The 121,896-nt window shown below is 37.3% G+C and overlaps 9 protein-coding genes, 3 long non-coding RNA genes, 1 other non-coding gene and 2 pseudogenes across 16 annotated transcripts; 10 read left to right on the top strand and 5 right to left on the bottom strand.

Annotated features, from left to right (window-relative positions):
• Positions 1 to 962: 962 nt before the first annotated feature.
• On the top strand, positions 963 to 2,123 carry LOC106449529 (putative cysteine-rich repeat secretory protein 17). Its single transcript, XM_048779274.1, has 2 exons — positions 963 to 1,367; positions 1,525 to 2,123. Exons 1-2 carry the CDS (start codon positions 1,044 to 1,046, stop codon positions 1,987 to 1,989), a joined length of 789 nt encoding a protein of 262 aa, XP_048635231.1. The 5' UTR covers positions 963 to 1,043; the 3' UTR covers positions 1,990 to 2,123.
• Positions 2,124 to 11,974: 9,851 nt separating this feature from the next.
• LOC125608786 lies at positions 11,975 to 14,114 on the top strand (annotated as a pseudogene).
• A 7,672-nt stretch (positions 14,115 to 21,786) lies between these two features.
• On the top strand, positions 21,787 to 23,913 carry LOC125608785. The gene is made up of 2 exons (XR_007339433.1): positions 21,787 to 23,369; positions 23,459 to 23,913. It is a non-coding gene; the product is annotated as an uncharacterized LOC125608785 (long non-coding RNA).
• A 74-nt stretch (positions 23,914 to 23,987) lies between these two features.
• On the bottom strand, positions 23,988 to 26,171 carry LOC106378036 (annotated as a pseudogene).
• A 1,061-nt stretch (positions 26,172 to 27,232) lies between these two features.
• LOC125608784 lies at positions 27,233 to 30,350 on the bottom strand. Its single transcript, XR_007339432.1, has 2 exons — positions 27,989 to 30,350; positions 27,233 to 27,733 (listed from the first exon to the last, which is right to left on the bottom strand). It is a non-coding gene; the product is annotated as an uncharacterized LOC125608784 (long non-coding RNA).
• A 5,140-nt stretch (positions 30,351 to 35,490) lies between these two features.
• On the top strand, positions 35,491 to 39,122 carry LOC106449527 (putative cysteine-rich repeat secretory protein 17). The gene is made up of 2 exons (XM_013891274.3): positions 35,491 to 35,998; positions 36,136 to 39,122. Exons 1-2 carry the CDS (start codon positions 35,681 to 35,683, stop codon positions 36,589 to 36,591), a joined length of 774 nt encoding a protein of 257 aa, XP_013746728.1. The 5' UTR covers positions 35,491 to 35,680; the 3' UTR covers positions 36,592 to 39,122.
• Positions 39,123 to 42,733: 3,611 nt separating this feature from the next.
• On the top strand, positions 42,734 to 44,489 carry LOC106445978 (cysteine-rich repeat secretory protein 38). 2 transcript variants are annotated; one of them, XM_048779273.1, is made up of 3 exons: positions 42,735 to 43,141; positions 43,584 to 43,981; positions 44,240 to 44,489. In XM_048779273.1, exons 1-3 carry the CDS (start codon positions 42,749 to 42,751, stop codon positions 44,268 to 44,270), a joined length of 822 nt encoding a protein of 273 aa, XP_048635230.1. In that variant the 5' UTR covers positions 42,735 to 42,748; the 3' UTR covers positions 44,271 to 44,489. The 2 variants fall into 2 exon arrangements, with proteins under 2 accessions (XP_013743096.1, XP_048635230.1); XM_013887642.3 differs by lacking the exon at positions 44,240 to 44,489 and having other exon boundaries at positions 42,734 to 43,141; positions 43,584 to 44,152.
• A 10,336-nt stretch (positions 44,490 to 54,825) lies between these two features.
• On the top strand, positions 54,826 to 59,374 carry LOC106349893. The gene is made up of 6 exons (XM_048779272.1): positions 54,826 to 57,291; positions 57,383 to 57,543; positions 57,633 to 57,909; positions 57,992 to 58,164; positions 58,256 to 58,959; positions 59,019 to 59,374. The coding sequence occupies exons 1-5, from the start codon at positions 57,119 to 57,121 to the stop codon at positions 58,402 to 58,404; spliced, it is 933 nt and encodes a 310-aa protein (XP_048635229.1). The 5' UTR covers positions 54,826 to 57,118; the 3' UTR covers positions 58,405 to 58,959; positions 59,019 to 59,374.
• On the top strand, positions 58,827 to 59,287 carry LOC106351419. Its single transcript, XM_022717320.2, has 2 exons — positions 58,827 to 58,959; positions 59,019 to 59,287. The coding sequence occupies exons 1-2, from the start codon at positions 58,827 to 58,829 to the stop codon at positions 59,285 to 59,287; spliced, it is 402 nt and encodes a 133-aa protein (XP_022573041.2).
• A 46-nt stretch (positions 59,375 to 59,420) lies between the features above and the next one.
• On the bottom strand, positions 59,421 to 60,991 carry LOC106449525 (transcription factor bHLH117-like). Its single transcript, XM_022720340.2, has one exon. The coding sequence runs from the start codon at positions 60,327 to 60,329 to the stop codon at positions 59,508 to 59,510; it is 822 nt and encodes a 273-aa protein (XP_022576061.2). The 5' UTR covers positions 60,330 to 60,991; the 3' UTR covers positions 59,421 to 59,507.
• A 2,704-nt stretch (positions 60,992 to 63,695) lies between these two features.
• Positions 63,696 to 66,749, top strand: LOC125608783 (BTB/POZ domain-containing protein At3g22104-like). Of its 2 annotated transcripts, none has more exons than XM_048779270.1 (3): positions 63,696 to 64,200; positions 64,999 to 66,090; positions 66,166 to 66,749. In XM_048779270.1, exons 1-3 carry the CDS (start codon positions 64,138 to 64,140, stop codon positions 66,517 to 66,519), a joined length of 1,509 nt encoding a protein of 502 aa, XP_048635227.1. In that variant the 5' UTR covers positions 63,696 to 64,137; the 3' UTR covers positions 66,520 to 66,749. The 2 variants fall into 2 exon arrangements, with proteins under 2 accessions (XP_048635227.1, XP_048635228.1); XM_048779271.1 differs by lacking the exon at positions 63,696 to 64,200 and adding an exon at positions 64,322 to 64,912.
• A 10,343-nt stretch (positions 66,750 to 77,092) lies between these two features.
• LOC106445976 lies at positions 77,093 to 78,449 on the top strand. Of its 2 annotated transcripts, none has more exons than XR_001288627.3 (4): positions 77,093 to 77,461; positions 77,766 to 77,864; positions 77,947 to 78,175; positions 78,252 to 78,449. It is a non-coding gene; the product is annotated as an uncharacterized LOC106445976 (long non-coding RNA). The 2 variants fall into 2 exon arrangements; XR_002664573.2 differs by having other exon boundaries at positions 77,173 to 77,461; positions 77,754 to 77,864.
• A 9,153-nt stretch (positions 78,450 to 87,602) lies between these two features.
• On the bottom strand, positions 87,603 to 87,709 carry LOC125609789. The gene has a single exon (XR_007339934.1). It is a non-coding gene; the product is annotated as a small nucleolar RNA R71 (small nucleolar RNA).
• Positions 87,710 to 111,942: 24,233 nt separating this feature from the next.
• On the top strand, positions 111,943 to 113,311 carry LOC106437276 (proteasome subunit alpha type-4-A-like). The gene is made up of 2 exons (XM_013878185.3): positions 111,943 to 112,097; positions 112,347 to 113,311. The coding sequence occupies exon 2, from the start codon at positions 112,369 to 112,371 to the stop codon at positions 113,119 to 113,121; it is 753 nt and encodes a 250-aa protein (XP_013733639.1). The 5' UTR covers positions 111,943 to 112,097; positions 112,347 to 112,368; the 3' UTR covers positions 113,122 to 113,311.
• Positions 113,312 to 119,184: 5,873 nt separating this feature from the next.
• On the bottom strand, positions 119,185 to 120,604 carry LOC125608782 (36.4 kDa proline-rich protein-like). The gene has a single exon (XM_048779269.1). The coding sequence runs from the start codon at positions 120,538 to 120,540 to the stop codon at positions 119,410 to 119,412; it is 1,131 nt and encodes a 376-aa protein (XP_048635226.1). The 5' UTR covers positions 120,541 to 120,604; the 3' UTR covers positions 119,185 to 119,409.
• Between the last annotated feature and the right edge of the window lie 1,292 nt (positions 120,605 to 121,896).

The raw sequence follows: 121,896 nt of genomic DNA, 5'->3' as shown, positions 1-121,896 counted from the left end.
CGCAAACACTGTCGCTGATACTTGCTGGTAACGCAACCTGCTCCTGGAACTGCATATACCTATAACCAAGGCTACATTGATCTTCTGAGACAATTTGAGCTCGGTCTATCTCTCTTCAAACCCGGTGAAGCACCAAAGAACTAAACATGTGGAAATCGATCTGCATTTTGTGCGTGAAAATTTTTATCCTGGTCAGGTTAAAGTCTTTCATGTGCCTTGAGCTTTCCAATATGCCGATATTTTCACAGAGTGTTTGCCAACGTCGCTATTCAACTCCTTCAGGGACAGTTTGAACGTTCGAACGTTCTAATTGGGGGAGGATGAAAGAATATACTAAATATTATTCTGTTCTGTAACAACTAGAAGTAGTCTCCCTGTAATATAGGAAGATCGAGATGATCACGTAACAGACTTGTGTATAAAGTGTACTGTACAAACGATCAATGAAATCAAGCAAATTCAAAGTCTTTCAATATATGTTGCCGATTTCTTTGCCAAAAAGAAAAAAAATGTCGTTGGTTCTATATCTCTTTGAATATTCGACGGTATTATGTGGGCAACAGTTAGGACTTAGGAGTGACATGTTTCTATAGTATAAAATGTATACGCGTGTTGGAATCTTATCCTATAGTGTCTAAAAAAGCAAGAATCTGGTAGTAATAAATTAAGAAATGAATTCCTTCATTTCAGGTTTGCACCGTATGAATCGTGTGAACGAAGTCACACCTCTTGAACTTTAACATTTTCTTCGGCCCACTTGTCGCCGCAATAAGTCTCAACCTTCAACCATTATCTCATGTCCTTATAAAGTGTGAACATCTTATTCTACAAACAGACCTTTTCAAACAAATTTCGTATTGGGTAACCAAAAACAATAGACAAAATTTAACATTTTACCAAAAAAAAAAAAAAACAATAGACAATATATAAAACATCATATATCTGTTCAGTATCCAAATATCCCTCTGAGTCTCTTACAGAAACATCAGTCCCAACGAATCATTTAGAAAAAAAACCCTCTTTGAGAAAAATAATCCAAAACAATGTACTCTTCATCGTCTGTATCAAAACGCCTCCTTTTGATCCATGTCTTGGCCATACAACTTCTCCTTATAAGCAGTGAATTGTCTTTAAACACGACCAATGCGTATCTCAATCACAAATGCTTGGTTAGTCAAGGAAAATACAAGCCGGGAAGCGATTACGAGAAACTTTTTAGAAAAATAATAAAAATGTTCTATAAAGCCAGTATCGAGAAACAAGGTTACGATCTGCTCGGCTCTGATACATTATCCGCTATCCTTCAGTGCCGTGGCGACTCTTATGGCCCCAAGTGCCGCGACTGCTTTGTCACCTCCCTCGCTGTGGTACTGTCACATCAATCTTGTTGATTAGTTCTATAAATCTGCACACAGGTTTTGACATTTTAGCATAAGACAAAAAAAAACTACTTATTATATGTCAATTACTCTCGTGCAATCTCGTTGTTGATTGTGGTGTAGATATTTAAAACGTATATTACAGCTTCGTAGGAAATGTCCGTGGTCCAAGGGGAGAATAATATGGTATGATGAATGTCTTCTCGCGATTTCGGCCACCTATGCTACTGGAAAGATCGATTTCGACAATATCTTTTGTATGTCCAACGCGAAGAAGTTGGGAGATAAGCTCGGGTTTGGAGATGTTTGGAATAATCTCATGGACAATCTGACGACTGTAGCCATCAGTCGTGTTAATTATACTGAGCCAACAGCATTGTACTCTGTGGGGGAGACGCGGTTCAAGGGTGATACAGTTTATGGAATGGTGCAGTGTACGAAAGACTTGTCACCAGAAGCTTGTGAAGAGTGTTTGGTTTTTAATAGCATACATTTTCAAGATTGCTTGAATGATAAACGAGGAGCGAGATTTGTGGGTCCGAGCTGTACTTTTAGGTTTGAGTTTTATCCTTTTATTGCGGTTCGAAATTTTAAAGAGCTAAATAAATAATGAAAAAAATTGCTAAAATAGAACAACAAAAAAATAACTATATTTGTCCCTTTGATAATTAACTTGTCCTCTTATTGTAACTAGAGATTTTGCCCGGGCGTAGCCCGGGTTTATACAAATAGCATTGTATTTAATATTTATATTACAATATTATATCTATTTATAAAAATATAAATAGTAATTTAAATTAGAAATGAATAAAACTTGCAATTTATTGTTTTTATCATCTAAAATATGTATGGGATGATGAACACATGTGAAATGAATTAAAAATTGTTAAACTTTAGTTATTATCCAAAATATTTTTTTTTACATATTTTGGTTAGTTTGAAAATATATTATTAATCTTAACATCACATTTTTTATATTTATTATTCAAATCATGTTTAATATTTTATTTCTGTATTATTTAATTTTTATAATATACTTTATTACTATATAATTTATTTTTACATTGTTTTATATGTAAATAGGCAATAATTATTGTTATAGACCAATGTAAAAAAACTTTTCTTATTTTAAAACAGAGTTTTTTTGGTCTAGTTTTAAAGACAGAGTTACGTTCTAATAAACCAAATACCCAATTACAACAAAGAACATGACAAAGGTGTATTGTGGGTGGTTTTTCCCTCACTCGTTCAACTCCTCTTACTTTTTATATGAAGTGATGTAGTACTATTTTCTGTATTTTAATATTTGTTCTTCAATATTTCTTTAAACTTTTTTTAATAATGTCTATAAGCTTGTTATAATTTTAATACAAAAATTTATGACGTTACCATAATGTTCGTACTTTTATAGATCCAACAATAAGTTAATCCTTCTACATAAGAGACTGACTAATTTTTAATCTTAAAACTATTCAAAGAAAAGTAATAGTCCAAACTTTATTTTGATGTAACATATATTTAAAGCGATAGTTTAGATAATAACTTTAAAAATTTATAATATTTTGTGTAATTCAAATACTTTTGAGTCAGCAATACTTATTTGTGTTAATGAGTCAAAAACTCCATATATTGTTTTTGGATAGTCAAAAACAATTCAATAGACCAAAGCTTTGGAATATTATTTTTGAATGAGAAAATGAACATGTCTCTGGAAAAATCCAAGTCTCCTTGTAAATATATAGTAACCGTGACTTTTAAAATTTATATATATACGAAGACATAAATAATTTAAACGGCCAGTTATTCCAATCAGTTACCTAAACCACATCCATGTAAAATCACTTGTTCACTCGCACCGTCCTTCAGCTTTGTTGCATGTTTCAGCCCGTCCTTCTCTTGATCAGGACAGTCCAATACGTAGTTATGATCATATCTTATGCCCACCTCTCTTGTAGACTCGCCTATCCATTTCTTGTGGTGAAAGCGAAAGGAGATCCCTTTCCCGTAAGAAACTCGCATGATCTGTGTGTTGATCAACATGGGTGATATGTGGACCCCAAATCTGGATCATGTGGTCAACAATGTTTCATGAGGCATTACCCGCCAAGTTCCAGTACGTATTCTGAGCTAAGTTAATCGGAGTGTTTTTGTTCTCTGCAGATGCCTCCATGTTAAGTTTCATGGTAGTTTCTGACATGAGAATGTATGTCGGTGTGTTAGAAACTGCACCAGGATAACCTATCCAAGAGGTATAAGATAAATGATGAAAAAAGATCTTTTCTGCAACGTTAATCCCATATATAGATGTAGGGACCTTCTTCTCGACCAGATATGTGATATTTGAAAGTGATGAAAGGTCTTTCACCGTCTTCTGCTACATCCCATATTTATGAGTAACATTGATGTTTTACACATATCTGATGAACTTTGCAAAATGATATATAATCATACAAAAGAAGAGATAAGTCTTACATACCATGGAGGCTGTTTAGAGGCCTTATTGATGGGAGGTGTAGTCGATTCCCCTGAGTCTACATTTGCCGTCTTAGATCCAGTTTGACACACGACCAACTATGCCCCTGAAGTAGCGTGGAAACTCATATGTTTCAGAAGTATAGATAACACACATATTCATTAGACTATTGATTCAACCACAAGAGACCTGACCATATATTTGACAATATAATCTAAATTCAAGAACAAACCAAAACAAATCAGAAATGGCAACCTAATTAAAACGATGATCCATATTAAAAAAAAAGAAGTAAAAATGAAATCTGCTGCTTATAGTGAAACTCTATGCCGCAATATTGGATGGTCAGTGAGAACGCAGACTTTCACCTTCCTTCTTTGAACCACAGTGAAAAAACAAACGACACACACAACAATAAAACTGGTGGTTGTGGTTAATGACAATGACTCATTCACCATTGTTTGATCATCTTAGCCCAAGCAATGTTACCAGCATATAAGCCTCAACTCCTATATTTAAAACTGTACTGTGTAAATAAACCCACAATGATTTTCAATGTCTGAGAATATAATTTTAACAGAAGATTTTACATTTTGAATAGTTTTTCTTACATTGCAATCAAAAGAGCGAGCAAGGACTATGGCTGCGTTACGCTCTAGTTTGTTCTGACTAAAAAGGTTAAAAATTTAGGCTCTTTCTGGTTGCCCGAACAATGCCTTGGCAGGAGCTTTAATATTGCCTCTAATTCCACAGAGCTGAATATTTGAATACCCAAAAAGAACATATATTCTTGTAAAATATTTTCATAGAATGTCAAATGAGTGCTTTTTTTTTTTGTGAAATAGCTTGAAGAATCACAATCTCAAGATACCTGCATATATGTCAATTACATTTCTCTTGCCTTTGTGATCCATCCTAGAGATAATATTATTCTCGTCTTCCAAGGGTAAAGACATTAGATCAGGATGCAGTCTTGTTCATTCATCTGTAATATAATCACCTGAAAAAGAGTTCAAAATATTCAGCTTAGTGGAACATAAACTCAATGCAACTCTTTCCCAGAAAAAAAAAACAGATGAACGTTGTAACATACGCTGAATTCACTGTTTGAATTTTGAATCAGAGACTCTACTCGGGATTCCAAGCAAGAATCTGCAGTTCGATAAGCCCATCATTCACCTTCTGCCACTTAAAAATTTGAATCGTGGATAGTTTTTGTAAAACCAACCAGGATCAACTGGACCATCTATTGTAATGTGACTTCCCCTCCATTTGAGAGAATGTCTGCATATAATATCCTTCGAACATCAATTGGTTCTGGAGCATATCCTGATTAGTGGCACAGGAGTCCAAAACATGACATGCTCAAGCTAAAATTTGTTTATTAAAAAAACAAAAGATGAAGCAAAAAGAGAGGACCAAATACCATATATAGGTTACCTTCCTCTGGTTTCACATGCTGCACAATACAACAGGGTCGAACAGTTGGAAAGATCTATGTCCCTCCTTCAGTTGCTTCCTAATAAGACCGTGGAAGGGAGAGTTTTCAAGGACTTGGTAAATCAAAATCATTCAATATATGAGAGGGAGTGGTCATTAAATCATCAGTAAACATAAGAGATTAAAGATATAAATCTGAAAACGAAAGAAATATCTGGAGTGACGGATCTAATATGAAATGTATCTGGAGTGAGGGATCAAATACCTTTAGATACAATAACTTAAATTAGTTTTTTCATAGTACTCTCAAATCTTTCTTCTCAAATACGTAAAAATCTGGACCGAGCTTTGTGCATCACAAATACAAAAGAGTATAACACAAATCAGAAGACACACTTATTTCCTCTCTTTTTTTGAACTAAGACACACTTATTTCCTCTTATTCCTTAATGTTTAGTGGCTAACTACGTTGATTCTAACCATTTGAAGAAAACAAAAAAAAATCAAAAGCCAAACCTTGACAGCTTTCTTTTCTTCCATTCAGGTTCTTCCTCTGTGAGGATCTTCTTCTCTTCTTTGGTCTCCTAATTTCAGATAACAAACATAAGATTCTCCTACTTAACCAACGGCACAACAATTCAAAATTTGGCAATAATCACGTACCATTGTTTCAAGTAGAGGATAAATAAGATTTGGGGAAGTACTCAAAATATATGTATTGGTTACTCTCAGCTTCTTCTTGATGCAAAGCTGATTATGAGGACATGAATATGATTACACGACCATCACTCATCTATGAGACTAATCACCATTGATTCTTTCTTTTTTGACCGAAGGAGGTGATTTCAAGGGATAAGAATCAATGTTATAATTAGAGATCTGAAACAAAATTTATGGATAGGGAAGAAAAGAAGAAAAGAGTTTGGAAAGTGAAAGCAAAGTAAGAGTTATAAAACTTTTTCGTTTTGGAAGAAGAAAGGCAAAGGTCTATGATTAATCGTTTTCCGGAGAAGCCCAATGGTCTTAATAAAATTGATGTGGTAATTTGAAATGATATGCCACTTAAATGTATTTTGATTGGTGGATTATTTAATCTGATGTGGATAGCTTTAGAGTGGAAGATATTCACCTTTTAGTATTGTGATACTAGATTTTTTAACCGCGCTACGCGCGGATAAGATATTATATGTATTTTTCAATTCTAAAAAAATAATGTGTAATATTGTATTGCATTATTTAAAAAATATAAAATAAAACTACATAACATAAATATATTTTTTAAATTTTCTTTGTGGAAATCATTATATTGTTTGATTGTTGTACTTGATTCACATATTTGCATAGATATTTGTAATAGATAAATAACTATATTTTTATTACCAGTAAATAATATATATTTATTATATAATATAATAAAAATGAAATTATTTACTTTTTAAATAAACTTGTCTCATATTGGGGACTCGGTTATAGATATATCATATTCGAATGAGACATTTTTACAGTTATCAATCTTCTTAATAGTCAAGAAACAAATCTAAATATAAAAATAATATATCATACGATCTCTTTGTGGAATAACTGCTATGAATAAATGAATTTATGCATTAAAAATGACTGAAAATGGATGTGCAGATGTGTTATCTAAGTCAGCTTTACAAAGTATTATTCATAGTTCATATATCATTTATGTACATCCTTTTTTTGTCCATCATGTCTTAAACATCTTGAAATAACTGATGCTAATTATTAATAAACTTTTGGCTGGCAAAAAAAAAAATTAAATTTGTCTAATTATCGCTTATTTTGTCTAACTGATATATGTATTTCTCAATTCTAAAAAAATAATGTATAATATTGTATTACATTATTTAAAGAATATAAAATAAGACTACATAACATAAATATATTTTTTAAATTTTCTTTGTGAAAATCATTATGTTGTTTGATTGTTGTACTTGATTCACATATTTGCATAAATATTTGTGATAGATAAATAACTATATTTTTATTATCAGTACATAATATATATTTATTGTATAATATAAGAAAAATAAAATTATTTACTTGTTAAACAAACTTGTCTCATGTTGGAGATTCGATTATAGACATATCATATTCGAAGTAGACATTTTTACAGTTATCAATCTTCTTAACAGTCAAGAAACAAATTTGAATATCAAAACAATATCTCATACGATCTCTTTGTGATATAACTGCTTTGAAAAAATTGAATTAAGGCATCAAAAAGGACTGAAAATAGATGTGCAGATGTGTTATCTAAGTCACCTTTACAAAGTACTAATCATAGTTCATATATCATTTATGTTCATCCTATTTTTTGTTCATCATTTCTTAAACATCTTGAAATAACTGATGCTAATTAATAATAAACTTTTGGCTGGTAAAAAAAAAATCAAATATGTCTAATTATCGCTTAAATATTTTATTCATAGTATCTAAGAAGCTTTCAAGTGATATCATAGTTTAATTTTTATTATTTTTTTTTGTTAATTTTTAGAGTTTTTTGTATTTAAGATTTTTTTCCATATTAAGCTTCTATTTCTTTCACATAATTGATATATATATAAACATGTCATAAAAATTACCATCAAATCAGTTTTACGTATTTATTATTTTGTTTTTAATGAAAATACATTTTTTAAATAATTTAATTGAAAATAAATTATATATTAATTTTTTGTATTCTAACAATTTGATTGATTTAATTAATGGGAAATTGCCACAAATACCACATTCATAGTACCACTTTTCATGTTTACCCTAACCACTTTTACCCTCACTTTTAATGAAGGGTAAAATACAATTATACCCTTAGGGTTAACTAATCTAGACTTAGGGTTTAGAGTTGAGGAGTGGGGTAGGGTTTTTGGAATGTGAAATTTATGATTCTAATAAATATATAAATACTTAAAAATATAAAAAAAAATAGTTTCAAACATAATTTTCGTTTTTCAAAAAGAAATTTGAAAAAAAATTAAAAAAAAAAATTCGAAAAAAAAAATTTGAAAAAAAGTTTTATAAAAAAATTCGAATTTGAAAAAGTATATTTCGAAAAATAAAAAAAAATTAATTTTTTTATTTTTTATTTTAATTTTTATTTTTTATTTTTTTATTTTTTATTTTTATTTTATTTTTTTTTTTATTTTTTATTTTATTTTTTATTTTTATTTTTATTTTTTATTTTTTATTTTTTATTTTTATTTTTTATTTTTATTTTTATTTTTATTTTTATTTTTTATTTTTTATTTTTATTTTTATTTTTTATTTTTTATTTTTTATTTTTATTTTTTTTTTTTTTTATTTTTTATTTTTTTTTTTTTTATTTTATTTTTTATTTTTTATTTTTTATTTTTTATTTTTATTTTTTATTTTTATTTTTATTTTTTTTTTATTTTTTATTTTTTATTTTTTATTTTTTTTTTTATTTTTTATTTTTATTTTTTATTTTTTATTTTTTATTTAAATAATACTTTATTATATATATAAATAACAAGGACATAAGAGTCTTTTGTCACTTAATGAAGAAGGTATTTTTGAAAATGTCTCATTAGTGATGGTAAAAATGAAAAGTGGTAGCATAAAAGTGGTAAACATGTAATTTCCCCTTAATTAATTTGCTTTGGTGGATAACTTAAAAAGTTTTTATATGAATCAGGAAAAACAAGCTTATGTTGTTATATTATATTTATTTGTGTATATAGAATTTATATATAATGCTAGTGTAATAAAGAAAGAACATTATTTTTTTTTGTAACTTCAAAATGATACATTATTACAATTTGAAATTAATCAAAATTGAATAAAATAGTAATTAAATATTTGTAAATCTAATTGTTTTTTTTTATCTTGATTAGTTGGATTCTCATGAAAAGAAATCGATAGGTCAAACAAATGTTTCAAAATTTGTTGTGTTATTGTTTTGTCTATAAATTAATAAATTAATTGAATTGATATATTTAATTATTTTACCGTTAAATAATATTTTATAAAAACATTAGAGAACTATGTTTTGAGTTGTTTTGTCAAAATTGTTCAAAAATCTATGCTTTTTCATATTTGTCACGAAAATTTATATGTTAAACTTATTTTTACAAAATTCTTAACTTTGTCACGAAAACAAATATCTATGTTTTTTCATATTTGTCAATGTTCTCACACTTTCAAAGAATATATTAGCTTAGTCACTTACTAATTTGTTTTTACAAAACAAAGTATCGGAGTTTTGAAAGTTGAATTCATATTATTGTAATTGTATATAAGAGTTTGTGATTACATACTTAGTGATTCTTGTATATGTGTCCAAGAATGTTTCAATAGCTTAGTGGTAACTGTCCTATATTTATGTCATACTAACCCGGGTTCGATCCTTTCCTTCGCAATGTTTTTTTCATTTTTTACGGAAAAAAATGAGATGACGTGGCAGTTTCGGACTCTCTGATTGGACTCCATGGCTTATATCCCCTTTTAGTATTGTATATGATTTCTTGTTAATCCAATTAAGCCCCTCTATTTTAAAGCATAATATTCGATAAAACTCATAATCAATTATAAAGAAAAATTAAAAAGTCTCTTTCATCTTCATTCCTACAAACCAAACCCTCAAATCCGAGGATATAACTCACTGTTGCTTCTCTTCATCGGCGTTTGTCTTCGGTCTACGACCCTTCCGCTCCCATCTCTCTCACCCCCGATAGACATCAACCTCTCCTATTCTCAGGATCGCCAAGCCGAAAGTACGTCCTCCTCGTCTCTTATTTACGGAAGCTCGTACAGCACAAGCTTATGCCATGAACGAAGAGTTCTCAAAAGTTCTCGGTCAGCAGATTGAGTGTTACTCTAATTATCCTAATGCCGATAAGATTAATTGGATTAATGGTGAAATGAGTCAGGTCCGAGTCTCTCTTGTTTCTTAGATTGTAAATAGTTTTGCTTTATGCTGAAATACAACAGTAGAGTGCCTTGGATTAAGAGTGAATGAGCTGAAATTTTCATTTTTCCTTTTTCTTTTGTTCTGCAGATGTCGTTGTGAGCATACTTTTAGAGCCAAAACTGAGGTTATGTTTCATGTGATCCTTTGTAGTTTGTATACATTAATTTACAAGTTTTCAGTTACAATCCTCTGCAAGCTGTGTGAATCTGTGCTACCATATTCTGTAACTATTTATACACAGTGAAAAAGGAAGAGGCTTGATTTGTCTGCTTTGTTTATACAAGTTTTTGGAAACATTGTGTTCTCTGTGTTTGTCCATAAGGACTTTGTAAGGGAGTTGCTCGCCGTTCAAAATCCTTTCAAATAAATGGGACACAGACCAAAAGCCTTTTCAAATGAAAGCTTCATTTGTGGAAGAAAATATATGAAATGCTAAAAGCTAATGTCTTAACAGTTTATCTATTTTTTTCTAATTATGCTAACTAAAAATATATCTTAACATTTTTTATCTATTTTTTTAGAAAGAATTACGTTTTTTCATAAGAAATGAATAATAAAGCTAATTTAACATTTTACCAAAAAAATGAATAATAAAGCTCAACGAACAAATAAACAACAAAGCTTCATCTTCGTTCTTACCATCTTCTCTTTGCCGCACACCGTAAACAAACCATATTCGCTGTGATTTTCCTCATCTGCGACATGAACTCACGGTTATGAGGATTTGTCACATGAGTTAAGACATGAACTCACGGTTATGCAATTTTGTAATAATTGCATCTTCTTCATATTAGGGTTTTCAGTGTTTTCTATGAATAGATCTCAGAACCGTCAATGATTTTATCATAGAATCTTCATTTATTTTGCGTTTTACTTCTATAACTTATAACTATAGTATAAATTAACCCCATTAGAACCAAAAACCAAGAAAAAACAAGTTTTGATTTTGAGTTTTGGAAGATTATATCCAAAACGCCATAGTTGTAAGACGCCGGTTGCGTCTCCTCGACATCCTTCTTCGAACAACTTTCTGAGATTCTCTTTCGCCGGAATTTGCTGTCGTCTCGCTTCTTCTTCTTCGGCTTCTAAGTTTCTCTATTTTACCTCGTACGAAACCAAAAAAAATAAAAAAACTTTTAAAGTTCACCTTTAGTTAACGAAAAAAGGTTAAGTCTCACCTCGGGCCCACCAAAATCAATTAAAATCCATCTAACTAAAACCCAAATCATCAGTTACACTTTTAAGAGGTCAAATTGGGTCTTATCATCCAAAAATTGCCTTAGTAGGAGGAACTGCCTCACAGTGTAAAAGAAAAACGGTAAACTGTTCCCCAGTGTAAATGACTCTTTTATTTTAAATTGAGATATAGTTACAAATGATTCCAGACCGGAACCACAAGGCATTTAATACATCCATACAACAAAAAAACCACATCACAATTCATGATCATGACGGTGTGACCTAACACCTAAGTCACACCTCACCTCTGAACTTTTACATTTTCGTCGGCCCTCTTGTCGCCGCAAATAAGTCGGCCCTCTTGTCGCCGCAAATAAGTCTCTGAACCTTCAACTTTCTCCTTACAAATTTTAATCATCGCTTTCTACAAACTGACCGGTTCAAACAAATTTCGTATTGGGTAAACAAAAACAATAAACCATAAATATAAACATCAGTCCCAACTAATAATCTAGAAAAATCCCACTTTGAGAAAAATTATCCAGAACAATGCACTCTTCATCGTCTGTATTAAAACGCCTCCTTTGATCCATGTCTTGGCCATACAACTTCTCCTTATAAGCAGTGAATTTGTCTTTAAACACGACCAATGCAGATCTTAACCAGAAATGCTTGGTTAGTCAAGGAAATACAAGCCGGGAAGTAAGTACCAGGAACTTTTAATAACTACCATCAGAATGTTCTATGTGACAGTATTGTTAATCAAGGTTTCACTCTGTTCGGCGGTTTACTTTATCCGCTCTCCTCCAGTGCCGCTGCGGGAATGTCACATCAATATTATTGATTAGATTTTTAATTTTTTTATAAATCTGTGCAAAGCTTTTTTTATTACATTTTAGCATAAGACAAAAAAAACTACTGATTATATGTTAATTAGTCTCGTACGATCTTGTTGTTCATTCGGCAGGGCGGTCGATATTTGAAATGCATATAATACGGCTTCGTCGGATATGTCAGCGGTACAAGAGTAGGATAATATGGTACGACCAATGTCTTCTCGAGATTACTTCCTACGATTTTTTTGGGAAAATCAATTACGACAATAATTTTTGTATGTCCAACGTGAAGAAGTTGGGAGATAAGTTCACGTTTACAAGTGTTTGCAATACTCTCATGGACAATAAGACGACTTTAGCCACCAGTAATGTTCATTACACTGAGCCAACAGCATTGTTCTATGTGGGAGAGACGCGGTTCAAGGGTGATACACTGTATGGAATGGTATAGTGTACAAGAGACTTATCCCCACACGCTTGGCAGGAGTGTATAGTGTTTAAGATTGCTAGAATGATAACCAGGAGCGAGATTTGTAGGTAGGAGGCTAGGAGCTGTACTTTTAGGTTTGAGTTTTATCCTTTTATTACCAAGCCGGTCCAAAATATTTAAAGAGCTAAATAAATATTAACCTATTTGGTTTGAATGTTTTCAGTCAAAAGTTTATGTAACATCAAGTGATACTTTTTAATGAATGTTTACAGAATAAAACAACAAAATAATAACTGAACTAGGATAAGACTTGCGCCTTGTGCAGGATAAATTTATAGAAAATTTATTAAAAAAATATTATACGGAAAAATAAATTTATATTTTTGATTGAATTAATATTTTGGTCTTTAAACAATTTTTTAAATTTTTTTGTTAATTACATAATTTGTTTACTGATGAGCCGATCCAATTTTTAATAAAATTTTAGGTCAAAAAATCACTTACCGCCTACCGCATAAGAACCTAACGTTTAGGTCGAAAAATCTCGGGTCTATTTGATTACAATGAAACTATGTCAGCTCGGTTTTATATCATGATTTAGAATTTAAAAATTAATTATGGTTATGAGAAGTTTACGTTCATGTGCCAATCCTATATATCTTTAATATTTTTCTCTTTTTCATTTTGGTTATTGTTCGATATAAATATTAATTTTGAAGTTTATTCTCATTTCGTTTGTTTGTTTTGACCTGAAATTTAGAAAATGCTTATGATTTAAAATAATTAAAGATGTACATACTTCGGTTAAGATCTGCACCTTTTGCAGAATAAATATTTTATATTTATTATTTTTAATGTTTTTCTGCATATTATGAAATAATAACATAATAAGTATATATATTAAATAACTAAGAAATCAGTTACTATTATCACTACAAGAAAACGTAGCAGTAACAACGGTATTTTACGAGGAAATTATTTCCTCGTAAATTTACATAAGCTTTACAACGCAATTACGACGCGACATGACTTCGTCGTAAACTCGATGGTAATTTACGACGAAATGTATTCGTCGTAAAGTTAATGTAAGTTTACGACGAAAGTACGTGGAATGCAAAATAGTTGTAAACGTTACATCGACATTACAACGAATCATGTTACCGTTACATAAAGGTGAAAACGTGTATTGAAAGTGCTTTAACTTACCTAAGTTCGTTGTAAACGCGTTGTAAATTTTCCATGTAAAATCCATGTAAAACTTACCATATTTCTCTATATATATGTCATTTCCCACAACTCTCTTCCTCACAACACACAACTCTCTTCCTCACAACACACAACTCTCTTCTTCTCGAACCACCAATTACTATTTCGAAGATAACGATAACGAACATGAGTCATTCGTCTGTCTGCCAATTCAGTAGAGCGATAAGGAGAAAATGGAGGGAAGTGAAGTTGGTTTATACTTGAGTGAAACCTCCGACCATCGTCAAAGGTTCCTCTCAAGTACAAACCAGCTGCACTTCCGTCCACTTTCTCCTTGTCGTTCCACTGAATTGGCAGACAGACGAACGACACAGGTTCCTTATCGTTGTTTTAGAAATAGTAATTGGTGGGGTAACAACGCAATTACGACGAAACCAAATTTCGTCGTAAACGCCATGTAATATTACGACGTAAGTACGTCGAAAATGAAATTTTACATCGATATTACAACGAATCATGTTACCGTTATATTTAGGTGAAAAACTTATCGAGTTTCGTTGTAAAGTCGTTGTAAAAAAACTATGTAAAATCCATGTAAACTTTCCCTTGTAAAATCGTTGTTATATTTCAACTACCCAACTCGAAAATTTCTCTATATATATGTCATTTCCCACAACTCTCTTCCTCACAACACACAACTCTCTTCCTCACAAGACACAAACGGAAAAAAAAAAAAATTTAAAAAAAAATAGTAGAAAAAATGGTCGGTGGCGGTAGTATTTACGAGTTACGAAGTTGGATGTATTTGCACAAAGATTCCGACGGGAGAGTGACGAATGCATTTCTGAACGGGCTAGAGACATTCATGCACCAGGCGGGCTGTACACCGATCACGCAGGAAAGCGGTAAGATGTTCTGCCCCTGTTCAAAATGCAAAAATTCGAAATTTGCACGTAGTGAAACTGTATGGAATCATTTAGTAAACAGAGGATTTACACCACAGTATTACATTTGGTATCAACATGGAGAGGGTTATGGGGGAAATGAAGCTAGTAGTAGTAATGCTAATTTTGAGGATGCTCATCATAATGAAGAACCGAATCATGTGCATAATGAATATAATTATCATCAAGAGGAGCAGATGGTAGATCATGATAGGGTTCAAGATATGATTAGTGATGCATTTTTAGAAACAACTACAACAATAGCAGATGGAACTGGAAATGTAGAAGAACCTAATTTGGATGCAAAAAGATTTTATGAAATGCTAGATGCTGCAAATCAACCAATCTACACTGGTTGTAGAGAAGGTCTCTCTAAATTGTCTCTAGCAGCTAGGATGATGAATATTAAAACGGATCATAATTTACCTGAGAATTGCATGGATGCATGGGCGGAGTTGTTTAAAGAGTATTTGCCAGAAGACAACGTGTCTGCTGAATCTTATTATGAGATTCAGAAATTGGTTTATAGTCTTGGGTTACCCTCGGAGATGATTGATGTTTGCATCGACAACTGCATGATCTACTGGAAGGAAGATGACAAGTTAGAAGAGTGTCGATTCTGCAAAAAACCACGATTCAAACCGCAAGGCCGTGGGAGGAATAGGGTACCGTACCAAAGGATGTGGTACCTACCAATTACAGACAGATTGAAAAGATTATATCAATCTGAGAGGACTGCTGCGTCGATGAGGTGGCATGCCGAACATGTCCAGAGAGATGGTGAGGTTGCACATCCATCAGACGCAAGAGCGTGGAAACATTTCAACAAGGTACACGGAGATTTTGCTACAAATATTCGGAATGTCTATCTTGGGTTATGCACCGATGGATTTAGTCCATTTGGAATGTCTGGTAGACAATATTCTTTGTGGCCAGTCATTCTTACGCCGTATAATTTACCGCCGGATATGTGCATGGAACAAGAATTTCTATTTTTGACCATATTAATCCCAGGGCCGAAGCATCCAAAACGGTCTCTTGATGTTTTTCTTCAACCGTTGATAGAAGAGCTAAAGCAATTGTGGTCAGAAGGGGTGAGGACGTACGATTGTTCCTTGAAAACCAATTTTACGATGCGAGCAGTTCTGATGTGGACGATAAGTGATTTCCCTGCTTATGGGATGTTGTCTGGCTGGACAACACATGGAAGATTATCTTGTCCGTATTGTCTTGGATCCACGGATGCTTTTCAACTGAAGAATGGTAGGAAGAGTTGTTGGTTTGATTGTCATCGTCGGTTTCTTCCACTTGCCCATCCGTACAGAAGAAACAAGACATTGTTTCGACACAAAAAAATTGTCAGAGACAGTCCTCCTCCATATCTCACCGGCCAGCAGATCGAAGCGGACATTGATTATTACGGAGCTCAGGAAACAGTTAAGGTTGGAGGAAATTGGCATGTTCCTGGAAATATGCCTGATGGGTATGGTGTATCTCACAATTGGCATAAGAAGAGTATATTTTGGGAGCTACCGTATTGGAAGGATCTTCTCTTACGCCACAATCTGGATGTCATGCATATCGAGAAGAACTTTTTTGAGAACATCATGAATACATTACTTAACGTCCCTGGGAAGACAAAAGATAACAAAAAGTCAAGGATGGACTTACCTGATATTTGCTCAAGAAGTGAGTTACATATCAAGAGCAATGGAAACGTTCCTGTTCCCATCTTCCGGTTGTCATCAGCAGCGAAAACAACCTTGTTTGACTGGGTTGCATCGGAAGTTAAGTTTCCTGATGGTTATGTTTCAAATATGTCAAGATGTATTGAACGAGGTCAAAAGTTCTCCGGAATGAAAAGTCATGATTGTCATGTGTTTATGCAACGACTGCTTCCATTTGCTTTTGCCGAGCTCCTTCCAGCAAATGTCCACGAAGCACTTGCAGGTAATTATAAATTTATATATATACCTATGTTACGAAATGTTATTAATTTGATTCCTTTTAAAATATACAGCCATCGGAGCATTTTTCAGAGATCTTAGCACACGTACGTTCAAAGAAGAAGTCATCGAACAACTTCATCAGAACATTCCGATCATATTGTGCAACCTGGAGAAGATATTTCCTCCTTCATTTTTTGACGTCATGGAGCATCTAGTTGTCCACCTACCGTATGAAGCATTGCTTCGTGGACCTGTTCACAACGGATGGATGTATCCGTATGAGCGACAGATGAAACATTTGAAGGGGAAAGCAAGAAATCTTGCAAAGGTAGAAGGTTCAATAGTTGCAGGGAGTTTGACAGCCGAAACATCTAACTTCACATCATACTACTTTGCTCCAACTGTTCGTACGAGAAAAAGAGTTCCTAGAAGATATGATGATGGTGGAGTACCGACATCATATCCAATTGATGGTGTTCCTGACATTTTCTGCGAAATTGGACGGTTTGGTGGTAAAACGAAAGAAGTATGGTGGTCATGTGAAGAAGATAAACATAGTGCCCACACTTATATTCTGCTCAACTGCGAGGATGCAATGACCCGTTACTTTGAAAGGTAAATTTTTTTGTGAATGTTAATTATATGAATTGAAGTTAATTATGTATGATTTGATTATTTGTTCAATTTGCAGGATGTTTGTATCTCAAGTTGAAGAAGCAATACCAGGAATATCTGCAACTGATGTGGATACACGTAAAGATAAGCACTTTGTCAAGTGGTTAAAATCACAGGTAATATATCTCATACTATTATATTAATTAAGTAAGTGTTTAAGAATATATATATGTTTTTTGCAGGTTGATTATGACGATCCTTATTATCCCGTATGGTTTCATGAATTGGTTCAAGGTCCAGTTGCAAAGGTCACCACATCACCTATGTATTTCACACGAGGATTTACCTTTCACACATACGAGTATGGGAGACATCGGGCAACGAGTAACTACGGAATATGTGTGAAAGGTGAAACAGACTTTTACGGGATATTGCAGGAGATTATTGAAGTGGAATTTCCGGGGTTATTGAAGCTAAAATGCGTCCTCTTCAAATGTGAATGGTTCGATCCTGTTGTGAACCGAGGGATTCGGTATAACAAATTTGGTGTTGTGGATGTCAATTTTGGGAGAAGATACAACAAATTTGAGCCTTTCATTTTAGCTTCACAAGCCGAGCAAGTTAGCTTCCTTCCTTATCCTCGGCTTCGAACTTCCGGGATAAACTGGGTAACTGCTATCAAAGTTACACCTCGTGGACGCATTGTCGTTGGAGAAGAACCGCCCTTGCAAGAAGAAGACGCTATCACTGAAGTTGAGGTACCAGAACAACCAACTGATGAAATCCTTTTGATCGACCCGCAAAACTTTCAATATGAAGATATTCCCGAAGATGCGACAGATGAAGCACGTGAAGACGAGTTCGAGAGAAGCGACGATGATGATTGTAATGATAGTGATGAGAACGAAAACGATTTAGAGTGATGTAATATATGTATCAAATGTTGGATTTCTCTATTGTAATATTTTCTAAAAGAAAGAGTAAGAAGTAGTATGATATAAGATATGATGTTAGATGATATGTCACTTTGGGGTTTAGGGATTTCATTCTCGGTGTTTAGGGTTAAGCGTCGTAATTTCGTCGTAAATGGAAAAACGCGGGCCTGGTAATTTCGTCGTAACTCGAAAAACACGGGCCTGGTAATTTCGTCGTAAATTAAAAAACACGGGCCTGGTAAATTCGTCGTAAATGGAAAAACGCGGGCCTGGTAATTTCGTCGTAAATTTACGTCGATTTTACGACGAATCCTAATCTATATAAGGGGACGCCGAGAGCGAGGCTGCCTCGCTCATTCCTCCCAAATTCCTTTGCTCTCTCTAAGGTAAACTCTCTCTTCTCTCTCTCTTTTTTTTTTTTTTAAATTAGTTTAGGTGATTAGTTAGGTAACGGAATTAGTTTAGGTGATTAGTTAGGTAATTAGTTTAGGTGATTAGTTAGGTAACGGAATAATATTTTTATTATGTCGTAACTGATAAAATTTATTTTAATTTTTTTAGATGGCTCCTAGAAGAAAATCCAGAGCACCTAGTTATAGAGATTTGTTTGGCGACGATGGTTCCGGTACATCTTCTTCCGGTCCATCGTCTTCTGGTCCATCATCCTCCACCGCAGTTCCAGACTCTCAGCCTTCTCAGAGAGTTGCTTGGAGTCCTCCTCCACCGCAGATGCCTCCACCGCAAATGCCTCCACCGCATATGCCTCCACCTCCTCCTCCAGCGGCTGCACCTGAGCCTGTCCCAGAAGGTGCAGTTCATCCGGATTTGCGTGTGCCTTCATATGCCCCATTCGCGAGATATACGGTAGAGGATTTGCTTGCCCAGCCCGGACGAGAGGGTTTGGATGTTCTAGACCCCGATAGACCCCGAGGAACTTATTGGTAAGTTATTAATTTTTATTACATAAAAATTTAAAATATTTTTATTTTCTAACGGTTAAATTGTTTTCCTTTCAGGTTTGGGGCTAATAACCGTGTTGGCCGGAGCGTTTCGAAAACGATTAAGGGTTACTACGACGGGGCATATCCGAACTGGAGCAAGACTCCAAATCACGTTAAGATCACGTGGTTTAAAATGTTTGCGGTAAGATTTTTAAATTTAATTAAATTTTAACTTTTAAATATGTATATATTTTTTAAATATTATTATTAATTGTAATTTTTTCAAATTTTTTGTGTTTCAGCAAAAGTGGCATTGGTCTTTGGGAATCACCGAGATGGTGAAGGCGGAATTCGTTGCAAAAGCAAAGATCCGCCTCTGCAACACAGTCTCCGATTGGAAGGACAAGTGGGAGCTCGACGGGTATGAGGGAAAGCCCACTGAGCTCACGACGGATGTGTGGGATGGCCTCATCGCCTATTGGAAGCACCCGTCTTCGATCAAAAAGGCCAATTCGTGCTCGGCTTCTCGAAGAACGAAGGATAAAGATGGTAATTTGCCCATGCTTCACAGAACCGGCCAAAAACCACATGCAGGCATCCGTCTAGACGTTGTAAGTTTTGTTTTTAAATATTTATTTTAAAATATTCAATTAATATAACTTTTAATATTTTTTTTTTGTAGTTGGAGAAGACGGGAGTCTTACCATCTCTGTCTGACCTATTCAAGATGACTCACGCCACATCCGACGGAGTTTTTGTGGATCCTGCATCAGAGAAACTCGCTCAAGCAGTGGCTACTCGGATTGAAGAACGGGAGACGCAACTAACTCAGGAGTCTCCCGATGGATTACCCGTCACATTGTCCACCGAAGAAGCCGACCGAATCTTCGAAGAGGTAGTACAACTAAAATTTTTTTTTTCATTATTTTTAATAACTATATTAATATATGTTTTAATTTTATAGCTGGCTCCTAGAAAGAAGGGCCGAATAGTCGGTATAGGCTCCGTTAACCAAGTTGCAAGGGCAACTTCGTCATACACTTCGAGACGGGATGAAGAGACTTCTCAGATGAAAGCTCGAATGGATAGCCAGCAGGTTCGTTTAGACTCTCTTGAGGATTTGCTAGACGTGATGGCCGTGGGAAACCCGGTTATGCAGAGAATGTTGAGTCAGAGACGAGCCGCTCTTGGGTTGCCAGTACGAGATCCCCAAGAGTCCGATCCAACCCGTCAACAGCCGAGCAACCCCACCGACTACTTCGATGATATGTAGTTTTTTTAATATTTTCGGTTTGTATTATGAATTTAAATATTATGACTTTTAAATGCTTTTTTATAAATGTTTTTTATTTTCATATTTCGTTTTAAAATTAAAATTATTTAAAATTCAGAATTTTAAATAAATTCAAATTTATATATATATATATTTGAGGTTAAAAATAATATTCAAAATATATTATAAAACGAAACGTCGATGTAGGCTCGACGTAAACATTTACAACTGATTACCGTCGAAAATAATTACGAGTCTTTTACATCGAAGATTTTACGTGGTCTTTACATCGAAATGTTACGTGGAGTTTACATCGAAATATTTACGAGGGTGTTACAACGAAAATGTTTACGTGTGCTTTACATCGAATCCATTACGTGGAGTTTACCACGAAATTTTACGTGTCGTTTACGACGAATCTCTGCCCTGCGCTTTACGAGGAATATATTTCGTCGTAAACTTAACAAGTCATTTACGACGAAACGTCGGTTACGACGGGCGTTTTACGACGAAACGTGTTTCGCGGTTCATTCGTCGTAACACCCCGTTTACGACGAAGTTACAACGTATATTGCCCTCGTAAAAAATATGTTTTCTTGTAGTGTATGTAATAAATTAGCATGTGCATATAAATCAAACTATCACTCTTGTTTATTCGCAATCATTTTAGGGTAAATAAATAAAAAAATCAATCTTATCTATCGTATATGATATATAATTAAATTTAAATGATATTAATAAATATATATAGTACACTTTTAATATGGATATTTATTAAATAAAGTTTCTACTCATATGATTTTCTGATTATTTGCATATTTATGTAACAAAAGTTTACACCAACAACTTTTTTTTAATGTGGGATAATTTCAATAATTTATAATCATTTAAAAACAATGAAGATTTCAAAATTAAAATTTTAACTTTTCAATATATGTTCAATGCAAATATCAAAATATAAGTATACATTTTCAGACGATGTATAGTTTAATTTAAACGATATGATATATATATATATATATATGTATATATATATATATGTATATATATATTAACATAAAAACCTATTAAAATAAAATTATTTCTTCATATGGTCTTATAGTCATTGTATCTTAATATAGAAAAAATTTGAACATTGATCGTAAAAGTTCATGTGAGACTTTTAACAATTTTAGTAATTTATACTCGTTTTGAAAAATTTAAACCATGTATTTCAAAATACAACATATACACACAAAAAATCTAGATTTTTATTATATGATTAATGTAATTATGTAATTTATTTTAATAATAAATAAATAAACAAAAATGATAAAAAGTATACAGATTATTATCAAATCTTTATTTTTAAATCATTAATTGCTATATATATTTTTTAATCACATTATGTAATTCCGTAGTTTTTATTTTAGGAAAGCATACGAAACAATAAAGATTTGATATATGCAACCAACTATAGCCTGCGAAACAATATTTGGCTAAAGAGTATAATTTTTAGACTATAGTTTATATAAGGTGCTCTAGAATTCTTTGAAATAAGATTTAGAAAGCATACACAAGTGCCAGTTATGACGAGTTTTTTTTTTTAATTTTTACAAAATTTAGGTTATAACTTTTTAAAAGATCCTCAATTAATATATAAGAGATACGATAACTATACTCTCCTATCTTGTTGCTTTATGCTTGTTGAATAAATGTCTTCTCTCCCATTTATCTTATACTAGTGGTATTCCTACGCTACGCGCCGGATTTGTATATTTTGTTCTCTAATGAATTTATAATGGTTTATTTGATACGTGTTAGTAATTATAATGTATTACTTTGTTTTGTAGTTTTCTTAGATCAAAGAAGAATAGCATAAATAGCTTTCATAGATTAATGCAATAAAATAGAATAAATACTGATAATTGCACAAAATAAATATGGTTGAACTTAAAATATAAAATACAGTCGATGAAAAAATGTTGAGTGATGCATGATATATGTTGATAATAATGTAAATCCCCTATTGTTTGAATAAGTTTCTCCTACTCGAAAAAAAAAAAACAAAAATGTTAAAGCAACAACCCGGTTCATCCAAACCGGATAATTAATTATAATACAACAATATGTCTGTTTATATTTTATCTGATATCATATATATAAATTACACTAAGACATTATAAACTAATTCAGTCCATTACTAATTGGTAAACATAATATAGTCAAGTTAATATAAATCAATATTAATCTCTATTATCATAAACACTTCACTATTAATATAAAATTCCATATTTTAAATAATAATTATTTTAAAATATACTTATTCAATATATTTATTAGTATGAGTTCTATAAAAAGAGTGAAATTTTACAAATATATTATTATTGTTAAAAGAATTATAATTATATTTACATATAATTATATAAATATAAAATATTTCCTCTAACACTACATTCAAAAATACATTTCCAAGTATAGTTTAATTATAGTGGTACGTTTCCTCATAACGACAACCCCGCATTTGTAATTGTTTTTTCTATTTTTATATTTTTTTAAATTAAAGCTAAACTCCAATTATTATATTCAGACTCTAACACTCTAAACCTATAAGTTATATCCCAATTCATAAATTTTAACACAAAATCTATTTTTCTTTGTACTTTTGATAGCAGATAGAAGTGTTTCTTGTGTTTTAGAGATGAGGTGAAAACTAATGGTGCTATGGAGTAACGGCTTACTGTGGGAAATTGTATCGTTACGTAGTCAATCAAAGCAGCAGGTGTGCTTATGATTACCATTGGACTAATCACAACGCTATTGCTTGCACATAAGGGTGGGTCGAAGTGGTAGATGATCTTCTTTTATAACTCTACGACAGAACCGCAGTTGCCTAATATTATCAGAATCACATACTATTAACAGGTGCTTCTACTAAACAAAGATTTTAAATTAATTGCATCAGAGGCATCAAGACGCAGTCCAGGGTTACACATTCTACATTGAATCTCATCAACAAAAAAAATTCTGCATAACAGCGTCTAGAAACATCGTAAATAAGATGATCAAAAGTAATAAAGACATAATCCTCCACTTACCCGAAAGAAGAAGTCATACAATTGAAAGAGATGGTATTTGTCAGCGGGATCATGATGATTGACATACTTGAGAAGTTTGATCTCATCACGGCTTTGGACAAAAAAGTCTTTGTTGTTCTTTATGATCTTTGGTTCATTCTCATTAATGAGTGCATGCACTAAACCACGAGAGTCGAGTGTATATATAGTAACTTCGGTGCGCAAAGAAGAAAAATGAGAAATGTGGTGCATAGAAAAGACCAGAGATAATCAAAGTGAATATCAATTTTATTCAAACGTTTATTATTTCGAGTTTAACTAAACATGAACTATGAAGCAAGGCTAACCATGACGAAATAATCCTAGAAGAGCCAATGTTTTTCCTTGAGTGACGAGTTTTATTAGCAAGAACTCAGCCACATTGCGTTTATTCAGCGTTATACAACAACACAAATTAGATTCCGAGGTTCTCAGGAATCAGAAGAAGGTGAATCATTAACAGGATGCCAGAACCTGTTGTAAAACCACAGTGTCAGCCTCCACGGCATAACCATCCTGGTTCCTGTGCCATGCATAGTGCGCATGCGTCCTGTTCTTTATCGAGAATATCGCGTGTCCAAAGCTAGCTTCTCTGTATGCAGAGTACTTAGGCTGAGGCTCAGTCATTCTGCAGAAACCATGTTACAAATTATAAAAAAATAATTGGTTTGCAATAATGGTCACAAGCCCTTTGTTATATAGCTTACTTGGTAGTCAAGCCTTCAATATTTCCTCCATCACCAATGGTGATATAGACAGGAGCAGATTGATCTTTTACTGGACTGCAAATGCCATTAACCACTGTGTATGCTATGTTTGATATGCGTTCCTAGTTTCACAAATATCTCAGAGTTGTCAAAATATATAGTTTTTAAAAAGAAGAAACAGAGATGAGCTTAAGTTTTGTGTTCTTACTGATCTTTCGTAGGCGTGGACGTGACCTGAAAAAACAACATCTACTATGTTCTTGACGAACCACGGCTCATACATCACTCTCATTGTTTCACCTTTCATGTAATGGTAATCGTAACTGTTGTACCACGGCGAATGGTTCAGAACAATCAACCATGGAGTTTCTGTTCTGTTAACCTTTGGGAATTCCTCTTCGAGCCACGAGTACTGCGGTGTGTATTTACCTGTCCAAGAAAAAAAGATTTAAATATCGGATTTTAAGAGTATGGCATGAAGAAACGTGTCTAGATTTTAAAAGATGCGTTTACCATATGCTGAATATGAAGAAAGCACGATTATGTAAGCAATGTCCTCTCTTTATAGAGTACCAGAATGGTTCTGTGCTGCCTGAAGCTCGGTAAGGAGTATGGTACCTATGTGTGAATGGCTTAAACGGTTTATTTTCTCCCTGCAAGAGTGCATATAAAGACAATCCATCTCAATGTCAGTCTAGTCCATGTAATGCTTTGTGCTAATAACAGTTTGAAGATTAAAGCCAAAAACATAGAGGGAGCAAGAGGCTTTACAATCTCGGGAGCAAAATCTAGTTCATGGTTTCCTGTAGTCCAAATCCAGGGCTGATAAGCTGTACTTCTTTCGGAAAATCTTCCCCAACTGTCCCATCTATTATTGTCGTGATTCGGATGATTATCAGCGTATGAGAGATCCCCAACGAACAAAACTGCTTGCCCTTTTTTAGGGCTCTTCTCATAATGTGGTAAAGTTATGTTTGAGTCAAAAGTCTGTCCAAGATCCCCTGCAACAAACAACAATTTTGAGGTTATTATCAGATCTTGAAGAACTGAAACACCAAGATCTTCCGTCTCCATCATGGTTCTTCTACTCTCTTTGATTTTGTCGCTAGACTGATCAAGCCTCTCCACGGACATTGCCAACCTCTCTCTTTGATCAGTAGAAACCTGGAAATAAAAGACTTAATTAAGTTTGCTCTCATCTACTTCACTTTGGTGAGTTTAATAACTAAGAAATTTGAGAAGAAGTTCAGTAATATGTTTAACAACAGAAACATTATGTATTTCACGCTTTATCTCGTCGTCATCTATGTCACTCAGATAGCATATGTTATACATGTAACCACAAATCAACGGGTGTTTTTTTTTTAAAAAGTCCAGTAGAAACAGGAAAGGGAAAAGAATTCACCTTTGTCATTCTCGATCTACTCAGCGTCATCATTCATGGCCTTTGAAGTCTCTTTTGGTATCCATGAAACTGCTGTGGTAAAATCAACTGATCAGAGCACAAAAAAAAAATCATGAAATAATTTTGAGCAGAATGAATAATGAAAATGAATGGAGTAAACACAAACCTGATAAAGCTCTTTGCTTTTGGAACGCGATTCTGATTGCATGAAAGATTGGACGAATTTAGATAGGAGTCGTGAAGGGAGATGCGAAGAGGTCTGACTGAATGCTTCCAATGGGAGGAGTGGATTAATCAAGCGGAGTTAGAAACAGATTAATGGAAGGTTGAGGGTTATGGAGATCAGAAAGACGCTTCAAGTTTCTGAAATTTTTTTCGGGAAGGTAGCAATCCTGAAAAGAAGAAGAAACCTAATGTTATTTGGGCTTGTCTTAATCTATTGATTGGGCTTAATACCAAACTGTAATATAAAAACCAAGTTATGAGATAACCGGATTACACTGAAGATTCTATGATTTTACGATTGGTTTGGTTAAGTGACAGGTGGCACAAAAAGCCCCTACCTCCTTGATGATGTGGCTGCAGGAGGTGAGAGAAAACTCTAAATTATTATTTATATATATATATACATTGTAACTATTTTATATTAAAATATATTTTTATTTTATTAATCAAACAATATTTTATTTCATTAATCAAAAAAATACTTTATATTTTTTGGAAATTTACTTTTAAATATTATAAGAGTATAATTTTTAATATTATTACAATAATTAATTTAATTACGATAATAAATTAATCTTTTTCCAAGCTAAATCAATTAAAAATATAATATAATGTGATAAAATCATTAAGATATATATTTTAAAGTAATATATAAATAGTTTCAATAATGTCACAAATAATAATTAATATATATATATATTATTTAACAATAAATGATGTTTTGTAATATATATATTTGTTTCCATTTATATTAGATTTTCATTAATAATGATTATTCATCTTGATTTGGTGTACTAATATTAAAACTATATACAGATGTTCATCTGTTGTTTGGATTTTTTCGTTTACTTTGTGTTATAATGTTGTTCTGGGGATGTCTATTTGAGGTTTGTAATGGTTGAGAACTGTCTGTTTTAGATTTGTCGGTTGAGGGTTAAAATAAGTGTGCAATCTGTTCATCTAGATAATGTGCTGTTGGTTAGTTGGTGTATAGTTTGTGTTTCATGTATTTACATTTGAAACGTGTGCGTGTCGTGTGGCTGAAGTAAGTGTGGTCCGTATAGTTTAGATGCAAGCTGCTCAACTAAGTGACTTATTTTACACTTTTTTTTTAGACTTATTTTACTTGTGGTGAAGTTATTTGTATATTTCTTGTGTTACATCATATATAGTCTGGATACATCGAGTATTTGGGGTGATTCATTTGTAACATAGGGCAATGATGCAGATAATCATAAAAGCAGAATCAACTCGTGAACTCGTCCAAATGCTGATATATCCTAAATTCCTATAAAATCCGCTAAACCAACACAACCCAAATACGGTTCAGAAAATTGTTCAACGTGTACTTATTCATGAAACTAAAAACATAAAAAAGCTCAAATGCAAAATAACAATGAGAATGATAAAACTTTTTCACGTCTGATGTAGACCACCTAGTCTTTGTGGTCTTCTTAGTCCTGCCGCCTTCCTCTTCAGCTAATGCATCTCATAGCAAAACTAAACACTATTCTAGTTCATACGAAACTCTGACAGTAGTGGTCTCATATTGTTTCTCAGGTACAAACCTCAACCGCAGTCCTAGCTACTTCAGCAGGAGAGAGTTTTGTCTCCTGGACTCTTTTGCCAGGCTTCAATTCTTCAAGAGGATGATAGTTTTGTGAGGCCAACGGAAACTTTTGTGAGGCCAATGTCATGTCCACCAATTGATAAATGAAAGGCTGATTCAAAAGAAGGAATCTTGCACCTGGAACGAATAGAGGACAACCAAATACAAACGTTTCCATCAAAAATTACTCCAAAAGCAAAACAATGGTTAAATAATCAAGGAGGTGATGAGATTTGTTATTGCATAAACAGAGAATCGAATGCATAAGTTTCAATGTGCCACATTTAAAGCTTGCAGCAATGGAGAGTGCACTAAAGATGGCTCACAACGCATAACTTTTTATTTGTAAATCTAGTTTCCTGTTTTGAAAATGTGAAAAGATTAAGGTCGTACCTTTGAATCAATAAGAACCATATCAACGCCCATCAGTTAGCCTCTTTTCTTCACATTCCAGGCTTCCCAAAATTGAATGAGTTTGTCTACCACTTTTTCTAGACAGCTTGCATCCTTCAAATCTGTGAAATGGATTGGACAAGTTGCCATAATGAAAAGGTTAGTTTCGAAAATAACAAAAGCTTTGTAATCGGAAAGGGAAAAGTATTAAGCTTACGCTCTCAAGAGGTACATATTTATACTGAATAGTCAAGCGAAGTCAGTACATAGATAGAAAGCTCCATTGAAGGACACTTTTATTGCTTGACATTATTGCTAAGCGTAACGTTGGCTGTGAAGGGAAGGGTTATCCACATTTAGTCCCCAAAGGGATTCAGCATGTGTGTTGTAAAATCAATGAAGATCACGACACTCCCAAAGAAACATTATACATAGTTTTTTTTCTTTTTGAAACACATAGTTTTTTTTTTTAACTATTTTTATTATATAAACTTAGGATTAAGGGAACCTAAGGACTCACTGATTTGCACGACGGGGGATTGCAATCCATCCCTAATGTAAGCGGCGACATTCCGTCATGCCTCTATTTCGGAGGACTCCATCTCTGCAAATTCCTGATCGAGAAACTACAAATTACTTTGACCAAAGAAAAGAAAAGAAAACTACAAATTACTCAACACAAAATCATATCTAAAGGCAAATTGAAATAAATGTACCTTGCATTGGACAACGCTTAGCTATAGCTGCAGAGAGTATCCTCCACTTTTTTTCTATATCATGCTATGTTGCTTCTGAGGAGAGATTATAAACTTGTCTGACCTCATTTGTATCACCAAGAATTGAAGGGTTATACTCATTAATGGAACAATACGATATGTTTTTTAATGGAAATTTTTGGCGGATCAAATTTGGCATTGGCGTTTCATTTTCTCAATTGGAAGTTAAGCAAAAATCAATGTGGAAGGCTATTTTGAACTTATGTCGGAAAATTTTACCAAACCATGCCGTAAGCACACTTGCCACCAACATGCATAATCAGAGGCTTAGATTTGCCCCGACATCTGGAGCGAAGGATGGATGAAGCTACGGAGAAAACACCGCCTAGACCTTCCGTCATCTCCGTATCAGCCGCCGCTACCGTCCATGAACGTAGGTGGAGAAAAGACAAGTTTAGATTTGCCTGGAGAATGAAAAAAATTGCTTTATTTGGGTTAGTGAATGAAGAGCAATTGATATTCTGTGGTTTTGTAATGATTTATAAATTGAGAGATACATGAATCGGAAGAGAATTCAGAACGTTTTCGATTTTGTTTTAAAGAAGCAGTGATGGCAGCAGTTAATGGAGATATTTCGTAGAGTGAATGAACCAAGGAAAAATTAGTTTAGTGAAGGTTTGTTAAGGTGACACGTGGCGGCAAAAGGAACATGGTGTGCTGAGGTGGAGGCTTGAGGAGCCTTTCCAAGCTACTTTATTAGTATAGATATATATATAGATAGATATATAGATATAGAGCAGTCATTTTAGGACGACACCGAAGGAATCATGTGATTGAAATTTAATTGATATTCATAAGAGGACTTTACTTATAACAGCTCTTTATTTCTTTTCCACGTTTATAAATAACAAAAAAAAAAAGAAATCGCAAAGAGCTAATGCGATGACCGTGATACGTGAAAGTTAGAATTATAGCTACGTGATCGAGGAACAATGCCTTCATTTCAGGTCGACACCGTAGGTATCTAGATACCTACATGGATGTCGAGTATATTTCTCTCGCCTTTGTGATCCATCCTCGAGAAAATTTTATCCTCGTCTTTCCAACGGCAAAGACATGAGTTCAGGATCCATAGTATTGTCCATTCCATGAAGAGGAGTTTGAAATGTTCAGCTTATTGGAACATAAACTCATTACACACTTAACCAAAAAAATAGAAGCAGATGAATGTTGTAGGACGCCCAATTCACTATTTGATTTTCCTATCAAAGACTAGGATTTGAATCAAGAATCTGCAGTTCAATAAACCAAACATTTTGCTTTAAGCAAAAGTTGAGACTTTTGTGTGCCTTCCAGAACAAATGGACACGGTGGAGCCCTGGAAGGAACAATATCATTGATTCGTTCTAACGCATCTTCGATCAGATTCCTACAAACCAAGATATCCAATTCCATCCTCTCGTCCACCGTATCTGTCAATAGCTTGGCATTGAGCTCACTGACTGAGACGAAATCCAAGGAGCAAGCTATTTCTGACTTAAACATAACAAAATTCAGAGAAAAAGACATACGTAATATCTGTAAATCTTCCCATCTTGGCATCGACAGCTGTTAAAGACAATTCCAAGAAATCAAGAATCTGCAGTTCATATTGTGTGAATTTAGATACAAGAGTTTGTTGAGTGACTTTCTTATTATTCTTTCTTCATACCTTTTACAGAAAACGTAAGCTCTGTTTTTATAGAGCTTGGGAGAGACAAAAGAGATTTTGAGAGAGAGAGTCCTAGATACGAAGAAGATTTTGAGAGAGAAGCATAGATTTGATCTTATCCTCTTTTAGGCTAGACAAATGGGCTCGAGCATTGTGAAATTGGAGCTTTATTAACTCTATCTGTTTGGGCCTTTATGCTTTCATCCCCTCTTAAACTGAGTGTCGGTGGAGGTCGTACATTCAGTTTATAGCGAAGCTGTTGAAAAGAGTTCCGAGGTAACGACTTCGTAAAAATATCAGCCAACTGGAGAGCTGCAGGAATGTACTGAATCTCTAAGACACCGAGAGCGACTCGTTCTCTAACATAGTGATAGTCACAATCAATATGTTTTGAGCGATTGTGAAGAACAGGATTCGCGGATAGATGAACAGCAGAAATATTGTCGCATCGCAGGACTGCAGGCTTGGATTGAGAGATCTGAAGGTCACGAAGAACAGATGATATCCAGGTCAATTCAGAAGCAGTTGTTGCCAAAGCCCGGTACTCAGCTTCGGTTGATGATCGAGAAACCGTTGGCTGTCTCTTAGCAGACCAGGAGATCACATTGGAACCAAGCATTGCGCAAAAACCTGTTGTAGATCGTCGTGTGTCTTTACATCCAGCCCAGTCACTGTCACTATAGGATATGACAGAGAGATCAGTGTCTTTAGAGATATGAAGACCAAGTGTTGATGTTCCTCGAAGATACCGAAGAATTCTCTTTAGGAGACCAAAATCTGACTCAGTGGGAGAGTGCATACGCTGACATATAAAGTTGACAGCATATTGTATGTCTGGTCGGGTTATAGTGAGATACTGAAGTTTACCGGCAAGGCTGCGAAAGTATGTTGGTTCTTTAAACGGTCGAGTGTCTTGAAAAACTTTATCAAGACGTAAGGGTAGAGGTGTATGAATAGGATTGCACTGTGACATACCCGCATGATGCAGAATCTCCTCTGTGTATTTTGTCTGGTGCAGAAAAAGACCCTGTGAATGCTTCTGAGCCTGTATTCCCAAGAAGTAGTGGAGATTACCTAAGTCCTTCATAGCAAAACGAGAGTTTAGTTCTGCTATTAGTGACTTAAACAATGATGGATTGGAACCAGTAAGAAGAATGTCGTCCACATAGAGTAACAACACCAATGTATCTCTATCATGATGATAAATGAATAGAGAAGGATCAGCTCTGCTGCAAACAAACCCGAATTCAAGAAGAAAGTTGCTGAATTTATCAAACCACGCCCGAGGAGCTTGTTTGAGACCGTATAACGCCTTCGTGAGAGAACACACATGATGTGGTCTGGCTAGGTCTTCAAAACCAGGTGGTTGAAGCATATACACCTTTTCTTGTAAGTCTCCATGGAGAAATGCATTTTTAACATCTAATTGAGTTATCTCCCATTGTTTTGCCGTTGCTATAGTCAAAACAATGCGTATTGTTGAAGTTCGAACCACCGGGCTATAAGTTTCATTGAAGTCTATCCCTTCTTCTTGATTAAAACCCTTGGCCACAAGCCGTGCCTTAAGTTTATCCAGTGTGCCATCAGCTTTTAGCTTTACAGTAAAGACCCAACGACAACCTAGCACATTCATATCCTCTGTTGCTGGAACCAGAGACCAAGTGTGGTTTTGATGTATAGACTCAACCTCTTCTAACATTGCTTGTCTCCATCCAGGATGGTTTAAAGCTTCTGTAATAGTCCGTGGTAAAGAAGGGATTGTGGTGCTAGCAACGAAGGCATACCGTGGATTTGGTTTGCGGATCCCATGTTGTGATCGTGTCGTCATTGGATGGACATGACCCGTTGTGGTGGCATCATCAACTGATATAGGAAGATCATGATCAGTCGTTATAACACTCTCCATTGTTGGTGAAGCACTTGTTGTATGTACTGGAGAGTTACTGGTGGTCTGAATAGGCGACTCTGGTTCTGAAACAGAATCTGTGGCAGTAGGTTGTAAGAGCTGTTCACGTACATGTTGAGGAATCATCGGAAGAACTTGTAGTTGTGGTGTATAAGCATCAGAAGCCTGCCATGCTCCAAGGATACCAGTCTTGTGGCGTGGAGCTAGGTGTTTGTATCTTGTTTGAAACGGAAATTCTGTTTCATCAAAAATTACATGGCGACTGATATATACTCGGCCAGTGGGTGGATAGAGACACCGATAGCCCTTGTATTGAGAGTGATAGCCTAAGAAAACACACTTTAAAGACCGTGGCTCAAACTTATGTTGTGTGTATGGTCTGAGACACGGGTAACATGCTGACCCAAAGACACGAAGAAAAGAATAATCCGGTGGTGTCTTGAGTAAGAGTTCTGATGGACTCTTATTCTGCAATGAGACGGAAGGTAGGAGATTACTGATGAAGTTAGCAGAGTAAAAGGCTTCTACCCAAAACTTCATAGGGACTTGACTTTGAAAAAGCATCGAAAGAGCTAGTTCCGTTAAGTGTCGATGCTTTCTCTCTGAAATGCCGTTTTGCTGTGGCGTTGCAGGACATGAGATCAGGTGTTGAATCCCATGATTATGTAAATGTTTTCTGAACTGTGTACTTGTAAATTCTCCACCCCCATCACTTTGAAATACCTTAATTTTTTTATTAAACTGATTTTCAACTTGTTTTTGAAACCCAATGAACACGCCACAGAAATCAGACTTCATCTTTAAAGGAAATAACCAAGAGTATCGAGAATAGGTGTCCACAAAAACTACATAATATTTGAACCCTTGAACAGATACCACAGGAGAAGGACCCCATAAATCACAATGTATTCGATCAAGTGGTTCCATGACATTAGACTCAGAAGAATAAAAAGGTAATTGATGACTCTTTCCCATTTGGCAAGGTTCACAAACAGGAGTAGTGATGCTCTTATTAACTGATATTGCCTTGCTTGCTTGTAGTTGTTGAAGAACCTGAAAACTTGCATGACCAAGTCGCTGATGCCAGATGAAGTTTGATGCAGAGATCTGACGGTTTGAGTAGAAAGCTACAAGTTCCGGTTTCTTCAACACATATAGCCCTTCACGTCGAGGGCCTTTTGTCACCACCTTCTGAGTGGTTAGATCGATAATATATACAGCATTAGCATCAAAAAAGACTCCACAAGGATAATCTTCACATAATTTTGAGACTGATAATAATGACTTTTTCATAGATGGGCATACCAAAATATCACACAGAGGTATACTACCTGTTGCAGTAGGAAGAGTAGTAGACCCGACGTGTGTTATTGGTAGAAACGCACCATCTGCTATCATCACAGTCTCTGAACCATTGTATGGAGTGGTATTTTGAAGTTGAGCTGCGGTTGGTGTCATGTGTGCGGAAGCACCAGAATCAGGAATCCACTCAGAGCCATTAGTATCAGAGACTCGAAATGCAGCGAGAGCTTGTGGTGTATCATCACTCTGATAGGCAGTGTCAAAGCGGTTCCAACACTTCAAAGCGACATGACCAACCTGGCCACAAATTTGACAAATAGGACGAGTGTTAGTTGAGCTACTAGATGCAGATGATTGAGATGGGTTCCATCCAGAGGTATTGACTTGCTGTGAGAACCCTCTTCCACGAGTTGAGAAGCCTCCTCTTCCTCGATTTGAACCAAAGCGTGTGTACGGGCCACGACCACGTTGTCCTGAGTTGTAGTATCCAGTTTTCTGAGTTTGAAAAGCTAGGTGGGGAGTGACATCTGGTGTGTCTGCATAGGTTTGGAGGCGTGCATCAAACCCAGAGATATCAAGTACAACATCATTAAACGTCGGAGGAGGGAGCCTTGACATCGAACTCTGAACAACCGTGATGATGGGGTCATATTCACGACCTAACCCATTGAGAAAGGAGAAGATCTTCATGGGTTCATCAATGTTTTTGCCAATAGAGCTGAGATTGTCACAGACAACCCTAAACTCACGGCAATACTCAGTGAAAGTCTTGCCTTTCATGGACATAAGCTGAAGACGTCGTCGGAGCTCAAACTCCCTCGCAACAGAGCTTTTGTTGAAGTGAGATGCAAGGGAAAGCCAGACTTCTTGAGATGTTGACAGAGCATGAACAAGACCCAAAACTTCTTCAGCCAACGTTCCAAAGATCCATGACTTGATGAGTTCATCAGTACACGTCCATGCCTCAAACGCCGGATTTGGAGTCGTGATGGTGGTGTTGTTGACAGTGGTGACTAGTGTAGGAGACGGTGCTGTGATTTGGCCATTGACAAAGCCAAGGAGCTTCTGTGAGCGGAGTAGAGACTCAAACTGGGTTTTCCAAAGAAGGTAATTGGTATCACTTAGCTTGATGGTGACAGAGCTAGTGACATGAAGATCAGATGGGAAAGGATAAGGATCAGGACTTTCTGCCATGACAGCACCTGTTAAGGTTATAAGTGCTCTGATACCATGTGTGAATTTAGATACAAGAGTTTGTTGAGTGACTTTCTTATTATTCTTTCTTCATACCTTTTACAGAAAACGTAAGCTCTGTTTTTATAGAGCTTGGGAGAGACAAAAGAGATTTTGAGAGAGAGAGTCCTAGATACGAAGAAGATTTTGAGAGAGAAGCATAGATTTGATCTTATCCTCTTTTAGGCTAGACAAATGGGCTCGAGCATTGTGAAATTGGAGCTTTATTAACTCTATCTGTTTGGGCCTTTATGCTTTCACATATAACACCAACTCACAATTTTTTTAAAAAAAATATATCCACATCCTTCCAGGTCTCGTACATAAACATCACAGTCTCAATAAATCATATCCAAAGAAAGACACCTCCTTTCAGAAAAATACAAAACGATGTACTCATGTGGGTCATCTATCAAAATGCCTCATTTTGGTTCCCATTTGGCCATACGATGTTACCTAAAAAAAGCAAGAATATGGTCATAATAAAATTAAGAAATGAATTCCTTCATTTGAGGTTGGCAACGTACGAATCGTGTGAACTAAGTCACACGTCTGAACTTTTACATTTTCGTCGGCCCTCTTGTCGCCGCAAATAAGTCTCAACCTTCAACTCTTCTCTTTTCTCCTTACAAAGTGTAAACATTGTATTCCACAAACTGCACTTTTGAAACAAATTTTGTAAAAAGGCACTTTAAAACAATAAACCATATATATAAACAGCATAAATCTGTTCAGTATCCAAATCCCTCTGAGTCTCTTACATAAACATCAATCCCAACGAATCATCTATGAAAAAACCCCTTTGAGAAAAATAATCCAAAACAATGTATTCTTCATCGTCTGTACTAAAACGCCTCATTTTGATCAATTTCTTAGCCATACAACTACTCCTTATAAGCAGCGAATTGCCCTTAAACACGACCAATGAGTATCTCAACCACAAATGCTTGGTTAGTGAAGGAAAATACAAGCCGGGAAGTGAATACGAGAGACATTTAAATAATATCATCAAAATGTTCTACAGTGGCAGTTACAGAGGTTTCTACCTGTCCGGTATGAATAATGATAACGCTATCCTCCAGTGCCGCGCCGATTCCTACGGGACCAAGTGCCACGACTGCTTTGCCACCGCCCTCGCTAAGGTAATGTCTTATTGATTAGTTATCCTTTTTTCAAAAAATAATTACATAAGAGAAAAATAACTATTGATTATATGTTATTTGGTCTCGTGCAATCTCTTTACTGATTGTGGCGTCGATATTTAAAATATATATTACAGCTTCGTAGGAAATGTCCGTGGTACAAGGGCATGATAATTTGGTATGACCAATGTCTTCTTGCCATTACTACTACAGATGCTATTGGGAAGATCGATTACGACAATAACTTTTGTATGTCCAATGCGAAGAAGTTAGGAGGAGATAAGAGCGCTTTTACAAGGACTTGGAAAACTCTCATGGACAATCTGACAACTTTAGCTACCACCACTAGAGGTAAAGATGAGTACACAATGTTCTCTGCGGGGGAGACGTTGTACAAGGGTGATAAGATGTATGGAATGGTGCAGTGTACATATGACTTATCACTAAGAGCTTGTAAGGAGTGTTTGGTTTTTAATAGCGTGCGTTTTCAAGATTGCTTGAGTGATACACGAGGAGCGAGATTTGTGGGTGGGACCTGTACTTTTAGGTTTGAGTTTTACCCTTTTCTTTCTAAGCCAGTCCTAAATATTTAATAGCTAAATAAATGTTATACTTTTTGTTTAAATTTTTTCAGTCCAAATTTTATGTAACATCAAGTGCTACTCTTTTCTAATGAATGTTTAAAGAATAAAAAACAAAATAATGTTTGAATAAAAGAATGCAAACCTATTTTGTTGCTTTAGGCTTCAACAATGTGCTCTCTCCCATTTCTTTGACAGAGATCAGTCTATTTCTTATGGTTTTAGCAGTTATAAAATCCAGAAGAACAATTCGTAACCAGAGCACTGAAGAACAGAGCTATATATGGTTTCTTAAGAATTACAGCAAATTAGATGAAGATAAAAAGATGGAAAGTTTTTGAAGTTTTCAGATATCGTTACGTCGCCTGCCTTTGCCGCCATCAGCGCCGAGATCTGCCTCAGACTTCTTCTCTGATCCTAGCGACTCACATCCTCTATGGACTATGGTTCAAGCCCTCCCTCTTCCTTTCTTGCATCAACTCCTGGTTCTATATCTTAGAGTTCTGTATCCCTTTTGGAATTCAACTCTTAGCCTATGTTAAATAAATTTGACATTCATATAAAAAATGTTTATTGATTGTGTAGTCGTATGTAAATAGGTTCTTTCACTTAGTAATCTGTTGCACAGACATTTGTTTGTGATAGTTTGGACTTTGGATTCCAGTTTTAAAATTGTAGCGTTGAACTCATTTTAACCTATTTATTAATATCAGTAAATAAAGTTTCGGTTTTCATATTGTGTCGCACTTTACTTCAACAATTAATAATCGACCAATGCAGAAATCACGAAACAAAACTATTTCTGGATAGAGGTTGTTTACTATATATTATACTAGGGTCGGACCCGCCCTACGGGCGGATATGCAAATGAACGAAAGAATATAAATATATTTTAAATTTTAATAAATTCTCAGTTTATTTTAAATTATAATTTTCACTATTTTTACTACATATTTTACCATTTCTTCTTTTTTTATAAATTATATATTTGTTACTATAATAAAAAATGTATAAAGAAATATAAGTAAGCTATATCTCTTATTCCAAAATAAATTTCATAAGGAAGCAAATAGAAAAACTTTTAAAAGTGTTGTATGAATACACTAAAAATTTCTATGATTTTTTTTGTAATACCTCTATGAAAAATATTACTATTTACTATATCATTTGTTAAACAATAAACATAAAACAATATATTGCAATCTAATTATAGTTAAAATATAGTTATGGATTAAAACTCAGTGTAAATTGATAATTAAGATATTCTGAATAGATATGCACAACTTATTTAATTTTTTATTATTAAATTTTATTTTGTTTTAAAATTACTATCTTTTCAAAATACCGATCAGGTTATTACATTGTTATTAAAAATAAAATTTTATATATTTTCTAACTTAATCTTTTATTTTTATATTTCGTTTACAATGTCAAGCACTAATATATCAGTTTAAGGATTTATGTGAATTTTGAGTATATCTTCAGTCCAACATTATGATCCAAAAGCATTATCTTCTTTTTTTATCTCCAGTAAAAACATTCAACAATCTTGAATAAATATCACAAATTAAAAATATAAATTTTATTTTTTTATAACATCTATGTTTATGCAATCGAGAATACATGATCTTCATGAAGAAAGACTAGTGATATATTGTGATACATGATAATGAAATTTAAAAGAATTGTCTAAAGGCCTAGTAGTTTCTAATCAATCTGCTACTTTGTCTGCCTCCCTTTTAGTCCATCAGAATGAAACTGCTTCAAACTTAGTCGACCACCATTTGATCTCCCTCGTTCAAAGAGTAGCATTTTGTTGTTTAATACGTCAACAGCTTTTTTACTGTCTCCCTCCGTGATAATTGTTTTTTGGATCCGAGAGCCCAACAATGTTGTAATGCCATCAAAAGGGCTTGTATTACGAAAGGGTTTTGTACCTTCCTTCCCACTGCTTGAGAGCATCCTTTATAGTTACCTTCACTGTTAATACACTGTCACGTAAAACCCACCCTGCAGTTCCATTAGATTTTCATCGAGAAAAGACCCATCAGTGTTGCATTTGATCCAGTCTCGAGGAGACAGAATCCAATGATGTTGTCGCTGCACCTTAGCTGTTCTTCTCCTCTGTTGAGGCTCATCCCCTCCCATGCTCTCTGCTTGTTTCCATTCCTTTGCATCAGATTTAGCATATTGGAGGAGAAATTTCCAATGAAGATTACTTTGTTAACAATGGGGGTGATTAGTTGGGATGTAGGAAGTGACTTTAGCTTTAATTTTCATCTACAACCCTAAATACTACTAATCATGCTTTATCTTGGTTTTTAAAGGTACAACCAAAAAATTAAAGCTACAGAAAAAACACACAAAAAATAGCTGTAAACATCTTATTTTCTAAAACCCTATTTTTTAGCTGTAGGAAATTTTAAAACTACATTACTTAAAGCTAAATCAAAAATCCTACAGACAAAATGCTAAAGTAAATTTTCTACAGTTACAACCCAACCAATCACCCCCAATATAAATTATTTCTAATTCGATAGCTTTTAAAAAAGAAAAATAGGCAAGAAAGTGAATACCTTACAGCGAGAACAATAATCCTTTCGCGTTGATTCTTATTTTGGCAATGCTTAAAAGCAAGCTGAGCAATCTGGATCACTGTTGTCAAATTAAACTCTCCAACATGAAGGCCTCAAAAGACAGTAAAATTGATGCCTCCATCAAAACAACAACAATTACAAAATTGCTTTTGAGTAGAGACATACTGTGCATACAGGCCAGAATCTTGCCAAGATCAGAGGTAGGCGTAGTCTAGACTCTGACTCCTTACCTGCCATTGTCAAGATCCCCACAAATGGAAAGGTGGAAACTTTTTTTACTCAGGTTACGTGAAGATTCTTGCAAAGTTCATTCCTTTTCTAAAACCCCATCATTAATAAACAGATAAAAGATCGAATTTGAAGAGGGACATTTGAAAAAAAAAGAAATCAAATTTTCACTGAAAAATGTACAAAAGGGAAATTAAGGAGATGGAGAGAACGTACAATCAACAGATAAAATAGTGTTGTTAATAAAATTTTCAGATATAGTGGTCATTAGTCAAGAATATGTGTGCTTTCAAAAGAAACAGAGGAAGCTGAAGACTACCCATATTCTTCTCCAAATCACTGAAACTCATTAGAAGAAGACAATGCTTTTACATCTTAAAACTTGATCAGTTGCACCTCGACAATGGAAGAACATGTAGGCCAGCCTTCAAATCAGTGATTAGGATAGATGAGTTAGCCATTATATTGAAAAAGAAATCTCCAGTGCTATTAGGGATTGTGAGGATGAGGTTCAAGCGATGAAGCTTACTTTTTTATAGGTAAATTTCTACCGCCTTTCTCAGATAAGAAGCATTGAATGTGAAATGGTTGTTAATGACAATGCATCAATACTTCTGGTAACGTATTAGAGAAGATGAATCTTAAACTAAACGACACAAACCTAAATTGAAGCATTGATTACTCAGAAAGTTTCATCTCACTAGGCCTTTCCAAACCGCCATTGTTGGTTGACATATTCAGAGATTGCAGTAGAGAATGAACCCTAGAAACCAATGATCGACACTCGTGAAGAAGAGAAGGTGAGAAGAGGATAGGAGCGTGAAATGAGATACTTTTTAGTTGATTTTTAGCCCAAATAATGTAAATCAAAGCCAATCCATAAAAAAAATTCAAGCCAACTTGTAAAATCAATACAAAAACCAAATGAACGAAATGTGGACTTCCACGAAATGTACGTCTATCTAAATAAAGCCCAAATCACCTCGAAGCATGCACAAAACTTAATGAAACAGAATGTTTTAAATCAAAGGACACGTGTCATGTTTATAGAAGTCGACTTTATGACGTGTACCTACATGGTTTTACCAGAAGAGATGAAACCCATTTTTATAATAATAGATTCCACTGTCTTTCTCAGATAAGAAGCATTGAATGTGAAATGGTTGTTAATGGCAATGCATCAATACTTCCGGTAACGTATTGGAGAAGATGAATCTTAGACTAAACGACAAAACTTAAATTGAAGCATTGATTACCATGAAGTTTCATCTCACTAAACCTTTCAAAACCGCCATCTTTGGTTGAAATAATCAGAGACTGCAGTAGAGGATGAACCCTAGAAACCAATGATTGACGCTCATGAACAAGAGACGGTGAGAAGAGGATAGAAGCGTGAAATGAGATACCCTTTCATTGATTTTAAGCCCAAATAGTGTAAATCAAATCCCATCCGTAAAAAAAATCCAAGCCCACTCGTAAAATCAAACGAACGAAATATAGACTTCCACGAAATGCACGTCTTTCTAAATAGAGCCCAAATCACCCTGAAACACAAAACTTATTGGAACGGAACGTTTTAAATCAGAGGACACATGTCATGTTTATGGAAGTCGACTTTATGACGTGTACCTACGTAGATTCACCAGGAGAGATCAAACCCTTTTTATAATAATAGATTTCACCGCCTTTCTCAGATAAGAAGCACTGAATGTGAAATGGTTGTTAATGGCAATGCATCAATACTTCCGGTAACGTATTGGAGAAGACAAATCTTAGACTAAACGACACGAACCTAAATTGAAGCATTGATTACTCAGGAAGTTTAGTCTCACTAAACCTTTCAAAACCGCCATCGTTGGTTGACATAATCAGAGATTGCAGTAGAGGATGAATCCTAGAAACCAATGATCAACGCTCGTGAAGAAGAGAAGGAGAGAAGAGGATAGGAGCATGAAATGAGATACTTTTTCGTTGATTTTTAGCCCAAATAATGTAAATCAAAGCCCATCTATAAAAAAATCCAAGCCCACTCGTAAAATCAATAGACAAAATAAACAAACGAAATGCGGACTTTCACGAAATGTACGTCTATCTAAATAAAGCCCAAATCACCTCGAAACACAAAACTTAATGAAACGAAACGGAACGTTTTAAATCAGAGGACACTTGTCATGTTTATAGAAGCCGACTTTATGACGTGTACCTACGTGACTTCACCAGGAGAGATCAAACCTTTTTTATAATAATAGATTTCACCGCCTTTCTCAGATAAAAAGCACTGAATGTGAAATGGTTGTTAATGGCAATGCATCAATACTTCCGGTAACGTATTGGAGAAGATGAATCTAAGACTAAACGACACGAACCTAAATTGAAGCATTGATTACTCAGGAAGTTTCATTTCTCTAAACCTTTAAAAACCGCCATCGTTGGTTGACATAACCAGAGATTGCAGTAGAGGATGAACCCTAGAAACCAATGATCAACGCTCGTGATAAAGAGAAGGTGAGAAGAGGATAGGAGCGTGAAATGAAATACTTTTTTGTTGATTTTTAGCCCAAATAATGTAAATCAAAGCCCATCCGTAAAAAAAATTCAAGTCCACTAGTAAAATCAATACAAAAAACAAACGAACGAAATATGGACTTCCACGAAATGTACGTCTATCTAAATAAAGCTCAAATTACCCCGAAACACAAAATTAGTGAAACGGAACGTTTTAAATTAGAGGATACATGTCATGTTTATAGAAGCCGACTTTATGACGTGTCCGCCTACGTGGCTTCACCTGGAGAGATCAATCCTCTTTTATAATAATATATAGATAGATATACATTATTGGTTTATCAAGTTTCTATGGTTTTATATAAATGACCAAAAAAATGAATTAAAATACTTTTATACTTTTGATAAAAAAAAAAGATACATATATATATTCTCTATATTTTATGCTGTGTCCCTATAAAAATTCGTTTCTAGAAAGTCAACAACACACATCCTCAACATCGTTTAGTATGTCATCAAGTTAGGTTGGCACCGGACGTATTAAGAGTTACACTTAGTCAAAGTTTTGAATGTTCATCGACCCACTCGTGGCCTCAATACCAAGCGTCAACTCCCTTTCTCATCACCGTCACATTTTTATTTTATTCTAGAATCTGATGAGGCCAAATCATCTAAATTGACTTTTTGGTTGAAAAGAAACATCCATTCTCAAGCTTTGAATACGCCCTAATTCAAACCGTACAAAACTGAACACTTCAACTCTTCTAATAATATTATTAAATAAATAACTTAAAGACCACCCAAAACCGACGATCATTCAGCAGCACTATATAATCCATATGAACCTCAACATTACTCCTACCAGAAAAAAAACTAGTATCGACATTCCTAAAACAATGTCTTCATCCTCCTCGTCTAAACGCAGCGTTTCACTCTCTCTGTTGGCTTTAGCCATACAACTTCTCTTTATACACAGCGTTTTGTCCCAAAGTCAGGACAATGCGTTCCTCTACCACAAGTGTTCTGACATTGAAGGGAACTTCACTTCGAGGAGTCCGTACGAGTCAAACCTCAACAGTCTCTTTCCTCGTCTCTCTTACAGTGTTCCATCAAGCGGTTTTGCCGCTCTCTCGACTGGTAACAAACCTGACAACGTCAATGGTTTGGGCCTATGCCGCGGCGACGCCTCCCCTTCTGACTGCCGAACCTGTCTGGCCACAGCCATCCCCGAGGTAATCTTACTATATTGTATTTAAATACATTTATATGTTGTGGGTACATCTCAGAAGCATTTAGAAACCACATATTTAGAGACGTAGTCATATACGTACAAAAGAGTCGTACCTTAATTAACAAACATATCAAATGTTAAAAAAAAATTCCTTGAATTAAAACTTTTTGAACACTAACAAAAGATTTATTTAAGAACTTTTATTACTCGATACAGGAGTATATATACTATTAACTATATTATGATATAAGTTAAATTTTATTAGCTTTGAATAAGAGAGTTTTGAAAATGTCAGACTTTCTTTTCAACAAAAATAATAGCTATAAACGACACGTTGTGTGTAACAAAGGAAGTAATAAACAAAGGTATCTTAGAGTTGGAATAGAAAGAGTATTATACGATCGAGTTTGTGTATATTTACTGATGTTGGTGTTATTTGACAGCTACGTAAGAGATGTCCGAATAACAAGGCAGGAATAATATGGTACGACAACTGTCTAGTCAAGTATTCATCGACCAATTTCTTCGGAAAGATTGATTACGAGAACAGGTTCTATCTGTACAACGTCAACAACGTGAGCAGTCCAGCATCATTCAACACGCAGACCAAAGCTATTTTAACTGACCTGACGAAGAAAGCAACTGCTGGAGGCCACCAGAAGCTGTTTGCCACAGGGGAGAAGAGTCTAGGGGAAAAGAAGCTGTACGGATTAGTGCAGTGTACGAGAGACTTGAGGAGTGAGAGTTGCAAGGCATGTTTGGATGGGATTATCGGGGAGCTTCCTAACTGCTGCGACGGTAAAGAAGGAGGGAGAGTTGTGGGTGGGAGTTGTAACGTTCGGTATGAAATTTACCCTTTTGTTAAGATTGTTTGATAGAGGTCCAAATTAAAAGTGGTCCAGAGGCAAACATGGTCCTAAATTATAATGGTGTCAATGACATACGTATAGGCATATATTGTGTGCTTGCTGTTTGAATAAAGTTTTGAGTCAATAAAATTTAAGTTCTTCTTTGCGAGTTCTTTGGTGTGGCTTGTTTGGCCCCCTTATCAATAATAAGCATGTTTGGCTTATAGCTATTTTTATGTAAATGATTGCAGCCTTCAATCCACAAAAGTCAATGGATTTTAGAAGTGAGTACATGCTGACATGTTCAATTATTTCAAACGGAGATATCCAACTTTATAAGCAGCGTAAGTCTTCGTAAGAGATTCGTTGATTCTCACAGAATACCGTTGATTACAAGAATGGCGATAAACAAGCATGATGAACTTTAGTCAAAAAAAAAATCAAGCAAGATGAACTTGAAAAGCTCTGGATTATATTATTATAAAACGTGACTCTTTTACATCATATGGTGTTGTTTTATAAAGAGCTAAAACAAATCCCTAGCTACCGACTCATCAGACGTTTATCTATCTAATATCTAACAAGGAAAAACAAAACTATGAGATAAACATGAAATCGTACACAAATAATGAAATAAAACCCAACTCGGTTTTGGAACTAAACCGATGAAGTAAACCGACGAAGATGCACTGCATCAATACTTTTCTAATTTTCTGGGCAAACATCTATTAAATATAGATGATGGGAAACGAAAAAAAAAACTAAATCATTGTGTATTAAAAAGACATCAAAATTGCATCGTATAATTGTAATTACGACCGGAATACTCTCTTCTTTTTGAAGAAGTCCTATGGGTTTTCTATAAGTTTACTTTTTCTTATTGCCTATCAAATTAACTAGTACTGCCACCTGGGTTTGAATCTCGGCTACTGGAAAATTAACATTTCGGCATCGCCAAGTACAGAGGACCGACACGTGGCAACACGTGACTAGTCTGGATCACTTCTGTGGAGCCATGATACTTCTGTATAATGCAAAAAAAAAAAAAAAATCAAATTGACTATTAAGCTTCATGTAAACTGTTAATTTCATGCATAAAGTATAGGAGAATCGTATAAGATGCTGAGTGGTTGTTGATTAAAAGATTTCAAACATCAACGGATAACTAGCGGAGGATATTGGTTACATGTGCTATGCTGAGTCAATGTGATGAACAGGTCAATGTGATAACTAAATATAATAACCACAAATTTCAAATAAATTTATCTTTCGAGAATTTGGACTTTATGTGTTTAGTATTCACATAAAATAGTGGCGTCTAAATAATTTTTTTAATACTATTATTTGAGAAGTGAATTTGCTTATTTATCATTTTTCTATAATTTTTTTTTAATTTGCTTACTTGTCTTTTTTTCATGATTTTAAGATAAATTATTAGTTTAATTAATATTATTATTTAAAAGTTTGCTTACTTATCATTTTTCCATGATTTTAGTTAATTTGCTTACTTGTCATTTTTTCATGATTTTAGAATAAATTATTAGTTTAATTAATATTATAATTTAAAATTTTATTTTAAAATTTTATTTTAAAATCTATATATTTATCATGATATTAAAGATAATTAATAAACATTAAACTATTCTACTGATATATATATATACTATTATTTAAAATATATATATATATTTTTAGTATATAGTTATCATGATATTTAGGACATTTAATTAATAAATAGATATTAACAATTGATATTAACAACATCTACTGATAATATAATCATTACTTTTATCTTATATTAATTTATGATTTTAATGACTAATATTATAGCCATTTCTTTGATTTTTATAGGAAATATTGATGAAATACAAATTTTATATATAAGTATTTTAATATATCTGAATTAACCGGTTTCTTTGGTTTATTCGGTTTGATCGCTTAATATACTTAACCATATTCATATACTACGGTTTCTTAAATATAACATCCATTCTGTTTACTCGGTACTACCAAATCAAGACCGTTTTCCCTATTTCGGTTTGGTTTGGTTTAAAATAGTTCGGTTTTGCCAGATTACTCCTAGACTATTATTATTTTATTAATGTTTTATAGTTGTGATTTCTTTATAATCCTTTCCAGTACCACATGATTTATTTTCAGTCCAAATACTACATATATTTAATTTCAAATACAAATTTCCTAATTTAATTATTACTATAGAAAAGATTTTGATCTAATAAAACATAATTTAGTACATTGATTACTAATATGAATATTGAAGTTTTATAATTTATAATAATTTAATTTTTGTATCTAATTTAGTTATTATTATTTTATAAAAATAAATATTATAATTAAAAATTGTTAGGTATATAGATATATTAATCCGCACAAGGTGCGGAACATCAACAAGTTTTTATTTGAAACAATTACACCAAAAGGCAGTTTTATCTTTTTTATATCATAGAAAGACAGTTTCTGCTCCTCACACAGTTTCAAGTAACAGCTTCCTTTTTGCCTAACTAACTAGTTATGTTTTAACTAACCCACTTGCTAACTAAATTTTGTTTTTAGCGGAAGATGTCCTCAGTCGTTGATCCACAAACTCATAGACGGCCCAGATTTAATATGCTTTTTATTGACAAGACTGATATCTGTCTCTTTTTTCAGCCCTTGGATTTAATTTTCTCCTTTGTTCATCTATGGCCAATATTGCTTGTTGATGCAAAAGTCAATCTCATCTTCCTCCCTTCTACGTTTTCCATTTTGCTGTCATATGTCCTAAGCTGAAACCCTATTCATCCACCGTTCTCCATGGCCGACCACTTTTGTCTCTTTTGGATTGTAGCTGCTTTTGTCTTTTTTTGTTCTCCTCAAATCAACAACTCTTCACCCATCAACATCTCTTTTGTTTCTTTTTGGATTGCAACTTATGCTAGCTGTTTGGAAGATGCTTGATTGTTTTAATTCTGTTATTTTCAAGCAACACATTTTAATTCTCTTTTACTCTACTACCATTAAACATCGTACACACAACCCCCATGAAAAGATCTCCTACTTCTAACTAACACGTATGTGCACATGTACATCTATTCGGAGATCAGTCTCATGTACACATGTACACATATAAATCATGTACACAAATTAAGTTCCTCATTCCCCCAATATCTCATCTATTTTCACACTTCTTAAAAAATGTCATGTACTCCTCCAAGATCATTCCCAAACGCAAGGATACTACTCGCAAGGATACTACTCTCTCGTGTACAGTCAGGGTCATTCAACTCCTCGTACACATGTACAGACCGGACTTTCCGTCTACTGTCTCAAATATCAAGGGGGAATGTCCCCATGCATATGGACACCTATTGTATTCACCTGTCAAGACTACCAATCTACTCGTACACATCTACTCATATTTCATGTACATCTAACTAACACGTATGTGCACATGTACATCTATTCCGAGATCAGTCCCATGTACACATATAAATCATGTACACAAATTAAGTTCCTCATTCCCCCAATATCCCATCTACTTTCACACTTCTTAAAAAATGTCATGTACTCCTCCGAGATCATTTCCAAACGCAAGGATACTACTCTCTCGTGTACAGACAGGGTCATTCAACTCCTCGTACACATGTACAGACCGGACTCTCCGTCTACTGTCTCAAATATCAAGGGGAAATGTTCCCATGCACATGGACACCTACTGTATTCACCTGTCAAGACTACCAACTGACTCGTACACATCTACTCGTACAACTTACTAACAAGTTGTTACGAAGTCTTTTGCGTGTACCACTATAAATCGTGTACACTACCATCACATACTGCTACATGCGTGTACAACTATAAATATCAACCAAACGTAAGGAAGCTACTTCTTCGGCGTGTACAGCCTTTCATGCCTCATACACACGTACACGTTCGGGGGATTTAAGCTGTTTTATTAAGCACACAATGCCACACCATCTGTACGTACACATGTACACCAACTGAATTCGACAACACCTATTGTCTCACATATCGCTGGCCCCAGCTCACATGCACATGTACACCGACTAAATTCACTCCTGCAGACTACTCAACTACTCGTACACATACACACTGACTAAATTCACTCCTGATTGATTGTAAATCGTCATGTTTATTAGGAAACCGTATGTGTACAGCTTTAGTACTAAGTTACATGTCCTTCAATTCCTAAAAATAACAAAACATTCCATTGAATCCATACATGCGATTGAGAAGGTTATACAAAAGCAAATTAACAGTTTCATTGAAAAAGAAAACACCACACTTTTACTTGAATCCACCGATCCAAAAAAGAAAACACCACATTTTTACTTGCTTACCCTCCGCGGCTTGTTTCTGGGCAGCAATCGGCCGTTTGTTGGCTTCCGTCGCCGTCGAGTTCGTCGTCTTCCTTGAGCTTCTCTGATGTAATTCGCTCCCGCCGTCGTCGTCTACTGTGGCCTTCGTCTTCCTCGCACTTCTACGGCGTTTATCGGGTAAAAGGATGTGGGCACAATAAAACTAGGGTAAAAGGATGTAGGCTCTATTTTAATTTCGAATTTCAAAATCACTAACCAAATCAATCGACAAACTCAATAGTTAAGGAGGAGTTACCTTTTTCAAGGGTAAATAATAACTTTTCACATGAAAAACTACCCTAGTAGCATTAACTGCCTTTTAATGTAAAAAAAACATAAAACTGCCCTGCAGTGTTAATAACTCTTTTTATTTTGTTTGAAGACAGGGTTTTTTAGTTTGTGCTAGTCAAATCAACGATAGAAGCCGATAATTATGTTTGACTATTTGTGTATTACTCCTGCTGTTTCAATATAACGGATTTTATCAATTTTTATACACTTTATTATGATTATATAAAAGTATTAAATAAAACTAGTTTACCCAATGAAAAGAAGATATATTATTTTGTTGTTGATTACAAATTTCAAATGACATAAATTTTTATTTAGCGTAGTAAAAATATCATTTATTTTGTAACAAAAATATTTATTTTAAACAGAACGTATAAAAAAATAGATAGAGTACATAAATATTTTGACTTGACAACAATATATATATGTCCAATGAATGATGAGGTTGCTGACATTCCACGTCTCCACCAATGGGAATCATAGTTACCACTTACCTGACAACAGAGTGAGTGATTTTCTAATCAAATGTGATTCTTTTAATTAACCACAAAGTAGTTATAATACACAGATGACAAAAAAAGAACCCATCAAGTTATAATATTCATTACTGAATTAAAACTTATTTCGTTCTCCATAAGTATGTATGCTTTAATGGTTTAGAGAATCTGAAATCAGTTTGGGTTATATTGATTTTAGTGTTTTACTCGTCCCCCAAATTACAGGTACTCATTTTTTTGGTTAAAAAAGTGTTTTCATCTTTTTGTTAAGAATTTAAACATTGTAAATAGTTTCTTTCAGTATGAATTGAATTTGGATGGCGAAAGTTATAACCACAACTCTCTTACTATTAGAGCTGACTCGTTCTCGTTCTGGTTACAGATACTCACTTCATTTAATTGTCGGTGTGATTTGTTAATTATAATTACTCTCAGGTGAAAACAAAACAAACAACGTTGTATTTGGACTGTGGTACGCAGTCGGATGGAATCTTGCATCGAAACAAGAAGATGGATATTGTATAGAGATCAAACAGGAATTTTTGAATTAAGGTCGCAGGTTTGAGTCTCTAATAATTATATTTAACTGTTTGTCCTTTTAGTTTATTGAAGGATATCAGAATCATTGTACTTTCTTTTCTTTCCTCATACTTAGATTCCTGCCCTAAAAGTGAAAATTGTCGTCTCTCATTTCTTTAACAGTTAAACATATGCATCATTTTTTTTTGGTCTAATATATGCATCATTTTATTTACAGTTTGCATCTAACTATTTTTGGTCTACATAAAAAGAAAAGTCGACTGCAGACTTAAAACTAGAAAAAACAGGATTTTAAAATCCCTCGATTTCGTACGCCAATTATGGTGAAATCGAAGCGGTTTTGGACCGTTGACGTTTTTCAATGGTTAATGTACCCACAACCCGAGTTTAAATGTATTATAAGACTAAATGGTTCTCTGGTGCTCATGCACACATATAATAATTTATAAAATATATAATTTATAATAACTAATTGTTATATTTTTATTTTATAAGTGTAAGATATTTTTGTAAATAATATGTATAAAACAAATAGAAGATTTTTTAAACAAACATCTGCTTTTGCTTATAAACATTTTGATAGGTTCAATTATTTTTGGGACATATTAGATTGTAATTATTTATTTCAACTGAACCATAAAATGATTATAAATAGGCTAAAATCATATTAATACTATTAGTTATATTTAATTTGGTTTATTGTCTTGGAAGCATGATATATTTCGTAAAAACAAGTAATGATATATTTATTTTAGGAAAGCAGCATGAAAGTGCTATCGGTTTGGAGTTGTGTGAACACAGAAGCAGACCTAGAGGCTAAGGGGGTGAGGCACTAAATTATTTTTCTCCCATGATAATTAGTACTGAACTATCTAAATACTCACTTAAACTCAACATTTGCTACCAGAACTTGGTTATGTGCTCCATACCAAAAACAATTTTGGATCCGCCTCTGTGTGGAACATAACTCATAATCTTTTTGAAAGTTTATGCATTTATATAAATAATTCATGATTTTTTTTTAATAATTTGTTAACATTTGGTTTCACTAACCGAATTTCGGGTTTTAATAGTTTTATTTGAGAAACTAGATTTTTACCCGCGCTTTGAAAGCGCGGGACTTTTTCAGTTTGAAAATCTAATTTTAAAATTTTATAAATAACCTATTATTGTGTATAATAAAATTTCATACTTTATATTTTCTTGTATGTATGGTTTCACTATTATTTGGTTTTTTAATTTTATAATATATTATTTTAATTATATTTGAGCTTGCGGATTAATTTTAAATTATCATAATTCAATTTCGATTAGTTAATTGAATGAACAGGCCTGTGTTTGTTTTCCATTTTTCAATTGATGGTAACAATAGTTTTTGTTTTGTGAATATTTTATATATATAAATATGTGCATGTTCCATCTACCTAGAATTATCATCATTTAGTTTAAATACAATATTGTTTACTATTTTTTCGATGCTTATAACAATTTTTTAAAAAATAAGTTTTAAAAAATAAGTTTATGTTTTTTCTTTTTCTTTTTGTGAACAAATGTTTTGTAACAATATATTGTTACCGTATAAATTTTTTTAACCTGAAAATTAAGATTTATAAAATTAGACTCATCTCATTTACGACTCATTACAACATAATCATAAATGATAGATGACTTATAAATACATGGATCTTTTGGTCGATTTATATAGGTTTTTATTTGATGAGTATGTTGTATACAATTTGTATACTCATTGAAATATAATCAAGTTTAAAAATGATAATAATGATTTCAATGATGTTATTAATCAATTGCAGGAAAGAACAGTAAATGATTAGGCTGTAGATCACATAAATATTTTGTCATGTAATTATATTTAATACATTATATAACGATTGCACCAAAAAAAATATTAAGCAGCAAATATTTTATATTCCAGTCTTACAGGAGAATTATTAGAGTGTTTAACTTTTTTTTCTTTTGGAATATTCTTTAGATTTTTTTTTTTTTTATCAGCAAACAATGCACAGACTCATATTGACTCTGTGAACCAACTTGGAAACTCTGCATCCATGTGTACAACGAAAGACGGTTGATGCCGAGCACTACGTGCTAAGCTGTCCGCCTTTTGGTTCGCCGTCCTTGGTACATGAACGATATCTGAGTTGTGGAAGCTTCTTCTCAAAAGCTTGATGTCTTCTAAATAGGTTCCAAATGCAGGCCATTCCTTAGGTTCCGAAACCATCTTCACCAACTGAGAACAATCTGTTGCAAACGTAACCTGAAATTTTCTTAAGTTTCTCATGCATCCCATTGCCCAAATCAATGCCTCCATCTCCGAGTGAAGAGGTGATAGACATGCTCGGACATTTCGTGCCCCTAACAATCCATCAAAGCCTGGTAAAGTACTAAACCATCCTTGCCCTGAGAACACAGCCTTATCTTTCCAAGAACCATCTATAAAACACCATCGTCCTGTATTCGTTTGGATGGAACTATTCTGTGTAACTGGTGCCACTCTCTGATTCCTTAAAACCTGAGCCTCAGCCCAAAGTGTTGATTCCAGTTCAGCCAGCTTAAGTGTATCTCGCGGATCAACATCAATATTACTAAACACCTTCTTATTCCGACTTTTCCAAATATACCATAAGATCCATGCAAACTGATGGTCATCCATCTTTGGATTAACTCTCCAAAAAAGATGATCCATATTCGCAAAGAAAGAACCTAGAGGGAAATTATTCGGATTAGAGGGTATCTTAGATAAGGCCCACACCTGTCGTGCTGGAGGACAATAAAAAAACACATGGTTTATCGATTCCTCCTGATCACCACAACGTGAGCAAAATATATCTCCTTGTATTCCTCTTGCATTTAGGTTCTTCATGACCGCTATACATCCTGAAAGTAGTTGCCATAAGAAATGTCTTATCTTCGGAGGACACTTCAATTTCCAGCAATAGGCTTTAAGAACATCAACTGTGGGTCCATAAAATTCTGGTGGTTTTTCCTTATCTGGATAAACTCTTTCCACTTGATACCCAGATTGGACCGTATATTTTCCATTGTTAGTAAAATGCCATCCAAGCCTATCATCCATCTGATTTGTACTCAAGGGAATACTTGTAATGATCTTAATATCCTCCGGGGCAACCAAAGTGCTTATAGCCTGTAAATTCCATGTACGAGATTCCGAATGAATTAAGGAATCCACAGTGAGATCCGGGTAACAGTGATTAGGGTTTTTATTTGCTGGTCTCGGGCGAGTGAATGGTAGCCAGGGATCATTCCATACAGATATAGATGACCCTGTCCCCACCCGTTTAATTAGTCCTTTACAAACCAGAGATCTAGCAGAAGTAATACTCCTCCAGCCATATGACGGGGAGTACGAGCGGATCGGTTCCATGGGTGAAGCATTCCTATAGTACCGTCCTTTAAAAACTCGAGAAAATAAAGTATTCGGTTTCTCGATCAACCGCCACAATTGCTTACCAAGCATCGCCGTGTTAAAATCAGTGAGATCCTTAAAACCAAGCCCACCATTATCTTTAGGAACACATAATTTATCCCATGATTTCCAATGCATACTTTTCGTGCCTCCACCTGGGCTCCACCAGAACTGAGCTACGGCACTCGTTAGCTTCTTCACAGTGGCCTTTGGTAATCTATATACAGACATCACATGATTTGGTAGAGCCGTAACCACTGATTTTATAATCACCTCTTTTCCTCCTTTCGTAAAAAAACGAAAAGTCCATCCATTCACTCTGTTGTTCAATCTCTCTTGTACAAACCCAAACACTTGTACCTTAGATCCTCCAAGACTCTCCGGTAACCCTAAATAAGATCTCATTCCTCCTATATTCTGAATTCCCAAGATATCTCTCAATTCTTGTTGACAAGATTCTTCAATCTTATGTCCGAATTGAATTGAAGATTTCTGGAAATTAATTTGTTGCCCTGAGACCGTCTCATATTCCTTAAGAATCCTAAGAATAGTTTGACATTCTTCCTTTTTTGCCTTACAAAAGAAAAGACTATCATCTGCAAACAATAAATGAGAAACTGCTGGGCAAGCTCTCGCTACCTTTAGTCCCGTTAACTGTTTCAGACGTTCCGCCTTTTTTATGTTTGCAATTAGTGCCTCCGTGCACATAATAAAAAGGTAAGGAGATAAAGGGTCCCCTTGACGTAATCCCCGTTGGGGAATTATCAATCCTCGTGGCTGTCCATTAATAAGAACCCTGTATTGAACCGAAGATATACATTCTCTCATTAATTTAATCCAATGCGGATCAAAACCCATTTTGTGAAGAAGAGCCTCAATAAAATCCCATTCTATCCGATCATAAGCCTTGCTCATATCCGTTTTTATCGCCATAAATTTGTTCTGACAAGATTTATTAGTCCTTAGTCTATGAAACATTTCCTGGGCTATAAGAATATTATCCGAAATTAATCTTCCTGCCACAAAAGCCGATTGAGTTTCCGATATTAGCCGTGGGAGACAAATTTTCAGCCGTTGACACAAAACTTTCGATATGATCTTGTAACCAACATTACATAAACTTATCGGCCTCAATTCCGTCATTCTTGTAGGTCTTTCCGTCTTTGGGATCATATGGAATATTCTTTAGATATATGAGAGAATATAGTATATATGGTAAAGATTTAAGTTTCAAAATAGGTATTAACGTGTATTTAATTTTTGTTCAAAAATAAATTTTTTAAAAATCTAAATAAGGGAATGGCATAGTATTGTAAATAACTCTAAAATCAAGAGTATAATCCTAGTAGAGATTCTGTTTTAATAGTATAGATTTGTTTCTTACGTTTCGCACTTACATTAATTATCAAAACGGTTAGTTACCTAGGTTTCCTTAATGAACTAAAAATATCAAATTTGATTGCCATTAATATGTAATAAGAATTATTGTTTCATAATACAATATTAGTTAACTATTTAATTATTTTTTCTTTATTTACAAAAGTACATAAATCATAAAAAGGAAACAATTTAATTTTATTATTTTGAATATTCTCCCAAATAACATAAATAAAAAAGGAAATATTTTAAAACTTAAAAAATATATAGACTTATATATATATATATATATATAACATAACATAACTTCGCAAAACAAAATAAAAAATCAGTCATTCTTTTTATGAGATAATAACATATTATTATGGATATATTTTTGATCAAATGACTGAAAAAAAAAGTTTTAAACAACATAGATTGGTCATCGAATATCATATTTTTTTAGAAACTTTAACTATACAGATAATTTAATGAAATTAAAGTTATACTAAACTACAATTACTGACAATTTTTATATCTTTTTTAATAAATATTTAATTATTTGGCTGACAAAAAATTATTACTTATATTTTTAATTTAAATTTATTTTTACAAAACTCATAAATATAAAAGAATAAATATTTATAAGATATAAAACATAGATAATATATATACTAATTTATTTCTCTTTTTCTTTATATTTTTCCAAGAAATTTATCTATATTTTAAAAATTTACAAGTTATGTTTATTAATACAACACAGATTCAATATTTTTGTTTACTACATTTTCCCAAACAATGTTATCAAATTGTTTTACAAAATATTAAAAAATATATAATAGGTTAAACAGAACTAACTGAATTTAGGAAAACAATAATCTAATTTTAACCTAGTTAAAACAAAAACAACAAAAAAAAATCATTGTTCAATTTAAAAGAATAGATAAAACTCAATATACCAAAGACAACTAATGCAAAATATTATACTTGAAAGCATATATCTAATTAAGATGAAAACATAATGATACTTAATACATTTCTATTTATTTATCATACATAAAATTACAAAATGACTTATAACTTACAAATAAACGAAAAAATATTTATCCATTAGTATAAGTTAATTATTTTGTAAATGTTTATATCCGTGTATAAGCACGGGAGGACCAGCTAGTATGAAATGAAAAGGATTAACATAAACTTCATTAAAAGTCATGAACACTTCATTAAATTTGTTAGAGTCTAACGTTGGTCATCTTCTGATCTGATTACTATTTGCTATATATGAACTTATTTTGATGGTAAGGTTTTTTAGAATGTAAAGATTCCCGTGTCATGAGTATAACAAATGTTAAACTGTCAGATATATGAAACTTCCAATCTACATTTGGTTAGATACAATCGTTCGATTGTAAAGTCCTGATGTGGAAAGAAGAAGCGGAAAGGAGAAGATCATGAAGTTAAAAATCACGTAACAACAAAATTTTCAAACGAATTAACAGATACCCATTAGACATTAATTGTTCGATATGCAGAGTGGGAATATTCAGTTTGGCATGATGCATACAATGGTGGTGATACGACTATTTAACAAAAAAATGGCCAACAATTTACACTCATCTAAAGCTTAAGAAATATATGTATAATAGATGGTTTGGCATAGTTTTCACAATATAGTTGATCTGGTTGGATTTAGGAAAACAAAAATGGAGGTATTCATATGTGCTCGTAATCAACATCTGCGTCTATCTCCACTCCATTCAAAACTTGAAGTTCTCATCTTGGCAATGTAGTGTATACTCCAACACTCAACAGTGTAAGATTTTGGAACAGATAGTCCAAAAGTGATTACAGTGACGCTTGATGTTTGGCACAATTTTGATGAAACTAAACGAATTTGAGAGGCTAAGAAAATGTTTCTATACTTTCACCATATTCTTTGTTTCTACCAAAACTGTAGATTTATTATGGTAAAAATGCTAAAAAATCGAGAATTATTTTTTACTGGTTGTTATATTTTAGTTTTATTTTCCAGATCATCTCAAATCTTTAAATGTGAGTAAATGTCGGATTGATGTTCATTCTGGAAACAAGAGGAATGAATAGGAAAAGAACGTAGAGGAATAGAATTGATTGCAAGAATGAAAACGAATGGTTGTTCCATCCCATATTTCACAAAGAATTAATTTGTTAGGGAATGAAAAGGAAAAATTATTCTTTATGAATGGTGATATTTTTTAGGAACGTTAGAGAATGCATTATTCCTCACCATTTCCTGGTCACCATTCATACTCTAAGTTTGATATAAACGAGGAAAAAAAAGTTTGATATATAAAAAAAAACATAGGATCAAGCACAAGAAAAATAATTATAAAGGATTTTAATAAGCGTATTGTTTGCCACTAGGAAATCAAACAAAGACGCGAGTTTTTAGTCAAAATAGGAACTCCTTTTTCTAGTTGTGATGTGATATTCTAGTCAAAATAGGAACTCCTTTTCCTAGTTGTGATGTGATCCATTTTTTCACTTAATATAAAACGAACAAGGATTGATCACTTTGCCTTCTCGATACAATTAATTGACTCTCTTTCTCTCCATATCTCTCTCATAAGCTGCAACAGAATGTTGAAAACAGAAAAGACATGCGTTGTTTCAGATTCTACCATTACCAAGTTTGGAGTTCGTCCTCCTTCTACCTATTCCATGAAGATCCAAAGCCTCTCTCAACTCAAAACTCTCTTCTCTGGTACTGACGGATACAAGTCCCGTACCTTCTCTTCCGGCAAATACAACTGGTAATTTAATTTAGTCTTGTAATTTGATAATATAATACAAATATATTCTTAGAAAAGTGAACTAAAATTTTCATACTTGTTGTGATATCAGGAGATTGGTTATATATCCGAACGGAAACGAGAAAGACAACGGGACAGGGTTTATTTCAATGTATGTTGAATTAGATAGCAAAAGCCTCTCGTCCAATGTTTTGGCGTATCTCACCTTCTTCATCTTCAACAAGAAAGAAAATAAATACTTTACTATTCAAGGTTCTTACCTCCATACCCCCATTCTATCTCTTTGTATATAAATACAAAAGTTTGTATGTTGATTGATGATATTTATGTAACATATCCAGATGTTGAAGGAAAGCAGTTCAATGCATTAAGATTGGTGCATGGGTTTCCGCAAGTACTTCCCCTTGATACATTCAATGATCCTAAAAACGGTTATGTCTACGATGGAGATCAATGTGAGTTTGGTGTTGATGTGATGGTTCCACTTACCAATTGGGAAGTTGTCTCATTTACTCAGAAACCCACCAATAAAAAGTTCTCTTGGACGCTCAACAAATTCTCTAAGTTGAAAGAACATTGCTACGTATCAAGCAAGTTCTTAATAGAAGGAAGGAATTGGTGAGTAATTAATGATCAGAAGTTTTTTTATTTAACACATTGCTATATGCTTTAACAATTTGTAATGTTTTTTTTTGTACAGGGTGCTTAAGTTGTATCCTAAAGGCAACAACACTACATGTTCTAGATGGTTGTCCCTCTTTCTCCATTTAGCCGATAGTGAAACTAAAACAATGACGACAGGTGAGGAGATTTACACGCAGTGCGATATGCGAATTCTCGACCCGTTTGGATCCCACCACGTGACATTGAAGCGTAAGTCATAACGTTGTTTTAGTTACCAGTTAATGAGACTATATGCTATGTGATATATATTCATTAGAGATTACATTTTTGTATATTGCAGTTAACCAGTGGCACAAGAACACCTCAGGTTGGGGATGGTCTGAATTTGTGTCTTTAGCTAAACTTGAAGAGGCTTACTTGGACAAACAAGGCTATCTGAAAGTGGAGATCGAATTTGAAGTTGTTTCTACCATCACATACTCTCCATGAAGATCTAAACACACACACACACCATTTAGCTCATTCATTAAATCAGTAATTCAACTTATTTTATGTTTTGTTTATTGGGATTCTTATCTTGATTATTCGGAAGAAATATTTGACTGTTGCTATTTAGCTTTTGGCTTTTTATTTATTTTTTAATATCATCAAAAAGCGTCTTGTTTTATTGAGTGAATTCGGTTGCATTACTTTGTTCATGTTTCGGTTTACTATGGTCATTGATTTTTTATTATGGTTTGTTCAAAATCAGAACCGGTTCAATCAACGACAGCTGAACAAATTAAAACAAAAAAAAAAATCACAATTTATATACACTTATATATATTTCTTTCTCCCCTTGCTTCACTATTTTCTCACTTCCTTAAAGTTTCTCTCCCAAGAAACTGTAAGCTCCAAAAATCTCCAAAACAATGGCGGTTCCGGTTGTTGATCTCCCGAACAACTCTGATTCATCATCCGATGAAGACTTCAGCGACTCCGAAGTATCTTATGACGAATCCATGGAAGACGAACCGTCGGAGTCGGAAATCACCACTGCAAAAGGTACTCTTATCACTCTCCCTCGTTTTCTAATCCTCTCTGATTTCGTCTGCCGATAACAGAAACAGAGACGAAACGTAGCGAAGAGGAGGAGGAGGAGGAGGAGTTTTGGATCCGTTATCCTTATTTGAAGAGTTTTCTGAGCACAAGCGTTGCTCAAGGTTTGATTCCAGAGTACTATGTTTATGAGAGAGCCAAGCTTATCGGAGAAGAGAAGGCCAAGGAGCTGAATGAAAGAGGCGAGGCTTTGTTTCTCAAGGAACTTGAAGCGTGCAAGGACAAGTGTGAGCTCGTTGCGTCTGCCATCCTCGCTATGAAGTCCGTTAAATGATTTTCTTGGAAACTTTTGTTTATGATGATAGTAGCGTCTTGGATTGCTTTTGTTCTATGATGAAATCGTTTTCGTTTTGTGTTCAAACTCCATTAATGTAGCTTTCTAGTAGTATCATTTAGCAAAAGAAAAATGAAGAGAGAATCAAACTCCATTAATTTAGCAAAAGAAAAAAAACAAAGTTAGCAAAAACAGAGGAAGTTGTTTTCACTTTTTGTGTTCAGAGGTTACGAGCCATCATCTTGAGGGAGAGAAGCTGTTCATAGGAGAAGACGCAAACACCTTGCTTGTAGAGCACGTTTCGTGACCCCGGAGAGTTGGCAAGCACCTGGAGAAGCTGTTGTCTCGTCAGAGAGTTGAGGAGACTGGTGGTTTCTTCTCTGGGTTTGGTAGGGTAGACGGAATCGAGAGGCATCCAACGGAGAGAAGCGATCTGAGAGTGGAGGAAGGTGATGTACTTGTGCGTTTCCTCGAGAGTCGCAGCCAAACTCATCTTCTTCTCCCACGGCATGATTTTCTCTAACGATCTGATTCTGTCTGACACCTTCCTTGTACCCTGAACATTCTGACACGCCGGAGCTTTAGATTTAGAAGAGATAGAGAAGGTGTTGTTGACTCGCGAGCGGACGTGACGCTGTCTAGCCACCGGGAGAGGAGGAGGAGCGAGAGAGAGACACGGCGGCGGCGACCTCGCGTCTTCCACGGATTTGAGATCTGGCAAATAGAGAAACGGAACGTCATGGGAGAAGAGGTTTTCGAACCGAGTCGACTCGGTGAGGTAGTCGCGAGTGACGAGCGAGAGAGACGAGTCTGTGAACATCGGTTCTGCGCAGTGTTGTTGTTGTTTCTGGAGCTGGAGATACTCTTGGTGCGCGTCGGAGAAGGTGATCAAGCCGCCGTGAGGAGCGAAATCGGAGTGAGGAAAGGGAGGTAAGGATTCGAGAGGAGCAATGTCGTAAGGATAATACTCCTCCATGGGAGCGTACGCTTGTGGAAGCGGCGGTAACTCAGGGAGCGAGTCGAACTCATAACAGGACTCCATTTTCAGAGAGAACGAAAAGGAAGATGACAACGTTGCTTGCTTCTGGTGATTGGGTGGAATATATTATTATACAGGAAAAGGGGATACTGACACGTGGAGTTTATTGATTGGGTGGAGGGAGAGAAGGCGGCGACACGAGGAACGATGACGATTCTGTTATACGAACGAACCTCTTGTCGACTGTTTGTTTATTTCTCTCTCTAGCCCAGGCAGTTTCATGGTTTGTACTGATTCAATCTGGACCGTTGGATTATCTCACCGGTCAGATGAGACAGGATATTTTGTTGGGTAGTAAAACCATTTTCTGATATATACGGAGTTTGTTTGCTGCAATTGGGGCGTATCTTCTTTCCACGTGTCCGTCTACAAGCGTGACTGCCAAACTCTCTTTTCATCACTCTACTCGTGTGATAAGAGGAGGAGCAACGAAATTGATCCATATACCATATCTATAAATAAATTCCCAAAAATAGAGTTACATATCCCGAAAAGGGAACCTACTTAACAAAAGAGAAGGTTACCTTATGGAATGATTGTTTCTTGTTAACCACTGTTATGGTATATATCTCTATCTACTGAACAGTGGTCTACATCGAGCACTGCCAAATCATCTTGAGGGAATTTCTTTAATTGAACGTTGAAGAACCTTCAATGAGAGGATGGATGCCCTTACTCATCTTCTGAATCTGATCACTATCAGCTATGTTTGAACTTTTTTGCATGGTAAAACTTTCTTGACTTTAACAAATTTTTTTTTTTACTTTAACAAATGTTATACTTTGGAATGTTATGTAAACTTCCAATCTGGCTTCTGATTATAAAATAATAAAGTTTCTTAAATCCATTTTTGGTTTTAGCCAGGGCCGGTCCTGGGCTAAAGCAGATAAACCCCATGTTTTAAACGTCAAATTATATTATATATTTTTAGAACAAAAACATTTTTTAAGTTAGTTGTAGTGTAGTGGTCGACACTGCTAACCAAAAGGGTGGGGTTCGAAACTCAACTTCGTTTTTTAGGTGGAATATTTTTATAGTTGGATTGGGTTTTAGGCGCCAAAAACCAACGGACCGGGCCTGGTTCTAGCTACAGTCGTTCGTATTTATCGGGGTTAAGTTGGGAACTTGGGAAAGTTTGTCGAACTTGAGGAATAAGGAGGATGTTCTCTTCAATTCTTCACAATTTTGTAGAGTTTGTTGCGCACAAACCCACTCATGCACGGATGCACCCAACTACGAATTCACTTGTTATAAAGAGAAAGAGCAGATTCTGGGCCTGAACTAATAACATTTAACATGTTGGGTCCCAGGCCAGAGTAAAGTATGGGCTTACAGAACCTTTTGTTTAATAAACAACAAATTTTGTGAAATCATTCATGTATAAGAAAACGAGGTGGTGTTTTGGATAGGAAACAGTGTGAAGACTGTAGGAAGCACACACAGAAAGGTCGAAGCGATCCATTGTAAAACGTTCGTATTGACATTTCACAATTGAAAACAAATGTATTCTCTAAATCAATGTTATCATATTGGAAAAGAGAATGCAAAACCTTTGACAAGAAAAGTATAAAGAAGTATCAGACCTTCGTTGAACAAAAAAAAGTATCAGACCTTCAGTTCAAAAAAGAAGTATCATACTTTTTTTAAGAAATAAGTAAAAGACAAATAGAATCCCTTTGTTACTAATTAGCGTTAAATATTGTGCGCATTTGTACTATATATAGGTTGGTAAGAAAGTATGTTTTAAACTTTATGCAATTATGTTAGCAATGATCCTCCGTACGTTTCAGTAATAAACATGAAACAAAAAGCTGGAATCCCTCCAAAACAATTTCAAGCAAAAAGTAGGAGATGAAATGACATGACCCCATATGGTCCAAATCTCCAAAAATACCCCATGGACCGATGTGGCCACATAGCCGCAACGATATTTAGCTGTCAATGCAACGATTCTACCAGTTTAACTTGACCGTAAAATTTGTGAGTTTCGTAAAGATAAACACAGACCATCCAATCTATCTCATGAGTCATGATTGTCCTCTACTAATCAACATTTTAGATACGTTAGATGGCTAATACTATTGGGCCCTAGGATGGGTCAGAACCGCTACTATTTGTAAATACCTTATCATAATATCATGTGAGGAGTAAAAGCATCAGAGTGAGCTCACGTGATCCCCGTTCCATGGCTTTTTTGTCCACCACGTTAGGGAGCTTTGGTGCATGAGCAGTTGAACACCTCACCACACACAGTCACACTTTTGTTTATTTTTCTTTTCTGTTAAAAACACATCACACTTTATCTCTTCTGTTATAGCAGTGACCCCTTTATTAAACAACTATATTTTCTTTTTTTTTGAAAAAAGGGTAACAACTATATTTTCTTATTATTTTCTAAATTGTATTTCTACTGCTTTTTATGCCATCTAATATATCATTTGTATTTTCACAATTGGTATTATTTATTTTTTGTATGTCAACAATTGATATTATTTTTATGTGTATGATATATGATATTTACATAGTTTAAAGTTGCATGTTACAATCATCAAGAAGAAAATAGATATTCCGGATTATGTATCTTTGAAAAAATTTCATATATTAAGTTGTATCCTTTTCTTATATACTCCATATATAATAGATTCGTGATTTATATAGAACTTTATTTCAAGGCATTGAATAGTCTTATATCTTATAGATAAGGCTTAAGTGTTAAAAGCGTCTATGCCGACCAAATCTCTTTGTTAGTGGACTATCTTTCGTTAAAAGTGTTAAAAAATAGTAATCTTGCATGAAAACATCTTTTTTCTTGTACTTGTTGAAACCGTAGATTTAAAACTATTTTGTCATACTGAAACAATATTTTTGCTGTATCAGTAAAAAATAATAGTATTTACATGATTTAATCTAATTCCCTAAAATGTAATAACATTTACAAGGTTAAGGTTCGTAACTTCTTGGTTACAAAGTCAGAATCCGTTTTATTTTAACGACTCGTACTAGTTAAGATTGGTCTAGCGTTCACGAGATGCAATTATCCAAAATAATATAGTAATCGTAATTAGAGAGGTAATCAAAGCAGCATGATGAGAAAAAGAGAGGAACATGGCCTAGAAAGCTTCACCCATTTGGCTTATACTAGTCATAATTACCTGGAAAATAAATGATTAATTACTGATTGATCAGCTGATCAAAAGGGTAAATGCGTTGTCATAGACTCATAGTCCTTACCAACAAAGTAACAATATATCTACTACATGAAAAACTACTTTATATTATTGTAACAAAATATCACCTCTTATTAATTGTTTTTTAGCAAGAATGTCACGGATAATAGGTCTCTCCCCTCTCTCTCTTCTAATTTGTTTCTTTGCATATTAATATCACACACAATATACAGTAAAGAGTAGAGTGACGTTTGTTTGGACACGCCTTTGTTGCTTGGTCCCTTTATCTTTCGCTAAAATTTCCATCTCTCCCATGAACCTTCAAAAACACAAAACCCACCACTAGTTAGTTTGTTGGTGGTGCTTCACCAATTGACTTGACAGACATAAAAGAAGAGAAAGTCTTTACTTACAGATCTGACAATCAGAAAACCAACAAAAGTTTCTTTGCTTCTTTGCTCTTTGTCTTCTTCCTCTTCTCAGCATAAATCCACATCTTCTCCCTCTCTTTTACCACAATCTCTTTTTCTCTTTTCCTTTTGGGCAAAAATCAAGAAACAGAGAGAGAGAGAGAGAATCTTGTTATCTAGGTGGGTTCTTGTTTTTGGGTGTTACCTTACTTTCTCTCTCTCTGTTTTTTAGCAATGGAATCTTGCTCTGTTCTTGAAGTAGACATCAACGGAGAAGAAACTATCTTTCTCAATAAGGTAATAACTCCTACTCTCTCTATAACAGACTCTACACACAATATAGGCTGAAAAATCCAAACTTTAACCATTTCTCAATGTTTAATTTCATTTTTCCTTATCTGTGCCATTCCAAATTTCTACATAGCTATTTGTTTTCGTGCGTTGAATGTTAATTTTGTAGAAATGAAGTTCATTTGAGTTCTAATTTCTGCATCAAAAACTGTAAAAAAATATATATATTTTATTTTATGTGATTTGTTTTTGATTATATGATAATATTATGTCTCACGTATGGTCTGTGACTCCGCCACATTCAGCATTTAATGTTGTTCTGGCACTAAATTACCTTAAAATGAGGGCACAAAAGCTTACTTTCACTTCTTGTTAAAACCAATAACTTATTCAGAACCTGTAACTGATTGTGTCTTGTAAGAGTGAAGAAGCAGATGTCTCAATCACCATTTATTGCATGTTTTGTTCTATACCTTTCCTTTGACCTTCTCTGCAAACAAACAAAATCTTGCCCATTAATAGGAAAGATAACTCTTTAATAAGGAGAGGTTAAGAAGTTGCTCTCTCCTTTGCAATTTGCTTGGACACTATTCACTTCCCTTTTGTTCTCACTTATAGCTGTGACACAGAGACCATTGTGTAGTTAGATATTTAATTTCCTTTATGTCTTTGTAATAAGTGTTCATCATTGTTTTGCCTTTATTCCTTCACAAAAACGGTAACATGGCATTAAAGTTTAAACCTTTTTTCATGTGGGACTTTCAAGATTCACTTAATGCAATCATAATGGCTTTTTGATTTCAGCAAATCATATGCAAGTATTCTGGAACATTGAAGAAACTGCTTGGGAAGTCTACTTGTTCTTCCAGTGGTAATCTCAAGGTGATTTTTAATGACTTCCCTGGTGGAGGTGAGAGTTTCGAGCTTTTGTCAAGATTCTGCTACAACAACTGTGAATGGACTGTGATGCCTTCGAACGTAGTCTTCTTGCATTGTGCTGCTAAGTTCATGGAAGTCACTAAAGTCTTGGCACAAACTGAGAAGTGTATGGAGGAGATTCGGTACTGGGCATGGCCAGAGGTTCTTCTTAGTTTGAAACAGTGCCAAGAACTTGAAACATCCTCTGAGGCTGAGTCTTTAGCCGTTAAGTTGATGGATGCGCTGGTGGAGAAACTGTGTTTAGCCATTGAAGCGAGTCCCTCTAGCGCTGCTTGCTCGCCTTCGCCGGATAGCAGCTTGTTTCGGTTCTCTTGTGACAGTAAAAGCACAGAGAGTTTCAAGAACAGCTCTTCGAGGATAACATGGTGGTTCGATGAGGTTCTTGTTCTAAGTCCTGGCTTGGTTAAAACGTTCTTGAAGCTGATGGTGTTGAGGAAGTTCGATAATGTTACCATCACTAGGTTCTTGTTCTATTACCAGAAGGTTAAGTTCTGTTCTGCGTCATCAAACGAGAAAAGAGAGATTCTTGAAACGACCGTTGATACTCTCTACGTGTTGGACCGAAGCTGTGTTCCTTACAAGAGTCTTTTCGGTGTTTTGAGGCTGGCTCTTGGGTTAAACATAAACAAAAGTGTTATGAACAAGCTGGAGGTTATGATTGGTCAGCAACTGGAACAAGCAACACTCGACAACCTCCTTGTTCCATCTCCATCGAAGTCTAGTCACTTGTACTATGTGAATCTTGTTCTTAGATTCGCAAAAGCTTTCCTTGACGGAGGGAAAAGAGGATCATCACAGATGAAGAAAGTGGCGAGGTTGATTGATCAGTACGTAGCTGAAGTAGCACCTGATCCTTGCTTGAAGCCTTCAAAGTTTCTGTCACTCCTCACACTCGTTCCTGACTCAGCAAGAGAGTCTCATGAAGATATCTACCGTGCTATTGACATGTATCTTGAGGTAACGTTTCAAGATTCATCTTAAACTTTAAAATGTAAAAAGAAAGTCTTACAAAAACTTCTTTCGCTTGTTCAGGCACATGCAGGATTAACCAATGGTGAAAGACTCAACTTGATAAGAGCTTTGAGTTACGAGAAGCTTTCAGTCCAATCAAGAGCACATATGTCGCGTAACACAAAGTTTCAGGAGATTGAGACATTAGATGATGAGCAGCAACAAGAACAGAAGCAGCTCGTACTCAGAGTGGAGAAGGTAGAGACTTCAGGAGAGAATGAGAAGTTGAAAGAGCATATAGAAGGGATTCAGTGGAGGGTGATGGAGTTGGAGAGAGCGTGTTTGAAAATGCAGACTCAGATGGAAGTTATCAAGAAGAGAACCAAGAGCACTAGCAGAGGAAGCAACAGATCTCTTCCTAAGCTCTGTTCTTGATTAGTGTTGAGAACTGAAGCTGTAGCGTTTAGCTTTACTACAATGATATTTGTATATATAGAGTGATAAAAGAGAGATCATAAGAAGTCGAATTGTAATCACAGTTTGTTTCTTATTTTTTCAAAGTATTTTACTGTATCTTTTTTTTTTTGCTTGCATTCACAAAGTTGTAAGAAAAAGTTAATATAAGTTCATTGTAATGAATTGTAATGAGGAGAGATCTTTATGTTCTTGATGATACAAACTTTAATCTTATGAGTTGTCTTGTGAGATTCATTTCGTGTAAAGAGATGCCAAGAAGCATGCAGAATGTGGACAAGAATCAAGAACTGTGATTATATATTGTTCTTTCTTAAACGTCATTCTTTTGTAGTTTCAAGACTCTGAAAAGAAAAATAAACAGATCTTTTGGACGAAATAAAAACTTGATTTTAACAGTTGAGACCAAGGAGAGTCCTTGCCGTTACGTGTAAAACTCTTCACGACAAGAAGAATGCTTCATATTCAAGTAATGAACTGAATTTACTCAAAATACTAGGTCATGCACGGATATAAATATTATACATTACAATAATTTATTAATATTTTATTTTTAATTATTCTATTATTTATATTGTAATCAATATCAATGGTTTTAAATAACATTATGTTATTTTAATTAAACGTATAATTTTGGATATATAATATCTCAAATGTTTGAATATTATTTGGATATATAGATAGCATTTAATTTTTTTGATTCAATCATAATATTTTTGTTTTACAATTTAAAATTTTGATTAATTTTGTTATTTTGATGTAGTTTGATTCTTGTCTTAGATTTGTAAACAAAATTTAGTAAGATTACATATAATTTAATATATGCTATTTTGAGAATTAAATAGTAAAAGTAAACTAAAGTGATGATGATTAAAAATTACATAAATAAATATAATAATGATAGTCCTTTGAAACTTTATGCATATATATATATAAGTTATGCAAAATACTTAATTGTAATAGTTGGTTAATATATTTATAAGATTATTTGAAAATTTCATATTTATTTGTAATATGTTGAGCCGTTCTATAATTTATATGTATACAAATATTACTGTAAGTAAAAATATATTATTTTTAATTTAATGTTTGACTTTGAATAAAAAATTGAATTGGTCTAGTTACTCATTTTGTGGGTTGTGTTACATATATTCTGTCAAATTAAAGTATAACTATTTATATTCATTGTATTAGTTATTGGTTGTTCATCTTAGATGAGTAAATAGTAGTATATGTTAATTTGGAAAACAAAAAAATAAAATAAAGTGATGATAGGTACAAAGTTACATAAAAACGTAACAATAAATTTTAAAAGGGAAGATTATTTATTTACTTTAAAATTTTCTAAACTTTCCTTTTCATGAAATCACATTATATATATAAAAATATATTCGTCTTGAAATTTATTAATATTTTATTTATAATATATGTTATTTGAAAACTATAAAAGGAAACTTAAATAAGAAAATAAAATATTAAATTAAATTTTATTCATTAAAGATATCTTAATTTATGTTATTTACATTATTTTGTAATAATTTGAGAAATAAATTGATTTAAATAAAATTCTTAATACTTATAAAATATATATTATGTTGTTTAAGATTATATTTTAAAAGGAAATATTATTTCTTTACTTTAAAATCAGATTATTTTGTGAACTTTCTTTATTATGAATTATACTATATATATAAAAGATATTTTCGTTTTTAAATTTATAAATTTATTTATTATATTGGTTATTTTATAAAATAAAGCAAAAGTAAACCTAAATAAAAAAAGAATAAATAGAATAAATATTTAATAATGATAATTAGATATATTTGATTCATTAAGAGTATCATCGTAATCAACTACCATGAGAGTTAACGTGAACGCGACACGTAGGAAATTGACTTCTCAAATAATATTATAAAAATTATTTTGTAATAATTTGAGAAATAAATTGATTTAAATAAAATTCTTAATACTTTTAAAATATATATTATGTTGTTTAAGGTTATCTTTTAAAAGGGAAGATTATTTCTTTACTTTAAAATCAGATTATTTTGTAACTTTCCTTATTATGAATAACACTATATATATAAAAGATATTTTTGTTTCTAAATTTATAAATTTATATATTTTCTTTATTATTTTGGTTATTTTATAAAATAAAGAAAAAGTAAACCTAAATAAAAAAAGAATAAATAGAATAAATATTTAATAATGATAGTTAGATATATTCATTAAGGGTATTATCGTAACCAACTACTATGATAGTTAACATGAACACGACGTAAGAAACTGACTTCTCAAATAATATTATAGAGATATATGAATAAAAAAATTAACTTTATGCTTTCAATATCTATGCGGATGAGTAGACCTACGAATAAGGACGTTCTGGAAACTCACAAAGAAAAAAATGGTGAATTAAGCAAAAAGAAAAATAACTTGGACAAAAAAACCGAAATAACTTGGACAAAAAGAACAAAGTGACTTAGACAAATCTTTTTTATCAATAACCTCAGACCAATCAATCGAATATTAATAGTACATAATCGATCGAACACTATTTGAAAACAGCTCTTTCGTTCAGAAACAAATGACCACAATGAAGAAAACAGTTGTGATAGATGTTCCATATCAATTAGCCATAAACTTTGTATTTGTGGATGGAATCCCCAAAAAGGGTTAAACTGGTAGTTCATGATCTTTGAAAAGTATCAAATAAATGCCTATTTGAATCAGGGTTTTGTGCAAACAGATTCACTGACCCGTAAAAAGTGTGACTAACCCTTGGGAATGCAAAGGATATCTACTCTTCCTTCCACACAATGCAATATTTTAATTATGTAGTAAAATTGTTACTCAAAGTAATTTCGGATAAAATTCTAATGAAATTTCAGTTTCATCGCCATTGTTAATTAACATCAAACTAAAACTGAAAAGCATTGTAAAAGAGAGCTAACAAGATAGGTAAATGAGACGCAGGAAAACACCAAGCAGAGATGAGAGTCATGAGACTCTCGGCCCTGGTTTTGTGCTCAGGATGATTCAGCTGCAAGTTGAGTCACACCATGTTTCAGCAACAGCTTGGTGAGCGAGTCAGGAGAGTGAACATGGTACTTAACACTCCCTGATGGAGTCAAAAACACGTCAGCAAGCTCAAGCTTCTCGGACGTCGAGCTCGTGCTGTCCATAGTCTTTCTCAGAACCTTCAATGCAAGCTGACTACCGCCTCTTCTCTAGATGCATCAGACATGATACCAGAAATGGCGCAGGCGACATGGTCATCAATCTTGTACATTTTCTCGAATAAGATACCAATGGCGGAACCAGCGTTACCAATGACCTCCATGGCGTACTCGACGTGGTAGAGACGGTCTTCAGGGGAGAAGATTGTGGTGCGGCTATCATATCTCCGAGACATGTTTGAAGAGGAGCTACACTCAATACAAGAAAATGATCTTTGGGAAAGAATGCAACTAGGCAACAAAAGGAAGCATTGGAACAAGTGGAGCCGAAATATGGCAAGAATCGGCCGATCAGAACATAGTGATCGACCAATCTCGTTTAGAAAATGAAGAATGTCCAATCCATGGCTGAGATCGGTTGATCCATGTCACTCGGGTCCACTAATTATTGACGTATTTTTTGACCTGTTTTTAGACCCATATACAAAATAACTCGTGTATTAGGTTTTTTTTAGATCATCTTCTGTTTTCACTTTGTTCGTGAGAGTCTTAGGCAGCCACCTTTGAGATTTTGCAACTCTAGGAAAAAAATTTCTTCCTATACTCAATTTGGATAAGATTTCGTATTCCATTGGATAAGGTTTAGGGCATCCTCATACGAGATTTCATGATATTGTTATCCAATAGTTTACAGCCTCGTGTTCCTTGCTCTCTACGTGTAATTTTTGCTCTCGCATTACTATTGTGAACTCTACATACAGTTGCATTTAGTTAATCGAGTTAAAACCTAAGTGATAAATGGATGCTTAGGATTTAATAAGATCATTGTTACTTCATGGTTTCTGCGTGACAGTTAAAAGAGAGAAAAAGAGTGTGAGTTGTCCTCTCATTTCATTCTTCCTAGCGGATCAGAGTACAAATCACTGTATAATATGGAGATATGAGACAGATTTATTTCTCTCATATACGATAAGCGTACGTACTAACTACTGACTAAGAAACATTTTTAAGTGTCTTGTGTTACCGGGTTGATGATACTAGCTATTGAGATGTTTGAGATCAGTGTGTTGGGTTTAGAAAAGACATAGGTTTACTTTCAATTTTAGGTTTGCCACGACTATTCGGCTTAAACCACCCCTTGCAATTTCGACTTGGTTCTACTTTCTATTTTGAAGTATGCGATAAGTTCTTGGCGTAAATAACTTGCTTTGATTGTAGAGCCATCATCAGTTCGGGGATACCTATAAGACATTAAACCAAAGTTTTAATCTATACTATTAAAAGAGAAACATTCTGAAAAAATCTACTTATGTAAAGTTGTTAGACCCTTTCATTAGACTTAAATTTTTTTATTCTTACCTTTATTATCTCTAACTATACAATATTATTATTAATCTATAAGATCCTCCTAAGATTTTGTTATTAATTTGCTTTAATAATTACAACATATATAAACGTAATAAAATAGTAACTAACAACTAATCATAAACGGTTCGTAGACGGTTCATAGACGGTTCATATTTATTAGCAATTTTTGAATAACTTCAAATTTTATTTATAATCCAACGGGTCAATTTTTTTTAAACAACTTCAAATTTTATTTATAATCCAAGAAAACCCGCGCTTTTGAAGCGCGGGTCAAAATCTAGTTTGGTATTAAATCCCGACAAGTTCTCGACCATGATTTCCCACAGCTTTATTCGTTGGAAACGGTCGGTTGGAATCCGTCGGTGTTACCGAGAAACTATCCAAGGATTTTCTTTTCCGACGAGATTGTCCTGCCAAAACAATTTCCTCTCGCATGTTTTCTTGTAATGGGAGGAGGTGATGGCAGTGGGTCTTGGCTTGTGCAGAGCTTCACTTTGTATTTGTTATGTGTTTCTAGTGTAAAAGGCACCTTTTTTTTATAGCGAGTGAGAGAAGAAAACCCTAGAATCTCTTCTTTTTGGAATTTTGCAGATAGGCTGCGCCGGGGGATGTTACAGAGAATGTCAGAGGGTGTTATTGGTTGGTATATTTAGATGGATTTTAAAATACAAATAAAATATAGTATTATTGGTTATATAATTTCAAAATCCATATTCAGTTCATTAGTATTGGTTCTTAGATTTTTAAATATATATTCAAATTCTTGTTATTGGTTTTATGATTTAAAAAAAGATTTTAAAATCATGTGTTATTCAATAATAATGATTTGCTTAAGGTTTGATTTAAAATTAGATTGAGTGGATTTATTAGTGTTTTTAAGTTAAAAATACAAAGGAGAAAATATTGAGTTAAATTTTATATTTTGATAGCTTTGTATTATTGATTTTCCCAGTATCCTTTTTGCTCCAGGTCATACGTATTGAACATGTTCCTCTATTTATTTAACAAAGATATGAGATGCTTGTATACATGAACTAAAAGATGTATACATGCAAAAAGGAAACACATAAAAAAAGAGAAAATTAAACATAAACATATTTGACGTAAAACCACCACTATGTACATTATACATTTTTGCTTGATCCCTTTGAAAGTTTTCTATTTTTAAATTTTTAAATTTTCCGATTATCCAATTTGTACAATTCTCTAACTAATATTTTTCACTATCTATTGTATGTGTCCATCATAATTTGTATATAATCTCTACTACATATTAAGAAAAATTACACAAGGACAAACACGTATAACTCCAAACTAAAAACAAGAAAAAAATCACAACAAAAACCACACGAACGTGGAATAGGCATATGTTTAATGGAGTCCTCAAGAAAATAAAACTTTGATAGCTCTACTATTAGATTGTGTTGTTGCAGCTGTGCGTGATAGCAATGGCCTATTCAGCAAATTTACAGTGGAGAAAAGAATCATAGCTACTCTCAATCAAACAAATAGGAGCTCCAAAACATTTAACCACTACACAAACAGAATGAAGTTTTGAATAATTTAAATACAATGTACAATTTCCTAACTATTCCACTTTCTATTGTATGTGTATATCATAATTTATATATAACTAGGTAACCGGTCCGCACCCTGTGCGGGCATAAGAACATGACCGGCCCGCACCCTGTGTTCTCTCTCGGTCCGTACCTCACGAAAGGGAACACAGTAACGTTAGTATGAAGAGGCAAATATTGTGTGTATGTATAATTGCAATGTCACAAAATATTTTGTGTGTTTACAAAGATACTTTCATTCAAAAAATTGAATAAATAGTATATAGTTTTAGAAGTAACTGATTTTGTATTATCATTAATTAGAATTGTATTGTATATGTTTCGTAATTCTTTATTTTAGGTGAATAATATTATTTTTCCATAAATAATAAACAAAAATTTATGTAGACATAATAAAAGAAAATATAATAAAAATCAAAATATTATCCATAAATAATATAAATTACGAAGTACATTTCTCGATAAAGAAAGCAAATTCAATTAGAAACTTGCAAAAAACTAAATAAATTTTGTAAGCAATTTGACGGGTTAATATTATTTGATAGATTTATAAATTTCTAAATTTTATTGAACCTGAAATAATATTAAATTGACATACCGTCATCGGTCTCCTAACTCATCACAACCCATCTAGCAAATATAAAAAATAAATAATCGCAACAGTTTATTTATTTTAAAATTTGTATTTGAAAAAAAAAGTAGATTAAAATTACGTACCGTGACTACGAAATATTCTGAAAAACTTGTTTGTAGACAACATTCAATATTTTTGTCTGCGGCTTCCCTTCTTTACCAGTTATTAGGATTTTTAATCCAGATCTTGACTTAACTCTTGAAAGTGCAACTTTGCCTTGCATTTTGTAAGCATTTTATAAATTATTTTAAAATTATGATAAATTTATTCTTTAAACAACGATAAATAATTTAAAAATAATATTAATAAACATTTTTGGATTTTGTAATACTTAAAATAGTTATTATATAATTATATTCGAACACAATTCATCAAGTTGAGTATAAAACTATTATAATTATCTTATATAAAATTTCGTTCATTGTATTTTATAGTTTATAAATATTAAAAGTAATAAACAAAACATTAATAATCTTTCTATAATTTCGAAAATTAGTTTCCATAAATTGTTATTTGTAATATTCGTTAGATTATATGACAAGTGATGTTAAATGATTTTAAACTTATCTTAAATTTTTAAATCTAAATTAAATAGATAAAAATTAAAAACAATCGACCAATCAAATTATAACAATTTCTTGAAACTTCACCTATGAACCCCAATCTGCGATAGATCAGTCCACGAGATTCACAAAAAAAAATCTAAATCCCTTACAGGTTGGGTTACTTAAACGTAGATTTGTCAATTTGACATATATGCACCATGTTGGTAAGTTGACCACGATTATTGGTGGAACTAATATCCGGTCTAATAAAAAAAGGTAGCTGGTTCGATTATTAATTTTTTAGATTTTTTGACTGCTTTGAAAATAACCTCATGAATTAAATAAAAAATGCATAATGCTAGCTTACTTATGAGATAGTATATTCAACAAAAAAATGATATAAGATAGTATTACTAAATGATACTATGTAATACTTTCCCCGGACTATATTCAACAAAAAAAGAGAAAGTACTAAAGAACCTCTTCAATAACTGCTTTAACTTGGTGAAGCTTCTCAGCATGTTCAAGGTCTTCTGGATCACTATCACTCTCACGACCTAGTCTACATATAAAAAAAGGAAGACCATATTGTTGTTACCAGTATTCAACACATGGAAAGGATAGATCAGACATGCTTTTTGGAGACAAGACACAAAGGGTTGAGTTCATGGTTCTACCTTGTACGGGGAACTAACATTCTTGTTGCATCTAATAGGTCTTGCAACTGGACTGCACTTTTTAGTTTTGTCTACAAAAAGAAAAAAAAATATAAAATGAATCAAGGCTCTGATAAAAGATGGATGACAGAAAAGCTGGAGCCTCTCGCACCTCAGCTCTTGGCTTTCCACCATTGTACTTTAGCATCAGGTTTAACAGTTTCTCCTCTGTAACATTTAGTTTCACCTTTTGTTTTGGAGTTCGATCGCCACTGTCATGTAATAACAAAATTTTAACAGATAGAAGTATAGAGGAGATAAAGGTGATTTATATGCTAAGAAAACATACTGTCGAATAACAGCAATGACACAACGTAGCTATTCTGAGTTCCCATTCCCTTGGCGGGTTAGTCCTTTATTAGGTTGTACATGTTTATTGAACTTCCAAGGCAAAGTAGGTGGCAGAGTCGATGAAAGATGAGGAGCCTTTGCGTCTAAACACATTTTTCTTAGCATACAAGCAGCATCATCGTAATACCTTAATAGTATGAGAGGAAGATTTGTGAATAATACTTTAAAGAATGAAAAGATAATGTTTGTATTTTAAGATCTTGGGTGTCTCCTATATATATACAGTCGATTTATTTCTCATATTAATGACGCACAATATTTTGCACAATAAATAATGAAATCGTTTAAAGAAAGATATTAAATGTGTATTGTCAAAAAATGATTTGCATATGATATGATTTTAACTTGCGCAAGTAATCCATATTAGAAAGGTAAGTTATTAAAAACAAACAACCTAATTAGTTGGGGTGGGCACTTTACCCGATATCCGAAGTGGCACCCGAATCCGATCCGAAAATGCATGTCAAGTTTTTTATTTAAAAAATTAACAAAAAGTTACATCCAATTTTTTTTAAAAAATAACTAAATTATTGCCTTTTTAGTTTTAAATTTTTATGTCCAAATCTATTAACCATTCAATCTATTAAAAATAAAAAATTAGTTAACTAAAAGTTATATTTTTAAATATAAGAAACTTGAGAAATAAAAATTTTAATTTTTTTTTTCGAAATCTAAATATCCGAACCCGATCTGAAATAACCGAATCCGAACTAAAAATACCCGAACCCGACCCGAAGTACAGAAATACCCGAACGGGTTCTACACATCTATACCGAAATAATTCAAAATACCCGATCTGAACCCGAACGGGTACCCGAACGCTCACCCCTACTAATTAGAAATATTAAAATATTTTTAACCAAATGTAATTAATATGATATCAACATGCGCAAATTTACTGTTTGAATAATAAGGAAAGTTTTTAATATTTGTATTAGTTATAAATCTTGCCCAAGGCTAAACTAAATCGATAATTATTATCCCCTAGCTATATACAAGCTTAACGAAATCGACAATAGTTTTGGGCTTGTCTACATAAGTGATTGATTAAAATAAATAAAAAATAAAATTCAAAAAAATCGACCAATAGAATTATAATAATTTTTCTGAGAAGTTCTATATTAATGTCATGTCAGCAAAAATTACTAAAGTTACTTCTCTTTTAATGTATAGGAGGATCTCTATTACATATTAAGAAAAAAATACACAAGTACAAACACGTACAACTCCAAACTAAAAGCATGGAAGAATCACAACAAAAACCACAAGAACACGTAAAAAGTTCATGTGTTCAATGGAGTCCTCGAGAAAATAAAACTTTGATAAATCTACTCTTAGATTGTGTTGTTGCAGCTGTGTGTGATAGCAATGGTCCATTCAGAAAATTCAAAGTGGAGAGAAGAATCATAGCTACTCTCAATCAAACACGTGGGAGCTCCAAAAAATTTAAACACTACACAAACATAATGAAGATTTTGAATAATTTATATACATTGTACCATTTCCTAACTAGTATTTTCCACTTTCGTATGTGTCCATCATAATTTTTATATAATCTCTATTACATATTAAGAAAAATTACATAAGTGCAAACACTTCAAAATCCAAACTAAAAGCATAATAAAAAGTACATTTTGCATTTTTTTATATTTTTATTTTGTTACAAATTTGAACTTATTGTATATCCATTTGACCGATTTATAATAATCAACTTATTTTGATTTTGAAATATGTATCTTTGATTCTGAAATTTACTTGTTTGATTTTAAAATAAATGAATTTATCAAAAATTTCTAAATCCAAGATGTATTTCTTAATCACTAAAATACTAGAACCTCGAGGGATAAAGTTTTGTGCTTTGAGTTTGGTTGAGTGTACAATACTATGAACTTAGTTAGATTGAATGTAGAATTATAGCAAACTTACTAAAATATTACAACTTTATACAATACTTTTAAAGTTACTAGAATTGCAAGCAGCCAGCAAACTTTACGAAATTTATACAATCTCCACTAACATAAGCAAATTTAATACAATACAATATCTACTACAAAAGGCAAATTTAATTAATACAATACTACATATAAGATTTTTTCAAACGAGGATAGGCAAAAATTTTGGCCAACAAACATGAGTCTCTTGCCCAACAACATTAGATCATCTTTATCCCTGTCTCTTAGATAGGTTTCTTTAGTGTAATTGGGCTTTAAAAAAAAAGAAAAAATGTAATAACCACAGGAGACGTCTCTTGATTAAGCACTGGAAGAGACGTCTCTTCTCTTCCTCTCTTCCTCTCTCTCTCTTCCACTCTGTCTCTCTACACTCCCTGTCTCCTTCCATTGTTAAGGTTTCGTTTGTTCAAAGTTTTATCCTTTTCATCTCAATTCTTCTCTGTAATCATGTAACAATCAGAGGAAATGGATTCCAATTTATGGATTAATTGTCTTTTTTTTTTGTCTGCGAGGATGGTATCGCTAAGCTGGAAGCACCACACGCTAATTCAGGCTTTGTCATTTGCTTTCAACTTACTTCAGTTAGCCTCCTTCTCTAGCTGAATCTGAGTTTTTATTGTGTACTTGGTTAGTTGATGCTGGGTTGTGTATGAGTAGTGACTAGTCGCAATAGTTGCAGTAAAGATTCAATTTTTGTGTATGCACACAAGAGTTTCTCATGAGTAGTTGATTATTTGAGAGACAGATGCAAGATGCAATTTTTGTTGTTTGTACTTTGTAGTTGTACATATATCTAGTTACAAGAATACTGGTAGTTATCTTTTATGAGACCCTTCATCATTCAGCCGTTTTTAAGCAAAATCTTATTCTCAGCGTTTTGTATAGATTCAAGGTGTTTTGGTGACAAAGTGACAAGAATTTGAGATGGGTTCTGAGAATTTTTTCAAGGCAATAATTGGTTCAAAGAAAGGGAAACAAACAAAGGTACGTTTCACATTTGGTGTGATCATCAATGCAGATGAAGTTCTGTTTTATACTAGTGTTGACTTGGCCTTCCTTATGACAGGGACTTTCTACTGCTATAAAGTCAAAAACTTCCAAGAAGAAGGGTACTCATGCTTCATCACTAGTTGTTTGTAGCGAGGATTGGGCTGCAACTAGAATCCAGACTGTTTTTTTCTTGGTTTTATTTTTCTTGGTGCCTGTAGTAAGGTGCTTACATCACGGAAGTGGCCTTCCATTGAGCTTTCTCGAACCGTTATTTTTTATGATGCTTGAGATGTGGTTTCTTGCAGGTACGTGTCTCTGTGATAAGTAAAAGGCGTTGTCTTTTAAGTCTCAAGGCTTAGTTTTGTTTTCATGAACTTGCAGGTGAAGGATCTTAGCTTGTTGATATGATGAGAGAAAATATATATGAAGCAAAGTGTCTGTCATCCGATACCTCAAGAGTAACTCGTCCTTCTTAACCTTTGTGAGTGTGGATACTCTTTACAGATTTAGCCTTGAGTAGATTTCTTTTTAGCTGCCTTTTGTAAATAGATACTTCTTGTTGAAATGCATATTTGATTATCTGTGTGTTTACATATATAATAACAAACTTGTGTTGAGAATGTTTTATAATTTTTTTTTTAAAACCATAATTAAGAGACTTGCAATAAACCACCTAAATGTTCAAATCTCTTTCTAAGTCTCTTAAGTCACTTTTACACTTTAAAAACTATTAAAAATTAATTAAAAGACCCTTTAAGGGGTTTAGGGATAATGATGCTCTTAGTTACCTTTTTTTCTTGGTCCGTCCCTGTTTTTCGAAGAAGAAACACTTGATTTTGTATCAGTAGAATTATAAAGAGTCTTTTCATAGAAGAATAATATTTTCATTTTGCTCAAATTTTGTTTGTTCTCTCTCACAAAATGTAGCTCCGGACAACATTTTGCAATTTCCTAGAGTGAATGTTACATCAGGATTATCTCCGGTGTATACCAGAGTCACATCTCCATGGCCTTTCTTTATGTTAGCCACCAAATTTTCATTCTTGTCTTCTCTCCATAGTTTTGGTTTTATATTATTAAAGTGCTGCAACTTCTCCCAACATTGCCTCTTGTCCTCAACACTGAATGTTTCCATATTGTAGTAGAGAAATAAATAATAGAATGTGTTTAGATTTGTTACAACTCTTGTGTATATATAGAGGAAATAAGAACATAAATGAATCTAGGGTTTACTCACATGTGAGTGTATGTTCAATTTTAAGAAAATCTTGGTGAAGATGTGTACCTTTAAATTTAGTAGAGTTGTACTGTTACTTTAATTTTCTGTGAACAAGTGTGATTCAAGATGTTGAATGCGAGTTGTATTGTTCCTTAATTTTCTGTTAAAGAGTTTGGTTCAAGATGTTGAAAGCTGCATGTCCAATGTAGCATGTGAAATATTAAAATAATAAGGTAGGAGTTACAATCCATTTGATGGGAAACAAAATCCACATGCATTGTGATAAACCAATCTCTACTAATCATTACATATATAGAACTTCTTGCTACTTAGAAAATTAAAAAAAAGTTTAAAACTTAGATGTAAAATCTCATCTTTAGTGGACTTCAGTAATCTGTCAAGAAAGCTTTCTTGTGGGAGTCAAACTGCTTAATAGTAACAAATTATTTGTTGGAAGTTTTTTTCTTAGTTTAGTTACATACCACTTTATATCAAATAATTTAATCAAAAAATTAATATGAGCCAAACGGTAACGTAACTAAACGAAAAAAACTTAAATATAATGTAACCACTAATAATCTAGAAATCAAGATGAACCAAACTGATATACATGTTCACTGAAATTTGCATTTCTTTTCATCGATAGTGAATCTATCATGCAACATTTGTGTTGGATTTGTATTGAATGAAAGCCTATAACTCATATCTCATCAAACGTTCCCTTCTCAGTTTTTATTACATAGTAACATCAAAAACTTTGTTAAACATATATAGATTACATAATTAAATGAAATAAAATAATCAAAGAATATGTTTGCTTTATATTACAAATCCCAAAAAAGGCATAATACACAGAATCTTTCTCAACGAATATTGAACTTCTCCTGGACTGTCACATCTTCATCGACACATGTCCTTTCACAACATGATAAGTGTTCTCCTTATAACATGCTTGTCCATATAAAACGACACAAAACTATCTCCGGAGAACAACTATTAGTGTTGATGTTATAAAATCGTAGCTTCTTTCCAGTCTCAATCAGAACTCCACAAGAATGGTTTCCATCATTTTATTTTGCCAAGTCCTCACTGGTTCTTGTATCATAGAACAGCTCACAGACACTGTTATCTTCTTCCTATTTTCCGGGACCTTGGCTCTGCATCTTCCCACTTCTACTCAAAACAGTTTTGAGGCTTAGACTCATATTTGCAACTCTCTACCGAGTTTCCAACCGCATGACCTTTGTCTGAAAATTGAAAAATCATCTAAAAAATGCAACGAAAACGCCTTTAAAGCTACAACACAAAAAACAGTTAAAAGATTTAACAACTAAGAATACTTGAAACCTAAATAATTAATTACCTGCTATCCTTTTAAGAGAGTAAATCTTGCATAAAGATAATTCAATACACCAGAGCTATATCTTCAAGCACCAGTCAGAAAACCAATCTACATGTGTAAAGGAAAAATTTATATCAAGTTGATTCACAGAAAAAGAAACTGAGACCAAAAATGAAGAGAAGACAAGTATCACTGTATAAGGTAACTTCATTCAAGAGGATGGAATACAAAGTTAATATAATATACATCAATCTATTACTCTCAAAGTAGATAGAGACGCGAGATCCATATGACTTAGATAGAAGAGTTGTTCAACGAAGAAATGGGACAGAAAGATTATGATGTGACGGAAACAAACCAAGCTTTGAGGGAAAAATATTATATGTATGCTTAGATACATAACATAACTTTGGGCAGTCACGCACATGTGAATGATTCTTTCCTCAAGTCCAAACACAAATCATCATGAAGTCTAATTAAACAAAGCCTTAATAAAACAAAAAAAAAGATGCATCAACCGCTACCGTGACCATTTAGCATCATTTTACTAATTTGGAGAAAAAGCCATATCGATAGTACTAAGGAGAGAAAAAAGGATAAATATTGAAACTTTATTTGCGAAGCTTTTGTTCAAAACAATCAACAGTCTCATTTTTCACAGGAGTATAATAAACAATTGGAATTTGCAGGACATGAGAATCTAGGACTCTGAATTGCAAAAAAAAAATCTAGAACTAATGATTTAATGGTTAGAAAGGTAGACTGCAAAATGATGAGCTGTGGCTAAGACGCCCTACGGATGAATATATATACTGAATAAAATTTATAATGAAGGCAGAGAAGATGAATGGCTGAGCAAATAGTGAGCTGCTAACTGAAATATAATTGTAACCTCGTCGAAGGTGCACATATGGTGGTCTATGGCGGAAAAGTAAAAGCGTTACCTCGTCGGAGATGCAAACTCTATATGACTTAGATAGAAATAAAGCCAAAGACATAGTCTTCGTGGGGAGAAAACGTAATCGAATTCCAAGAGATGTTGGAAGTAAACTTGAGAATAACTTGAGCGGCAAGATATCTAATCCTAGTTAGATTTGGAGTTATCTTAATATTGTGTAAATCCTAATGCGATTAGGATAAGTGTGGGACTATATATAGATATGCAAGAGTTTGCATAATTAGTGTGAGTTTTATGAGTTTGTGAGTTTGAGGTTTTGAGTGATTTTCCTCAAGGTGATTAATAAGAAGAGTTTCTTATTGTGTGTTACATTATTCGTTCTTGAGACTTGATTTCTACATTTGGTATCAGAGCTTACGGACACGATCTGGAGCAAACAGAAACAATGGGAGACCTTATACCATATACGAAACCTAGAGAAGGATCCTCTCAAATACAATGCCCGATGCTAAACACAACTAACTATACGGTTTGGGCCATGAGGATCAAGGTTTTGTTAAAGGTACATGAGGTTTGGGAAGCGGTTGAAACCGAGACAGACAACGTCAAAAAGAACAACATGGCTATGGCGCTACTTTTCCAATCAATACCTGAAACATTAATACTACAAGTTGGAGAATTAGATACAGCAAAGAAAGTGTGGGAGGCCATTAAAGTACGACACATGGGAGCAGATAGGGTTCGAGAGGCACGCTTACAAACCCTAAGTTCAGAGTTTGAACGACTAAGGATGAAAGAAACTGACACGATTGATGAATTCGTTGGAAGATTGGCAGAACTTTCATCAAAATCAGCTGCGTTGGGAGAGAATATCGAGGAAACCAAACTTGTTAAGAAGTTCCTCAAAAGTCTTCCTAGGAAGAAATACATACACATCGTGGCATCCTTGGAGCAAGTTCTCGATCTAAAGACTACAACGTTTGAAGATATTGTAGGTCGCATGAAAGCCTTTGAGGAACGTGTAGCTGAAGAAGAGGAAGAAGATACACAAGACACCCAAACAAAGCTGATGTATGCAAGCAACGAGTCTCAACACCAGAGTCAAAACAACAATCGTGAAAACAACAACTACAGAGGACGAGGCAGAGGAGGACGGTTTCAATACAGAGGAAGAGGTCGTGGGCGCTATACTTACAACTATGATCGCGATCTCACAAAGATAACCTGTTTTAGGTGTGATAAGACCGGTCACTTTGCCATGGACTGTCCCGATCGGTTACTAAAGTTGCAGGAAACACAAGAGGCTAAGAATACGGAGACACAAGAAGCTGAAGATCTGATGATGCATGAAGTGATATTTCTCAACGAAAGAAACATGAATCTTCAGGAATTTGAGACAAACATGGCAGGAGAAAACACTTGGTACTTGGACAACGGTGCAAGCAACCATATGACTGGAAATCGAAACTATTTTCGCACTATTGATGAGACAATAACAGGGAAAGTGCGGTTTGGTGACGATTCACGCATCGACATTAAGGGGAAAGGTTCGGTTCTTTTTGTGAGTGGAGATGGTGAGAAAAGAGTTCTAGCTGATGTATACTATATACCTGACTTGAGAAGCAATATTATCAGCCTTGGGCAGGCTACTGAGTCAGGCTGCGACGTAAGAATGCGAGGTGAATACCTCACTTTGCATGATAAAGATGGAAAGTTGATCACAAGAGCCAAAAGATCAATGAACCGACTCTACAAAGTTCTCATGGAAGAAGCCAGGCCGAAGTGTTTACAAAGTGAGGTGCTTAGTGAAAGTGATAGATGGCACGCGAGGTTGGGCCACATTGGGAGAGATTCAATGAAGAATATGATGAGAAAGGAACTTGTTATCGGAATACCTAGCGTAGGGATCAGCCGTGAAACCTGCTCTTCATGTTTGCTTGGAAAGCAAGCAAGAAACACCTTCCCAAAGGCAACCTCATATCGAGCAAGACGTATACTGGAGCTCATACATGGGGATCTATGCGGACCCATTAGCCCCTCCACACCTGCAAACAACAGGTACATATTTGTACTAATTGACGATCATTCTCGTTATATGTGGTCGATTCTACTCAAGGATAAGGGAGAAGCTTTTGACAAGTTTAAGAAGTTCAGAGAGATTGTTGAAAGAGAAACAGGAACAAGGATCAAAACACTTAGAACAGACCGCGGTGGTGAATTTTGTTCAAGAGAGTTCCAAGCGTTTTGTGAGACATACGGCATAACTAGACACTTAACCGCTCCTTATTCTCCTCAGCAAAATGGAGTTGTCGAAAGAAGAAACAGAACTCTACTAGGCATGACAAGAAGCATCCTGAAACACATGAGTGTTCCAAACTACTTATGGGGAGAGGCTGTGAGGCATTCTACCTATCTCATAAATCGTGTTGCTACAAGGGTATTGTCTCAAACTCCTTACCATGTTTATAAAGGGAAGAAGCCAAACGTGGAGCACATACGAGTATTCGGGTGTTTGGGCTATGCAAAAATTGACAGTGGCCACCTCAGGAAGTTAGATGACAGATCGAGAAAGCTAGTCCATCTGGGAACCGAGCCAGGCTCTAAAGCGTATAGGTTATATGATCCAACAAAGAAACAGATTGTAGTAAGCAGAGACGTTGTTTTTGACGAGAGTCAAGGCTGGAACTGGAAGTTGGTGGAGAAAGTAATCAGTAGCAACCCGGGTATGTTTAAAATTGCGTTTGGTGAGTCTGGAAACAGAGGTATAAGTGACGATGAGGATGATGCTGAATCTGGAGGTAATACTGATGATAATAAAGAAGCTGATACGGAAGTGTGGACTGAACTTCCTGTCGATGATGTTGTCTTAAGAAGATCAAACCGAGAGAGCAAGAAGCCAAGCTATTTAGATGATTATATACTATTGGCAGAGGTCGATGGTGAGGAATTATTGATGCTCCTAAACGATGAGCCTTGGAGTTACAGTGAGGCGAAGGAAGAAAAGGTCTGGAGAGATGCTTGTGATGATGAGATAAATTCAATAGAAAAAAACAAGACATGGGACCTTGTAGAGCTTCCCAATGGAGCTAAAGCAATAGGGCTGAAGTGGGTGTTTAAGATAAAAAGAAACTCTGATGGAAGTATAAACAAATTTAAAGCGAGGCTGGTTGCAAAAGGATATATACAGAGACATGGGATTGATTATGAGGAAGTATTTGCCCAGTTGCACGCATTGAGACCATCCGTTTCATCCTAGCCTTAGCTGCATCCAACGGGTGGGAAGTACATCATTTAGATGTAAAGACAGCTTTCCTCCATGGCGATCTTAAGGAAGTCGTTTATGTTTCTCAGCCTGAAGGCTATGTGATCAAAGGGAAAGAAGAGAAAGTGTACAAGCTAAACAAAGCATTATACGGCTTGAAACAAGCACCACGGGCATGGAATGAAAAACTAAACAAGACTCTCGAGCAACTAGGCTTTGCTAAGTGCTCTAAAGAGCCTGCATTATATAGAAGTAAAGAAAAAGATCAACTTCTTCTGGTGGCTGTGTATGTTGACGATCTCTTGGTCACAGGGACAAGCATGGACATGATAACAGAGTTCAAAAGGAAGATGTCTAGCAAGTTTGAGATGAGTGACTTAGGGAAGTTAACATATTATCTTGGAATTGAGGTGTGTCAACATGAACATGGAATTACTCTGAATCAAGAGAGGTATGCGAAGAAGATTCTGAGTGAAAACAAGATGGATGAATGCAATGCTGTGCAGATACCAATGGATCAGGCTCTGCGTCTATCTAAAGCAAGCAGTGAGAAGAACATAGATGAGAAAGAGTATAGAAGGAATATCGGATGTCTCAGGTATTTACTTCACACTAGACCGGATCTGTCATACTCCGTTGGTGTCTTGAGTAGGTATATGCAGCAACCTAAGGAGTCACATGGAGCAGCGCTGAAACAAATACTGAGGTACTTAAAGGGATCCACATCTTATGGGCTCACGTTCAAGCACGAAGCAAAAGGCAATCTCAGAGGCTTCAGTGATAGTTCTCATGCCGTAGATGAAGATGATGGGCGTAGTACAGCAGGGCATGTATTCTATCTTGGTGATATCTTGCATATTTACATTGTCTTATCCATTTATTCATGTGCATTTTCATCATATAGATTAGGATTTAGCCATGTCTAGGTTGCATTTTGCATACATATGTCTCTATCAGGTATTTGAGTACCACATGGAGTTTCTGGAGACATTTGGATGCATTTGGAGCTCAAAGGAGGTGATTAGAGTGGTCTTTGGACGAGCACTGCCTGGAGCGACTTCTCGGAGCGACGGCATGAGGTCGCTGTGCACCACATCCCGGAGCGACTCATCCAGAGCGACTGCACAAAGTCGCTCGCGTTTTCACATCCGGAGACACACATTTTGACCTCGGAGCGACCTTCCAGAGCGACGTGCTGAAGTCGCTCCCGAAGCTTGGAGCGACCTTACCAGAGCGACAGGGAGAAGTCGCTCGCCATTTTGGTTCTCGGAGACACGAAATCGCTCTCGGAGCGACCTCTCGCAGCGACCCAGCGAGGTCGCTCCCGAAGCCTGGAGCGACTTGTCGGAGCGACGAGCCGAGGTCGCTGCGCGTCTCAATTTCACTCGAACTTATGATTTCTCAAGGGCCTTTTGGTCATTTCACTATGCACGTTTTTATTTTCTAAACCTATGTTTTAATACTCTGTAAGCCACCAGGAGGCAGATCATCTTTGTTCTTAGAAAAACCACCAAAAACCTTTGGAAAGTGATCTCTTTGAATCAATTGATCAGTTTATTATTGAGAATTCTGTGTTCTTATCTATTTTTCCTGTGTTTCTCTACATGATTAATCTGAAATCCAACATGGGTTTAAGAGGAATCATGGAGATTAGTGAGTAATCCCTTTTGAATTCATGGGTTAGGGAGATTGAGGGTGATTAGGTTAGAACTAGGATGTTTTAGTGTAGATCATTCATATTTCCTTGCTAGTTGAGTGAGCATAATGCATCTTCTGAGTTGGCCACTCAGTAGTTGAATCTTAGGCATTTCCCCCCGAAAGGTGTTCGAGGAAATGCCCGAGACAACTCTTCTTAGCTTTTAGCATACTTTGCCAAAGACATTTGTTGTTAGAGGTGCTAAGATAGCCATTGGACTTGCTAGTTATGATTGCTTTCATATTATTCAACCAAAGACATTTGATGTTTGAATTGTGTTAAGTAAATGAACATTCATCTAGACATAGAGTTTGTTTAGGATTGTGTCCAAGCTTAAGGTTAATAGATTGATTGATCGTTTGCCATCTTTAGTTCGAAACTTGATCACCCGAGGTCTAATCCCTATATCCATGAGTTCTCTTTTCCAATAGTTAAGAAAGTATCATTTAGTTATTTCTTTTAATTAGTCATAGTTTAAAAACCCATCTAAATCATTGATTGCACTTAGATTAAGTGATTACTTGCATTCTCGGTGCTTTGATATCTCTCAGAACTGGTTCGACAATCATTTATACTACAGCATTTGTCTTAGGAGCCTTGAAAACTCCTAACATCAAATTGGCGCCGTTGCCAAATTCTGAGTAGATTTAAACATTGAGATTTAGTCAATTGCTTGAGACTAAGTCATTTTTATTTTCTTTTGTTACTGACTCTTCTTCACCTCCCTTTAATCTACAGGTGTATGAACTTGCGGAGCAGGGGTCCATCAAACCTAGTTCCAAGAGCAGCAGACATCAGAGCTTTAGAGAGAGAGTGTGCTAGAAAGAGAAGAGAAGAAGAACATCAGGCTCAATTGCAGAGACTGAACACTGACATGGGAGACGTTCATCAAGAAGATGCAGGCGTCAATGGCGCTAACAACAATGGTCCACCTAACCAACAGCGAGCAGCTCGACCCATTGGCACTTACGACCGTCCAAACATTCATGGTCATAGATTGGGAATCCGAGCACCCGCTGTGGCAGCCAACAACTTTGAGATCAAGTCAGGACTCCTCAACGTGATCGAGAACAACAAGTATCATGGCTTGGCTCTAGAGGATCCATTTGATCACTTGGACAGGTTCGACAGCTATTGTGGGTTGTCAAAAACCAATGGTGTGTCCGAAGATGCCTTAAAGCTCAAGCTATTCCCTTTCTCTTTGGGAGATAAGGCACGTCAGTGGGAGAAGTCTCTACCCAGCGACTCCATTACCACTTGGGATGACTGCAAGAAAGCATTCTTGGAGAAGTTCTTCTCTACTTCAAGAACTGCTAAGCTGAGAAACGAGATCTCCAGCTTTCAACAGAAGGGCTTGGAAGGTTTCAGTGAAGCCTGGGAGAGATTCAAGGGCTACCAAGCTCAATGCCCACACCATGGTTTCTCTAAGGAGAGCTTGCTGAGCACATTCTACCGTGGTGCTCTCCCTAAGTACAGAGCCAGACTGGATACAGCTAGTAATGGGTTCTTCTTGGGGAGAACTGAGGAGGATGCAGAGGAGCTGGTTGACAACATGGTTAAGAGTGATGCAGTCTACAGTGGAGACCACGACAGAGGCAGTAGAACTGATGATAAGCAGACGAGGAAGGAATTGAAGGCTCTACAGGATAAGATAGACATCCTCATTGCTGATAAAGCTACCCAAGAGCAGCTGCACTTTGTTGGCAACCCAAGCCAAGAGACACCAGTTGTTGTCCATGAAGTTGAGGGTTTGGAAGGTCAGGAAGAGCTGTGTTTCATCAACAACAATGGTAGCTGGTACAAGAAAGAACCCAACTTTCAGTACAACAACTACCAACAGAAATCCTATTCCAACAACCAACAGAGTGGTTATCAGCCTCGGAACAATCAGCAAGGCAGCTATCAACCTCAGCAAAACCCTCCTCCTGGTTTCAACAACAAGGGCAACCATTCTTCCCAACAACAATCTAATCCCTCTACCTCCACTCCTCAAGTCAGCAGCACTGATGCTCTACTGAAACAAATCCTGGAGTCTCAAACAAGAAGTGAGAAGCATGTTGGCTATGAGTTGAAGAATCTTCACTCAAAGATTGATGGGAGCTACAATGAGCTCAACAACAAGTTCAGAGCTTTGGAGAACCAGTTTGCTGCCATGAACACTCAACAAAATCGCCAACAAGGTTCTCTACCTGGAAAATCTGAGCAAAACCCCAAGGAAACCATGAAAGCTATCACTCTCAGGAGTGGTAAGGAGTTACCTCAGAGAACTCTCACCAAGGATGCTGAGAAACAAAGTGAGGGGGTTGCCATCACCATAGATGATGAAGTGGTGATTGTTGATGAGAAGATCAATGACGAGATCTTGGAAAAGATAGTGGAAGCAAAAGGAAAAGGAAAGGTTGGAGAAGAGAAGAAAACAGTTAAAGATGGTGAAGTTGTCACTCCTGCAAGTGAAAACTCTTTTGTTCCTCCTGCCTATGAACCCAAGCTTCCATTCCCAGGTCGATTCAAGAGGCAGCTGCTAGAGAAGTACAAAGCTTTGTTTGACAAGCAAATGAGTGAAGTCCAGGTCACAATGCCCATTATTGACGCTTTCATGCTGATCCCTCAGTACAGCAAGTTCCTCAAAGATGCTGTAGCTGCAAAGAAGAAAGAGATGGAGGGCATGGTGATTCTCACTCATGAGTGCAGTGCTATCATTCAGAGACTGGTCATTCCAAAGAAGCTAGAAGATCCAGGATGCTTCACATTACCTTGTGCTCTTGGACCTATGGTATTTGATAGATGTCTCTGCGATTTGGGAGCTAGTGTCAGCTTGATGCCCCTATCTGTTGCTAAGAAGCTGGGTTTCACTCAGTACAAGAAGTGTAGACTTTCTCTGGTATTGGCTGATCGTTCAGTGAAGTACCCTGTGGGTATCTTAGAGGACCTCCCAGTGATGGTTGGAAATTATGAGATCCCTACAGACTTTGTGGTGCTTGAAATGGGTGAAGAAGCTCAAGATCCTTTAATCCTTGGAAGACCTTTCTTAGCCACAGCAGGAGCTATTGTTAATGTGAAAGAAGGCAAGATTGATCTCCATCTGGGTAAAGGGCACGTTCTGCATTTCGACATCAAGGAAGTAATGAGGAGGCCAACAGTTCAAGGACAAGTGTTCTACATCGAAGAGATGGATGCCCTTGCTGATGAACTCCTTGAAGAGTTGTCACTAGAGGACCCTCTACAGCATGCTTTAACTGTAGAGAAGGAGACTGAGGTGATTGAGAACCTGGAGAGTACTGCCTATGGGATGATGCTGGATTCACACCAGGCGTTTTTCAGTAAGGACCAGTACGAGGAGCTTCCACAGATGGTTCACCAACAAGTCTCAGTCACTCAACAAGAGGACAACCAGCAGGATGACTGGAGTGAACTTAAGGCACCTAAAGTGGAGCTTAAACCTCTTCCCCATGGTGTAAGGTATGCATTCCTTGGTCCTAATGAAACTTACCCTGTCATTGTGAGTAGTGAACTTACTGAAAATGAGCTATCTGAACTTTTGAAAACACTTAAAAGATTTAGAAAGGCAATAGGTTACTCACTAGATGACATCAAGGGGATATCACCCTCTTTGTGCATGCATAGGATACATCTTGAGGATGAATCAATGACTTCTATCGAGCATCAAAGAAGGTTAAATCCTAACCTGAAGGATGTTGTAAAGAAGGAGATTCTTAAACTCCTAGATGCTGGTGTTATTTACCCTATCTCAGATTCTAAATGGGTATCACCTGTGCATGTTGTACCAAAGAAAGGTGGTATCACTGTGATTAAAAATGACAAGGATGAATTGATACCAACAAGAACCATCACAGGTCATAGAATGTGCATTGATTACCGGAAACTAAACTCTGCATCTAGAAAGGATCATTTCCCATTACCATTTATTGATCAGATGCTTGAGAGACTTGCAAATCACCCATTCTATTGCTTCCTTGATGGGTACTCAGGATTTTTCCAAATCCCCATACATCCCAATGATCAAGAGAAAACGACATTCACATGTCCCTATGGTACCTTTGCATATCGAAGGATGCCATTTGGTCTATGTAATGCTCCAGCCACCTTTCAAAGGTGCATGATGTCAATTTTCTCTGATCTGATTGAGGATGTTGTGGAGGTATTTATGGATGATTTCTCTGTCTACGGATCTTCGTTTTCTGCTTGTTTGTCAAATTTGTGCAGGGTCCTACAGAGATGTGAAGACACCAACCTTGTGCTGAATTGGGAGAAGTGTCACTTCATGGTCAAGGAAGGGATTGTGCTAGGACACAAGATTTCAGAGAAGGGGATTGAGGTGGATAAAGCCAAAATCGATGTTATGGTTGGTCTGCCTCCACCAAAGACAGTGAAAGACATCCGGAGTTTTCTTGGTCATGCTGGATTCTACAGGAGGTTCATCAAGGATTTCTCCATGATCACTAGACCTTTGACCAGGCTGCTGTGCAAGGAAGCTACCTTCAGTTTTGATGTGGAATGTCTACAAGCTTTCAAGAAGCTGAAAGGTGAACTCGTTAGTGCCCCAATTGTCCAGCCACCTGATTGGGATCTCCCTTTTGAGATCATGTGTGACGCCAGTGACTATGCTGTGGGAGCTGTTCTGGGGCAGAAGAAAGATGGCAAAACCCATGTGATCTACTATGCCAGCCAAACCCTCAATGATGCTCAGATGAGGTATGCCACAACAGAGAAGGAGATGCTGGCAATTGTTTTTGCCTTTGAGAAGTTCAGAAGCTACTTGGTTGGGTCTAAAGTCATTGTCTACACAGATCATGCTGCCTTGAGACACCTTTTGGCCAAGAAGGATGCAAAACCCAGGCTTTTGAGGTGGATCCTTTTGCTCCAAGAGTTTGATATGGAGATCAAGGACAAACCTGGAGTTGAGAATGGAGTAGCTGATCATTTGTCCAGGTTGAGGGTAGAGTCTGGTATCCCTATTGACGAAGGACTTCCTGAGGAGCAGATCATGGCTATCGAAGCAGTGATAGCAGTTTGTGAGACTGGTAGGAAGCTGGAAGAAGTCAAAGCAACAGAGGAGAAAGAACCCTGGTATGCTGATTTGGTGAACTACCTAGCCACAGGAAGAGAACCTCTGAATCTTGTGGGCTATGCCAAGAAAAGTTCTACAAGGATGTGAAAAGATACTACTGGGATGAGCCCTACCTCTACATTCTCTGCAAGGATCAGCTTTATAGGAGAGTGGTTGCAAATGAGGAGATTGATGGGATCCTTGCACAGTGTCATGGATCATCCTATGGAGGTCACTTTGCCACCTTCAAAACAGTTGCAAAAGTATTACAAGCTGGATTCTGGTGGCCACATATGTTCAAGGATACACAAGACTTTGTTTCGAAGTGTGATTCTTGCCAAAGAAGAGGAAACATCACCAAGAGGAATGAGATGCCTCAAAATCCAATCCTTGAAGTTGAAGTGTTTGATGTCTGGGGTATTGACTTCATGGGACCATTTCCATCATCTTTTGGCAACAAATATATCCTTGTGGCTGTTGATTATGTCTCCAAATGGGTGGAAGCCATTGCAAGCCCCACCAATGATGCTAGAGTTGTAATCAAGATGTTCAAGAGCATCATCTTCCCAAGGTTTGGAGTTCCAAGAGTTGTAATCAGTGATGGAGGTTCCCACTTCATTAACAAACTGCTTGAGGGACTTCTCAAGAAGAACGGTGTGAAGCACAAGGTGGCAACTCCTTATCATCCCCAAACAAGTGGCCAAGTTGAGATTTCTAACAGGGAGATCAAATCTATCCTGGAGAAGATTGTGGGGATTACAAGGAAGGATTGGTCTAATAAGCTTGACGATGCACTTTGGGCTTATAGGACAGCTTACAAGACACCACTGGGCACCACACCTTTCAACCTAGTGTATGGGAAAGCTTGCCATTTGCCAGTGGAGCTTGAGTACAAGGCACTATGGGCAATAAAGTTGCTGAACTTTGACATCAAGAGTGCCAAGGAGAAAAGGCTCTTTCAGCTACACGAGCTTGATGAGATAAGAATGGATGCTTTCGAGAACTCAAGAATCTACAAGGAGAAGACTAAGGCTTTCCATGACAAGAACATCCTGAAGAGAGAGTTTAAAGAAGGAGACCAAGTTCTTCTCTACAACTCTAGGCTGAAGTTGTTTCCAGGAAAGCTTAAGTCAAGGTGGTCCGGTCCTTTCAAGGTCAAGGAGGTTAGACCATATGGAGCAATAGTTTTGTGGAGTACTGATGGAAGAGACTTCACAGTCAACGGACAAAGGGTTAAGCTCTACATGGCTACTGCACCAGAGGAAGATGGGGTTTCAACTCCACTGTCTGATCCTACCCCGGCCTAATCTAAAAGGAGGCAAAGTCAAGCTCGGGACTTAAAACAAGCTCACTTGGGAGGAAGTCTGTGGGAACCGAAATTCGCACTGTCGATTTCCGTTTAAATAAGGAAACTAAGAAAACCCTAGTTTCCCAGAGGACCCGGATATCTGTTAATTACCACACGTCAAGCAATCAGAACACGAGAATAACAACGATAAAAATAAGAAATCGAAAAGAGAGCAAAGTAGATCTTATTCCGAATCTGCGTATGAGCGTTACAACAAGGTATAAGCCTGGGCTCGAGAGCTGTCGGCGAGATTCCTAGTTCTAGCAACCCTAAGACGGCTAAACCTAATTGAGTCGCAGCTCGAAATAACAAAAAACGGAAAGTTGCCTAAATCGCTCTAAGTGCTAAGTTTGCTCTGAAAAAAGTTCTCTCTTGTGCTCCTCGCCTAGGATTCCTTATATACTAGCTCCAAGGTCGGTTTACGCTTTTACTCTTCTGCCCTTAAGCCGTCATAGCATAAAAACGGAGATATTCCATTTTTCCCGATCTTCACAATTATCTTCAAAACTTCCGTATTTATCCGCGGAAACTTGACATTTATCCTTCTTCGCGGGCCAAGCGCGAACCATGCTGTGGTTCGCGGGCTTTGGTTAAGAAAAATCGTAGGATGGGCCTCGAGTCGTGTTTTAGGTCCCTTTGGGCCGTCTTCCGACTCGACACGTTTACTACGAATTTTCCGCGGTTTCTAATCCGCGAAGTTTGATCGATGAATTAGAATAACGGGAAACATGGACTGAGCTTGCTACGGTCTTCGGGAGATAGCATTCGAAGGTTTGACGAGAATGCAAGGACTGGTGTCGTATCGATGTTCGGAAAGGTTCAATCGCTACACAGCGACCGAACTTTGGCTCGAGCCCGATCGCTATATAGCGACCGAGCGAAACGAGTGCTCGATCGCTACGTAGCGACCGAGCTTCGGCTTGAGCTCGGTCGCTACGTAGCGACCGAGCTTCGGTTTGAGCTCGGTCGCTATATAGCGACCGAGCGAAACGAATGCTCGATCGCTACGTAGCGACCGAGCTTCGGCTTGAGCTCGGTCGCTACGTAGCGACCGAGCTTCGGCTTGAGCTCGGTCGCTACGTAGCGACCGAGCTTGGCTGAGCTCGGTCGCTACGTAGCGACCGAGCGGGACGATCGCTCGGTCGCTACGTAGCGACCGAGCTTGGCTGAGCTCGGTCGCTACGTAGCGACCGAGCGGGACGATCGCTCGGTCGCTACGTAGTGACCGAGCTTTGGCTCGAGCTCGGTCGCTACGTAGCGACCGAGCGGGACGATCGCTCGGTCGCTACGTAGCGACCGAGCTTGGCTGAGCTCGGTCGCTACGTAGCGACCGAGCAGGACGATCGCTCGGTCGCTACGTAGCGACCGAGCTTCGGCTCGAGCTCGGTCGCTACGTAGCGACCGAGCGGGACGATCGCTCGGTCGCTACGTAGCGACCGAGCTTGGCTGAGCTCGGTCGTTACGTAGCGACCGAGCGGGACGATCACTCGGTCGCTACGTAGCGACCGAGCTTGGCTGAGCTCGGTCGCTACGTAGCGACCGAGCGGGACGATCGCTCGGTCGCTACGTAGTGACCGAGCTTTGGCTCGAGCTCGGTCGCTACGTAGCGACCGAGCTTGGCTGAGCTCGGTCGCTACGTAGCGACCGAGCAGGACGATCGCTCAGTCGCTACGTAGCGACCGAGCTTCGGCTCGAGCTCGGTCGCTACGTAGCGACCGAGCGGGACGATCGCTCGGTCGCTACGTAGCGACCGAGCTTGGCTGAGCTCGGTCGCTACGTAGCGACCGAGCGGGATGATCGCTCGGTCGCTACGTAGCGACCGAGCTTGGCTGAGCTCGGTTGCTACGTAGCGACCGAGCGGGACGATCGTTCGGTTTGAATCCAAAAGAATACTTCTTCGTAGAAACAACCTCGTATAGGTTATTTTTACGAAAATTACATCCCTTCTTTTACTAACTCTTTCGGAAATACGATCTCTGAGGATTTTCGGGTGGTAATTCCGTCGTAACCGTTTTTGACCCCAACAAAGTCCCATGCGTATCCTTGTACATATTGCATTGGTATTTCTATTTTTCATCTTATTGCATAAAAAAAAAAAAAAGAGAGAGAAGTTGTGTGCAGGTGCTTGATCGGTTATCCCTGACCCAGTTGGCTCGCAGGATAAAGCTTTTCCTCTTAATGCAAACTCTGTTCTTTCAGCTTCTTGCTTCTCAGCTTCCAACTTTCCCTTTGTCTTCTTAACCATTTTCACCTAAAGAAGTAAAAACTTGAAAAGGGATAAGTAGTTGGAAGTAAAGAAAAACAGGATTTTGCAAGAGAAAATTGCAAAAGTGAACTTAACAAATGAATTATCAATTTAAACTCAAGTTCAACACAATGCAACAATTCTCACTCTTGTAACACCTTAACACATCTAGTTCACCCACAAACTCACCCAATTAAGGTCAAATTCGAAAATCTCTAATTCCATGAACCCTAATTTTGCCAAAGTGCAAATTAAACTCAATTTCACCATTAATTCAACAACCCAACTTGATAGATAAACTTTCCCTAGTCTATTTCACCACAATCTAGCAAGAAAGTGACCAAATTTCGACTTTCAAATTCTAGGGTTCATGGACCTACGAATTTGAATTTAAAAATTCAATACCTGCTCTGATGAAAGGAAATGGTGTGAATGGGTGGTGAGGAATAGGCTACAGGGGCGAAAGCTTGGTTTAGAAACAAGAACTAGTTGATTTGGGTGAGAATTGAGAAGGTTTTGGGATTTTTGGTGTGGGTGAGTTTGAGAGAGTTTGTGAGTTTGTGAGAGGAGGGGAGAGTGAGAGAGATAGAGTCGCGGGGGTTGGGGGTAGGGTTAGGGTCGTCCGGTTCGGTCTAGGGTGGTTAGGGTCGGTTTACTTGAATTAAACCGGGGTTTAGAGTTAGGAAACTTACCTGGACCGGTTCGGGAGCGACGTGAGGGTGTCGCTGGGAAAGGTCGCTCCCGAGTCGTTTCCTCGCGTCGTGTTTCGACAAAACCGCCAGCGACCTTGAAGTATCGCTCTAGAAACCTCGCTCTGGGCTGGAGCGAATTCAAGGTGTCGCTCTAGGACGTCGCTCCGGGTCAGTTTTTGAGCTCTGTTTCGTCGAAAACGCGAGCGACTCCGAGGTGTCGCTCCCATAATGTCGCTCCCAGCTGGAGCGACCTTTCGGCCTCGCTCCGAGACCTCGCTCTGAGGCGATTTTTCTTGATCCGACGACGAAAACGCGAGCGACCTTGGAGTGTCGCTCTCGAAACCTCGCTCCCAGCTGGAGCGACCTTGAGGTGTCGCTGTGAGACCTCGCTCCCACGCACGACTCCTGCTCAAAACTGAACCGATCAAGCACCTGCACACAACTTCTCTCTCTTTTTTTTTTTTTTTTTATGCAATAAGATGAAAAATAGAAATACCAATGCAATATGTACAAGGATACGCATGGGACTTTGTTGGGGTCAAAAACGGTTACGACGGAATTACCACCCGAAAATCCTCAGAGATCGTATTTCCGAAAGAGTTAGTAAAAGAAGGGATGTAATTTTCGTAAAAATAACCTATACGAGGTTGTTTCTACGAAGAAGTATTCTTTTGGATTCAAACCGAACGATCGTCCCACTCGGTCGCTACGTAGCAACCGAGCTCAGCCAAGCTCGGTCGCTACGTAGCGACCGAGCGATCGTCCCGCTCGGTCGCTACGTAGCGACCGAGCTCAGCCAAGCTCGTCGCTACGTAGCGACCGAGCGATCGTCCCGCTCGGTCACTACGTAGCGACCGAGCTCGAGCCGAAGCTCGGTCGCTACGTAGCGACCGAGCGATCGTCCTGCTCGGTCGCTACGTAGCGACCGAGCTCAGCCAAGCTCGGTCGCTACGTAGCGACCGAGCGATCGTCCCGCTCGGTCGCTACGTAGCGACCGAGCTCGAGCCAAAGCTCGGTCACTACGTAGCGACCGAGCGATCGTCCCGCTCGGTCGCTACGTAGCGACCGAGCTCAGCCAAGCTCGGTCGCTACGTAGCGACCGAGTGATCGTCCCGCTCGGTCGCTACGTAGCGACCGAGCTCAGCCAAGCTCGGTCGCTACGTAGCGACCGAGCGATCGTCCCGCTCGGTCGCTACGTAGCGACCGAGCTCGAGCCAAAGCTCGGTCACTACGTAGCGACCGAGCGATCGTCCGCTCGGTCGCTACGTAGCGACCGAGCTCAGCCAAGCTCGGTCGCTACGTAGCGACCGAGTGATCGTCCGCTCGGTCGCTACGTAGCGACCGAGCTCAGCCAAGCTCGGTCGCTACGTAGCACCGAGCGATCGTCCCGCTCGGTCGCTACGTAGCGACCGAGCTCGAGTCGAAGCTCGGTCGCTACGTAGCGACCGAGCGATCGTCCTGCTCGGTCGCTACGTAGCGACCGAGCTTGGCTGAGCTCGGTCGCTACGTAGCGACCGAGCGGGACGATCACTCGGTCGCTACGTAGCGACCGAGCTTGGCTGAGCTCGGTCGCTACGTAGCGACCGAGCGGGACGATCGCTCGGTCGCTACGTAGCGACCGAGCTTGGCTGAGCTCGGTCGCTACGTAGCGACCGAGCAGGACGATCGCTCGGTCGCTACGTAGCGACCGAGCTTCGGCTCGAGCTCGGTCGCTACGTAGCGACCAAGCGGGACGATCACTCGGTCGCTACGTAGCGACCGAGCTTGGCTGAGCTCGGTCGCTACGTAGCGACGAGCGGGACGATCGCTCGGTCGCTACGTAGTGACCGAGCTTTGGCTCGAGCTCGGTCGCTACGTAGCGACCGAGCGGGAACGAATGCTCGATCGCTACGTAGCGACCGAGCTTCGGCTCGAGCTCGGTCGCTACGTAGCGACCGAGCGGGACGATCGCTCGGTCGCCTACGTAGCGACCGAGCTTGGCTGAGCTCGGTCGCTACGTAGCGACCGAGCGGGACGATCACTCGGTCGCTACGTAGCGACCGAGCGGGACGATCGCTCGGTCGCTACGTAGTGACCGAGCTTTGGCTCGAGCTCGGTCGCTACGTAGCGACCGAGCGGGACGATCGCTCGGTCGCTACGTAGCGACCGAGCTTGGCTGAGGCTCGGTCGCTACGTAGCGACCGAGCGGGACGATCGCTCGGTCGCTACGTAGCGACCGAGCTTGGCTGAGCTCGGTTGCTACGTAGCGACCGAGCGGGACGATCGTTCGGTTTGAATCCAAAAGAATACTTCTTCGTAGAAACAACCTCGTATAGGTTATTTTTACGAAAATTACATCCCTTCTTTTACTAACTCTTTCGGAAATACGATCTCTGAGGATTTTCGGGTGGTAATTCCGTCGTAACCGTTTTTGACCCCAACAAAGTCCCATGCGTATCCTTGTACATATTGCATTGGTATTCTATTTTTCATCTTATTGCATAAAAAAAAAAAAAGAGAGAGAAGTTGTGTGCAGGTGCTTGATCGTTATCCCTGACCCAGTTGGCTCGCAGGATAAAGCTTTTCCTCTTAATGCAACTCTGTTCTTTCAGCTTCTTGCTTCTCAGCTTCCAACTTTCCCTTTGTCTTCTTAACCATTTTCACCTAAAGAAGTAAAAACTTGAAAAGGGATAAGTAGTTGGAAGTAAAGAAAAACAGGATTTTGCAAGAGAAAATTGCAAAAGTGAACTTAACAAATGAATTATCAATTTAAACTCAAGTTCAACACAATGCAACAATTCTCACTCTTGTAACACCTTAACACATCTAGTTCACCCACAAACTCACCCAATTAAGGTCAAATTCGAAAATCTCTAATTCCATGAACCCTAATTTTGCCAAAGTGCAAATTAAACTCAATTCACCATTAATTCAACAACCCAACTTGATAGATAAACTTTCCCTAGTCTATTTCACCACAATCTAGCAAGAAAGTGACCAAATTTCGACTTTCAAATTCTAGGGTTCATGGACCTACGAATTGAATTAAAAAAATTCAATACCTTGCTCTGGATGAAAGGAAATGGTGAATGGGTGGTGAGGAATAGGCTACAGGGGCGAAAGCTTGGTTTAGAAACAAGAACTAGTTGTTGATTTGGGTGAGAATTGAGAAGGTTTTGGGATTTTTGGTGTGGGTGAGTTTGAGAGAGTTTGTGAGTTTTGAGAGGAGGGGGGAGAGTGAGAGAGATAGAGTCGCGGGGGTTGGGGGTAGGGTTAGGGTCGTCCGGTTCGGTCTAGGGTGGTTAGGGTCGGTTTACTTGAATTAAACCGGGGTTTAGAGTTAGGAAACTTACCTGGACCGGTTCGGGAGCGACGTGAGGGTGTCGCTGGGAAAGGTCGCTCCCGAGTCGTTTCCTCGCGTCGTGTTTCGACAAAACCGCCAGCGACCTTGAAGTATCGCTCTAGAAACCTCGCTCTGGGCTGGAGCGAATTCAAGGTGTCGCTCTAGGACGTCGCTCCGGGTCAGTTTTTGAGCTCTGTTTCGTCGAAAAACGCGAGCGACTCCGAGGTGTCGCTCCCATAATGTCGCTCCCAGCTGGAGCGACTTTCGGCCTCGCTCCGAGACCTCGCTCGAGGCGATTTTTCTTGATCCGACGACGAAAACGCGAGCGACCTTGGAGTGTCGCTCTCGAAACCTCGCTCCCAGCTGGGGAGCGACCTTGAGGTGTCGCTGTGAGACCTCGCTCCCACGCACGACTCCTGCTCAAAACTGAACCGATCAAGCACCTGCACACAACTTCTCTCTCTTTTTTTTTTTTTTTTTTTATGCAATAAGATGAAAAATAGAAATACCAATGCAATATGTACAAGGATACGCATGGACTTTGTTGGGGTCAAAAACGGTTACGACGGAATTACCACCCGAAAATCCTCAGAGATCGTATTTCCGAAAGAGTAGTAAAAGAAGGGATGTAATTTTCGTAAAAATAACCTATACGAGGTTGTTTCTACGAAGAAGTTTCTTTTGGATTCAAACCGAACGATCGTCCCACTCGGTCGCTACGTAGCAACCGAGCTCAGCCAAGCTCGGTCGCTACGTAGCGACCGAGCGATCGTCCCGCTCGGTCGCTACGTAGCGACCGAGCTCAGCCAAGCTCGGTCGCTACGTAGCGACCGAGCGATCGTCCCGCTCGGTCACTACGTAGCGACCGAGCTCGAGCCGAAGCTCGGTCGCTACGTAGCGACCGAGCGATCGTCCTGCTCGGTCGCTACGTAGCGACCGAGCTCAGCCAAGCTCGGTCGCTACGTAGCGACCGAGCGATCGTCCCGCTCGGTCGCTACGTAGCGACCGAGCTCGAGCCAAAGCTCGGTCACTACGTAGCGACCGAGCGATCGTCCCGCTCGGCGCTACGTAGCGACCGAGCTCAGCCAAGCTCGTCGCTACGTAGCGACCGAGTGATCGTCCGCTCGGTCGCTACGTAGCGACCGAGCTCAGCCAAGCTCGGTCGCTAACGTAGCGACCGAGCGATCGTCCCGCTCGGTCGCTACGTAGCGACCGAGCTCGAGCCAAAGCTCGGTCACTACGTAGCGACCGAGCGATCGTCCCGCTCGGTCGCTACGTAGCGACCGAGCTCAGCCAAGCTCGGCGCTACGTAGCGACCGAGTGATCGTCCCGCTCGGTCGCTACGTAGCGACCGAGCTCAGCCAAGCTCGGTCGCTACGTAGCAACCGAGCGATCGTCCCGCTCGGTCGCTACGTAGCGACCGAGCTCGAGTCGAAGCTCGGTCGCTACGTAGCGACCGAGCGATCGTCTGCTCGGTCGCTACGTAGCGACCGAGCTTGGCTGAGCTCGGTCGCTACGTAGCGACCGAGCGGGACGATCACTCGGTCGTACGTAGCGACCGAGCTTGGCTGAGCTCGGTCGCTACGTAGCGACCGAGCGGGGACGATCGCTCGTCGCTACGTAGCGACCGAGCTTGGCTGAGCTCGGTCGCTACGTAGCGACCGAGCAGGACGATCGCTCGGTCGCTACGTAGCGACCGAGCTTCGGCTCGAGCTCGGTCGCTACGTAGCGACCAAGCGGGACGATCACTCGGTCGCTACGTAGCGACCGAGCTTGGCTGAGCTCGGTCGCTACGTAGCGACCGAGCGGGACGATCGCTCGGTCGCTACGTAGTGACCGAGCTTTGGCTCGAGCTCGGTCGCTACGTAGCGACCGAGCGGGACGAATGCTCGATCGCTACGTAGCGACCGAGCTTCGGCTCGAGCTCGGTCGCTACGTAGCGACCGAGCGGGACGATCGCTCGGTCGCTACGTAGCGACCGAGCTTGGCTGAGCTCGGTCGCTACGTAGCGACCGAGCGGGACGATCACTCGGTCGCTACGTAGCGACCGAGGGGACGATCGCTCGGTCGCTACGTAGTGACCGAGCTTTGGCTCGAGCTCGGTCGCTACGTAGCGACCGAGCGGGACGATCGCTCGGTCGCTACGTAGCGACCGAGCTTGGCTGAGCTCGGTCGCTACGTAGCGACCGAGCAGGACGATCGCTCGGTCGCTACGTAGCGACCGAGCTTCGGCTCGAGCTCGGTCGCTACGTAGCGACCGAGCGGGACGATCGCTCGGGTCGCTACGTAGCGACCGAGCTTGGCTGAGCTCGGTCGCTACGTAGCGACCGAGCGGGACGATCGCTCGGTCGCTACGTAGCGACCGAGCAGTGGCTGAGCTCGGTTGCTACGTAGCGACCGAGCGGGACGATCGTTCGGTTTGAATCCAAAGAATACTTCTTCGTAGAAACAACCTCGTATAGGTTATTTTTACGAAAATTACATCCCTTCTTTTACTAACTCTTTCGGAAATACGATCTCTGAGGATTTTCGGGTGGTAATTCCGTCGTAACCGTTTTGACCCCAACAAAGTCCCATGCGTATCCTTGTACATATTGCATTGGTATGTCTATTTTTCATCTTATTGCATAAAAAAAAAAAAAGAGAGAGAAGTTGTGTGCAGGTGCTTGATCGGTTATCCTGACCCAGTTGGCTCGCAGGATAAAGCTTTTCCTCTTAATGCAAACTCTGTTCTTTCAGCTTCTTGCTTCTCAGCTTCCAACTTTCCTTTGTCTTCTAACCATTTTCACCTAAAGAAGTAAAAACTTGAAAAGGATAAGTAGTTGGAAGTAAAGAAAACAGGATTTTGCAAGAGAAAATTGCAAAAGTGAACTTAACAAATGAATTATCAATTTAAACTCAAAAACAACCCAAGCAACAAATTCCAACATAAAACTCACCCATGAAACAAAAACCTTCACAAACAAATCTTCCAAAACACCCAAAAAGTTCATGACAACTCATCAAACTACACATCTGTTACCCACAAACTCACCCAATTCGTAAAATCAAAATCCAATTCCATGAACCTAATTTTGCCAAGTGCAAATTAAACTCAATTTCACCATTAATTCACAACCAACTGATAGATAAATTCCCTAGTCTATTTCACCACAATCTAGCAAGAAAGTGACAAATTTCGACTTTCAAATTCTAGGGTTCATGGACCTACGAATTTGAATTTAAAAATTCAATACCTTGCTCTGGATGAAAGGAAATGGTGAATGGGTGGTGAGGAATAGGCTACAGGGGCGAAAGCTTGGTTTAGAAACAAGAACTAGTTGATTTGGGTGAGAATGAGAAGGTTTTGGGATTTTTGGTGTGGGTGAGTTTGAGAGAGTTTGTGAGTTTGTGAGGGAGGGGAGAGTGAGAGAGATAGAGTCGCGGGGGTTGGGGGTAGGGTTAGGGTCGTCCGGTTCGGTCTAGGGTGGTTAGGGTCGGTTTACTTGAATTAAACCGGGGTTTAGAGTTAGGAAACTTACCTGGACCGGTTCGGGAGCGACGTGAGGGTGTCGCTGGGAAAGGTCGCTCCCGAGTCGTTTCCTCGCGTCGTGTTCGACAAAACCGCCAGCGACCTTGAAGTATCGCTCTAGAAACCGCGCTCTGGGCTGGAGCGAATTCAAGGGTCGCTCTAGGACGTCGCTCCGGGTCAGTTTTTGAGGCTCTGTTTCGTCGAAAACGCGAGCGACTCCGAGGTGTCGCTCCCATAATGTCGCCTCCCAGCTGGGAGCGACCTTTCGGCCTCGCTCCGAGACCTCGCTCTGAGGCGATTTTCTTGATCCGACGACGAAAACGCGAGCGGAACCTGGAGTGTCGCTCTCGAAAACCTCGCTCCAGCTGGAGCGACCTTGAGGTGTCGCTGTGAGACCTCGCTCCCACGAACGACTCCTGCTCAAAACTGAACCCGATCAAGCACCTGCACACAACTTCTCTCTCTTTTTTTTTTTTTTTTATGCCAATAAGATGAAAAATAGAAATACCAATGCAATATGTACAAGGATACGCATGGGACTTTGTGTGGTCAAAACGGTTACGACGGAATTACCACCCGAAAATCCTCAGAGATCGTATTTCCGGAAGAGTTAGTAAAAGAGGGATGTAATTTTCGTAAAAATAACCTATACGAGGTTGTTCTACGAAGAAAGATCTTTTGGGATTCAAACCGAACGATCGTCCCACTCGGTCGCTACGTAGCAACCGAGCTCAGCCAAGCTCGGTCGCTACGTAGCGACGAGCGAGCGATCGTCCCGCTCGGTCGCTACGTAGCGACCGAGCTCAGCCAAGCTCGGTCGCTACGTAGCGACCGAGAGCGATCGTCCCGCTCGGTCACTACGTAGCGACCGAGCTCGAGCCGAAGCTCGGTCGCTACGTAGCGACACGAGCGATCGTCCTGCTCGGTCGCTACGTAGCGACCGAGCTCAGCCAGCTCGGTCGCTACGTAGCGACCGAGCGATCGTCCCGCTCGGTCGCTACGTAGCGACCGAGCTCGAGCCAAAGCTCGGTCACTACGTAGCGACCGAGCGATCGTCCCGCTCGGTCGCTACGTAGCGACCGAGCTCAGCCAAGCTCGGTCGCTCTACGTAGCGACCGGAGTGATCGTCCCGCTCGGTCGCTACGTAGCGACCGAGCTCAGCCAAGCTCGGTCGCTACGTAGCGACCGAGCGATCGTCCCGCTCGGTCGCTACGTAGCGACCGAGCTCGAGCCAAAGCTCGGTCACTACGTAGGACCGAGCGATCGTCCCGCTCGGTCGCTACGTAGCGACCGAGCTCAGCCAAGCTCGGTCGCTACGTAGCGACCCGAGTGATCGTCCCGCTCGGTCGCTACGTAGCGACCGAGCTCAGCCAAGCTCGGTCGCTACGTAGCGACCGAGCGATCGTCCCTCGGTCGCTACGTAGCGACCGAGCTCGAGCCGAAGCTCGGTCGCTACGTAGCGACCGAGCGATCGTCCTGCTCGGTCGCTACGTAGCGACCGAGCTTGGCTGAGCTCGGTCGCTACGTAGCGACCGAGCTTCGGCTCGAGCTCGGTCGCTACGTAGCGACCGAGCGGGACGATCGCTCGGTCGCTACGTAGCGACCGAGCTTGGCTGAGCTCGGTCGCTACGTAGCGACCGAGCGGGACGATCACTCGGTCGCTACGTAGCGACCGAGCTTGGCTGAGCTCGGTCGCTACGTAGCGACCGAGCGGGACGATCGCTCGGTCGCTACGTAGTGACCGAGCTTTGGCTCGAGCTCGGTCGCTACGTAGCGACCGAGCGGGACGATCGTTCGGTTTGAATCCAAAAGAATACTTCTTCGTAGAAAAGAAACAAACCTCGTATAGGTTATTTTTACGAAAATTACATCCCTTCTTTTACTAACTCTTTCGGAAATACGATCTCTGAGGATTTTCGGGTGGTAATTCCGTCGTAACCGTTTTTGACCCCAACAAAGTCCCATGCGTATCCTTGTACATATTGCATTGGTATTTCTATTTTTCATCTTATTGCATAAAAAAAAAAAAAGAGAGAGAAGTTGTGTGCAGGTGCTTGATCGGTTCAGTTTTGAGCAGGAGTCGTGCGTGGGAGCGAGGTCTCACAGCGACACCTCAAGGTCGCTCCAGCTGGGAGCGAGGTTTCGAGAGCGACACTCCAAGGTCGCTCGCGTTTTCGTCGTCGGATCAAGAAAAATCGCCTCAGAGCGAGGTCTCGGAGCGAGGCCGAAAGGTCGCTCCAGCTGGGAGCGACATTATGGGAGCGACACCTCGGAGTCGCTCGCGTTTTCGACGAAACGGAGCTCAAAAACTGACCCGGAGCGACGTCCTAGAGCGACACCTTGAAGTCGCTCCAGCCCAGAGCGAGGTTTCTAGAGCGACACTTCAAGGTCGCTCGCGGTTTTGTCGAAACACGACGCGAGGAAACGACTCGGGAGCGACCTTTCCCAGCGACACCCTCACGTCGCTCCCGAACCGGTCCAGGTAAGTTTCCTAACTCTAAACCCCGGTTTAATTCAAGTAAACCGACCCTAACCACCCTAGACCGAACCGGACGACCCTAACCCTACCCCCAACCCCCGCGACTCTATCTCTCTCACTCTCCCCTCCTCTCACAAACTCACAAACTCTCTCAAACTCACCCACACCAAAAATCCCAAAACCTTCTCAATTCTCACCCAAATCAACTAGTTCTTGTTTCTAAACCAAGCTTTCGCCCCTGTAGCCTATTCCTCACCACCCATTCACCATTTCCTTTCATCCAGAGCAAGGTATTGAGTTTTTAAATTCAAATTCGTAGGTCCATGAACCCTAGAATTTGAAAGTCGAAATTTGGTCACTTTCTTGCTAGATTGTGGTGAAATAGACTAGGGAAAGTTTATCTATCAAGTTGGGTTGTTGAATTAATGGTGAAATTGAGTTTAATTTGCACTTTGGCAAAATTAGGGTTCATGGAATTAGGGATTTTCGAATTTGACCTTAATTGGGTGAGTTTGTGGGTGAACTAGATGTGTTAAGGTGTTACAAGAGTGAGAATTGTTGCATTGTGTTGAACTTGAGTTTAAATTGATAATTCATTTGTTAAGTTCACTTTTGCAATTTTCTCTTGCAAAATCCTGTTTTTCTTTACTTCCAACTACTTATCCCTTTTCAAGTTTTTACTTCTTCAGGTGAAAATGGTTAAGAAGACAAAGGGAAAGTTGGAAGCTGAGAAGCAAGAAGCTGAAAGAACAGAGTTTGCATTAAGAGGAAAAGCTTTATCCTGCGAGCCAACTGGGTCAGGGACGCAGAGAACCGTTCGACAGCAGACTTTGGCTGCAAGGAAATCGCAAGAACAAGAGAAGAGGGCTGGGAAAAGTGTAGCAGTTCCCACTCATGAGGAGAGTGAAACTGAGAGTGCTGATGAGCAGGCACCTACGAAGAAAGCCAAGATGTCCAAAGGAAAAGGGGTTGCTGTTGATCGAGACAGGGCAAAAACTCCATCTGTGGAGGAGCTGTATGATCACTTGAAGAATGGGGTCACTTGGGCTCCAACCAGGTTCGCCGACCTCGATTTGCTGAAGGAGTTGGGCCTAGAATCCGATATTGAGGCGATGCTGGGACATTTGAAGATGCCAAAACTCCTCACCATGGCTTATCCTTTCTACAAGGATGTCACTTGTCAGTTCCTATCCTCTCTTGTGGTCACTTACCACGACACGGCGCATGTGAGGCAAGGATGGGGAAAAATCACGTTCAAGGTCAATGGAAGGGAATACAACATGAACTTCAAGGACATTGGGAGGGTCATGGGGTTCCAAGACCTAGAAGACCACTCACTTCCCAAGTGTGAGAACCTCCCCACAGAGCTTTGGAAACAGGCACTCTACCGGGGCTGACAAGAACTCACACATCCGACACCCGTCTGTACGCTACCTCCACAGATTGCTAGTCCATGCTTTCTACCCACGGAAGCAAGCTGGTAATGTTACTGAGGAAGACATGCGACTGCTCTGTCCGGCTATCCGTCCTTACGCTCAACCTGGAGTGTTACCCCTTCCCAGCACTGATATCTATGCTACCTTTGGGATGGTCAGTTTCTTTGTGGGCCGTCTCGAACACTACAGAGACTGGGCGTGGTACACCACTGATTCGCGCCCAAAGATGGGGATAGGCGGAATGATCACACCACTGCTCCAATTTCTGAATGTTCCCTTGGGAAAGGACGCAGCGGGGCCTAGGTTCATTGATGGCACCTACTTGAGGATTGCCACCTATTTCAGTGGGATGTATGGGAAGGACTACGTCTACCACTACTACTTGCAGGGCAAGCCAGTCGAGGTGGTTCTTCCAAACCGGAACCTGACGAGTTTAGAGATACCAGGAGCTGTCAGCTTCAACATTCCCCAGGAGTACTTTCTCGGAGAACACGGGCCTCTCGATCCAATTCAAGCAGCTTCATCAAGGAGAAGGAGTGTCCCTACGCAACCTGACCCGCCTGTTGCAGACACGTCTGAGCATATCTATGGACCTCCGCGCTACTACTTCAAGCCCCATGACGGAGTCCTTCCCCCTGGAGCTCTCCGTGATGCTCATGACCACATTGGCCGTCTCCAGAGGTGGAACAAAGCTCAGGACAGAACGATAGCAAAGCTGAAGGATAAGTGCAAGGCGCTCAGCAAGACTGTGAAGAAGCAGGCAAAGACTTCAGCCAAGTTCATGAAGAAAGTAGCTGATGTCTTAACTAGGGGAGGAATAGCTGGATGTAGCTCAGCCGATTTCGCTTTCGCGAACACCTCAAACCCCCAGCCCCCACCCCCGCCTGATGCTCTTGGCTTCCCCCTCACTGCTGCGCAGCTTCAGCGTAAGTGGAGGAACCCACCCACTCAACCTTCCACTTCCGGCAACAAATCCCCATCCCTCGCTTCTTCTGACAGTGAGCACGAGATTGACGAGGTTGAGAGCCAGCCATGGTATGGAGGCTCCGGTTCAGCATCCGGTGGTTACTACACCACCTTCCCTCCTGACGACGACGATGCTGGGGCATCTGCCCCCACCTATTATCCATAGGAGGTACTTCTTTCTCTCCCTTGTATATACCATTTCATTTTTGCATATTAGTTTTCTTCTCGGTATCTCCTTCTTTCTTTGACAACACAGAGACTGTGTAACTCAAGTTTGGGGGAGGTACCAAGCATTTGATCATGTTTGCTTTGATTGTGTTTCATATGAGTCATGCATTGCACACCTATTTGCATAAAAAAAAAAAAAAAGATTTTTCATTTAGTTTGCATCATTTGCACCATTAGGAGAGTCTAGAGCATATAGGTTGCATTCACTTGCATTGGGAGCAATGATTTTAAATGCCTTGTAAAGAACACTACGTTGCACCATTGAGTAGCCATGCACCTCTCGAAAAGACTTGTATGTTTCGAGCCTTGAAAACTCTTCTTGAAACTTGTTGATTGCTGAAACTCAGTCTTTGAAGCCAACTACAACCTTATTAGAAATGAATGAACTTAATGCTTCTTGCTTAGGGTCCCTTGTGTACTGAGTCATGGCTATACACACTGGAGTTGTCACATCTTTTATGCCAATCTTTTTGACAAACTCTAGTGGTAGACCACTCCCAAAACCTTTCCTTCCTTTTAAGCTTTCATTGTTTGATGAGTGAGGCCTTCTTCGGAAAGTCTTACATGCGCATAATGTTGAGAGTATCGGGAACGACAATGCTTGATCTTCATTTTTGCTAGATTGGACACTCTTTTGTCTAGCTATAGGTGGGAGGGTGAGTGTTGTGATCATGATTTGGGAGAAATGAAAAATAAAAAGGATAGACTCTTTGTGCTTAAGTGAATTGATTTTCTGGGATAAGTAGAGAACCTCTAGCTCTAGTTTTGAAAAGTCTTGGCCCCCAACCTAAAAAAAAAAAAAAGGAAAATCGAAAAAAAAAAAAAAAAAAAAAAAAAGAAAAAGAAAAAAAGGGGGCTAGCAAAGTTGTTAGGAGCTAAGAAATGTTTTGAGGTTGTAGAAAAATCCCTTGTAGATTTCAAAAAGAAAGAGTTAAAGTTCTTAGGATCTTTTGGTGAGAGATGTGAGTTGGGTTTGACATTTGGGAATGATTGTGTAATTGTATGTTTGGGAAAAGGGTAGAACAATGGAGATTGAGCATTGTATGCATGAGTTGGTCCCTTTCTTAGATATATTATGTGCAATGTCAAGGCTACTTGTTTTGAGAGTAAACCACCTTAAAGATCATATGTTTTGAACCTCTTGAATCACTTGAATAAAAGTCTTCCCTTACCCAACCAAATGACTTGGACCAACGGACCATTTGCAAGAATTCACCTGATGTTTTCTGCTTAATGAATGTGAGAGTTGGTTGATTTGAATGTGTGGATGCTTGATGATGAGTGTAGGGACAAAAGGAGTTGAGATAGGCCTAGAGAAGCTAGAGTGTAATAAGAGAGTGTGCTAATTATGTTTGCTAGTTGTGTTTCTTTTGGCTATGAGCTCCCACCTTCAAACCTCTCTCCTTATGAGTTCTAGAAAGTTCACTTGAGGACAAGTAAAAGAACAAGTTTGGGGGAGTTGATATCTTGCATATTTACATTGTCTTATCCATTTATTCATGTGCATTTTCATCATATAGATTAGGATTTAGCCATGTCTAGGTTGCATTTTGCATACATATGTCTCTATCAGGTATTTGAGTACCACATGGAGTTTCTGGAGACATTTGGGTGCATTTGGAGCTCAAAGGAGGTGATTAGAGTGGTCTTTGGACGAGCACTGCCTGGAGCGACTTCTCGGAGCGACGGCATGAGGTCGCTGTGCACCACATCCCGGAGCGACTCATCCAGAGCGACTGCACAAAGTCGCTCGCGTTTTCACATCCGGAGACACACATTTTGACCTCGGAGCGACCTTCCAGAGCGACGTGCTGAAGTCGCTCCCGAAGCTTGGAGCGACCTTACCAGAGCGACAGGGAGAAGTCGCTCGCCATTTTGGTTCTCGGAGACACGAAATCGCTCTCGGAGCGACCTCTCGCAGCGACCCAGCGAGGTCGCTCCCGAAGCCTGGAGCGACTTGTCGGAGCGACGAGCCGAGGTCGCTGCGCGTCTCAATTTCACTCGAACTTATGATTTCTCAAGGGCCTTTTGGTCATTTCACTATGCACGTTTTTATTTTCTAAACCTATGTTTTAATACTCTGTAAGCCACCAGGAGGCAGATCATCTTTGTTCTTAGAAAAACCACCAAAAACCTTTGGAAAGTGATCTCTTTGAATCAATTGATCAGTTTATTATTGAGAATTCTGTGTTCTTATCTATTTTTCCTGTGTTTCTCTACATGATTAATCTGAAATCCAACATGGGTTTAAGAGGAATCATGGAGATTAGTGAGTAATCCCTTTTGAATTCATGGGTTAGGGAGATTGAGGGTGATTAGGTTAGAACTAGGATGTTTTAGTGTAGATCATTCATATTTCCTTGCTAGTTGAGTGAGCATAATGCATCTTCTGAGTTGGCCACTCAGTAGTTGAATCTTAGGCATTTCCCCCCGAAAGGTGTTCGAGGAAATGCCCGAGACAACTCTTCTTAGCTTTTAGCATACTTTGCCAAAGACATTTGTTGTTAGAGGTGCTAAGATAGCCATTGGACTTGCTAGTTATGATTGCTTTCATATTATTCAACCAAAGACATTTGATGTTTGAATTGTGTTAAGTAAATGAACATTCATCTAGACATAGAGTTTGTTTAGGATTGTGTCCAAGCTTAAGGTTAATAGATTGATTGATCGTTTGCCATCTTTAGTTCGAAACTTGATCACCCGAGGTCTAATCCCTATATCCATGAGTTCTCTTTTCCAATAGTTAAGAAAGTATCATTTAGTTATTTCTTTTAATTAGTCATAGTTTAAAAACCCATCTAAATCATTGATTGCACTTAGATTAAGTGATTACTTGCATTTTCGGTGCTTTGATATCTCTCAGAACTGGTTCGACAATCATTTATACTACAGCATTTGTCTTAGGAGCCTTGAAAACTCCTAACATCACTTGGTGATAGTCCAATAACATGGTGTTCTCAGAAGCAAGAGACAGTTGCTTTGTCCTCATGTGAAGCTGAGTTCATGGCAGCCACGGAAGCAGCTAAACAAGCTATTTGGCTTCAAGATCTCTATGAAGAGATCACTGATCAGACGCGCGAAAGGGTGGTTGTTCTGGTAGACAACAAATCGGCTCTAGCACTAACAAAGAATCCGGTGTTCCATGGACGCAGCAAACACATACATAGGCGTTATCATTTCATTCGAGAATGCGTTGAGAATGACTTGATAGAAGTTCAGCATGTACCAGGGAATGATCAAAAGGCTGACATTTTGACAAAAGCACTTGGAAGGATCAAGTACAAGGAGATGAGAGAGTTGATAGGAGTTCAAGATATCACTCAAGTTAGTCTTAAGTTTAAAGGGGAGAATGTTGGAAGTAAACTTGAGAATAACTTGAGCGGCAAGATATCTAATCCTAGTTAGATTTGGAGTTATCTTAATATTGTGTAAATCCTAATGCTATTAGGATAAGTGTGGGACTATATATAGATATGCAAGAGTTTGCATAATTAGTGTGAGTTTTATGAGTTTGTGAGTTTGAGGTTTTGAGTGATTTTCCTCAAGGTGATTAATAAGAAGAGTTTCTTATTGTGTGTTACATTATTCGTTCTTGAGACTTGATTTCTACAAGAGAGGACTCGTAATCTATGTAAGAATCTATAAAAACGAAGACAGAGCTCGCTCTCATCCAAGAAAAGCATATTAGGGATCCCGTATAACTATGACTATTCATCGCAGAGAAGGGACCGTTTTATAGTGAAGAAGAGTCTCAGGCGGGAAGATAATGATGATGTTTAATTCAGAGAAAGTGGGATGAGTGGGTAATCAATAAATGATGAGACTAAAGGAAGAAACGGACGACGTTAGAACTTACAGAGGCTCTCCTCTGAGTTTCTAAGAGACGAAGAGCCAGGAGGAGGAGCCGAATCCTGATCGCAGGAGCTAGAAACCCTAAAGAAGATGGGCTAGCTAGTAAGAGCCCACAAAACAAAAGAAAAATCAGTAGGCCAAAAAGTTTAGAAAAAACTCACGCTGTTCACGTAAAAAAGAAAGGATATGTGTCACAAATTGCCCATATGAAAATACTGACGTGGCAGCATGATAAAGAAGAAAAGTTTCTTTTATTAGTATAGATAGATAGATAGATTTATCTCTAAAAACTTGTCCAGAATTGAGCTACTGTGGTGGGTGCTCTAAACCATGTGTTCCCTAAATAGTTTTAATTTTTTAATGTACTAAATTATTTAAAGCTCTCTCGATATATGAAAGTTGAGTTATATAAAAAGAAAAGAATAAAAATGATGTCAAGAACAGAAACGGTTGGTAGTTGATTTGATCTTATATTGGGCTTAGTTTTATAATTTGGGCTTTCACTATATCCTATAGGTACATGTTTTGAAAAAACATAAAGGCCTGATACAGAAAGTTTTTTTAGGTTCCTTCTCTCTTCTGTCTTCTCCAACAAGTTCACACACATCTTTGGTCTGGAGCAAATTCTCAGCGAAAAAGAGATCAAAATCAAAGTCCTTTCAGGTAAACTGTATCCATTCCATTCCGTTTTTATTTTCTCGATTAGTTTCTCGTAGTAGTTTTGTACGAATTTCTATAGAATTAGATAAGTCCTAGAGCTAGGTTGCGAATCTGGTTGATGTAATTATCTTACATAGGCGTCTTGGCTTCTCGTCTCTTAGAGACCCACCCAATAGTGAAACTTTCACAATCTTGATTTGATTTCGTTTTCTCGATCTCAATGTAATAAACCTTTTCTTGAATTTGGCGAAGCTCTCTCTCAAAAGTCAAAAACATGTCTCGAAGATACGATAGCCGCACGACAATCTTCTCCCCAGAAGGGCGTCTCTACCAAGTCGAGTACGCAATGGAAGCCATCGGCAACGCCGGCTCCGCCATCGGTATCTTATCCAAAGACGGCGTCGTTCTGATCGGCGAGAAGAAAGTCACCTCCAAGCTTCTCCAAACCTCCACCTCCTCCGAGAAGATGTACAAGATCGACGACCACGTGGCCTGCGCCGTCGCCGGCATCATGTCCGACGCAAACATCCTCATCAACACGGCTCGTGTCCAAGCCCAGCGCTACACCTTCATGTACCAGGAGCCTATGCCTGTTGAGCAGCTGGTTCAGTCTCTCTGCGACACCAAGCAAGGGTACACCCAGTTCGGTGGTCTTCGTCCCTTTGGAGTGTCCTTTCTCTTTGCCGGGTGGGATAAGAACCATGGGTTTCAGCTGTATATGAGTGATCCGAGTGGGAACTACGGTGGGTGGAAAGCTGCAGCTGTGGGAGCGAACAACCAGGCGGCTCAGTCTATTCTGAAACAAGACTACAAGGAGGATGCAACTAGAGAAGAGGCGGTCGAGCTCGCCTTGAAGGTTCTGAGCAAGACTATGGACAGCACGAGCTTGACATCTGAGAAGCTTGAGCTTGCTGAGGTGTTTTTGACTCCGTCGGGGAGTGTTAAGTACCATGTTCACTCTCCTGACTCGCTTACCAAGCTGTTGCTCAAGCATGGTGTGACTCAACCTGCTGCTGAATCTTCCTGAGCACAAAACTATGTCCGAGTTGTCTCATCTCTGCTTGGTGCTATTATTATATCTCCTCCCATCTATCTTGTTAGTTCTCTGTTTTTAATCTCTCATGTTTAGTTTGATGTTTAATTAACAATGGCGATGAAACTAGAATTTTATCTGAAGGTACTTTGAATTGAGATTTTGCAATGTGTGATTTGAGTAATCCTGGAAGTGTGTTTTTCAGTAGGAATCTGCAAAGCCGAGAGAGAGATCTTTTCGCATATGCATAGTTGTTGAAAGCATAAAGTTTGTTTTATTCTTATTTATGTTTCAATTCATTACTTGAATACGAAGCATTATTCTTCTTGCCGTGAAGAGTTTTACAGTAACGGCAATGACTCTCCTCGGGCTCAACTGTTAAATCAAAAGAGTGAAAACTACAAAAGAGTGACTTTAAAGAAAGAGCAATAGATAATTACAGTTCACTAAATTAATCTCACTAGGAAATTTACAAGATTCAAGTTTGTATCAACAAGAACGTAAACATCTCTTCATTGAAATGATGTTATCTTACAACTTTGAAAAATAAGAAACAAATTGTAATTACAATTCGACTTCTTATTAAACACAATTAGCAATCCATCATTCAAAATTTTCATTTTCATTCCAAAATTTTCATTTTCACATAAAGAAGAATGAAAGAGAGTATAAATCAAATGTAAAATACTTCTAAAAAAAATACAATTCAATATAAAATTACATAAAGAAGAATTAAAGAGAGTATAAATAAAATTTAAAATACTTGAAAATACACATTATTCTCATTTCAACTTCCTTGTTGAGAAAAATGGTCAATCAAACAAGACGATGAGGTTGTGCTTCCGTTAATAAAATAAATACAATGCTAATGAATTACAATAACTAAAATGAAACAATGTGAGAACAAATGTACCACAAAAAAATTAAAATAGATCACATTGATATATAAACAAATATTCAAACAATTAAAAAAAGGAAATGCAAAGCACTTGCAAACCACTAGTACTATATAAAAAATGTTAATGAATCATATTCAGCACATCTAATTATTATAGAATCAAAGAAATCTGCAAGATTTTGCAGAGGAAGGTTTGTACTATATAGCAGCAACATATCTAAAAATAGTAAAACCTTAATTTCCGGTCCCTTAACTTCTTTAAAAGTAATTAAAAAAACACTAACTTCTGATCCCTTAATTTAGGTGATGATTGTTTTTCTAATTTTTAGATTCTAGTTTTTGGATTTTGGTTTTTAGTTTTTAGATTTTGGTTTTTGATTTTTTTTTTTGATTTTTGGTTTTTGATTTTGCAGTAAATTTTGGTTTTTTTTGAAAAACATGAATGGTTGTTTTAGATTTTGGTTTTTAATTTTTGGTTTTGATTTTTATTTTTAAAATTAATAAAATAAAAAATATTATGAATAGATAATATTTATTCTGAAAATAATAAAATATAAAACACTGTCATTAAAATACACATAAATTTATTTACAAAAATTATTTTAAAAAAAATATAATTACAAAATAAAACTATCGTAAATTCCATATAAATATATATATATATATATATATATATATATATATATATATTTTTTTTTATCTTGAATGCCTTTTATATTTGATCTCAAATGCTATTATACAAGTAATTAAGCATTATAAAAAATATTAATATCATACCTTTGATATTGTTTCTAAAATAATTTTTACACATATATTTCTATGATTATTTTTGTATAAATAATTACTATAGCAATTAATTAAAATAGTGACTTTTAAAATAAAATTTCCTTTTGAAATATTTTTGAACTTCTTTTAGTTTAGCAGTAAGAGAACTTCTTCTAATTTACAAGTATGATCAAATATTTTTGAGTGGCGAGATGAAATGAGGCAAATGTATTGACGATGTGATGGTGAAAACCTTATGAGAGTGAGAATGAGGCAAATATGAAAAGAAAGACCAGTTACAAAAAAAAAATGAAAAAAACCATTAAAAGAAAATAATAAATAAAAATGCATGATAAAAAAAATCATCCGTAGGAAACTGCCAGAAATCTTAAAAAACACTGATTTTGGTTTTTGTGTAGAATTAGGTAGTTATTTGAAAAACTAGTTTCTCTAGATTTTAGAAAATCATTTTTAGCAAAATCTTGATTGGCAAATAAATTAGTTTTTCAAAAAAAAATCCAAAAACCATTTTAAAAACTATAAACAATCAACATCTAGTTTCTATGGTTTGAATTAAACGGTTTAATTTTCGATCATGTAAAACTAAAAATCATAGTCAAATTGTTTTTAATTGGACTAGCCATAATATAGGCTAATAAGATTAACTATATTCCTTTTTATTATAGTTAGCTTAGATATACTATTTTATTATAGCTAGCTGACTAGAACAACCATGGTTTATTCATATTCCTTCATTTCCTAGGCTAAAAATTGCTACCCCATTCAGATTTTCAGTTCATTAACATGAACTATGTCAACTAGCAAACATATAATCGGGACGGATCTAGAGGAGATGATCCGCGAGTTGGATTTGGGAACCGTCATAGACGGATCATAGATCGCATTCAAACTGTCATACAATACGGACGATTTATTGAGTTAAAGAAAGATATCAGATCTCGACTCTGTGAATTCGTCTATTTCCTAAAAGATTTCTTAAATGTTTTCTATCTTTATCTTACCGTTAATATCGACTTATGTTTCGTGATTTTCAATCAGGATTTTCGCGGTCCTACGGTTAAAGATACTGAAACCTTATTCGCCAACATATTTAAGAACTTGTTTCTTTCATTCCAGAATCAATTCCAAAATAATTTGCAATATATTGTTCTTTGATATCGTCTGTTTCTTTGGATGAGATTCCATATGTTCTATAATTATTAATGATATCCAACTTTTTCTCTTGCAATGATTCTTCAATTAGATATATACTGTTATTTTCTGTATTATATGAGATTTATCAACTGTACATTTGCAATATATTGACTTTATTATGTATGATTTTTATTTCACTATCTCTGAGTATATTAGACCATCTTTAACCCTAAAACCCTTTTTGAGATCCTTAAGAAAATTTTAATAATAAATTAAACCTTAAGTGGGGTTAAGGATCTCTGTTAAGAAACTTCCATTTTTAGCGGTCCAATGGAGGTTTCTTAATTCGAGGTTCTTAAAAAAATTAATAATTTTTTTTAATAAAATTTATTTATTAAATAAAATATATTAAAAGATAACATTTAAAACATAAATTTAAAAAAAACATGAAAATATAGATTAGTACAATAATCGAGAATAATTCGAAAACAAACTTCCGAACTCAGTTGATGTCTTCATTATGTCCAAATTTATGCCATATATGTTCAACCAAATCCGCTTTCAGTTGTTGATGCTTATGTTGATCACGAATTCTACTTCGAGCACCCATCATATTGGTGATATTTGAAGGGATATCCGTTTGAAAATCGAGATCGACATGTGAACTTCCGGGGTCGTCTCCGTGTTGGAACTCGGAAAGATTAGACAGAGTATATCCATCTCGTTCATCTTCCACTATCATATTATGGAGTATGATACATGCTCTCATAATATTCCCAATTTTGCCTTTGTCCCAAAAAAGTGCCGGGTTTTTAACAATTGCAAAGCGAGCTTGCAAGACTCCAAAAGCACGCTCGACATCTTTTCGGATAGCTTCTTGGTGTTTAGCAAATAAAACCGCTTTCGGCCCTTGTGGCTCCCGAATTGATTGGATAAAAGTAGCCCATTTCGGATAAATACCGTCGGTGAGATAGTAAGCCAAATGATACTCCCTTCCATTGACATAGTAAGTGACTGCCGGAGCGTGACCTTGTATTATATCATCAAAAACAGGTGAGCGGTCAAGAACATTGATATCATTTAAAGTACCTGGCGGTCCAAAAAACGCATGCCATATCCAGAGATCAAAAGAAGCAACCGCTTCTAAAACAATTGTGGGTTTTCCGGAACCACGTGAATATTGCCCTTTCCAAGCGGTGGGACAATTCTTCCACTCCCAATGCATACAATCGATGCTTCCTATCATACCGGGAAATCCACGGAACTCACCAACTTCAAGTAGACGTTGAAGATCAGCCGGTGTTGGTCTTCTTAGGTACTCTTCACCGAATAAATTTATTATTTCTTCGACAAAATGTTCTACACATGAACGAGTAGTTGTTTCACCGAGTCGGAGGTATTCGTCAACAGCATCAGCGGCGTTACCGTATGCCAAGACACGAATGGCTGCTGTACACTTTTGAAGTGGAGAGAGACTAAGCCGGCCGAGAGCATCTTCCTTTTGTCGAAAGAATTCAACTTCATTGGAGAGTCGATCAACAACACGCATGAACAATGGTTTGTTCATTCTGAATCGCCGTCGGAATAGATTAGAAGGATAAGTTGGGGTTTCACTGAAATAATCTTCCCATAAACGTACATTGCCTTCTTCACGGTTCCTTTCGATGTGAACTCGTTTTTTCCTCTTTTTTTTTTGGACTTCTTGATCACCATGATTAATGGCTAAACTCTCGAAAGTTTGATCAAAATATTGATCAACATACCGATCAAAATATTGATCAAAACTTTCACCATCTTGTACATCAAACGTATTATGGGATGAAGATGCCATGTGAATAGTTTTGGTGAGGAGAGTGTGATGGTGAAGAGAAAGAGAGTGTTTTGGTGCGAGAAAAAGAGTCGGTGATCAGATGAAAGTGTGATGGTAAAGAGAAGACTCGGTGATCAGATGAAACTTGTTGGTGAAAAAAAGGAGAGTGTGTTGGTGAAGAGAAAGGGAGTGTGTTCGATCACTTTGTAAAAAAATACTTCATATCTCAATACTTTATATAGAGAAGGAGAGAAGCATAAAGTTTCGTGACATATAAATTATATATATAAATCTGCATAAGCAACATAAAAATCTCGTGACTTAAAGTTACATACAGACAAACATAAAGTCCACAAACAGACATATCACAACTGTAATCTCGTGGTGGGTTTCGATCCATATCCGAGAGAGTAGTCGATTGTGGTGGGTTTCGATCCATCTTCTAACGGAGACAAGTCAGAGGAGTCGCGGTTAGGAGACAAGACGGAGGAGTAAGAGGAGTCGCGGTGAGGAGACAAGACGGAGGAGTCAGAGGAGTCACGGTGAGGAGTCTTCGTGAGGAGACAAGACGGACGAGTCAAAGGAGTCGCGGTGAGGAGACAAGACGGAGGAGTCGCGGTGAGGAACGAGAGAGGCGTCGATTGTGATGGATTTTAGACCCTTCTTCCGACGGAGAAAACAAGACAAGACGGAGGAGCCGCGTTGAGGACCGAGAGAGTCGTCGTCCGTGGTGGGTTTCGATCCTTCTAATCACGGCGAAGACGGAGGAGACGTCGAGTGGACCGACAGAATCGTCGTTTCCGTCGTCGGTTTTGATCATTTTCTTTTCGCGGAGAAAACAAGAACAAAACGGTTACAAAATAAATTAGAAGAAAGAAAGGAAAGAAAAAGAAAAAAAATACAAATAAATGAGCAGCTGACACGTGTTTTAATAACCCTTGATATTTTCGGTCACCAAATCAACCCACTAAGGATCGATTATCTAGCATTTATTTGTTTTCCATTTAATTAAATCAACATTAATGCTTAAGGATCTCGTTAAGGACCACAAATCCTCCGCGTTAAAGATGGTCTTAGACGCGGAAGAATAAGCAAGCTCTACAATTTAAAAAAGTTACTTTCTTCGAATTCTTAATCCACAAATCAAATGTCGTAATCATCTGTGTGACTGAGACATAATTTGTTAAGAGCTATCTTAGCTATCAATTTTTGGAGAAAGTATGATATATTTGTTAGCATATATATACTTGTATGTAACTATATTTATACACATGTATTTGGTCAGTACACAGTAGCCACGCTATGGGGGCGCATATCACATGTGCGTCAGTGCAATTTGCATGGCTATAAAATCCACATTTCTGCTACTCCACAAGTGACTACGTACGTATATATGTACATAAAAAAACAAAATAAGCGTACACAGATATGAAATATTAACTTGTTTTTGTTGAAAGATAATTATACCGTTTTACATTTTTTATTTCTTCTTCTTAGAATTACATCAACAAAACCCAAACATAGCCTTTTATTGTACAACAAAACAAGTGATTAAAGGTCTCACACACGCAAATTAACCTCACCCAAGAGATTATCAAACTAACAAATTCTTGAAAGAAAGAAAGAAAAACACGATAGAGAGACACTTCATTCATCAAGAGGGACATTTGAAGCCAGGTGGCGGAGTCTTTCCACAGTCGATAAGAAGCTCAAGAGCAATGGGGATAATAAGGTCGACGATGAGAAGTTTGGCTTTGATGGTGGTACATAGACAAACAGCTGCGTCTAAGTCAACTAAGCCTCCCAAAACCGGACAACACTCTTTCTTGGCGCTACTTCCACCAAGCCCGATGTGAATTAAACCTCCAAGAACGTCTACACAAGCGCCTAGCTTCAACGTGTCGATTGGGCACGTTTCTGGCTTAGGTGGAGTTGGTGTTGGTGGTGTTACGACAGGAGGGGTTGGTGTCGGTGGCGTTACGACCGGTGGTGTTGGAGGTGTTACGACAGGAGGGGTTGGTGTCGGTGGCGTTACGACCGGTGGTGTTGGTGGTGTTACGACAGGAGGAGTTGGTGTCGGTGGCGTTACGACCGGTGGTGTTGGAGGTGTTACGACAGGAGGGGTTGGTGTCGGTGGCGTTACGACCGGTGGTGTTGGTGTTGGTGGCGTTACAACAGGTGGGGCTGGTGTTGGTGGCGTAACGACTGGTGGAGTTGGTGTTGGTGGTGTTGGTGGCGTTACAACAGGTGGGGTTGGTGTTGGTGTTGGCGGTGGGCACACTGTTGGTGGCTTGTGGGTAGGTGGTTTAGGGGTGGACGGAGGTGGTTTGACGGTGGGTGGCTTGGTGGGCGGTTTTGGGGTGGAGGGTGGTGGTTTGACGGTGGGTGGTTTGGTGGGCGGCTTAGGGGTGGATGGAGGTGGTTTAACGGTGGGTGGTTTTGTGGGCGGTTTGGGTGTGGAGGGTGGTGGTTTAACGGTGGGCGGTTTTGGGATGGGATGAGGTTTGGTAGGGGGCTTAGGGTGTGGATGTGGTCTAACGGTGGGAGGTTTAGGGTGGGGGTGTGGTTTAAGGGTGGGAGGTTTGGTGGGGGGTTTAGGAGGTTTTACTGCCGGTGGTTTTGGTGGTTTGGCTGCTGGTGGTTTAGGCGGTTTGACGGGATGTTTAGGCGGTTTGTGGGGTCTCGGAGATGGTTTAGGAGGGCTACATTCGCAAGCGAATGAGACAGCAAGGAAGCCTAGGAGAAGGAGGATAAGAAAAGAGAGGTTTTGTGTGTGAGACCCCATCTCTTAGAATGAGGGTTTGGGTTGTGTAAACGACTTAGTAAGTAGGTATATGATAGTGTGCACCCTTTTATAGAAAAAGTATTCGCCGATATTTGTTTATTTTTAATAGTGTAAGCACCAAACTGTGATTAGATGATTGGAATATTAGATTTTATTAAGCAGGTATAAGGTCACTTAGTTCCAAAACGAAATTAAAGGGTTTGTCATACTTTCCTAAATTGGCGTATCTTTGTAGTCGTAGATTCTTATCTTTTCAGGGAAATTTAGGAATAACATTCGCTATTTACGTTGATATAAGTAAACTGCTAAAGAATTGTTCACTTTTGTGCTCATCACATGGCTGCATGCTCTACGAACCTATTTGTAAATTTTGTGAAAATGTAATTGGTTAGTGTGAAAGCATTCGGAAAACACGAAATCAAATACGTTAATCATTTTTAATCGGCCAGATAATGATTAATTACAAACGACAAGTCTGAGAAGGTTTGAAGAACTCAGACACTGATTTAACATGATTACCAAAAAAATACTCAGACACTGTACTTAGAAAAGTTTCGGCAAAATCTCTATTCCTTTCTGTTCTCTCTCTAGTTTTGTTACTATTCATTTCTTTGTTTTTTTTTTTCTTTTATATACTTAACCTCAATTTTAATAGAACTATGAATTAGCTAGTTACTGGATCTGTTCCACGATTCGGTTAATTTTGAATAGCTTGGACATGCTCAGCCTATATATACCGTAACATGAAAATGTATAGAAAAACAAACAACATGAAAATGTTTAGAAAAACAAAAACATGAAAATGCTTAATTAGAAAAACAACACTATTTTACGAAAGGTGACCAAGAAATGATGGGAAATAATGCATTCTCTAACGTTCCTATAAAAAATCACCATTCACAAGGAATAATAATTCTATCTCATTCTTTTTCGTTCTTTTTTTTTGTAGAAAATTAAAAAATAAAATTATTCCTTATTAAATTTGAGAAGCAATAACCATTCACTTTCATTCTTGCTATTTTTTTCCGGTATATTCTTTTTCTGTTGTTCCTCTTGTTTTATGAATGGTCACCGGTCAGACCCATAAACTGTAGCACTCAGCAACATAAACTAGCATAATCATTTCTTATATGTTTATTTTTGCAAAAGAATCAGTAACGAATAACGATAGTACGATCTCCAATGATTTTCATTACTAGTATGTTCCTAAGAAATTTCCATAGTTTATATTTGCATATTTGGTCAAAAATTAGCTTCGTGAAGCATGCCAATAATCTTTTTTATATATTAATTGTGAAACATTACAACATTATTTTGTAGTCACGTGTGACCATGAGAATGAATTTCAGAATTCAT

Source organism: Brassica napus, chromosome A5 (assembly GCF_020379485.1).
Source record: "Brassica napus cultivar Da-Ae chromosome A5, Da-Ae, whole genome shotgun sequence".
Taxonomy (NCBI): domain Eukaryota; kingdom Viridiplantae; phylum Streptophyta; class Magnoliopsida; order Brassicales; family Brassicaceae; genus Brassica; species Brassica napus.
The sequence above is the reverse complement of the archived record's forward strand: the minus strand, read 5'-3'. Positions and strand labels throughout refer to the sequence as shown.

Excerpts from the sequence above, each read along its gene's own strand:
- LOC106449529 (XM_048779274.1), top strand. The coding sequence starts at position 1,044 with ATGTACTCTTCATCGTCTGTATCAAAACGCCTCCTTTTGATCCATGTC. Across the intron at positions 1,368-1,524 it reads TTGTCACCTCCCTCGCTGTG|CTTCGTAGGAAATGTCCGTG; the intron begins GTACTGTCACAT and ends CGTATATTACAG.
- LOC106449527 (XM_013891274.3), top strand. The coding sequence starts at position 35,681 with ATGTATTCTTCATCGTCTGTACTAAAACGCCTCATTTTGATCAATTTC. Across the intron at positions 35,999-36,135 it reads TTGCCACCGCCCTCGCTAAG|CTTCGTAGGAAATGTCCGTG; the intron begins GTAATGTCTTAT and ends TATATATTACAG.
- LOC106445978 (XM_013887642.3), top strand. The coding sequence starts at position 42,749 with ATGAACCTCAACATTACTCCTACCAGAAAAAAAACTAGTATCGACATT. Across the intron at positions 43,142-43,583 it reads TGGCCACAGCCATCCCCGAG|CTACGTAAGAGATGTCCGAA; the intron begins GTAATCTTACTA and ends GTTATTTGACAG.
- LOC106349893 (XM_048779272.1), top strand. The coding sequence starts at position 57,119 with ATGTTGAAAACAGAAAAGACATGCGTTGTTTCAGATTCTACCATTACC. Across the intron at positions 57,292-57,382 it reads TCTTCCGGCAAATACAACTG|GAGATTGGTTATATATCCGA; the intron begins GTAATTTAATTT and ends TTGTGATATCAG. Across the intron at positions 57,910-57,991 it reads TTAATAGAAGGAAGGAATTG|GGTGCTTAAGTTGTATCCTA; the intron begins GTGAGTAATTAA and ends TTTTTTGTACAG.
- LOC106351419 (XM_022717320.2), top strand. The coding sequence starts at position 58,827 with ATGGCGGTTCCGGTTGTTGATCTCCCGAACAACTCTGATTCATCATCC. Across the intron at positions 58,960-59,018 it reads GGAAATCACCACTGCAAAAG|AAACAGAGACGAAACGTAGC; the intron begins GTACTCTTATCA and ends TGCCGATAACAG.
- LOC106449525 (XM_022720340.2), bottom strand. The coding sequence starts at position 60,329 with ATGGAGTCCTGTTATGAGTTCGACTCGCTCCCTGAGTTACCGCCGCTT.
- LOC125608783 (XM_048779270.1), top strand. The coding sequence starts at position 64,138 with ATGGAATCTTGCTCTGTTCTTGAAGTAGACATCAACGGAGAAGAAACT. Across the intron at positions 64,201-64,998 it reads AAACTATCTTTCTCAATAAG|CAAATCATATGCAAGTATTC; the intron begins GTAATAACTCCT and ends TTTTGATTTCAG. Across the intron at positions 66,091-66,165 it reads CTATTGACATGTATCTTGAG|GCACATGCAGGATTAACCAA; the intron begins GTAACGTTTCAA and ends TCGCTTGTTCAG.
- LOC106437276 (XM_013878185.3), top strand. The coding sequence starts at position 112,369 with ATGTCTCGAAGATACGATAGCCGCACGACAATCTTCTCCCCAGAAGGG.
- LOC125608782 (XM_048779269.1), bottom strand. The coding sequence starts at position 120,540 with ATGGGGTCTCACACACAAAACCTCTCTTTTCTTATCCTCCTTCTCCTA.